Genomic DNA, 122,963 nt, shown 5'->3' with positions numbered 1-122,963 from the left:
TGTGCAGGAATATCTTGCCAGAGTTCCAAGCCAAACTGATGAAATCAAAAGAACTAGAAGCCACTGTGTTTTGGCAATTATATTCGGTTAAGTTTCTTGATAACCCTATAGGAACCTGCTGCTTCACCATGAATTCATTGTGGATAAACATTCATGAAAGATGAAGATGGCTAATAAATATTAGTCAACATGACTATTACTTCTCATACCAAAGAGCAGTATTCTGAGAAACATGAGTAAGAGGAATGCATTCCCTCTTCCTGCATTCTTCCTGCTCCTGTGGTTGGCCGTTATGGAAGAAGGCTGGATTTACTGAGGCTTTAGTCTGATCCAATGTAGCTGATCTTCTTCTCTTGAAGCATGGCTTATTTTATTAAATTAAGAGGGAATGTTTCTGAGTGGACAAACTGAAGAGAGACACAGGAATGTTGTAGCGCTGTACTATCCTAGTTACCATACCCTTCCTTCTCCATCATAATACAATCTACAAATACTACTGGCCTCCCAGAACTATTCCCATGAGTGTCTGTCCTCTACCCATAGACATTTTCAGGCACGCAAAATGATTTGTTGATATTATATACCTTTTAGTGAATTACCTGACTCAAGTAACTTTTTCGCACATTTCAACTGTTGATTCTCACAAGCGACGTACAGTGGAGTTCCAAGATGTTTTATGTTATGGTCAATACTGACTCCATTGGATAGAAGAGTTTCCACACATTTAGTATGACCTTCAAAGGAACACAGAGAATTAAAAATTAAATTAAAACCCCAAAACCAGACTCCAGCTGCTTACATGTGAAAGGTGAACAAAAACTCACTGTTTTTTACAAATAACTGAAATTTCAAAACTTTTCCAATTTTTCCAATTTCTTTCTCTGAACAACCTTCTTCCATTGTAGTTATAGGTTCATACTCAGGCTCTTCATAGCCCATGCCATCTGGCTATGCATAAGTGGCTGAACCAGTGCCCCTAAACTGTAGTCAATGTGTAGCTCCCCCACTGGCCAAAAATGGTGACCACCATCACCACAAAGCAAAACTCCAACAGCATCAAAGTAGCAATGCAGGCTTTGTTCAGCAGCAGTCTTCATCTTAGCAGTTTTGCCCTCCCAATTGAATCCTATCAGTGCCAAGACATGAGGGTTACCCAGCTGAGAACCAAGAAAGAGCAACGTCTATGGATTACAGGGCCTCAGCATGAGCTTCTTCCTTTAACATTTTCCTATTACAAGGCTTAAACTTTCAACCATTAGGGAGTAGGAAGATGGAATTACTATCCTGATTTCCAGATTGTGCAATAAGACACATCTTGCTAGGCTGCTTTGGACTGGGTGAAGAAAAGGCATCTCAGAAATCTTCTTGTGATGGTCAGATTCCCTTTATGCATTTCTCAGAACCTATTCCATTTCTGTCCCCTAATCTCTTTAATTTCCAAGGTGAACAAAACATTATAAATAAATGCAAAATACCTACATTATATAAAAGACAGTTTGAGCCCTGAACCTGCCCGACCTGTAATTTCAGGAAAGCAACTGGGGATTGCTTTTTCCAACAACAGGTGATACTGCTGGCCAGAAGATCCCCAATCATTATCTTGAAAGTATCACTGGAGGATAAGACCGCAACAGAGACCAGCTTTATTGGTGAAGAATTGTAAGGTAGACTGTGATGGCAGCTGTTATATCAAACATACTTTGCTCTGCACTCAGAGCATATTACTGTGGCTACAAGGACAAGTTCTACATTCAAGCCCAGTTAGACAGCTAGGCTTGGAGCCAGAAATCCTTGTCAACATTCTAAAAGCAATCCCATGGCTTGTTGGCAGTACAAGTAGTCCTTGACTTACAACAGTTTGCTTAGTGACCATTCAAAGTTACAACGGCACTGAAAAAAGTGACATATGACCATTTTTCACACTTATGACTGTTGAAGCATCCTCATGGTCACATAATTTGCATTTTGATGCTTGACAAGTGACTCACATTTATGACAGTTGCAGTGTCCTGGTTGCAGGTGATCATCTTTTGCGACCTTCTGACAAGCAGTCAATGGGAAAACCAGATTCACTTAACAACTGTGTTACTAATTCAACAACTGCAGTGATTCACTTAACAAATGTGGCAAGAAAAGTCGTAAAATGGGGCAAAACTCAACAAATTTCTCACTTAGCAACATAAACTTTGGGCTCAATAAGTTGAGGACTACCTGTATATCAATAATAACATTTAAATATTTTTTTCCAAAGATAAGAGAAATTATAACCAATATTAATGTTCATATTTGGGGGGAAGAGCAGCAGGGTCTTTCCACACAAAGATTCTGTGCCAGTTGAAAGAGATCCAGACGCTTCTGGAGTCAACAGTGCTAAGCCAACAGTGTTAGGAAGCAGGGAATATTTATTTCCAGCTCAGCAGAAAGTCTTAGAATTCAATAAAGAACAGAATCCTACAGAGCAATTTCAAATACTCTTCTGTAGCTCAGATAAACAAGCAGGGTGAAGAATTTTATTCTCCTTTTCCCCTTCTTCAACATTGGATGAGCCAGCCTGCAAAACACCAGACTACCATTGAATTTGTTTTTCCCTTTTGTCTTGTGCAGAATGAAAATATAGGAATTTTTGTTGCTAAGGAATTTGCAGCAGCTAAGGGCAGAGCATTGATTTTAGCTTGATGTTTTTCAGCATTTCAAACCTGTAATGGGTGAAGATATAAAAATGGAAGTGATGTCAAAATGATCTGACCAAAGAGGAAATTCTAATGCTATGACTGAAGGATGAGGAAATGATGAGCTTTCCAGATGAACTGCAATGTTCCATGTCCTTCAACATTGCTCTTGAGGTTGCTGGGAATGGCTACTCTGTATCACATGAGGGGCTGATATTATTATTTGTAACACACCTAGACATTTGTTTTATAGTCCAAACAACAGATAGCTAGCATTTGGTTATATAATATTCATACAACAAACAGACATCATTTAGGAGCCTTGGTGGAGCAGTGAGCTAATGCCTCCTTAAGTAACACCAGCTGTCTGCAATTAGTGCAGGTTCACATCCCACCAGGCTCAAGGTTGACTCAGCCTTCCATCCTTCCAAGGTAGGTAAAATGAGGACCCAGATTGTTGGGGGCAATAAGCTGACTTTGTAATAATGCCGCTTGGGGGTGTGTGTGAAAGCCCTAATAAGCAGGCATATACATAGAATGAAGGCTACTGCTAAGCTTGTAAGCCGCCCTGAGTCTTCGGAGAAGGGCGGGATATAAATGGAATTAAAATTAAAAAAAATTAAAAAAATTTTGGATTTGTGTAGAATTCATGTGGAATGAAACAATGAATATATTGTTTCACAAAGTTGTACCCCTCTTGTGTTACCATGGTATATAGGTACATATGCTGACAAATTTACCTCTTTTGGCAGCTTCATGGATGGGGGATGCCAGGTCACAAACTGGATGTGGGCTGGCTCCGTGTTGCAGTAGCAGGTTCAAGCAGTCAACGCTACCACTGACACAAGTGTTGAACAGGGGTGTGTTCCAGTCAATAGTAGTGGCATTTACCTAAAGAGAAAAAAACTGGTAGTTTAATGTTTTATTTGTAAAACATATTGAAAAGTTTTAAACATAAAATGATGTAGGAAAAGTGTTTTGCAATGACATTTTATTATCACACTAGCTCCATAAATATACTTTAGTACAAAATAAATCTAGGATCTGGGCTCTTTTAAACATTGTCCATCCTGAGTAGGTGAATGTGTTTGTGTGGGTATAAATGAGTTTCTGAGCATTGGCAGAAAGTACATTTTTTACCTTGTTCCAACATAGCTAAAATGAGAGGACATTTCTGTCAAGGATATTTTAATCCCCTTGTTGACCTTTCTTCGCAAAAGAAATTAATTCAACTGTGAATTAGTAGCAATAAACAGATAGCAAAAACACTTCCAGCACATTAATCCTGATTTGTGTTTATTAGGAATAATACTATTATTATAAATCAGATTATTTTCCCCAATATTAATTGGATTACCATTGTTGGAAAAGTGTAAGAGGATCTCATTGGCAAAGGTAGCAAATTATTATTATTATTTTCTTGCATGCACTATAACTAGAACTTTGAGTACTTACGTTGGCTCCATGTTTTAATAAGACACTGACACATGCAGCATGTCCTCCTAAGCAAGCTTCATGGAGAGGAGATACACAATCTGCTGTCCTAAAATTCACACTAGCTCCCTGGTACAATAACAAAAATCATAGTTAGAGAGAGATCTCAGATGTTGTTTGCAAATCTAAACTAATTGAACTAAAGATTGGATCTACTGTTTCCACCAGTAGATTAACCCGTTATTTGGGTTTTAAGTAGCATCAGGCCATTATAATAATAGTAGCAGGTCATCTTTGAACCACTTAAGTTTATTCTGGGCTTCCAGATTTTGGTGCAGCCACATGTGCGAGGGAATCGCTCCTTGCGTCGCCTGGATTTTTTCATTGGGGGGCCCCTGTAAAGGGGTTGAAACTCACCCTGGAGGGGCGATGAGAAGGAGAGAGGTCTCTTCAGTCGGCGGTAGAAGGGCGGCAGCCCTCCCGTCGGCTTGGAGCTACTCTCCGAACCAAAGAAGAAAGCATCGGCCACTCCCATGGCCCATTGTTTAGCCGTTTGCTGCTGAAGCCAAAAGCACAACAAAGCACTTGAAAACTGGGTGAGAATTGCCTTCTTCTTTTCCTAATTGTCTACTTTCCCTGCCAAAAGCTTTCCGAATTTGCTTCCCCTTGCGAGGAGAGAGGGAAGGGATTTTTTTCCCCACCCTCCTTAATAGCGGCCTTTGTCTACGTTGGGAGAGAAAAGAAAAGGCCTTGTACTAAATTATACTGATTAATTGGACTTACTGCCTTTCTACTTTTGGCCGAATGTTCCTATATTTACAGAAATGGACTATTCTACCTATTAGTCTAAAAAAAAGGGGACAAAAAAAGAAATAAATAAAAAGACACAGTCTGAAAAGGATTTGAAGTACTGTGGACATCTAATGCAAGGCTTTTCAACCACTGGTACGCATACCACTAGTGGTATGCGAGCACATGGCTGGTGGTACGCGTAGGACCGGTTGAACAGCACTGTAAAACAAAAAAGTAAAAAAAGGTAAAAAGCGTTTTTACTAACCTGCTTTCAGCTGCATTCCGTTTCTCCATTCGCTTCTTTTCACGTGTTTGTGGGACAAAAAAAGTTCCATGAGACTTTCTAACTTCTTGCAAGAAGTTGTCCCACAAACACGTGAAAAGAAGCGAATGGAGAAACGAAATGCAGCAGAAAGCAGGTTAGTAAAAAAAACACTTGGGAGTGGTGAGGGCATTTGGGTGGGGGTGGAGGCTGGCAGAACCTGGCTAGGCTTGTTTTGTCCAGATGTCTTTTGTGCTCACCGAATGGAGGGAGCCCCGCCTTTCCTCCTGAACGCTCGAGCGGGGTTTCTGCGGGGTCTCCATTGCAGGGAAGTCCATGCCTGCAGCCACGAGGATGCCACTGGGATTTCCCTCCCCACAGCGTGATGCCGGATTGGCAGAGCTCCCAGCGGTCTGCTGGCTCCCTGGCGGCGACCCCAGTCAGTGAGGAGAACGGGGGAAAGGGCTCCTGGCATTCCGCTGGCCTCCCGGAGCAGTCGGGGCTGGTTCCAGGCTCACCACCCCCCTCCTGCTCTCTTCGCTGGCTGGAGCCACCGCCAGGAGGCCAGCAGAATGCCGGGAGCCTTTCCCACATTCTCCTCACTGGTGACCCCCTGTAGAGCTCCATCAGTGACATGGCCGGGCCGGTGGGCCGCACAGCTGAAGGGGCACGAAGCGGTGGAGGTTAGTCCGTGGGCAGCCCCAGAGCCGGTTGGTGCAGGTAGAAGTGACAGGCAGCCCGCGGGCACCACTTGCCCTCTGCAAGCCAAGCCCAGGAAGCCAGAGTGCACCGCCCACAATGGGGCCTCACGGTGGCACAGCCAAGCTGCAGAGGGCCAGGCCAGATGCCCTCGGCTCTTCACCTGCGGAGTGCTCCCAGGCCCCCTTTCCTTGAACTCCCCGCTTTTGCTGCCAGCCGTCTTGGCTTCTGCAGAGGGTCCCGAGGCAGCGCGGCAGGCAGCCTTCCTCTCCTGTGAATAAGGCTGGGAGTAACGGGCTGGGGAAAGTGGGGCTCTCCGGAGTGGGGAGACGCATCCTGTGCCCGAGTCCCATCTTTTTTCCTCACACACACACACGCCCCTTTTCCCAGCCAGGATGAAAAAAAGGAGCAGCCCTGAGTCTCTATCTGTCAGGTAGTAAGGTGGCATCCTGACGTCCCTGGAGAAGCTCTGGCAAGACCAGGTGGTCCTCCAGTTCACCCGATTTCAAAAATTCTTGGCAAGAGAGGACACCAAGCCCCCCACCTGCTAGAGGGTGCCCGGTTGAGAAAGCTGCCTTGTCTCTCCTTTTTTCTTTTTTTTAAACTGCTCTGGAGGGATCTGTCAGACAATTTTACCGGCTGACCAAATGGGGAGGGAGGGAAAGGGAAAGTACGTGGATGGGGAAGGAAAAGAAATAAATGGATAAAAAAGGGAAGGGAAGAAAAGGAAAGGGAAGAGAGAAATATGAGAGAAAGCAAGGAATAAGAATGAGTAGGGAAAAGAGAGGGAGAAAGGTGGGGAAAGAAGGAAAGAGAAAGTAAAGGATAATAATAATAATAATAATAATAATAATAATAATAATAATAATAATAATAATAATAATAATAATAATAATAATAATAATAATAATAATAATAATAATAGTTTAATTTCTATACCGCCCTTCTCCCGAAGGACTCAGGGCAGTGTACAGGGCAATAAATACAATAAAAAATACAATGTACAAAAGTTAAGATAGAATTAAATATTAAGCCCAATTACAATAAAATTAATTAAAATTAATATTAAAATTCCCAAACCCATCAGACCAGGCCAGCTGATTCAAATAAATAAGTTTTTAGATCACGGTGGAAGGAGCAAAGGTCAGGAGCTGTCTGGAGCTCAACCGGTAAACGGTTCCAAAGGTCTGGCGCGCCCACAGAGAACGCCCTCCCCCTGGGGGTCGTCAGTCAACACTCTCTGACCGACAGCACCCTGAGGCCCTCTCTGTGGGAGCGCACTGGACGAAGGGAAGTTGATGCTGGCAGCAGGTGCTCCCGTAAGTAAACCGGACCCATGCCATTTAGGGCTTTATAGGTCATCACCAGCACCTTGAATCTCACCCGGAGGGCAACCGGAAGCCAATGCAGCTTGCAGAGTAGAGGTGTTACATGGGAGTATCGGGAGACCCGATAAAAGGTGAGAGGAAGGGAAGGAAGGAAGGAAGGAAGGAAGGAAGGAAGGAAGGAAGGAAGGAAGGAAGGAAGGAAGGAAGTGTTGTGATTCAGTGTCAGCCTGTGGTTTCAGAAGCTGAGTCGGACAATTCTGAAGAGGAGGAGGAGGAGGAGGGGTTTGGAGAGCCTTTGGTTGCAGAGGAAAGTTCTGATGCACCGCAGAGCTCTCAGCCAGGCCCCTCCTGTCTTGTTCCTCCTCAGACCCAGCTGTGTGAGCCTGAAAGATTGGAAGAAGACGATCCACAGCTGGCTCTGTTCAGGGACGCTCGAAGCAGGAGGCAGACTAGCAGAAGTGAACAAAGAAAAGCAGTGAGGCACCTCGGGAGAAGGCAAAGAGAAGCCATGCCTTGAGACTGCTGTTTAAAAGGGGAATGTGTGGGAGGTGCTGGTTGCTGAAGGCAACCATTTGAAGAGCTTCTGATATAGTCTCGGTCTGTATTTGTTTAACTCTGTTTTGAACTGTTTCGTTTAGTTTTTGCAAATAAATTTGGTTGGCTTAATTCCAGCCTATTGAATATAAGAAAGGGGTTGTCCCTGACATTCCAACAGGGCCGGTCGTAGGCTGGAACAGAACAGGAAGGAAAGAAAGGGACAATGGGAGAGAGGGAGGGAAGGAAGATACCCATCCCAGTCCCACCCCCCTCTACCAGAGACCCATGGATTTCCCCACCACAGGCACCCTGCAACCTGAGTTATGAGCCACCACCACCACCCCAGCCATTGACTTCACTTGTCAAAAAGTTGCAAAAGGTGACCACATGACCCTGGGACACTGAACGTCATAAGTATGAATCAGTTGCCAAGGATCCGAATGTAAATCACATGACCCTGGGGATGCTGCAACAGTCATAAGTGTGAAAAATGGTCATAAGTCACTTTTTTCAGTGCCATCGTAACTTTTAACAGTCACTAAGTGAATTGTTGTAAGTTGAGGACTACCTGTACTTTATCATTTTTTTCCTTTTGTTGGTCAAATTTTTGACACCTTCCTGGGCAACTGGTGGTACTTGGACATTGCCTTATCCTAAAAGTGGTACAATGGGTGAAAAGGTTGAAAAGCCCTGATCTAGTGAATACTATTGGCAAACAAGCTTGCTTACATTTTGGACTGACTTTGGCATTAAGATAAATACCTGAAACAGCTGGAGATGAATTTGGCTTAGACTTGAGGAGGTGGACACTTACTGATTTTTGTTTGAAAAACAACTTCCACCAAGGACTATTTATAATTATTACAAAAGGGAGAAGGATCAGCCACAAACCTCACTTGACTAAAACCTTATACTTGAAACAATCTACAGAGTCACTGAGATGTCTATCTCCAGATTCAATAATTTACATGCCAACCTTAAGTCACAAATTGAAACCCAGACTGCAACTAAAGAATTTACACTTCAGAATATAACAAAATTAGAAGATATTACTATTGAGACAGAGGAATATAAGCAACAACAACAAAGTACTGGAAAAACTACCGTAATATCCAAAACCTAACTTTACTCAAAGAACCTACAATTTTTAAAGTACAAGGAACCACTACTATGACAGACAATCTTAAAGACCAACAACAAACTAGGAAAAAACTTAATACTAAACTTCTGACCCTCTCCAAGGAGCCTACAATTTCAGAAGTACACTACATGCAAGATAGTGATGCCAATATAGAGGAAGCCGAAGACCAATGAAGACAACCTGTGGAAAGCTTGGACAGTCAATTACTAACTATAAAACTGGATAAGATTTTCTACTCAAAACAGATCAACCCAGATGGAAGAAGAATTCAGACTGAACCTCAGATAGAGATGTCAGACCAAATAAAGAGAGTGGAATTAACATGGCAACAATATAATGACTATAAATGGTTCAACCTTTGTATATTGCTGGATGGCCTCCTCTGATGCAAATAATATACATGCGAGCAAATGAAGACCTACTTGGCAATTTAAAGCCCTGGGTCTGGAAACCCGACTGGCAAAAGAAGAAACCTAGAATTAGATTTAAAATATGAATTCCTACAGAATTATCATAGGTCATTTTGCTAGTAATTAGTGACTTATTAGGATCTGAAATAGAAAATATTCATGAGATAGAATTAAAATGTGTTTAAGTATTTACTAAGCTTATTTCAAATATTATAAATTTATTTATTGATATAATGGAAATTTGGCTTATGGATCCTATGTTTGATGTTAAAATTTTAGTTATGTATAAGTAGAAGTAGATTGATAAATATAGACTCTCCGATTGGTAACTTGTGATGTATTAGGATATGAAATAAACAATGTTTATTAGGTAGAAGCTACCTATTTAAATATTGGGTATATGTTAGATGATACAATTTTTGGTGTAATAAGATAAGGGAACTTTGGGTTGTGAACACTATTTGGGATGTTAAAGGTTAAACTTGGATACTATAATTAATATCAAAATTAGATAAAATTTAATAACAGGATATAGATATACCTTATCTAAATTGGATTGACAAAATCTTCTTTAATTGACTATGCTATTCCTAGAAATTTGGTACTTTAAATACATTGTATTGAATGTTGAGGGAAATAGAGAAGGATGCTATGATAATGTAACCTGAACTATGTATTGAAAACTCTGTTACTTAATTGATGACTACCCAGGTATCATGATGCTTTTTAAATATATAAGTTGTAATTGATGCTGAGCTTGTCGATCAGAAGGTCGGCAGTTTGGCGGGTCGAATCCCGAGTGCCGTGTAACAGAGTGAACGCCTGTTACTTGTCCTAGCTTCTGCCAACCTAGCAGTTCGAAAGCATGTAAAAATGCAAGTAGAAAAATAGGGACCACTACAGTGGGAAGGTAACAGTGTTCTGTGCGCCTTTGGCGTCTAGTCATGCCGGCCACATGACCACGGAGACGTCCTCGGACAAGCGCTGGCTCTTCGGCTTTGAAACGGAGATGAGCACCGGCCCCTAGAATCAGAAACGACTAGCACGCATGTGCGGGGGAACCTTTACCTTTACCTAATTTGAAAAACTAATAAAACTTGTGTTTTTTTAAAAAAAAGTTTATTCCGCAACTTAAAATGTGATAATTTTCCTAAGCAATATTCTCTTTGTTGGATGCTGATTTTTTTCCCAATACTGTTACAGTATATCTTAAATATTGTGGCAGAAATATATGGGAAACTATTTGCTTTGCAAATGTCAAGCCTCAGTGAAAACCCTAATGGAAGGATGCTCTTGGACTCAGGTCTTGGCCCCAAATTTTCTACTACTGAAATGGTCATAATGAGAGTTGAATATTGGATCAAAAGGTCTTTGGCCTGATCCATCTCTTGATAGAATCTTAACATCAGCTTTTATCATGTCATTTTTTCACTAACTTCTTTTTTATATACAGTACACAGAAAAATGGCATAAAACAATAGCCCATTTTAAGACATAAAAGGAATAGAGAAAATACTCTTCTTAATCAGAATCCTCCCAGAGACATGACAGCATAAGAGTCCAGCTGGAATATTCCTTAATGTTTAATGCAGCAGATTGGTTAATATTAATGAGGCCTTGCTCAAAATGTTTATTGTTGGCATTTCAGAAAAATTACAAGGTCAAAATATACGTATATGGAGTGGCATTTTAGCAACAGAAATTTGGTTATTATGTGGACCAAACATTTAAGAAACAAATAAATACATCAACCAGGCACCTTTTATAGATTCAACTTCTAATAGCAAAAATGTCCTTGAGTTGATCTTGATTCCAGGGATTACACGGACACCTCTATGCAACAGTAAAGAACTGTTTGCTCCTGACCTCTTCTGGGATATTTTTTTTTGGCTTCTCAGTCTACATTTCAGCTCACCCTAACAGGCCTGACCAGGGTCCCAGCCCAAACAAATACTGTCACTAACCATGAATGATGAATTGTAAAAACATGAATCCAAATACTACATAATGGTAGGGGCAGAGTGGAAGGTTTGTTTCCATTTTTAATGTTAGAGATGAAATACTTACGTATATGTTATGTCTAAGTAAAACTAAAATCTTGTTTCTGTCAACAGTATACAGAGATTCCATCTTTTTCAAACTGTTCATTAGTATATTTTCAGACTACAACATGACATTTAAAATACTGCCCTCCTGCAGTTAGCTGGAAATGGAGTTGAACTTCATAAAAGTTCTCTGCTCACAAATACATTTAATTTAACAATAGTTCTAGCTAACATTAATTGAAAATTTTCAGTTTTGACATCAGCCCGTTTTACTCTTTCCTGTACATCTGAGCTGGGAGAGTAGTGATGAATAGCCCTGATATGCCCGTCCAGGGCTTTCTAAAATTGACACGTGTCAAGATCCACATCCAACCACAACTACCACCACCACATGGAGAAGAAAGACTTGACTTACTTCTCATCATTTTATTTTGGTTTTTCAAAAGCATAAAAGTACGGATTCAAAAAAGGCAAAAAGAGAAATTAAGTCACTCAAGCCTTCAAAATAAAATAACATTTACTTACAAAGATAGTTTTACTTAAATTGATTGATTTATTTGCAAAGTTTCAATAACTAGAGGGCCACAGGCTACAGCCTCAGAGCAGAAGGCTGTCTTGAAATCTCCTCAAAAATTATTTTTATGAGTCTTTTAATGTGAAGGAGAAAGAAATACATTCACAGAAATCAATTTTAATTAAATCCTGCTTGATCACGTGTAATTTGGTCCTGACTTCCACCATGTTTATGGGTGTATTTTTAGCAAATCATTGAAAACTTGAGTGCTCAACCGTTTCCCCCTGTCAAAAATATCTATTCTTCTGGATTAGATGAAGAAGAACCTACACAATTATATTGCATTTTAACTTATTTTTATTACATTTTACTTTTTATTTTTCTACAAATAACTCAGCAAATCAGGGCAGAAGTTTACAGAATCCTTTTTTCCCAGCTATCCTTTTTGTTTCCGACATATCCTGTTCAAGATGAAATGTCAAGCATGGATGTAAGTTATTTTTACACACTTGGTTGTTGCTGTTGTTAGTTGTGAAGTCGTGTCTGACCCATCACAACCCATGGACAACGTTCCTCCAGGCCTTCCTGCCCTTGTTGCCTTTTGGTACTGTCCATGGCGTTTTCATGGCAAAGATACTGGAGTGGGTTGCCATTTCCTTCTTCAATGGATCATATTTTGTCAGAACTCTCTGCTATGACCTGTCCATCTTGGGTGGCCCTGCACGGCATAGCTCATAGCCCCTTTGCCGCGACAAGGCAGTTACACACTTACCACAATGAAATCAAAATGCATGAATGCCACATAATCAGTAGCTATAACAAAATGAATCTGCAAGGAACTCCAAGGTTTTTTATGGACTGCTGCTTTCCCCCATATTTTTTAACTTCTGCATGAAAAAGCTGGAGAAGCTCATTCACCAATTGAAGTGTTATCCCTATGTGGATGGTAGTGCAGATAGTCCTCACAATCCCAGTTGGGTCCCGAATTTCTGTCAGTAAGCAATGTGTCAAGTGAATTGTGCCTGATTTTACAACCTTTTTTTGCTGCAATTGTTAAGCATCTCATGTTGTTAAATGAACCCACTGACTTTGCTTGTTGGAAGTCCTCTGTGAAGGTCACAAATGATGTTCACATGACCCTAGGGCACTACAATTATCATAAATATATGCCAGCTCCTGAATTCTGATCATGTGACCACAAGGACTAGTTGTAAGTCACTTTTTCAGCACTTCAGACAGTTATTAAATGAATTGTCATAAATTGAGGACCATATGTATCCACATACTGTATACAATAACATATAAGCTCACCCAGAGATACCATGGAATTCCTGAATGAGTGTCTGAAGACTGTAAGGATTTAGTTGGGGCCCAACAAGCTTAGATTAAGAATGAGGTGGTCATAAATGCAGAAATCATAAAGTGAATGCAGTGGTGATAAAGTGAAACCATTGTTAGCTATGGCACATTTTTGCTGAAAACCTGAAGTAAATGCTAGTTTGGACAAAAATATTGTAAAACATATGACTGCAGAACACCACAAACAGCCATAAATGTGAGTTGGTTGCAGAGCACCTGACATGCAGTCACATACTACAGGGGATGTGACTATCAGAATTTCAGAACTGAGTCATAAAAACCTTTGGAGTGGTTGTCTATTGTAATTTTGAAAGATCACTAAGCAAATGATCATAAATTAAGGAGTACCTGTACTCCTATTCCAAAGTCACATCATTGGTTACCAAAAGGCTACGAGGTTCAGTTCAAAGTGCTGGTTATAGATTTAGATTTAGATTTATTTGATTTTTATACCGCCCTTCTCCCGAAGGACTCAGGGCGGTGTACAGGGCAATAAATATCAAAAATACAAGATACAAAAGTTAAAAAACATTAAATAATTGTGCCCGATGCAGTACATTAGTTAAAATCAATGTTAAAACCCCAAACCCATCACACCAGGCTGGCTTGTTCAAATAAATAAGCTTTTAGATCACGTCGGAAGGAGCGAAGGTCGGGAGCCATCCGGAGCTCAACCGGTAAGCGGTTCCAAAGGTCTGGCGTGCCCACAGAGAACGCCCTCCCCCTGGGGGTCACCAGTCGACATTCTCTGACTGGTGGCACCCTGAGGAGGCTCTCTCTGTGGGAGCGCACTGGACGAAGGGAAGTTGACGCCGGCAGCAGGTGTTCCCATAGGTAATCCGGACCCATGCCATGTAGGGCTTTATAGGTCATCACCAGCACCTTAAATCTCACCCGGAGGGCAACTGGAAGCCAATGTAGCTCACGGAGCAGAGGTGTAACATGGGAGTATTGGGAGACCCCCAACACAACTCGCGCGGCTGCGTAATGCGTAATGCGTAAGTCTTTTACAGCACAACACAGCACTGGGAGATACCTGGAAATATCTTTCTAAATTTGAATGTTACACCTGCACAGTTATTTAGTGAACACTAGTTGCTGGTCCATCCCCTCCAACCTATAGTGTTCAAGAGGTATGGATCACATAGCTTAGCAAGCCCCGGTAGTGGCCCCCATTTTATGGAAAAGTCTCTTCCTCAAAGTTAAGGGGGGGGTCTTAACTCTGTAATTACTTTGAGAGGAGGCAAAAGCAGCATTGTTCAGCAGATTTCTTGCCCTCAGATTGTCAATGGCACCTTTGATATACTAGTGTTTTTAATGATGTGCACAGTTATGTGTAAATAAAAATGAGAAAGTTGGCTATAAATATTATAGAGAAAGAAAAAGAGAGAAAAAATACTGCAATATAGATTTCCTTGAAGTCACAGCACAGTCAACCTTATATTGTTACTGTGTGAAGTACAGCCTGTCTTCAGAAAAGTATTTAATGATGAAGATAAGCAAAAGATTGATCTCCTTTTTATCACCATACCTGATTGATGAGTTCCTTCAGAGCATGTAGTCTCCCATGAATGGATGCTTCATGTAAAGGAGACCAGTCAGAGACAAAATCTGTATGAAGATAGAGAAAAGGATATAATTTAATTAGTATATCTCTATACTTGAATTCGGATAATACCTAAATAAAGCTCCAACTACCCAAAGGGATTTTCTAAGATTATATGCATCTATGGGTTTCAGTATGATTAAATACTTCATACTACTTCAATAAGCAATTTTATTTTATTGCCTGGCAGGTCATTCTTATCTTAAGACTCATATAACCCGGGGGGAAAACCAAAATATCACACTTGGTGAAAGACTGCTGCCATCTCTGTACCTTTTGCTATGCTGCTCATTTTGTTTGGTTGCCTAATGTGGGAAAAACAATTTACAAAAAAGGCACAGCTTTTTACCTCCAACAAAACTGAAGGAATGTAAAACCCCTTAACTATAGCAGATTTCATGCATGGCATTAATCAGGGCTTTTTTTCTCACAAAACGCTCAGAACGGAGTTCCGGCACCTTTTTTGGATGGAACCTTGTAGGGTAGGCAAGGCAGGCTGTATGACGTGTGAGTTCCGGCACCTTTTTCTTTTACAAAAAAATCACTGGCATTAATGCACATGACATAAGGCAGGAATGAATTTCAAAGTCTGCTCCTGAATTTCATATCAAGAATTCTGAATGTGAACTGGATCTGGGGCATATCAATGAGTAGACCCCATTCACACACTCTATTCCATATGTAAACATGGGCAGGGAGGTGGAATGGGACTGGTCAAAATTTGCTCATCAAATGTATTTATATTAAACATGGCTCTGATTCCACATCAGGTCTAATATTCCAGATTTCTTTCCATTCCTAGATCCATGTATTAGATCCATGACCTGCGCTTTCTGTCTCCACTTATAACACAAAATACCTAATTGTGACTGTTGTGTAGCGGGTCTTTGGCGCAGGAATGAAGACGAGGCAAGTGAGTTCAGGAAAGCTCATGGTTTATTGCTTGCAAGATCTGAACTAAGAATTGGGCTGTAACTAGCCACAATATATAGTCTAGCCCCTAGGCGGAAGCCAATAGGTTTGAAGCAACCATTGCCGCCTAGGGACAGCCAATAGCAGCACTGGAGACTTGTAGTCTGGGTTGCTGGAGAGCCGTTAGCTGCTCCGGCAACCCAAGTGGTATTACCATTGAGTCCAATACATAACAGTGACCTTGCTCCTACAGCGATACCTGAAGAACTTAAACAACTTCATTGTTTCTCTCTTGCTGTCTTGTATGGCTAATCTGTTTACCAGAGAATTAAATAATCCTCCATTCATCTAAATGCTACTTCTAAGACTGCCTCTTCTACAAGGGGCCTGAGCTGCTACATTGTACATGAACTCAGCCTACAACTCAGCTTAAATATCTACTACATAAAACACAGTAGTTAATTTATAATCTCTACCTTCCTTTCCTTCATTTTCTCTTTTTCACTGATGTCAAAATTTAGAATCTAAGTTCCTTGGTGTATGGGTCAGTAAATTCTATATACTATTTGGTTCTAAAGTAACAAATTGAATGCCAGTATAGTAGTAATACAATATATTGAAAAGTTATTGTAAATGTTTCCAAGAAAATGTCCAGCAGTTGGTAATGACTAGGTTTCCACTCAGTTTGATGATAAAAATGAAAAATTGCATTTCCTGACACAATTATCCGACACAATGTGAAAAAGAAGTGTCACATAATTAATGTAATGCTAAAGAAACTAAATGATCAGTTGACCCCATTCAGCTCAATTTTCTTTCAGATTTGTGGCCTTTCTAATTTCAATATATTATTATTATTGTGATTGTGATTGCAGATGCAGTGCTGTTGAAAGAATATCGGGTACCACAATGATAGATGATTTGATACCCCACATACATGTTGGATTTCAATTCCCATCACTCCCAGCTGTTATCTAAACTATAAGTACAGGGCTTGATTTGGATGTGAGGGCAATCTATCTACAACCTGTCACTCCATTTATCACCAGAGTTAATTTAACTAATCTGGCTGACTAGGCAGGTGTCCCATTCCTCTCTCATTGCTCCATGTGCATCCCTCGCAAAGCTGTGAGTTTGATGGAAGAGGACGACCATCCCAGGCATGTACTGATCTTCAGTCAAGGGTCTATAATACCTCCAAACAAGCTATAAATACAGAACTTAACATCTGTGGTGGTGGTAGTAGTTTTTTGTTGTTAGCTGCGAAGTCGTGTCCGACCCATCGCGACCCTATGGACAACATTCCTCCAGGCCTTCCTGTCCACTACCATCTTCTGGAGTCCATTTAAGCTCACGCCTACTGCTTCAGTGACTCCATCCAGCCACCTCATTCTCTGTCGTCCCCTTCTTCTATTGCCCTCGATCTTTCCCAGCATTAGGCTCTTCTCCAGTGAGTCCTTCCTTCTCATTAGGTGGCCAAAGTACTTGAGTTTTAGCTTCAGGATCTGGCCTTCTAAAGAGCAGTCAGGATTGATCTCCTCTAGGACTGACCGGTTTAAGCTATCATCATTTACCTTTTCTACATAGTTAATTTCCAGAAAACAAAGTCCCTAATCATGAGGAGGATCACATACCATGTTAGTAAAAGTAGGGGAGTTATAAGATCAGTAGCACAACTGATTTCACAGAGAAAGGTTTTCAAATAAAAGTGTGTGCTGAGTTAAACTATTCAAAGGTTTCAATAATTAAAGACAGCAACAAAACTAGTCTTGCTCCTGGCTAAAGTAACAGGCATTGTGCCAACAGTGTCAGCTCAGTCAAAATAAATCAATCAAAATATCCTTTCAAAATGGGCACTGAATTTAGTGAAACAGCTCTATATTCTGCGGCTATTATTTGCTTAGGCAGAAAGGTTAAGTGTTAATAAACCAGGCATGCCCTCCCAACATGTCTCTTGTTAAAAATGCAAAGTCAGCATTTAATTTTTATATCCTTATTCTAGTCCATTAATACCCTGGGCTGATTATATCAGCGTATCCAAACTACAGAATTACCACTAAAATAACAGGAAAAATGTAAGAAAAAATACCGGTAATTGCTTTGAAGGATTTCTGCCACAAGGCAAAATTTACAAAAATAATTTCTTTGAGTAAGATCTGTACTGGAAGTATTAGAGATATGTTTTAGCATATAATTTACTTTTGCTAAAAAGAAAGCAAGAACCTGGGTCTGAAGAAATTTTAAAAGGCAGTTATTTTCTATGGGGATATAAACTTCTATAATTTATTGACTATTCTTATATATACTTAAATTCAGTTTAGAAGAGAGTCCTTGTTCAATTCCTGACAGTTCAGCAGGGTAGCATTGATGGAATTGATGGAAAAATACAATCTTTCCCCGAAAGTTGGCCAACCCAAAAAATAAGCCCTAGCTTGATTTTGGGGGGGTGGGCCTAATGTAAGCCCTACCCCAAAAATAAGCCCTACTTTTGGGGCAAGGCACACACCTAAAAATCAAGCTAGGGCAGGGGTAGGGTGGTGGAACTGCCTCATGTGCCCCACACACTCTTACCTTGCAGCCAAGCCTTTCCTCGCTGGCCCACTTCTTCTGCAGTGTCCCCAGGCCTGCATTTTGCAGTCAGAGGCCTTTTCAGAAGGCCGTTGAAGCTGAGAACCGAGCTATGGATTAAATCCATAGCTCAGTTCTGCAAGGCCTCTACAGCCATTGCTTGGTTATTGGCTTCAGAGGCCTTCCGGAAGGACCTGACTGAAATGGAGGCCCAAGCTCCATTCTGAGTTGCAGAATGAAGCTGACCCTTTGGGCGCAGAAGTGGGCCAGCTGGGCGAGGCTGTCAGTGCTGCTGCCACGAGGTGAGTGGAAAAGTCACCCCCTGAAAATAAGACCTGGTGCCTCTTTTGGAGGCAAAAAAAAGACCAGGTATTATTTTGGGGAAAACACAGTATCTGCCAGACACCTTGAAGAAAGTTGCTGTCAAGAGTAAACGTTACTGTTCAAGAACCATTGAACTGAATACTGTTAAGATAGTGTTGTCATATTTCAATTGTCAGTGAAGGTCCTGTAATATATACAGTATAGGAAATTTCCCTATATGAGAAACTCTGTATAAACAAAATAATCAAAAAATATACTAAATATAAAAGTTATAATTCTTCAATACACAATTGTTGGCAGATGTAGGAAGTTTTACATGCTATACAGAGGGAAGCTAAGTTTCATATTGATGTAAAATGTTTCCTGGATGAAAGAAATATATTCTTGTACTTATGTTTAAGAGTTGATTACATTGGTTGGTTTTCAATCTTTTCTTTTTATACATGCTATAAAATAGCTTTTAGTTCAATTGCATTCATACTAAAAACATAAAGTATCATCAGTGAGCATCATACATGTGAATCATCAGTGGTATGCACGGGATGCCCAAGTAAAATAATATATACCGGTAGCTTAAAATTGATATTTTTAATGGCTGAAATTTTATTAGATCACCAGATCACCACTTCTGACAATACTGTAAGGATTGAATTACATGTATATGGTACTTATAAACTATTCCCATGCAAACTGTTTGTGTTCAGACCACATATTCAGCCTGCCAGTGTGGTTTGTCCATTAGATATAAGAATTGTGTACATGGACAAATTTTATATAGAAACCTTCCTATAATTTTTAGAAATTATTTAGGGGATTAAAAGATGGCAGAAATATATGAATATTTTTCTCTGTTTAACAATGTAGGGACTCATCCTTAGAATGAGCATCAGAAAAAATCTGAACGTGAAGAATGGAACTGTTTTTCTCATTTTTAAAAAATCGTCCATCCCACACCTCTTCTGTAAACTCCTTATGTTTCTCTTCAAGAGTTGGGGTGGAATAAAATCTTTCTGACTACTGAATATAAAGAAACTATTTTCGATACAAGTTTCTAGATCTGTAAAAATGTCATGATTCAGATTGTCTTTTCTCTCAGTTTTAATTTTTTTTGTTTTATTTTTTGTAACCTGTTTAATATATAACTTTTTGAATTAAATTGCATTTAAGATTATATGACCCAACTTTAAATTTATATAAACTTCTATTATTGAAATGATAAATGGAATACTCTATAACCATAAGTAGGAATAACTACTAAGGTTAATCTATTTTTGGTTGCAGAAAATCAATATGTTTGCTGAGAGCACTGAAGACCTATAGATATGTTTGCAGATCTTTTATGTGCATACTGCCATTTTTAATAAATATTTTTAAAGAAGTTTGCAAGCAGAAAGTCAACAGTGAGACATTAAGGTGTGAATGCTAAGGTCATTGTTGCTGCAATTCCAAAATTATACTGAAAGAATTATCCCTAGTTGTTCACAGACTCCAATATTATTCAAAACATCATACATACAAGTAATAAGAGGACCATTATGCCAGCTAATCAACTTTCTCATATTTGATGCTGATGCTATGAAGCAATGCAAAAGTCAAACAGATAATCCAATTTACATTTGTAAATCCCCAGCCTTAAAAAAAATTTCTATTTTAGCAATTTTTTTGCACACTCTTCTGTGTTTTCTGTATTTAATCCTTTTTATTGATTATTCTGTTGAAAAAAAATATTGCATTCATGAATGCAGAAATAAATTCTGCTAACTGCCAACTCACAACTTCTCTGGCTTTTTCACTTCTGCTATGAAACTGCAGATAACAGAGTGTTTACTTACCACCCATCAGTAGATTAAGTAGATAACGTGGATGAGTGATCCTTCCTGAACTTCGAAATAGGCAAAGACCAGTATTTTCTTCTTCCATATCCATTGCAATACTGGGCTAGTTATTCCACTTCAAAGTTGAAATCATGAGAGTTCAAATTCCAACTGGCCTCTTTTAAAACAAACAAACCAGCCAAAACCAAAAACAACCTAGATTCAAGTTCCATGAGTTATTTATTAAGGGATTTCTGCAGCTACCGTTAGCAGTGACCAAAACACCTAGACATTTTCAGATTTCAGACACACAGAACAAAGTGAGGAATATGGCTGATGTCATATCCTTTCCAGTACTATATCCAATCAGCATGCCTCTCTTCTGTTTTTATAAGAAAGTAACTTCTCAGTTGCCAACAAAACAAGACAGAAAGAGCTAGTTTAACTTGTTCAGCTAACTGTGCCTTCAGGGGATTTATAATTAGAAAAAGGGGAAAGGGGAGGGAAGGGGAGAGGGGGAGGGAAGGAAAGAGAGACATTTTAGTATCATCTATTCTGCTTTTATCACAAAGCATACATTATGTTATTTTCAGACATAGATGCACTAACATTCAAAAATAGCATGAGGCAAAGTATCCTTCTTCACGTAGAAGTGGACACCATTAGGGAGTGGATATTAAAGCCATATGTTTGAAAAACTAAATTTTCAATGTTATGATTCCTCTGACAGTTTTCCTCATCCTCACATCCTCTAGTTGTATTGGGGCTAAACTCAGCATGCCTACCCACCTCTTTAGGGGAGGTGTCATTGGGAGCTAATGGGAGTTGTAGTGCAAATGCATATAGAGGATGGCAGGTTAGGGAAGTCTGGTTTTTGTTAAAAAAAAATAAAATCCAAACCCAGAGCATTCATAAAGACTTCTCAATTAATGGGCATATTTCATTTTCTGTGCTAATTAAGTGTGAAGATAATCCACAAAGGACAACAGAAATGCCACTAGAACCAACACATCCATTCACATGATAATCATAACATTGCTTAAAGAACAAAAGTCCATGTATGAAGGGATGAATGGAGAAAAGCAAAGATAATTTGCAAGAATGGAAAAAAATGTGAAGATATAGGGATGTAAGCTAGTTTTTAATGATGTTGGCTTTTTTTTCTTATTGCAGGTCTTTAATTTATACAGCTTAATATTTCCAACTCCTTTTCTGTACTCTGAATAATGTCTGTTCGTAAAGAATATAGTATGATCGGTTTATATAGATCAGACGTGTCAAACTCAAGGCCCATGGCTCAGATCCGGCCTGCAATGGGACTAGATCTGGCCCATGGGGCCACCCTGGAGTTGGCAAGGGGCCGGCCCCCACCGCCTCAGCCCTGGTCCACCCCAGTCGATCCAGATGCTTCTTCTGGGCATGTACACAGGAGGCGGCGAGCACACAGGAGCAGGCAGTGCACGGCATCAGCTGCAGCTTGTTGACCCTTCAGCCACTGATATGATATGAGCCAGGGCGTCCAATAAGCCACGCTTAGTCATGCCCCACATGCACTACACTTACGTACCTCGGGCCCCACAACTAGGCCTCTCCACCTCGTCCCACCCCACCACCTGCCTTGCCTTGCCTCGCCCCATGGTGGCGGCAGCAGCAGCAGCCCTGTGCAGCAGGAGGCCTACTGCTCCTACACTCTCCTCCAGCCTGGGAAGCCTAGCCAGCCCAAGGAGAGTAAGCACAACAGTAGCAGCCTTGAGGAGGAAGTAGGTGCAACTGGGCACTCCATCAGGGAAGTGGGGCTGGGCTGAACTGGACTGCAAGATCTCAGTGGCCTGGGAGCTTGAGGGCCAGACTGGGCACTTGCGCTTCACTGCCCAGGGCTCTGGGTAGCCCAGGGGACCACTAATCCTAACTGGGTGCCCAGTTCCTCCTCCAGGTGAGTTCACACCCAGCCTCCTCTCTGCTTGGGCTGTGGCATACCATTGGCCCTCCATCCCAGAATCCAGATATCCTTCTCCATGGGGTGGCTTGTGCATCATTGGGTGCCTGGCTGTTCTAGGCTGCAGCTCCACTTCTGGCATTCACCTGCATCTCCGAGGGTGCAATTTTTCTCTAATGTGACAGTGAGCAACCATCCTAGTGAGGTGCCTAAACACCGTCCCAGAGAGACCCCAGCCTTCCAGCTCCCTGGCATGACCATTGTAAGTGCTGCGTTCCCCTCTCTGCCCTGCCACATCGTGGTGGTGTGATCTGGAGCCGGCCCCTGCCGATGCTTGGCTCGTGCCACCCCATGCTTCCATCTCCCCATCTGCTGGTTTGCCTTTCATCCCACAGGCCAGCTCCTGTCCGCCACTTGGTAGATGGGCAGGGAGGGACCATTTCGGCCTCATGTGCAGGGGACAGCAAGCCTCCTCTGGTGGACAAGGTTTTGGCGCTCACCCTGGTCTTGCATTCCTCCGCTGCAGCCATCCAGATCCCCCCTCCCAGCCTTGCCTGCCCCCCCAAGCACCCCTCAATGTGAGCAACATCGAGCTGTCCATGACCACCCAGCCACGTCCACCTGGCCCTTTGAGGGCAACCATAATTCTGATGTGACCCTCAGTGAATTTGAATTTGACACCCCTGATATGGATCATGTAATGTTTTCCTTCAACCAAACATCTATCCATTTCATTCATTGTGTAGTCAGTATAGTGTATGGTAGCTAAAAGAAGCAAACAGTCTTTAGTAGGCTTACTAAGTTGGGAGAGCTTTTTTGAGATACCTCTGGCAATTTCTTAACCATGACAAGAAAACAGATTGCCTACTCATAACCTTAGACTACCTGATTAAGAGGTTGATTGAGTATGAGACAAGCACTCCAAAACATTCAGTCATTTCCTCCAAACTAGAAAATACAGACCATACATTATTTTCATTTCCAGTCCTCTTTTTCACTGCCATGCAGAGACAAATTGCCTAATAAAAAATGCAACTTTAAAATAATATAACAAAACAAGAAAATCAACATACACTAAAGCAGAGGTGTCAAGCTGCCAGCCCACAGGGCAGACGCATCACCAGGAAACCACACCCACCCCATTGCCAGCAATGGTGAAAAAGCTCCGATACATTGCCCAACATCACGTGATGTTGCGAGTTTGACATGTCTGCACTAAAGGGATAAGTAAGAAAGCATTCTATTATACAATTAATGATAGCAGATACAAGCTTGTGAAATGGCAGGAAAAAGATAGTGCCTAGTATCTTTGCTTGTATCTGATGATTGTCCAGATTTTTTTAGCTCACATCCGGTAGCCCTAATACAACTGTGTACAAGAAAATTCAGACAATCTGGAGAGGCGAGTAAGTATAATATTCTCATACAACCACAATTAGCATAAACAAAAAAGGAGGCCTTTTTTAAACACAGTATAGCAAAGCATAAAGAGAGGAAAGTTTATCTCTCCTGATGCAGTCCCAAAGAACCATCTATGTGACGAGTAACCTATGAGTAACTATGGATGAAAAGTTTTCACTGTTACTAAAATAAATATCCATACTAGAACAAATAGCTAATAAAGAGATGATTTTCATGAATTTCCTACTAGAAGATATTAGTCCCGTATTTATTTGGGTTTTTTGGGAACAGCCAGAATTTGGCCTCCCAAGAATTTGGCCTCTCAGCCTTCAGCTTTCCCAAACCCCCTTATTGGCCTCCACGTGAGTTGCAGTGATGAGCATACTCTCCTGGCTCACACAGAAAGGCAGGTAGGAGGTTTGGGAAACGCTATGATAAAGCTTTCACATATATCTTTTAGTATCTTGTTTTTGTAATGATCTCATAGGCACGTGAGAAGTTCTCACTATGTATCTAATTATCTCTATGGAGTTTTTTGTAATGTTGGTATTCAGAAGAGGGAGGTGAATAAAAGTTCAGGGGGCAGTTGCTCAGGAGGTTTTTTGGGGAGACGAGGCTGCCTGGCTGGTTCAGAGCATCTCTATCAATCCGGGTCTGAATTCTTTTCCCTTCAGGGTTTCAGTGAGGATAAGACATATTCATGGAAGAAACAAATGCATAAGTCTACCAAGGGCTATAAAATAGCCATACAGTTCCTGCTGAATCAGAGAGAGAGGATCTGAGGTATATGTTGTTTGCAAATATGAGCAGATTCTCTCTGTGGACTTCCCCATGGCATCTGATTGGCCGGAGAATAGATTGTTTTTAAGTTGTCATTAAAATTACAAAATTAATGGTATACATTAACTTATAAATTACAACTGTGTGTCACAATAATTTCTTTAAAATATGAAGAGAGAATTTTAAGTTGATTTTATTCTACTGATATCAAGAGCTCTATTTAAATTATATGTAAAATAGATAAAAATGAGAATAGCAGCTATGGCAATAAAATGGGGAAGGTGTTTGTAAAAAAATTCCTGTGGTTATATTTGTCATAACACACAGCCCACACTCAAAGTTTGCTAGTTAAATGTTAAAATGTATTTGATGACAGCAAATAGTTGATTTTATTAATCATCAGCATATAACATTAGAACAGCTGTCAATTATATTTTACCCAGAACTAATTAAGAGTTGCTACTAACAACTGTACTTTTGAAAAATATTTTGTTCTTTTAAATGGTGTTTAATTTTATGTAATCCTATTTGAACATAGGAAACATGACATACTAGCAGATAAATAAAATCAAGGTAACAATTAATTCATGTATTCTCAATCTATCAACAACCAAAGTGTGCTGCACTTTTTTTAAAAAAAAGTGGATGAGCTTAATCTACACAATGTGGCTTTAGAAATGAAAAAAGATGGTATTAACTGAATTTGTTGGAAGGGAGAAAGAGGAAAAGATGATGATAATGAATACAATGGCCTTGTTCAGGGTGGAAAAAACCAGAATGAATAACAAACAGTATCTTCTACTAAAGACTTGGCAGTTCTCCCAGACCTTCCTCCTATGGGAGAATGCTGAGCTTCTCTTCATTGTATTTTGTTATAATGTATGTTTTCAGTTCCCCTTCATGGATTACTGCCTTGTCATGGCGAAGGGGCTTGCATAATTCAATGAAGCTATGAGCTATGCTGTGCAGGGCCACCCAAGACGGACAGGTCATAGCAGAGAGTTCTGACAAAATGTGATCCACTGGAGAAGGAAATGGCAACCCAGTCCAGTATCTTTGCCATAAAAACCCCATGGACAGTATCAAAAGGCAAAAAGATATGATGCTGGAAGATGAGCCCCTCAGGTTGGAAGGTGTCCAAAGCAGAAGGTGTGATCTTAAATGGACTCCAGAAGATGGTAGAGGACAGGAAGGCCTGGAGGAATGTTGTCCATGGAGTTGTGATGGGTTGGACATGACTTCGCAAACAACTAACAAGAAAATGTTTTTATTTGGACTTGCACAGTTCTTTTTGCCTGTTTTACAGGATCCCCCCCCCCAATGTTCTAAATTGCTATATTCCCAGATGGCATCAAAAATGTTATAAAATAATCAAACAAAGAAATATTATCTTGAAAGTTTGACATTTTATTTACTTTTAACATTAATTGCATTCTTGGTCTACATTTCTCTCAGCTTTAAAATATGTTTGCCTTTGTCCTGAACAACCATAATAAAGCTCCTCAAAAGACTGTATTGTGAATTACAATTTCCATTCAGCAGATCTGATTTATAGGATATGTTCACAGGTATCATAAACCATGGATAAGTATAAAATATAGAAATACTGTAGGTCGTGTTCCAAGAGAATCAAGCACATAGAGTTTTTTTTCTCTTATGTAGTTGATTCTACTTGTTATCCCTGAATTTGGGATTTCTGTTCAAATTGTGGCTGATGAAACATAGAAGCCATGTACACCCAGTTTTCAAATTGGCTTGGCAAGTCAGGAACCGTAGGTTCTTTTAAAAGACAATGTATAGATAATATAAACTTAAAATGAACATGAACAGATTCTTTTCCCAAGGTATACAGTACATCCTTAGTTTCATGTACAGATCAGCCCACAATCATGTTAAGTCTTTCCATTTAAAAATTCAGCTCAGTTTACTATCCAATCCATTACTAACTAAACTTTTTTCCTAGATCAGTCAAGCTCATTAGGTACAGGCTTTAATGAAGAAATCCAACCAGTATGTGAACAGTCACAGTGTTTCCTGACCTTCACCATCTTTTTCTTCCTGCTGCTGATAAAGGCTGCTGACATTCTGCTGCTGATATCTCTCTGTTGATGAAGCCTGGGAAGGTCACACAGGAAGGTCTTGCATGGCCAGCAGCTGCCTCACAAAGGACCAGGCTGAACCTACCTTGTCAGAAGCAGGAGGAAGAAGATGGTGAAGGTCACCTGGCAGGGCAGCATGCAGGGTGGCAGTGTGCCGGGCAGCCACAAGTGCAGAAATAGGGGGAGATGATGGGGAGTTGAATAAGAGGCAAATATAACAGGGCAGGAGACATGTGAGATCCTTGCCTAATAACAGAGCGCTCTTGGCCTAGCAATCTGAACCAGGACTACTGAAACTGCCATCAGTAAGTGTGTCCTTCATATGATGTTTCACCTCATGCCTGCATCAGTTAGCAATGTAAATTTCAGTCTCAGTTAATGTCATTAAGCCAGAAATACCTGTATCAAATTGTGGGGTATAAGTTAGAAAAAGATGGGTGCCAGGAAAGGAACCCAGTATACTGATTAAATCATTTTTAAATTAGAGAAAGTGAATAGAGACACTTTATAATACAAGCATTTTGTAAACCAACTCATTTTTATAAGATTAAATGCTAAAATTAGTAGGTAGTGTAGGAAGATGGTACCCCCTCCCCCGAGAAGAAAATAGTTTTGGGGATATTTAAAAAAGCAGAATATATTTCCCCAAAGGAATAATAGAAAATCTTAGGCAGAAACCCCCTCCCCCAAGTCTCTCTACCCCAAGCAGAAACCAGTTCTGTAGAAATGCAGATTTGACAATCCTTTCAAAAAGACTGGAGCCAGGAAGCTTGGAGCTGATGGGATTAGAAAGACAAAGACCCCTAAAATCTACATTTTCCCCCACCCAAAATCTAAAGACATGACCTTTAAGACATAATAGGATTAACCCACCACCACTAGAATACCAAAAGAGCACACTGAACCTCAGGTCAAAGTTCATGGCACAGGAACAGGAACACAAACACAAAATCCCAAGAAGGTATAAAAACCCACCACTCCCAGCTCCATGTGGTCAGCTGCTCCAGAACCACATTTCTGCCTGGTTCTGCAACTCAATAAACTGGAACCTTCCTTCTAAGCAGCCTCCATCCTTATTTCCAGGGTCTTAGCCTCCATTTTTGTTTACTCCTAGCTTGGACTGGACCCTGATGAAGATTTTTCTTTCAACAATTTGGTGACCCAAATGGCACTTCAAGGTAACCTCACCAATGGACTGGAACTGGGTGAGCCCCCATCTTGCCAGTAGCAGACCCCTTGTGTCTGTGGATTCATTTCCCATACACTGCCCATTTGGAGCAAGGGTAGTAAAGGGAATTTTGAGTTTGAGCTCAAAGGCTGCTTGGAAAGAAGATGAGTACCTCTAAATTTTAATAAAAGCCCAGGAGGCAAAAGAACATGTGTGTGTAGGTGGAATCTCTCTCTGCCACAGCTGGATCCTGCTCCCTCTGTACTTTTTCCTAAACACAGAAAGATCTGTTCAACCAACAGACCCTGGAAAGCATTGGGGTTTGGCCAGAGGGCAGGACCTTTTGAGAAAGAGAAGAGAAAGTACATGGGAAGTGAGTGCAAAGGAAAGAAAGGGTTTCACTCCTGAGCAAACTAGCTAAGAATCACTGTGCAGAGCCCTATTCTGGAAAGGAGGTATCCATACTCTGAATTAATCTCGGCAGACAGAGATGGGGGGGGTGGCCTGCCTGGTGTTTAAAGCTGCCTTGGCTGGTTACTTGGCCTCAGCAGGCCCCAACGAGGCAGCATTCACTCATCGAGGCAGCATTCACTCACTGAGGCAGCATTCACTCACCGACAGCATTCACTCACCGACTGCCCAGCCTCATGGCAGCAGTGAGGGGTGGGCATGCATCACATTGTGAAAAATGGTCTTAAGTCACTTTTTTAAGTGCCGTTGCCACTTCAGTCACTAAGTGAATTGTTGTAAGGTGAGGACTACTGTACTTTATCACTTTTTTCCTTTGGGGGGGTCATCAAGTTTTTGACACCTTGCTAGGTGACTGGAAAAGCCCTATTAGAGTACCCGGATTGCAGCTGCTTTCTTGCAGGTATGTGGAGTGGCGTGGGACCCACAGGTTTTGCAAACTTAAGTGAGGAAGTTGGTTACAGCTTATTAGGAAAGATAAGATAGATAACCAACAATGCTTTATTGACCATCTTCATCCATATTTTATATCAGTTGCATCAGTTGCATCTGCTAATACAGGCATTCTGCTTCAGATTTCCCTGTTATTTTCAGTATCTGGTAAAATGAACAACCTGTAAAATCCAAGACACTGTGCTTTCATTGTTTAATTCCCCCCCCCCCAGATTGTTGATTCAGAGAATATCCATTTCTTTAGTGTTAACTAATAGTGTTAGTTATTTAGGGATAGATTTGTATTAGTTGCTTCATTTTTTAAAAATTTTGTGTTTTTGTAGACTCCAAGTCTTGTACACTCACCCAAAAATGACTACAGCAAAAAAAAATCAAAAACAGATAGTGGAAGATTATTCCAAGAGGCCTGGACACAGTCATTTGGAGTGATTGAACGCAGTGGGAAAGCGTTATGTGTTCTATGCAACAAAAGTGTTGTGTGTCACACATCAAGAGTCAGACAGCACTTTGAAACCAACCACAAAAATGTTGGTCAATTTGGTGATACTGAAAGAAAAGAGTTTCTTGAAGGGAAATTGAGGAACTATCATTCCCAGCATCTTAGTTTTTCCAACTATCTTTCCTGAACGAATCATCTGATAGCTGCTGCTTTCCAAATTTCACAGTGCATAGCAGAACATGGTAAGCCCCTCTCTGATGGGGATATTATCAAAATGGCCATGTTGTCTGGGAGTGATTCTCTTTTTTATGATTTCCCAAACAAGGATAAAATTATTCAATACATCTCTGAGATACCACTTAGCAGAAATACTGTGAAAGACAGAGTGCAGTGCATGGCAAGTGATGTTAGTCAGCAGTTCACCACTGACTTACAAAAGGCAGCCTGTTACTCCATGTGCTTGGCCGAAAGCACAGATATAAATAATCATGCAAGACTAGCAGTAATTTTGCATTATGCTGTTGGTGACATCATGAGAGAAGAGCTGGTGAAACTGGTGTCTTTGCCTGAAAGAACACAAGGTGTAGATATCTACAATGCTGTGAAGGAAGCTTTTTAGTCACAAGACATAAGACCAGAAAAGGTGGTTTCAGTTACAAGTGATAGAGCACCTTCTATGGTGGGGGCAACATCTGGTTTCATACAGTTGTTTGTTAAAGAAACAAAACATCAAGTTCCATTGTATCATACATCAGGAAGCTCTTTGTGCCAGGGAAAGCAACCAAAATTTTTTGATGATGTCCTCAAAATTCACAAAAATAGTGAATTACATCACGGCTTGTGCTCTGAATTGTTGACAGTTTCAAGTACTTCTTGAAGAGGTTCAGGCACAGTATAATTATTTATTTATGTATAATAATGTCCAGTGGTTGAGCAGAGGACGAGTCCTGAAAAGGTTTGTAGCCTGCTTGGATGAAATTAGGCTGTTTATGAACGAAAAAGGGCAAGAATACCCACAGCTCACTGATATGGTCTGGCTTACCAACCTCATGTTTTTTACAGACTTTACACAACACTTCAATGTACTGAACAAACAATTACAAGGTGTAGGGAAAACAGCAGAAAGGGTGTTTTGTGAGAAAACTGCAGGTTTTTGAAAGAGACCTTGAAAGTGGGCAGCTGAAATATTTTCAAAATCTAAAACTTTATTTAGAAAATTCTACATTTGCAGACAATCCTACAACCATCAGGAAATCTACAATGAATTTTCTAGTACTGTTGCAGCTGCAAAGGTAATTTTTAGTAACAGATTTTTACAGTTCCATAAGATGGAGACAACCCTGTGTTTTATTACTTCTCCAGATAAAGCCAAATTTGAAGAACTTGATCTTTCCTGCTTACAGTGGTTAGATTTAGGAAATCTGTTAAAAGGATCCACTATTAAACATGGCCCACAAATTTTAGAATTTCTGGGAACGGTGTGGCAGCCAAAACAAGTAGCAGTCATACATGTGAAGGGACATGCTAAGGAAGACACCCTTTATGCGAAAGGTAACCAGGCTGCAGATAGGGCTGCTAAGGAAGCTACCCTATGACACACAGAATTAACAGCCTCCCTAATCCCTTTCCCTCCCCAAGTACCTTTCCTGTTAAAAGCATTTTGAAAATCTATCCCCTTCTGAGGAGAGAGGGAAGGAAACTCCATTATCCCACCCTCTAAAATGGCGGCTCCTGCTTATTCAGGGCAAACAAAGCTTTGAAAAGATTAACTTATCACAATTGGATATCTGTCTTCTGTTTGGAATTTGGGGACCCAAAAAGTTCCTATTCTCACTGGAATCTGCTATTTTGCTTTATTTGCAAAAAGAACTTAAACTAGATAAGAATCTAGCCCAGGATCTGAAATAGACTCTAAATACTATCAGGAACATCTTGTGGTGAAGCTCAGTACAGCAGTTTTATTAACTCTGACAAAGAGACTTGTTCACTGCCCAGATCTGACCTTAGTATTATCTATGAGAGACTTAATTTTGAGAGAGCAGCTGGGTAATGCAATTGGTAGGAACGGTAGAGGTGAACACTAACTGACTCTTGTTTAATAAATAGCCTTCACTAGAAAGACCGTCTCTAACTATGTCAGAAATGGAGGAGGATCAACAAAAGATCTCGGATATGCTAAGACTTATATTTGAAATCATCTTGGCAAAACTCAAAACTAATTTGAAAGACAAAGATGTCAGCTTACCTCCAGAAAGCAAAATCCTGATTGCAGCTAGAAAACGATTAACTCAAAAAAAAAAAAAAACTAGTGGAACAAGTGGATACCAAGACAGAGGGCTTTACATAACACCAAGCACAGTCTACTGAAAATCCAGACAAAAAAACAATAATTCCAAAACTGGAAATGACCTTCTATGCAAACCAGAAGAAATTTGAGGGAAAAAAGGACCAGATTGAATTGAAGACAACTATATCAGAACAAACACGGGGATCTAGGATATCAGGGCAACAGCCTAATGATTATAAATGGGCCAGATTTTTCAGAAAATTGGCAATGAGATGGTCTCCCTTAATTCAAATAATATATAGAAGAATGAAGGGAGATCTATCTGATGATTTAAAAATATTGGTATGGAAGCCTGGTTGGCAAAAGAAGAAAGCTAGAATTAGGTTGAAAAACTGGGGCCTTTTGATTCATTAGAGAGGACCCTAAATTGTCAGCTAGTGGGCTAAAGGGAGATTTTGAGACAAAGGGAAATTTGATTACTAGATTTAAAATAGTTGGAAGATAGCAAAAAAATAAGGGATTAATCTGATTAATATTGAAGATTTAGGTGTACAAGGGAAATGTAAACTATTAGAAAATAGGTTTGAATTATTGACTAGCCCAGAGAATATAGATGATGGATTTGAGCTAATAAAGGACACTTTGTTATCAAGTTGGTGATGTATTAGGGTGGGAAGTAGAAAATGTTTATGGAACAGAATAAGAATACAGTTAAATAAATAATATGTGTATTTTAGATATAATTTGCATGAAAAGAGATGAAGGAAATTTGGGTTACCTGAAAGTTAAATACTACAGATATTAAAGATCATACTGGAAATATGTAATTAAAAATTAAAATTAGATAAAATTTAATAACAGGACATTGATTGTTCATCAAGATTTATTAAGATATATATAAGCAAAAATGGTAGAGGACAGGAAGGCCTGGAGGAACATTGTCCATAGGGTCGCGATAGGTCGGACACGACTTCGCAACTAACAACAACAACAAAGCAAAAATGTATTTATAAATGTGATACTGAAGTTTATACTCAGTTTTGATACAATTAGAAATTTGTTAACTTAAATATGAAATAGCAAATGTTAAGGGAAACAGAGAAGAAATATTTGATGTTATAACCTGAGATACCTACCAAAGATTGTATTACTGAACTATTGTTCAACCCAATTACCACATTGCCTTCTAAATACTTATATGTAAAACTGGAAAATCAATAAAATATCTTTTTTTTTAAAAGGAGGTACAGAAAATAATTAGGGTTTAAAAGAGGTGGATCTCACTCAGTCTCTTCCGCACTGCTTTAAGAGTTGCCTGGTGGAAAATGTGACTTCGGCTGTTCACAGCCTAGGGACGAGCCATAATGGCTGGTCTTTTTTTGGAGGGATCGCCAGGTCTAACGAGAGAGTTGCTGCTCTCTCGTGATCCAGCGAACGCCCCTCCTTGCTGGTCGCCTTTTGGGGCTACTTTTGGCCCTTTTCAGGGCCCCCCCAGTGATGTGAAACTGGACGAGGGGAGAGAGAGCAAGTCTCCCAGATGTCCATGGCGGCTGCGCGGCAAACTGGAAGACGCGCCCATGATTTCTGAAGGCAAGCTATTCCACTGGTTAATTGTCCTCACTGTTAGGAAGTTTCTCCTTAATTCCAGGTTGCTTCTATCTTTGATTAGTTTTCAACCATTGTTTCTCGTGCTTCCCTCTGGTGCTTTGGTAAACAACCTGGCCCCCTCTTCCTTGTGGCAGCCCTGGTGGTGATGTTGTCTATTCCACCTTTTCCTTATTGAACAACATATTGGAAAACATCCTGCATATACTAAAATAATACAAAAATGCCAAGTTCTAATCTTACTAATTTCTCTGTTTTTGTGCAGCTACCAGAGGAACGGCCTACCTTTCATCATCTGCTTTCACTCCTGGAGCACACAGTAAAATGTCAAACCTGGAAATTGAATTCATCTTAAATGGTGCTTCCATTCTTCTCTTTTTGTTCTCAAGAAGTCTTATTCTAGGGCCATCTCTTGAAAAATTGTTATTAAATGGGGGATTTAAGCAGTAAATTAATTAAAATATTGCTCAAAACCAATGCAGCAATGCATGAACATTGAAATGTTTTGGGTTTTTTTTGCTTTCTGAAACTAATATATTTAAAGTTGGTATGTTTTTGTCTTGCTTTCAGATTAAGCGTGAATACTGGCACTGAAGGAGATAGGAGAGTCTCCATTGGACAGCAGAAAACAGTGAAGAAAGTTGGTGTCAAACTACTATGAATATCACACCTATATTACAGTTTTGAAGTCATCTTTGAAATTGTTGGGTTATGAATTTTCTGTAATCCTCATTAGTGCAACATCCATTTTAGATCAACTGAACTCACAATAATGTGCAAATTTTTGTATTCTCAAACACTAAGGAAAAATTGCAACATGGATTTTTACCTGAGTTTGTTTAACACATTTGCTCACATGCAAATTATGAAATTTCTTTTAGTTATCACTTTATTTTTTTTGAAAGTTTGTTCTTCTTTTTTGTTGCAGTGCAATCTGGAAGTTTTTAGAAATGGGGTGGGGCAGATATGTTATACCACCTATGTTAATAAAGTATTTTGTTGTACTCCTTTTAGTTATGTCCTCAGCAAAGAATATATAACAAAACAGAAATCGTTTACTGTAATTGAGAAAAAAAATAACTACCCAAACAGGATTCCAATGTTTGGTGTTGATGTCAGATTTTTTTTTAAACATCACTTAAAATTTACATACACATGTTGGTATCTGAATAGGAAAAAGAACCATCTTTTTATCATCAGCTTTTTGTATGGATGCAACATTGAAGAAAATTGAAAGTAAGAACTTATAGTAGACACGTGCAAGCCTGGTAGAGATTGAACAATTGTTATTTAGAGAAAATCTCCAAAAAGTTCTAGACAGCACTGGGATGAAGCTGTGGGTATGAGCAATGGGAAGAACAAAGTGGAATTTAACAGGGAGACACGTGACATTTGGCAAATGGTTAGGAAAAATGCAAGGCACAAACATAGGTTGGGAAAGATATGCCCTTGACAAAAAAATGTGTGAAAATGCTCTGGCCCAATTGAGCATTAGCCAGCAATGTGAAGCAGGTGTTAAAAAGGCAAATTCTTTTTTGAGATATATTAGTTGGAGCATAGGAAAAGTTGTTTCACAATACTTGGCCTTGGTCAGACCCAACTTGGAATATGTGTCCATCTCTGGGCAGTAGAATTCAAAAAAGTTAAGTGATAAATTGAAATGAGTTCAGAGAACAGATGTGTAAGGACCCACCTCAGCTAACCACCCAAGAAAGCAGAACTCTTGCAACTGGCATTGTCTCAAAAGGAACTTTTATTAGGGGTTAGTGACAGTAGGGAAGTCAAGGCAAGATCTGGGGAAAATCCCTCTCAAACGGTATAGTTAAACTAGCAACCTTCCTCCTCCCACTAAAGTCAGTGTCCATTTGAAATCCAGCCAATCCACAAGTGGTATGATGTTTGGGTAACTGGCACAGTTGGCGTGCATCTCAAGGTCTTCTCTAGTTTTGTTTCTCCGTAACCATCTCCCTGATAAAGGAGACACATTCTTTTCTCAAGTGGATAGAGGCAGGAGAGGAAAAGTAGAAAGTGAAAGTTATCCCAAGCAAAAGCAAATCACCCCCTCCCAGCAGAATGGCAGGCCCCAAACAAAAGCCCATATGCAGGGAAACCAATAAGGATTTGGGGACCTGACATACTATCCACCTAGAAAACAGAAAAGGGGGAATAGAAACAATACAGACATATCAATTAGGTTTATCAGGATATTTAGCATGGAACCATTTGAGAAGTCTAGGTGCTCTAACAAGTCTCTTGTATACCCACTCATTTTGGGTAGAAGGGAGATTCTTCCAAGCTACTAGGTACTGTGTTACCCCATGATGTGTTCAAAATATCTTTAATTTCAAAGTGTTGTTCACCCTCAACCATGATAGGTAGGCACCTGAGCTGTAGGAAGCCTAAGGTCAGAAGTAACCTCTGGTTTGAGTAAGCTGCAGTGGAAAAAGGTGGAATTTCCATAGGTTCTTTGGCAAGTCCAATTCAACCATCACAGGGTTGATGATGCATTTGACAGGAAAGGTCCTACAAATTTAGGGCCTAACTTCTTTGAAGGTTGTAAAGATTGCAAATATTTAATGGAGAGGTTGTCACCAACTTTATATGGTTTTTGTTCCACCCTCCATTTATCAGCTTGAGTCTTATAGGCTGATCTGGCTTCATCCAGAGCTTTCCTGACTACTGGCCAGGTATTCTGTAACTGTTTAATCCATTCCTGCAAGGAAGGGATTTCAGGTTCTATGGTAGGGAATTCAGGCATGGCCACGAATGTTTGGCCATTAGCCACTTGAAATGAAGTGAAACCTGTACTGGAGTGTACATCATTATTATAAGCAACTTCAGCAAATGGTAATAGGTTGGACGAATTATCTCAGATATTGTTCTAGAACTGAGTTCAGTTTCTCTATGCCCCCATTCGAGGATGATGGGAAGATGAACACTTGACTAGAACCCATCAAGTCCAGAAAAGCTTTCCAGAACTTAGTAGTGAATTGAAACCCTCTGAGATTATTCATTGTGGGCCCCCATGGAATTGATAAATGTTTTGCACAAAGAGTTTAGCTAAAGTCTTTGCAGTTGGGATCTTGGGGCATGGAATGAAATGAAGTTGTCTAGAGAACAAATCTGTTATGACCCAAATTAGTGTTTCCAGCACTTTCAGGCAGTTCCACAATAAAATCCGTAGAGTTCTAGGGGCGCTGTTATGGGGTCAATTGGCCCATTCATCAATGGGTCATTTTCATAGTCGCATTCTGTCCCTTCTGGGTCATTGTAGCATGGAATCGGAGATCGACCCTCTCATTTGTGGCCACAGGGGAGCTCTACGACTTCTTCGAATCTCATAGCAGTCTTCCTGGAATGTGGTGAGGCTCTTGGAGGTCTTCCAGCCAGTAGATGATCCCCTATCTTTGCAGGTGTCTTGCTGCGGCAATCCACATTTCGATGTCTTTCTTTACCACATTAGAAGCAGGCAGTGGTGAGAGGCAAGGCAGGCAAAACTAAAGCGGTCTCCCCTCGTTTCTCTGACTGTGGTTTGAAGATTGGTCTCACCAGGTGGTGTAGGTGCTTGCATTGATCGATCTCTACTTCCTCAACTAGCAGGCACCAATTATACAGCCATCCCTGGGCTCCATGATCTACACAAGCATTATACAACTCTTTGTTGAGCCCATCTTGGAAACAGCTTACCAGGATGTCTTCTGGCCAGTAAAGACAGTGGCCAACTCTCTGAACTCTTCAGTATACTCAGCCACTGGTCTTCTTCCTTACTTCACTGTCTTTATGCGCTCCCGGGCTTTCTTGTCTGCCAGCCAGTCTTCAAAGTTTCTGCAGAGAGCGGCCATAAAGTGGTTGACATTTCTCAATTCGGGTGTGTTGCAGTTGTACAGGGTCACCATCCAGACAGCTGCTCCACCTTCCAAAGCTAGGGTAACTATCTGGACCTTTTTTACATCGGTAGGCAGTGTTCTCCCATAAATTTGCATGTAGGTGAACACTTGTGCCAGGAAATAACCCAATTGTTTCGGTTCTCCATCAAACTTCACTCCAATTGGATTTCATCTCAGCTGGGTTAGGTGATCTGCCTCTGGTTCCTTGAGATAGACGGCCTCACTGTGGTGTTGCTTCCTGGGCTCTAGATGCTGTCTCTTGGACCTCCGATTCCTCTTCCTCTGATTCACCCTTGAACTCTTCCTCCGATTCGGGGCATTCTTTCAGCTTCACTTTTAATTCGTCAAGGTTTTTTTTCACGTACTCCATCACAACTTTCATCGTTTCTGATTTCAATTCTTCTTTTTCTCTATCTTTATCAGGAGGGGCAGGTTCTGGATTTTTCTTCTTTGCCTTTTTCTTCCCTCCACCTCAAGTAAGGGTGACTTTCGGGGCTTTTTCTTCCCATCCTTTTTTTTTCTGATCCCAAGTGACCATCTGGCTTGATCTTCAACAGAAGGCCCGCTTCTTCCAGATCCCTGGAAAGGCTTTCATCAGGTTTTCAACAGAGATCTTCGGCCCATTTCTCTTCCTGGAACTCTTCCATGTGGAAATCAGTTGCGACTCCCCCAGCAGGGTAGCAGCTGCTCTGGGTTGAGTACTACACAGATCTCACCTTAGGTAAGGACTCACCTCAGCTAAGAGCAGAACTCTTGAAACAGGCATTGTCTCAAAAGGAATTTTTATTAGGGGTTAGTGACAGTAGGAAAGTCAAGGTGAGATATGGGGAAAATCCCGCTTAAATGATATAGTTAAACTAGCAATCTTCCTCCTCCCACCAAAATCATAGTGTCCATTTGAAATCCAGCCAATCCACAGGTGCTATGATGTTTGGGTAACTGGCACAATTGGCATACATCTCAAGGTCTTCTCCAGTTTCATTTCTCCATAACTGTCTCCCTGATAAGGGAGACACATTCTTTTCTCAAGTGGATAGAAGCAAGAGAGGAAAAGTAGAAAGTGAGTTATCCCAAGCCAAAGCAAATTCCCCTATCCCAGCAGAATGGCAGGCCTCAAACAAAAGCACATATGCAGGGAAAACAATAAGAATGTGGGGACCTGACATGATGCCAAGATGCTGAAGGGTCTGGAGAACAAGTTCTATGAGCAATGGTTGAAGGATCTGGGTATGTTTAGCTAAAGAAGAGATGACTGAGGGGATATATGACAGCAGTTTTCAAATATTGAAAAATTGTCACATAAAAGATCATGTCCCAGAGAGCACCAGTGGATTAAACTACATGGAATTAAGTTCAGACTATATGTGAGGATGAATTTCCTGATAGCATCTACATTCAGCCAATGAAACAGACTGCAACATGAAGTGGTGAGTCCTCCTTCGCAGAAGACCTCCAGCTGAGACATCCCTTTCTGAGATCCCTTCCATTAATGAGAAGCTAGAAGGATTCACCACCACCACCATCACATGTAGTTTTGTAAATGGCATCCATATATTATGACCAATGAGGCAAAGAGCAACTTTGTATGGAGGCATGTGATTATAATTGAATGGAATTTAATTGGAAATTGAATTGGCATGTTAAATGTAATTGGCAGGGATTCAGCAAGCCTGAAAGGTTTTCAATCAGTGTGTGCTACCTGCTGTAACATATGTCAGTGAAATATGGACACTAACCTCACAATCAATACAATAAGAGTGGCACAGAGCCATGGAAAGATACATGGTCAGCATTACAAGATAAGATAGAAAGACCTGCACATGGATTAGACAACAAACAAAAGTATATGATATCATCAAGAGAGTAAAAGAATTGAAATGGAAATGGGCTGGTCACATAGCAAGGAGAAATGATGGCAGGTGGACCAAGGCAGTCATAGAATGGATCCCACTTGATAAAAAGTGTCCACGAAAGAGACCTAAAACAAGATGGACTGATGACATCAGCAAGTATTGCAGGCCCAGTTGGCAAAAGAAAGGTCAGGACCATATAAGTTGGAAACATTTGGAAGAGGCCTTCAACCTGCAGTGGAAAGACAATGGCTAAAATGATGATTAGAATCAGACAAAAGTCATAGGAAGTATATTCTTGGAAAAAAAAACCTTATTAAGTACTTTCAGCCAGAAATGGCAACCCATAACTGCTTGCTTAATTAAAAAAAAAGTGGTGGGAGAGAAGATTAGCTGAGTTACATGAATTCATCCGTGCTCCACAAATCCATTTCTGGTTTACTGAGCCTTTAATATAGCATTATCTATATTAAAATGTCCCTTTGTATGTTAGTGTGTTGGCCACAAACATGCAAAGATACCTCGGGCAAGTCCATTTACTTGGTTGGCTTTTAGAAAGTTGTTGTGGCAGCTTCATCAGGTTGAAATGTTGAATTGCTTTGTCCACATTCTTCATGAATGGCAGCAGTTTCAATGGCATCAGTTTTTGCTGCCTGTTTTTTCCTGCACATAAAAATAATACATTGACTAGTATTTAATTATTTAAAAAAAACTATCAGCATGTGTACAGAAAACAAAGTGTTTTTCTAGTAAAATTCTGCTTAATATCAGTCTTGAGAAACAATTGCGACATGGTAGGTATTGGTTAAAGGTACCAGCGAGATACATGAACTGAAAAAGGAGGTAGCTGCGGAATTTTGGGAGTTGAAGTCCACCTATCTTAAAATTCACAAAATTGTACAAAATGAACCTTGATTTAAGACGACAGCATCCATAAATAGCACTTACTTTCTTCGATCTTTCTGTCCAATAATGATCAAGGTAATGATTCCAATCACTACAAGACCAATCACAACTCCAAATACTACAAGCCACACAGTTATGGGTGATTCATAAGGTGGTGCCAATGTTGGTAAGAGGCCAACAAATTCCAAAGTTTGATCAGTCAGTTTGAAAGCTTCATTGATACGTTCCCGAGATAGACTGTAAATGGAGTGAGAAATTTTCTTTAAAACATTTCCAGGCATTCTACTAAAGTGTTTATTGCAATTGTAAAGTGACCCTGCTGTGATAAACGTTACAAGTATTAGGTGCTTGCCTTTCCTTCCTTCCTTCCTTCCTTCCTTCCTTCCTTCCTTCCTTCCTTCCTTCCTTCCTTCCTTCCTTCCTTCCTTCCTTCCTTCCTTCCTTCTCAGAATTTCCGCTATTTAGTTTGGACTTTTTCATTTTATCAATAAATAATGGAGGCCCCATTGACAATTCTCATCTTTCCTGACCTTGTAGTATATTTAAATGTAATATATTTTAGACTTGTAAACTACTCTAAAGTAGTAAAAGACATATTCTTATTTTATTTGCCTTATAATTCAGTTTTTATTTTTCAGTCTTATTCATTATAATTTATTTACCTAACTGTATACGTGATTGCAGTCTGACAGTTCAATACATTGTGAACATACTTTGATCTATTTACTTGAATTTGGAGGTGGGTGTTGATATATAGTAGGTATATTGTTACCAAATTTCAATATTTAATGAATTACAAGAAGAAAATTGTTAGATCTGATCTTAGTATTAAAATTTAATGTCATTAGATTGAATTGTTCTAAGATCACAATAAAGATTTAAGATGATAATTATTATATACATGATTCAACACTAGAAGTGGGCTATTTATGTTGACTTTCTCATTCTTATTTCATTCTGAAAAAAATCATGTTTTGTATGTTGTATATGAACTGATTATCCATACTCCAATGATGTCGCTCAACATTAACATCAATATTACATGCTTTTCTCATGTCTGAACTTGATTATACACACGAAGCAAGGTAATATAATGTTGCTTGTATGCCATTTTTTTCAAATTACTCATACAATCTTTACTGAATTTTCCTGTATTAAAAAAGTTGTTTTTGATGACTTCATGAAAACATCCATGAGTTTCTTCAAAAACAACACAGAAATGGTTAACTACCATGATTCTTCTGGAATGTTTTTTGACTTATCAATCTTAAATTCATAGCCCTGATATTCCCCAAGGATCTCCTGTCCAAGTACAAATCACTCTGACCCTATTGATTTGTTTACAGTCCAAAGTTTCACCTGATTGCTTCTTCCACTTCAGATTTAGGAACCAATTCTGAAATATTTTTTGGCATGCTGACTACAAAATAAAAGGAGATCCTCTGTGTCACATCACTCACATAGACATTATCTGTTCTGGTGGAGAGAAAATTGTATTGATTAGAAATATTCAGGCTTAGAACCATCTGTGTTAATTTGCATTTGCATTTATTGCATTTATATACCGCCCTTTCCCTGAGGACTCAGGGCGGTTTACAGGGAGTTAAAAATCAACCATACAAAAGTTAAAAAAACCAATTTAAAAAAGATTAAACCAACCCTGTACAAATTAAAAACCCCAATTAAAATAAATTTCTCCTCAGCCTGGGCCCGAGAGCTCAAAGAGCCAGGTCTTCAGGCCCCGGCGGAATGATCGGAGGTCGGGGGCAGTCCTCAGCTCCACTGGCAGCTGGTTCCAGAGGGCAGGCGCCCCCACTGAGAAGGCCCTATCCCTGGGTGTCACCCGCCGGCAATCTCTTACCGGTGGGACCCTGAGCAGACCCTCCCTGTGGGAGCGCACTGGGCGAAGGGCATTTGATGCCGGCAGCAGGTGTTCCCTCAAATACCCCAGACCCAGGCCATGTAGGGCTTTATAGGTGATAACCAGCACCTTGAATTTCACCCGGAGGGCAACCGGAAGCCAATGCAGCTCGCGGAGTAGAGGTGTTACATGGGAGTATCGGGAGACCCCCATTACAACTCGCGCGGCCGCATTCTGCACCAGTTGAAGCCTCCGAGTGGTCTTCAAGGGCAGCCCCATGTAGAGAGCGTTACAGTAGTCCAAACGGGAGGTCACAAGCGCATGAGTAACTGTGCGTAGGGCGTCTCGGTCCAGATAGGGACGCAACTGGTGCACCAGGCGAACCTGTGCAAAAGCCCCCCTGGTCACAGCTCCTATGTGATCTTCAAAATTGAGTCGTGAATCCAGGAGGACGCCCAAGTTGCGAGCCCTATCAACGGGGGGTAACACCTCACCCCCCATCGTTAGAGGTGGAATAACCTGGTTAGCCCGAGATGCCGATATGCACAGCCACTCAGTCTTGGCGGGATTGAGACGAAGCCTGTTTCTCCCCATCCAGACCTGAACCGCCTCCAGGCACCGGGACATCACGGCGAGGGCATCACTGGGTTGGTTCGGGGTGGAAAGAAAAAGTTGGGTATCATCAGCGTACTGATGATACCCCACCCCGAAGCCACGAATGATCTCGTCCAGCGGCTTCATATAGATGTTGAACAGGAGAGGCGAGAGAACCGACCCCTGAGGGACTCCACAAATGAGAGGCCTCGGGGCGGATCTCTGCCCTCCCGTCAACACCGACTGCGAGCGGCCCTGGAGGTAGGAGGAGAACCACCGTAAAACGGTGCCTCCCACTCCCAACCCCCTGAGACGCCGCAGCAGGATACCATGGTCGATGGTATCGAAAGCCGCTGAGAGATCTAATAGGACCAGGACAGAGGAACAACCCCTGTCCCTTGCCCTCCAGAGATCATTCACCAGCGCGACCAATGCCGTCTCCGTGCTGTGTCCGGGCCTGAAACCCGATTGGTACGGGTTAATATTTGATCCAAATTATAGGCCAACAAAGGGATCCTTCCTATTGTCATTGGAATATACGCATTGTAAACATTGACTATATAATAGATGTTTATATATGCAAAAAGATGGAAAATGAGCTCAAATCATCCAAAAAATACACATTTAATATTTTATGAAATATCCAGTTTGAATTAAAATAAATGGACACCAATAACTAAAATTAGCTTAATATGCTTTACATAGAAAATAAGATTTTTTTCTTCAGGATCAAATTATTTGAGTCTATACTTCTGGCAGCCTTACACAAATGATTAGAAAGCAACAACATCATGTCCCACTCACACATATTTTTATATTAGATATTTCACTCTATTATGTTCTGGCCATCTCTATACTTCAGTTTTCTTCACAATATTTTCCATTTTTCTCCTTTTTCTTTTCTCTTTTCCGTTTTTTCCATTGCTCAATTGAACCATATGAAATATTCTAGGAGTATGGAAAATAGAGCTGAACTGGTATTGTGGGCAAAGAAAAATCACTATTTTCTTTCCTGTTTTCAAAAGGAAATAGAATTTTTATAATTGATAATGTATTTAATTAATTAAGCCTTTATCATTAAAGCTAATCCTATCTATTACACTATTCCAGAAATTGCTTAAGATAGGACTCTTCTGGAAAGACAGGGCTCTTCCTATGGTTAATGTCTTCATCATCTTTATTATTACTAGTTGTTATTATTAGTATTATTGGTAATGGATAATAACTGCTATATCTGTTCTTACAGATATGTTAATTTTTACCATGGACATTTTTATTAATAAATATAGGTTATGGATGTTTTAATTACTGACTTTTATCATAAACTATTATGTTTCTGCCCTGGATTAATGTAGTCTGGAATGTGTGAGGGTATATACATATAACCTCACATTAAAAAAACCATACACACACATACATACACCCCATATATATATACATTTTAAAATCTAGATGTAATTAAAAATCAATCGTGACTTCAGGGGAAGAAAGGCAAAATGAAAGTCATGGCAGTGCAAGTGAACAGCGCCCAATCATAAATGGAGTGTTATTTTGCCTTGCTTGATCCCCACTTGCAGACACCAGTGTCGTGAATATAGTATAAAAGTAAACCCCTTTGAAAATAAAAGGAGGAATATACTTACTGAAACAGTACAGTTTTATTCTTGACTTCTAAAAAGTATTTCTGCATGGCATAGGCAATGGTTGATTTGAATAAATACATTTCACTCTCATCCCAGTTGTACTGTAAATTCAAGGTGACAATTACTCAACAGTTGCATCTTTAGATATGACCCCTTGAAAGTATTTTTCAAATTACCTTCACCTTACTGGGAACATCTTTGTATACATGATTTCATCTATGTAAATGAACACACAACTAAATTCAAATGCAATGTTAGGATCTCTACAAATATAGAGTCAGCCTTCAAACTATTCTCTGGTTACAGGGATTCCCGGTTTCCCTCCTGCCCCCCCACCCCATGCAAGTGAATGAAGTTTTCACCATTAAAGAAAAACTTTTGTCAAAAAATTAACAGAAGGAAGACAAAATACATGTCTTAAATGACTGAAAGACTTTGTTGTAAAAAGCACAGAATTGTTCAGAATTATTCTTTATTGTTTCTGAGAGTAGGACCAAAAAATATATCACTGGATGGTGATTTTTAAGATGGAAACCAAAGTTGAATTAAGGAGGAATTTCCTGACTGTAAGAACTATTAAACAATGAAACAGCCTGCCTCTTGGAATTTGAATTAAAAACATTTTTTTAAAAAAGTGATATTGTCTAGAGCATCAATTTAGATGTCTTTGCTACATTAGCCAGAAAAGGAAAGAATGTCTAAAACATCAGTAAAAATAGTGTGTTGTATGAAAGCTCAAAATTTGACAAAGGGATTTCCAAATGCATTGATCTTTTACACCAAGCCTTTTCATCCAGTGGTACACATACCACCTGTGGTACTTTGGCATGTAGCAGGTGGTACGTGACTGTTGTAGAGAAGTGTAGCAGGGGAGGTGAATGAACTGAAGTGACCCAAGCCTGACAGAGAGGCAACTGCAGCTGCAGGACTGTCAGGGCTGGCAGAAGCCCCAGGACCCAGCAGGGCTCCAGCTGATGGGCACTTCCAGAAGCAGCGTGGAGCTGGAGGTGAACTGAAGAAAAAGGGGGGGGGAGAGAAGAGGAGAGGATATAAAAGGAGGTGGTTTTGGCAGGGAAAAAAGATGTCAGGGAAAGAGAAGGGGAGAAGAAGCTGTGGAAGGAGAGCTCAGCAGGCAGGGAGGAAACAGGGACAGGGAAGAAGCAGCAGCTGTTGCTGGAAGAAAAGGTCCCCTGGTTCATTTTCTCCATCCAGGAGAATGCAATCAGTGCTGGTTAAATGAAAAGCCAGGAGACGAGCATGTCGGAAAGGAGGTGGGTTTATTTATTTCTGGATCAGCTGGCAGCTTGATTAGGTTACCATAAGGATTTTTGTACAGTTTTTACAGCTTTTTGTAATTCAGAGGCTCCTTTGTGTGCTTTGGAATATTGGAATATTTTAGTTTGTTTCACAAAGGCTAGCAATGAGGCCAAAGTGTTGACTTCCATAGGTGTAATCCCTTTAAACAAATGTAATTAGTTTTACCCCCTTATCTTGAGTCTGTCTATGGCTTTTAGAAAGTTTTCTTTGAAGGCAAACAGGCTTAATTTAAAGCTAAAGCTTTTCACAACTGCCAGAGCCTTTCAGTCACAGAATGCAACATTGTGACATGTGACACGCCTGAGGCAGTTTAAAGAAAAAAAACCTAGGAGTTTATGTGTTTCTTTATTCTGGGAACCTTTCATGAGCCTTTCTTGCTTTGCACTTGATTCTTTAAGAGTACAGAGAAGGGATTGGGTGTGTGTGCATTCTTACTACACTGTGGAAGGAGAGCTCAGAAGGCAGGGAGGAAGAAGAGGAGAGGGAGAGAGGAAGAAGGGCTGACCAGCTAGCTCAGGGGTCTGCAAACTTAGCAACTTTAAGACCTATGGACGTCAACTCCCAGAATTCCTTAACCAGCCATGATGGCTGAGGAATTCTGGGAGTTGAAGTCCACAAGTTTTAAAAGAGCCAGGTTTGAAGACCTCTGAGCTAGCTGGTAGTGGTGCATATTAATAAACATGGATAAATTCATCATACATTTGTCAGTGCAAAGGGGAAGTGATTCAGCAAAGGAACAGCCAGTACTTTTTCCCTTTTTTCTAGAGTTTGTAATATTTTATTAGATTATAGAATAAAATACAAAAATATAAAAGCAAATAGTAGGACACAGTGAGGAGGAAAAAGGGGAAAAAGTGAGGGGGGAAAGGGAAAAAGAACAGACTTCCTCTGTTGAGAAGGAAGCATTAACATTGAACTTCAACCTTTTACTTTTCCATAATATTATAAACTAGCCATTTCTATAACAACAAATGAGTCTAATCAGTAAAACCCAAAATTCCCCCCCCCTTTTTTTAGTTATCAAGTTTTTGACACCTTGCTAAGCACTGGCAGTACTCAAATATTGTCATGTTCTGAAAGTGGTACAGTCTGTGAAAAGGTTGAAAAGCCCTTTTACACAATGTTCACCGATATTCAAGATACTCAACACTTTTTCTATTTTCCATGACTCCTCCATTTTTCCCCATCATACCTTTATCGCTTGCCTAAAGGTAAGAATTACTTTCTATTTTCCTAGGATTGCACTGTGGTCTATTTTCATTTTACTTAAAAAAATCCCAAATAATGAAATCCTGACACCATCTACTCACTGCATCATCACCCAGTGCTGTTTTCAAACTGATCCTCACTTTGATGGCATCCTTAGAATCTAGATTTAAAAAGAGATAAAAATAAATAACTTAAAATTAATAATGTATACTTCAAAATATTATTATTTACAATTCAAATTGTTCCTGAAATTTTTGGGTTTTTTTCAGTTCTTTCTCTGTGTTGAGGAAAAGTCATCATGGTTCAGTCCAAGCCAGAGATAAACAACATGGCGACTACTTTAGAAAGAAGGTTGCAGTTTATTGAAGAGGAGAGCCAGATAGAAAGATGGCTCTGGAAGAAAGGAGGAAAAGGGGCTGAGCACATGTAGGGAGTGTTTTTTTATATCCTCTTGAGCCTTTTGTTTGGAGTGGTTTCCTGTTCCTATTTGAGGCTATTTCCTGTATCATGTATTCTGACCTGAGTCTGGGTGTGCCCTTTGGCATCTGTGGGTTAATCCTATTATGTCCTGTTTTAGAGTTTGGATGGGGTATGTAGATTTTAGGTGTCTTCTTAATCTTCTAGCTCGGGCCTCCATCTGCATTTCTCCAGAGCTGGTTTCTGCTTGGGGGAAGGGAGACCTGAGGCTATTAAGAAAAACTGGGTATGCTTTCCTGCCTCTTTAAGATCCTTTGAGGAAATATATTTTTCTGCCCTTTTTAATATTTCCTTCTCTGGGGGACTGACTTCCCACATCTGGAATCATCAAAGAATAGCATCCATAGACCAGGATGCTCCCCCCGCCCAAAAAAGAGACACACATATTACATTATACAAAAAAACCCTACATGGAGTCCAGTTTACACTCCAATCCACATTTTCATTGCTGTTGTTTTTCTCCAGCCACTTGAGTAAGGGATCAAAGTAGTGAAGAAAGGGTGTTGCATCCATCTTTTGGCTTCCCGTAATACTTTCTAAAGCTTTTGTCCAAGGCTGAGAACTACCCAAAGCAAGCATCTCCCTGTATTAAAAAAGATATAGAAAATTTAGATCACTTATCAAACACACTGTGTTAATGGAAAATAAGGTGTACTAAATTCAAGAAGAGTTACTCTATGTGAGTAGTAATCAGCACCAGCAAAGATTGTGGCAAATGTCTCAAATGACTAGAATAACAGAATTCAGCTGTTATTGTTAAATAGAGCCCAGATTTTCAGTTGTGCTTGCTAGAGTGAAGAGCAATCTCCTTGACACCCAGAAAACTCTTAAAAGTATACAACAAAATATGGAACAGAACTTCCTCTGTGCAATTGCTGTTATAATATCAGTTTCCAGGTAATATGACATTTCTAAAATCCATAGGAACTACTGTATATAAGGTCACTTGGATTATTGATTCTTTTAGATTTCAGGTTCATGTGGATGTTAGCATTTGCTTTTCCTCCATCCACAATCTAAACCTGCAATAGCATGTTTGGAACTTGAACAACTTACAGGGGAAATTGAGAGGGGGAAAAAGAGAGGCTTAATTTTCATCTTATCATCTGTTTCTTCTTTTAAAGCAAGTGTACACTTGCAGTGATATCTAGAGTCCACAATAAGAATTTATTTCACTACAGATATTCAAATAATACACTATGAAGCAAGTTTTTGCTTACCTCAAAATGCGTCCAGCAGCTGTAGAGTTAGAAATGTCACATTTATAAAGTTCCCCTGTGTGACCAGCAACTTTGCAAAGTGCCTCTTGAAATTGGAACTGGTAAATGGTCCTTGTATAATATCTAGAAAAGGGAAGGGGAGAAGATAAAACCAATTTACTGATTACAATAAGAATATCAACATTTTGTATGAAATTGGGCAGGTATAGAAATTAAATAAATAAAACATTTTATAAAGTTAGTTTTATAGAAGTAATTTTCTTATAGTAAAATGCTGATCATATTTGGTTATTTCAATCATCTTGCCACATGTCACCATTATTTTTACCACTGTTTTGTCGAAAGAGATTAGAGGTGTGTAAAGTTTTAAATTCAATTTGAGGAATTCAAAAAGAAATTGAAATTGGTTTTAACAAAAATAGGAAAAATAAAAAAGCAAATAGGAGTTAGAAATTACACCTTATGAAAGAGTAGTCATTGGCAACATGAAATAGAGTAGCAGGGTCACAATATTCCTCGTTGTGGGGCAATGGCTCCACAACCCCAACTGTCTCTCGCCTGCACAAAAGAGAAATGGTTCCATTAGAATTTGAGAAGGAAACGAGATTTAAAGTCAGACACTTTGTTGCATTAAAAATTCAACTGCTAAAAAAAAGTACCGTATTTTCCGGCGTATAACACGACCCCCTACATTTCCTGTTAAATTACAGAGTTTGGGCTATACTCGCCATATAAGACTATCCCTCTTCCAACGCACACCAAATAAAAATTAAAAAACATCAGATTTGATTTTAATATGGTAATTTTAATTCAAATGCTTATGACATGCAGGTGCTTAGTAGGAAAACTGTCACTTATAAACATAAGGCTGTTTGTCATCAAACATGTAAACATAAAACAGTGCAAGTGGATTAAACTAACATAAGGCTGTTTGTCATCAAACATGTAAACATAAAACAGTGCAAGTGGATTAAACTATAATAATAATAATAATAATAATAATAATAATAATAATAATAATAATAATAATAATAATAATAAGAAGAAGAAGAAGAAGAAGAAGAAGAAGAAGAAGAAGAAGAAGAAGAAGAAGAAGAAGAAGAAGAAGAAGAAGAAGAAGAAGAAGTTGGAGGGGACCTTGGAGGTCATCTAGTCCAACCCCCTGCTAAGGCAGGAAACCCTATACCATTTCAGACAAATGGCTGTCCAGTCTCTTCTTAAAAGCCTCCAGTGTTGGAGCATTCACCACCTCTGGAGGCAGGTTGTTCCACTGGTTAATTGTTCTAACTGTCAGGAAGTTTCTCCTTAGTTCTAGGTTGCTTCTCTCCTTGACTAGTTTCCATCCATTGCTTCTTGTCCTGCTTTCAGGTGCTTTGGAGAATAGCTTGGCTCCCTCTGCTTTGTGGCAGCCCCTGAGATATTGGATCACTGCTATCATGTCACCCCTCACCCTTCACTTCGTTAAACTACACATACCCAATTCCAGCAACCGTTCCCTATTTTCCTAATTCACTTTTTCACTTTTCCTAATTCACTCTAAAGCTTTCCCTGCACAGAGCCTTAAGTAACACCAGCTGCCTGCAATTAGTGCAGGTTCGCATCCCACCAGGCTCAAGGTTGACTCAGCTTTCCATCCTTCCAAGGTAGGTAAAATGAGGACCCAGATTGTTGGGGGCAATAAGCTGACTTTGTAATAATGCTGCTTGGGGGGGGGTGAAAGCCCTAATAAACAGGCATATACACAGAATGAAGGCTATTGCTAAGCACATTGATTTGTGCTTTAAATTGTAAGCCACCCTGAGTCTTCGGAGAAGGGCAGGATATAAATGGGATTTAAAAAAAAAGACCAAATGGGAGATCCGCTCCAGGTTTTCCAGCCAGCCTGCCCAGTTCCTGAGTCAAATGTGTCCTTAGAGCTAAGCCGCTGCTCTGGCTGCTGCCTTCCCCACCTGCCTTTCAAGTTGGGATATACTACAGCTGCTCTTCAACTTTAGAAGGAAAGACGCCCAGACCCCAGCCTGTAAAAAATCACAGACTGCAGCTTCTTCTCCAATTGGTCCCGCTTTCCCTGCGCAGACTAAATGGGAGATCCGCTCCAGGTTTTCCAGCCAGCCCTGTCCCTAAATTTTCAGCACCCGGCGTATAAGACGACCCCTGACTTTTGAGAAGATTTTCATGGGTTAAAAAGTAGTCTTATACGCCAGAAAATACGGTATCAATGTATTTTTAGAGCATTTGTCCCAGTTTTACACATATATAACTCTGCTTTCCATTATTTACTTTCACCCTTCTATAAGTTAAAAGTTATTGTGTCTTGGAAGTAGAGTGGAGTAGATAAAGTGATGGCTACCTGTGATGGGAAAATAACTGAGGATAGCATATCCTTGAGTTTTCAAACTGTTGCAGTAATCCTTCTTTCAGAAAGGATACAGTCTCCCAACTTTTAGGGTGGGCTTAGCCACCTATTTGTTGCTAGATGATCCTTCTTTTTAACTCTCCAAGCACAGGAGAAGATATGTCAACATGCCATCAACAAAAACCACAGAATGGTCCTTTTTATATAATACTTTCATTACTTATTTATTTATTTAATAAATACATTTCTATGATTGCACATTTCACTAAATGTGAAATGGATGGTGTACCACCAACAGTTAAAAAAATCACAACAATTAAAACTCTTTAAAAAATAAAAATGAAACCAGTACAGTAAATAAAAAGATTGTGGGAGAATAACCATCTAAACATAATGCAACTATTGCACAGGCTCCCTGTGAGATCCCCAATGTGCTAGAAGCACCAGATTTTCAGGCCTTCCAAAACGCTAACCGAGATGGAGTTAACCTCACATGGGGAGGGGGGAGGGAATATGTTCCAGAGGGTGGGAGCCACAACAGAAAAGGCACAATATTTGGGCCTTGCCATATGGAACTGTTTAGTAGCTGGAACCTGCAGCATATACCTCCTGCTGGTCTCAACGAGATGAGTAGATATGATCAGAAGAGGCAGTCCATCAAATAACTATGTCATGTAGAACTTTAAAGGTCAAAACTAGCCTACAGGCTGGCAGCTAGTACAATTTATGAAACAGAAGTATAACATGTGTCAACCAATAGGCACACATAACTGTCCATACTGTCATATTCTGCACCAGTTGAAACTTTCAGATAATCCTCAACAGCAGCTCCATGAAGGGTGTATTGCATTTGTGAGGTTAGCCCCCACACAGAGAAAGAAATTTTTGGGAATATTAAAAGGAAGAATATTATATTTCCCTAAAGGATCTTAAAGGCAGAACAAACACACACACACACACCAAGTCTCTCTGTCCCAAACAGAAACCAGGTCTGCAGAAATGCAGATGTGATAATCTTGTCAGAAAGATTGGAGTCAGGAAGCTGGGATTAGAAAGATAAAGATCCCTAGAATCAACAATCCCTCACACCAAAAAAATCCAAAAGTCATCAGCCACAGCCCCAGGAAAGCAGGATATGACCTTTGGGACATAATAGGATTAGCCCACCACCATCAGAATACCAGAAAGGCACAGTCAGACTCAGGTCAAAGTTCATGCCACAGGAACAACTCCAAACAAAAGCCCAAGAATGTTGTCAGTTTTTCCCCCCACAGCCATCTTTCTGTCTGGCTCTCCTCTTCAATAAACTGCAACCTTCTTTCTAAAGCAGTCTCCATCTTGTTTATTCTCGGCTTGGACTGGACCCTGATGAAGATTTTTTTTTCAACACAATAATTCATTCTGGAAGTGATCAGGGCATGAATGACTTTGAGTAGAGCCTCATGGTCCAGAAAAGGGCACAACTGGTTCACAACACGAAGTTGTAGAAAGGCCTTCCTATGAGCAACTAGAAAGCTGAGCAGGAATCATGAGTCTAGAAGGACCCCCTGATTGTGCACAAGCTCTGTCTGATGTCTTGTCCCCACCTGAAGTAAGACCACCATATCCAGAGTGAAAGATGCTAAAATCCCAGTTCCAGAAACACCCCCCCCCCCAAATCCAAACCACTTGTCAGTCTTGCCAGGGTTCAGTGAAAGTCTGTTGTTCTCCATTCAGACCCCTACAGTTTCCAAACTTTGGGGCAAAAAATCAATGGCATGGGGTTTTTTGGTGGTGGTGGTGGGAGATATATATTTTAATGTTATTAATATAATGATGATAATGACGACCCCACCCAATGGTGACAGCTAATGTTAAATGAGAGTAGAAAGAATACCAAGCCTTGTGACATAGCAGGGTTTCTGACTCTTAATTAACATTAACATTGACTGGCACCATCCTCATAGAAAGGAAAACAACCACATGTTATATGGTGTCAAAGGAAGCCAAGAAGTTGAGAGCAAGGACAGATGAATTACCCAAGTCCCACTCCTGCCAGAAATCATCCAAAAGCTTGACCACTGCTGTTTTCACTCCATTTCTAGGTCTGAATCCTGATTGAAATGGATTCAAATAATCCAATTCATCCAGGGTCTGCTGTGCAACCACCTTCTCCACAACCTTCCTTAAGAAAGGGAAGTTAAATACTGGATGAAAATTGTTCACTGTTGTGGGATCAGCAATAGCTTCTTGAGGTGGCGGCAGACCAAAGCCTCAAGGAGTGCCAGAACAACCAGAATTTATTTCTGATTGCCAGAATTAACAGAGTCAAACAAAGACTCAATATATCTACTTTACACCTAAAACATTGCTAAATATCTGATTGGTTTTCTATCTCCTTTTTTATTGTTCCCTATAATAAGAGCATTCTATCAGGAAAGCATGTTTTGGCAAATGTACCGTAAACCTGATAATGAAATAGAGAATAAATGAACTTTCAATAAACTCTCTTTTCATAACTCTTTACTAATAATAAATATTTACTGAGCTAAAACATTTCAGCATTCCAAAGATTTTTCATACTTTCCTCTAGTTGTGTCTTTTACTTACTTCATTTCCCACCATTTCTTCATCCATTGTTCTTTGGGGATTTGCCCAGCAAATACCATCCATCGCCATTTCTCTAGCATGTAAGTGAAAGGCATTGTTCCAACAATAGTGAGGGCCTGTCTGAACAGAAAATTGATATCCGTTTCTAGAAAAGAACAAAATTGATTGAAAGGTTTAAGTAGAATTTCTGTGTTGTTGAAATTGCAATCCTAAAAATAAAAATTGGCATCATACAAATTATTGTTAACAAAGTTCATACTGTCCCTTATAATTACAAGTAGGAGTTTTACATGTACAGTAGACCAATCTTTCATATATTCTTAAAATCCTATATTAAAAAGACCAAAAAATTAATAATAATTTGGTAGAAAGTAGCTATTTTTTTTCCCAAATAACTTCCAAAAGACACATTGCTAACCTACTGTTTCATCTTTACTAATTTCTATCAGTGCTCTGTACAATAATAACATTTTTACAATGATAGTTCTTAAACTGGTAATACCTGGCAGAATGCTCTGCCATCTCACCTGTATCTGCTTGAAAGGTAGGTTCTAGTAGGCCAAGGGATTTGAGATACTTTGGAGTAGCTGCAGAAAGTGACATGATCTCCCCAACAGCTTCATGGAATCCTTCATTGGCCCCATTTCTTAGCAGGAAAGGTTGATCAGAATAGGCCATGTCATATTCAATATGGCCCATCTCATGGTGTGCTGTCAGGAAATCTTCCATATTTATTTTTGTGCACATCTTAATCCTGCCAATGAATACAATTCAGGTAGAGATTATAACATGATAGATTGAATGGCACTTTGACAAGGTTGTTGAAAATAGTGTGGTCTTTCATGCACTTAGCTTATGTTTCTAAATTGACCCTATACGCAACTATTGAGGAAGGTGGATTTCTGGTTTAACGGAGGTGGTATCCTATCATGTTAATTCCTGAGATAAAGGTGAAATATCATTCCTTCAATCTTATTATAATAGCAACCCAGAAAAGATAACGGAGAGCCAATCATCAATTATAGGAATTCACCCACTTATTTGCAACTGTATTGAGTTCAGATCCTCATTCAAATGTAATTAGATATATAAATTTACAAACTGGAGCAAATAACAGTTTACATATCAGGTAGCTTAACATTTAGTGAATAGATTGTAGATTGTAAAATATTTACCTCATCTATACTCCCAGTAGTGTTCTCGTATATACGGCTCTGATATGTTGATTTTATCATGCAATAGTTTTTAATTGCTAAATATATCCTGATTATGAAATTGAACAACTTTGCTGCTTGCTGTTATATCTGGAATTACCACTTTGTTCTTTTACTTACAGAATGGATGTAAACTCTGTGACTAAGCAGAAATAACCTTTTGGTACCTGTAGTCTTTTTTCCCCATATCCCAAGCTGTGGGGTGGCAAACAACTTTCCTTCCATCTTTAGGTTCCTCGAGCATTGAATTTTTCCAGAAATTCTCAGTCATATTGAAGAGACCGATTGAGATGAAAAAATGTTCAGCAGCTTTAAATATTGTGTTTACAGTCCATTTCTGAAAAGATTGATTTTTACATCAACTAACAGTTGTTGCCCATTAAACCCCACACCCAAGTTACTGAGGGTCCCTTATGTTTAGCTATAGCAGTAGTCATGAAGGAAGTAAGACATTGAGATGTCTTCTGCCATTGTTGAGTGATCCAGGAGGTCAATCAAGTTCCAAAGAAACATGGATTAGACATAGGCAAGCCTCAACTCAGCAGCCTCTCCTGTAGTGTGTTCTTAAAAATATATAAAATGGTCTCCCTATTGTTCATTCAATAGATAGCTCTATTCATCTGTTCTTTATCGTTCATTTAGATTTCTTAGTTCACATTAAGATAGAACAAAGTCCAACAATTTCCCTTTTTCCCTCCCAGAAAATGACAGGGAAGGGTTAATCAATTAAATAAATAAAATATAGCAATCTGGAAATACTGATACTTATTTGGGAAATCCATGTCTTTTCTAGAAATCAGTCAAAGTGGTAAGCCCATGATTGCAGAGCATAAAGAAACCAAAATATAAGGAAACAGATTCAGAGGCCCTCAAAAATATCTTACTCTACCAGTTCTCACCATGTAAAGGTCTACTACTCTCAAATAAATCTTTAAGTCCTCCAAGCCTGCTGATACTGTTATCTTAAGAGTAATTAATTAAACAGTTTGGAGAGGACAGGGTTAAAAAACTTGGTATAAAATAATGTGTGCAAATTATACCAAAAGGGTTATTGCTCATTTAGTCAACTGCCTATATTTGTGTGCTTTACCTTCTCCTCCATAGCAGAAGACACTTCAATGCTTGGTTTATTTGGATAGGGCACCATTAAAGGATATAAATTTGTCCAAAATCTACCCCACATGTCACCTTTAACAGAAAAAAAATTAGAATTACATATAAAAGCAAAATGCAGCAGTTTCTGAAAGCAAAACATGCTAGATTTTGTTACTTTAATGAGCCAAATGCAGATTCTTTTACTGTACTGTATTTTCACACTAAAACAAATTGTAGACAATGCAGATCAGGATTAAAGAGCTAAAGCCTTTCTATTCCTAATACTAAAATACTAATCTGGATCAGATCCTCATTTAAGAGAAGAACTCTATATGGCATTTATTAACATTTGGTTTGATGATCAGGAACATCAAGCAAGTAGACCAAAAGCTGAAGATGTACATTAGTTAAGGAACTAAGCTAAACAAAACAAAACATTTTAAATAAAACCAACCACCAGGAAACTTCTGGCTAGGAATATGCCATCATATGGTTATATTGTCTTCCTAAAACTGAAAAGTACAGGTAGTCCTCGACTTACATCATTTGCTTAGTGACCATTGCAACAGCAGTAAAAATTGATTCATGACCATTTTTCATACTTATGACCACTGCAGCATCCCTGTGGTCATGTGATTAAAATTCATATGCTTGGCAACTGATGCATATTTATGACACTTGCAGTGTCCTGGGATCATGTGATTATCTTTTGTGACCTTTGCACAAGTGAAGTCAATGAGAAAGCCAGATTCACTTAACAAGTGTGTTCCTAACTTAACATTTGCAATAATTCAATTGACAACTGTTGCAAGAAAGGTTGTAAAGTGGGGCAAAGCTCACTTAACAACTTAGCAACTGAAATTTTGGGCTCAATTGTCATTGTAAGTTGAGGACTACTTGTATATAAAGTGTCTTGGTCCATTCAACAAATGTAGCTATTAAAGTGGTATTTTCATACCAAGTAAATGAGCAGGAATAGCTCCTTTGGGATTAATGAGCTCTGGCCCATAGCGTTTGTACAGATGGCGCCGTACATAAGCATGTAGATGCTTATACAAAGGCTTTATCTGGAAAAGAAAAAAAGAAAAGTCATTTAATTAAGGGAAAACCATGATTTTTTTTATTAATTCTTCCATTCTGATAATCTTGAAAAGAATATTTTGCTCCTGAACAAATAAAGAAGTTTCTTGTTGGGAAATATGGTGACTGGTTCACAATCTTTCAGTACACGAACCTGTCCCTCTTTGAACTAAATTATGCTAGTATTCCTACTGGTATTATCAGTTACAAGCTCTATTATACTGTACTGTTAATAAAGCCATGGGAAATATGTACTGTAAAAAAACCCCTCTGGTATATCTACAATTACAAAGATAGTGATAATGGATTTTTTTCCCCAATGGGTGACACCAATGTTAAAATGTCATTTCAGAATAGTCTGCATCTGTCAGGTTGCCTCATTTTCGTATCTCAGCCCATGCTAAAGAAAGTGATAATTACTGTGTTTCCATGAAAATAAGACAAGGTCTTTTTTTTGCCTCCAAAAGAGGCACCAGGTCTTATTTTGGGGGGAATGTCTCTTATACTCACCTCTGGCACTGACATCCCCACCAAGCCAGTCCACTTCTTCTGTGGCTGAAGGAGGAGCTTCATTCTGCAGCTGCATTCTGGCCTGCATTTTACAGTCAGTCAGTTCATAGTTCAGTTCTCAGCATGATGAGGTCTTGCAGAACTGAGCTATGGATTCAATCCATAGCTCAGTTCTCAGCTGCAATGGTCTTCTGGAAAGGCCTGTGACTGAGAAATGCAGGCCTGTCTGCAGAAGATGCGGCAGAAGAAGTGGGCCAGCAAGGCCTGGCTGCAAGGTAAGTGGGTATGGGGCATGTGGGGCAGCTCCACCCTCCCACTCCCACCCTAGCATGATTTTTAGGTGTGTGCCTCACCCCAAAACTAGGACTTATTTTGGGGGTAGGGTTTATATTAGGCTGACCCCCAAAAATCAAGCTAGGGCTTATTTTCAGGATAGGCTTTACTTTCGCAGAAACACGGTAGATGTTCTGTTGCTGGCTGGTAAGATGTTATGCAAAGTGATTCAAACAAAAGCTGGGAAATCTACAATCTATGCTCTTAATGTATTATGGACATTTTAAATAAGGACTGCACCAATAGCCAATTGTTACCATTATGACAATCTCAGCAAATTTTATGCTGGTAGGCTATTTTCCCAGCTCAAGGACTGGTGAATTTATTTATCAATTATTTATTTATTCATCAACTACCACACCCATATGAGCAGTTTTGTGTATTGCCATAAAAATAGTTTTGCCTCAGTACAGTAAAGCAAAACATTTGAAGTCAAATCTTACTTGGTTAAATGTGTTTTCCACATCAGTGATAAGCTTTGCACGTTGATATTGATACTCCCGTGGTTGGTCTACTTCATAATTTGCTCTCCAATAATCTCCATAGTCAGCATAGCCTGAAAAACAAATGTGTGTCACTCATCATGACATTAAAGTACATCTCACAGATTCTAGAAGAATGCAGTTTCAAATTAACATTAGCCATGCTAAAATCCTCTGATGAATAATGGTAACTGGCTTTTGTAGAACTTCTAGTCCAACACATCTGAAAGGGGAAGACTGATGTCATAAAGAATAATCTACTTCAATATGGACCCCGACAAGACATCCTTAAAATTCTCCAGCTAATATGTCCAATGCTGACAATTCTAGGAGTTTAAATCCACACAACTGCATCCCAGGTTGGGCAGATTGAATAGTGATTTTACCATTTCATTTTTTAATATTATGGGCAGGGGGAACAAATACAGAGAATGAAGCTTTGTTGCTACTAATAATTCATACTTAATGTTATACATCTGTGAAGAATTAAAGAGTAATGGTGGATTATCTTAGAAGTATTTTACCATGTACAAATTCAACAAGCTACAAAAACAAGGAAAAATTTCCATCTTCTTTATCAACCTCAGAAAAGGAATATTTTGAATCCTTTGGACTTCTAGAGACAGTTTCAGAAAACTCAATGGCAGACTATGAATTTGTCAGAATAATGAAATTTGTAAAACTGTATTCTTTATGTACTTGCATGTAACTTCACACATATATAGTCATAGTTCTGAAAGATAATGAATAGAATAGAATAGAATAGAATAGAATAGAATAGAATAGAATAGAATAGAATAGAATAGAATAGAATAGAATAGAATAGAATAGAATAGAATAGAATAGAATAGAATAGAATAGAATAGAATAGAAGCTGGAAGAGACCTTGGAGGTCTTCAAGTCCAGCCCCCTGATCAAGCAGGAGAACCTATACCATTTCAGTCAAGTGACTATCAAATCTCTTCTTAAAAACGTCCAGTGATGGAGCGCCCATGTTTTCTGAAGGCAAGCTGTTCCACTGGTTAATTGTCTTCACTGTCCAGGTTGTTTCTCTCTTTGGTCAGTTTCCAACTATTGTTTCTTGTCCTGCCCTCTGGTGCTTTGGAGAATGATTAACCCTCTCTTCTTTATGGCAGTCCCTCAAATACTGGAATACTGCTATCATGTCATCCCTTTTCTTCTTTTCTTTAGACTAACCAAGCCCAAGTCCTGCAGTGATTCTTCATATGCTTTAGTCTCCAGTCCATTGATCATTTTAGTTGCTCTTCTCTGAACTTTTTCCAAAGTCTCAACATCTTTTTCATAGTATGGTGACCAAAATTGGTTGCAGTATTCCAGGTATGGTCTTACTAGAGTTTTATAAAGGGGTACTAATACTTTGCATAATCTTGATTCTATGCCTCTGTTTATACAACCCAGGATCGTATTAGTTTTTTTGGCTGCTGCTGCACATTGCTGGCTCATAGCCAAATGATTGTCCACTAGGACTCCAAGGTCCCTCTCAAAATTCATTTTGTTCAATAGGCCCATTGTTCAGGTTTGTCAAGATCTTTTTGGATCCTGAGCTTATCTTCTGAGGTGTTGGCTATTCCTACCAGTTTAGTGTCATCTGCAAATTTGATGAGTTTCCCTTCTATTCCCTCATCTAAGTCATTTATGAAGATATTAAAGTGTACTGGGCCTAAGATGGAGCCTTGTGGTACCCCACTGATTACTTCTTTCCATGTTGATGTAGTACCATTGAGGACTACTTCTCACCCTCACCCTCCTCTTTGCTGACATTGAGCGATCTCTCCATCTCACACTTCCAAGCAGGTTGGTGACTCCCATGCTTGAGGGTCACTTTTCTGGCTTTCGTGTCCTAGTTGTCCTTCTTCCCCACTCAGATCGACCATCTTGGTTTCTCACAAGTGTCCACCTTATCGGATGAGCTGGTGGAGTCTGAGCTGCTGCTGCTTGGGCAAGCCTTCAGGAGGCCCCTCTCCAAGTGCTTTCTTTCTCTCTTTTCACCTCCATGGTTAGACATTATTTTGTACGGTCCCCACAGTAGGAATAGTCCTCCGGGTTGCTGATCCTGCCTAATGTAAGGACCTGCCTCTCTTTCTCTACCATGAAAGCAGAACTCTTAAAACTGGCATCATTTCAAAAGGAACTTTTATTGGCAGGTACAGAAAGCAGGAAAGCTAGGCAGGATCTGAGGGCTTCTTACCCAAATCAATAGGTTAAACCCACGAAGTAATAATCTCACTCCAACAGTCCATCCAGTCAATTCAAACAGGCTAATCCACAGGTGACATCGGGCTGTGGGAAACAACCTGATAAGGCACCTCTCTCAAAGTTGTTAAGTCTTCTCCGGTTCCTCCCTCCCTGCTGAGATAAGGCAGATGGCCCTGAGGCATCCCATTCACACCTCATAGAGAATACATCAAGGCAAATAGATGTGCACTACAAGCCCCTTGACTCCCCACATAGGAGAATGGCAGAATCCAAATAACCTAAACCCAGAGGATATGTATGATTAATAATTGAGGGTTCTGACAAGCTATTTTAAATGGAGTAAATCCAGTGCTACTGTGTACTGTATGTTGTATGCCACTTTAGCGAAAGGTAGGAGGTCCGTCCAGTTAGTCTGTTGAGGTATTGTTGTATCATTGCATTCATACATTTTGCCAGTCCATTCGTACTTGGATGAAAAGTAGATGAAAGTCCCTGGGTAGACCCAATCAGTTTTTCAAATTCTCTCTGGAATTTTGTGGTAAATTGAACCTCCCTGTCCGATATAATTCTTTTCGGGGCTCCGTGGAGTCAATAGATGTGCTTCAAAAATAGCCTGGCTAGTTTTGGGGCAGACCTAAGCCATGAACAAGCAATGAAATGGGCTTGCTTTGAAAAAAGATCAATGACGGTCCAGATTACTGTGTTTCCCCTGCTCTCAGGCAATTCCACAATAAAATTCCTGGCTATCTCCTTCCAGGGTTGGGAAGGATCTGCTTACTGCAACGGACCAGGTTTACCAGGACATTTTTTCATGGCTGCATAGGTAGCACAGCTTTTTACTTTTAACTTTCAATGTCTTTTTTTATTCCTGGCCACCAAAACTGCCGCCGCACCAAATGCAAAGTTTTTAGAAAATGAAAATGATCAGCTTGCTTGGCATCATGACTATGTTGAAAGGCTTGAATTCTGAGGGAAATTGGAAGGTACAGCTTAGCTCCCTTCCAGGCTAGCCCATCTTGATAGGTTAATAATGATCTATTGTCACCGAACCAGGGGTCTGTTTTTAGTTCCTCCTTGAGCTTCTGCTTTAAATGACTATCAGACTTATCGGATTTCCTCTGTGTTTGACCTCTTGTGGTTACCTGAGAGGTTGACTGTGGTAGAGAAATGATGGAATTAATAACTTCCTCCCGGCGACTCTAATATTGGTGCATTCTAGATAAGGCATCTGGCAGAAAGTTTTTTCCCCCCACCAGGGAGGTATTTTAGAGTAAAATTAAAATGATTGAAATATTGTGCCCACAGAACTTGGTTAGGGGTAGCTTTTGAGGGGTGTTTAGTGCCTCTAAGTTCTTATGATCAGTCCATACTTCGAAAGACATCTTGCTCCCCTCCAGGAAATGGCACCAAGTTAGTAATGCTTATCTTACCCCAAAAGCCTCCTTCTCCCAAACAGCCCACCTCCTTTTCATGTCTGTGAGCTTTCTTGAAGTATAGGCACAAGGTTGTAGGTCCCCCCTATTGTCTCTTTGTAGGAGGAGAGCGTCCACTGTGACATCACTTGCATCAGCTTGGAAGATGAATTGTTCCTCAGGATCAGGGTGTTTTAGAATTGGTTCTGTGGCAAATAGTCTTTTTAATTGCTCAAATGCCGCCTGGCTTTCCATGGTCCATTGTAAACGTGGGCAAGGTCATGGCTTCCTCCCCCCCCTTTTCCAGTTTTCAGTAGCTCAGTAATTGGCATAGCTATTTTCATGAAGTAGGTGATGAACTGCCTGTAAAAGTTTGCGAACCCCCCCAAAATTTTGAAGCTGCTTATGGGTCCATAGAGGCTGCCATTCTAGCACTGCCCTGACTTTGACAGGGTCCATTTCCACCCCCTCACTAGAGATTTGGTATCGAATCACGTCAGATGGAATTCACATTTAGAAAGCTTAGCATAGAGTTTAGCATGTTGCAGTTTTTTGAGCACTTCATGAACTAACTTAATGTGCTCATCCATGGTCCCAGTGTAGATGAGGATATCATCAAGGTAAACCAAAACTCCCTTATATAGGTGATCATGTAGCAGTAATAAGCCTCCCTTTTCTAGTTTCATGAAGGTCTTTCCTTTAGCTAGGTGGGCTAGCATGTCTTTCATCAGAGGAAGGGGGTACATGTTTTCTGCACTGACAGCATTTAACCCTTTAATGTCCATGCACAATCTCAAAGACCCATCTTTCTTTTCTCTGAATAACACTGGGGTGGCCACGCGCAACTTAGCGGGATGGATAAACCCTCTGGCCAGGTTCTTGTCAATGTATTATCTCAGTTCATTCATCTCCCTGGATGTTATAGAGTACATTTTGGGCTTTGGGAGTTTGGCATCTGGTAAGATCGCAAATGCACATTCAGTGGCTCAGTGAGGTGGAAGCGTGTCACATTCTTTTTCACTAAAGGCTCCTGCCAAATCATGATATTGCAGCTTTTAACATCTCGAGAGGTTCCCCCTGGGTCCCAACTGCAGCAGTTCCCTTTATCTCACTGGTCTCAGTAAGTGGAAGGGGTCCCATCACTATCCTCAAAGTTTTCACATTGTTCTCCCACCAAATGGTGGGATGCCACTTATCTAGCCAACCAAGGCTAAAATCACTATCTCTGTCATTTTTGGGATCACCACAAAATGGATGATTTCCCAGTGCTGTCCCATTTCTAAGTGTACTGGCTCTGTCAAGTGTGTTGCAGGGGAACCTGCAATAAGAGACCCAACTGTCTGTTCAAATTTCATGTCTAGGGGCAACAGTTTGGAGCAAATCCCCAGCTTAAGTACTGTGGGGAGGTTGATTATGCACCTGGTGAAACCTGAATCTATTAGAACAGGGGTCCCCAACCCCCAACTGCATGCCAGCAACTGGTCCACACAAACAAGCAAAGCCCCATCCATGGGATGCAGGCAGCACACAAAAACACTCACCTCCGGTCCATGGAAAAACCTCACTTTACGGAACCAGTCCCTGGTGCCCAAAAGGTTGGGGACCCCTGTATTAGAATATTGAAGTCTGCTTGGGACCCTGTTTTTGGCACTATAATCTTCACGGGAGTAGCGAAGGGTGTGATGGCTCGACTTACTATTGGATCATCTTTGCCTTCCTCATCACTGTCGTAAGGTGCTGGCATTGGCAGGTGTTCAGGCAGAGCTGTTGCTTCTGCCTGGGAAGGAGAGGAGATCTGGACAGTCTGTTCCTGATGAGCCCAATTTGACTTCTTTCATCCTGCCCATGGGGTTTTCCTGGGCTTAGTGTTTGAAGTAGGTGCACTCTTAACTTGGGGAGCAGGAGCCATGCACTTGGCAGCGCAGTGACCTTGCTGTCCACATTTGAAACACTTGATGGGAACCCCAGCGGGTGCTCAGGAAGTGCTGGCTGCCAAGGTAGTCAGGGGACATTGACCAAATAGGTACTTTCCCAGACCTCTCTTCAGCTTTGGTTTAGCAGCAGCTGGCTTCTTTGGTCGATCTAACTCGATGTCTAAGGTCACTGCCATACTGTACCAATATTGTAGTTGCTTTGGAATTCCTCAGTAGATGCACGCTTGGAGTAGATCATGGTACAGCCATTCCTTGAAGTAGTCAATCAACGATCACTCTGTCCTAACTGACCAGAACTCCCAAATATATTATTTTCCCAGATGGCCCTTCTGCTTCAAACGGTGGATCTCTTTTTCTCCCTGCAGGGTTTGGGATTCATCTTCAAATCATGCTCCCAATTGCTCCATGAATAAGTTCGCATCCAGCAATTCAGGGGCCCCCTCGTCATAAAGGTTGGTCACCCATTCAGCTACTTCTCCCTCTAAGTTGGCCTCTACTGCGTTCACCATCATGGCATCATTGAGGTACACATAAGCATATCGGTCGAAGTGGGCCCAAACTTGATTCAAGAAGAAAGGTAGCTTCTCGAGATCCCCATTGAATGTGAGCTTGATAGGAGGTGGCTCCATATAGATTTATAGATTTATAGATTTATTAGATTTATTAGATTTATATACCGCCCTTTCCCGAAGGACTCAGGGCGGTTTACAGGACATTTTAAAATCATATCAATACAAAATACAAAGTTAAAAGACAAATAAAAGATTAAATTATCCCTGAAAATAAAACCCAGTTAAAATTCTCAGCCTGGGTCAGAGAGCTCAAAGAGCCAAGTCTTCAGGTCTCGGCGGAATGAACGTAGGTCAGGGGTAGTCCTGAGCTCCACGGGCAGCTGGTTCCAGAGGGCAGGCGCACCCACAGAAAAGCCCCTCCCCCTGGGTGTTATCCGCCGGCAATCTCTTACCGGCGGCACCCACTCTGCGAGCGCACTGGACGAAGGGAGCTTGATGCTGGCAGCAGGTGTTCCCTCAAATATCCCGGACCCAAGCCATTTAGGGCTTTATATGTCATTACCAGCACCTTGAATCTCACCCGGAGGGCAACCGGAAGCCAATGCAGCTCACGGAGTAGAGGTGTTACATGGGAGTATCGGGAAACCCCCATCACAACTCGTGCGGCCGCATTCTGCACCAGTTGAAGCCTCCGAGTGGTCTTCAAGGGCAGCCCCATGTAGAGAGCGTTGCAGTAGTCTAAACGGGAGGTCACGAGCGCATGAGTGACTGTGCGTAGGGCATCTTGGTCCAGATAGGGACGCAACACCTCACCCCCCATTATTAAAGGTGGAATAGTTTGGTTAGCCCGAGATGCCGATATGTAAAGCCACTCAGTCTTGGCAGGATTGAGACGAAGCCTGTTTCTCCCCATCCAGACCTGGACCGCCTCCAGGCAACGGGACATCACGGCGAGGGCATCGCTGGGTTGGTTCAGGGTGGAGAGAAAAAGTTGGGTATCATCAGCATAATGATGATACCCCACCCCGAAACCACGAATGACCTCACCCAGCGGCTTCATATAGATGTTGAACAGGAGGGGCGAGAGAACCGACCCCTGAGGGACTCCACAAGTGAGAGGCCTCGGGGTGGATCTCTGCCCTCCTGTCAACACCGACTGCGAGCGGCCTAAGAGGTAGGAGGAGAACCACCGTAAAACGGTGCCTCCCAATCCCAGCCCCCTGAGCCGTCACAGTAGGATACCATGGTCGATGGTATCGAAAGCCGCTGAGAGATCTAATAGGACTAGGACAGAAGAGCAACCCCTGTCCCGAGCCCACCAGAGATCATTCACCAGCGCGACCAGTGCCGTCTCCGTGCTGTGACCGGGCCTGAAACCCGATTGGTATGGGTCCAGATAATCAGTTTCCTCGAGGAACAGAGGAAGCTGATGTGCCACCACGTTCTCGACAACCTTCGACAGAAAGCGAAGGTTGGAGACTGGATGATAGTTATTTAAAACAGCCGGGTCCAGGGCAGGCTTTTTGAGGAGGGGTCTCACCACCGCCTCCTTCAAGGCGGCAGGGAAGACGCCCTCTTTCAAAGAAGCAGTTATTACTGCCTGGAACCAGCCTCGTGTCCCCTCCCGAGCCGCATAAACCAGCCAGGAGGGGCACGGATCCAACAAACAAGTGGTGGAGCTCAGCCTCCTCATGATCCTGTCCACATCATCAGGGGAAACAGGATCGAACTCAGTCCAGATAACATGCTCAGGACCGTCCGATTCCTCCACGTCAGACTCCACCCAGTCAGAGTCCAAACCGGCCCGGATCTGAGCAATTTTGTCCGTCAGATGATGACTAAATTCCTCGGCCCATCCTTGCAAGGGATCCTCCCTCACCTCCTGGTTAAGAAGGGAGCGAGTCACTCTAAACAAGGCGGCCGGGCGATTATCTGCGGACGCGATGAGGGCGGTGAAGTAGTTAGCCCTCGCTGTCCTTATCGCAGCAAGATAAGACCTTATAAAGGTTCTTAACTGCAATCGGTCAGATTCGGAACGGCTGGACCTCCAATCGCTCTCTAGACCCCGTCTCCGACGTTTCATCTCTCGGAGCTCCACAGAAAACCATGGAGCCCAACGGGATCTGCGACGGGTCAGAGGTCGCAAGGGTACAACACAGTTGAGTGCCTCAGTGGCCACCCTTTCCCAGGCATCCACCAAGACATCAGCTGGGCTGTGAGTGAGGGTGGTAGGTATAGACCCAAGCGCCATCTGGAACCATTCAGGGTTCATTAGGCGCCTGGGGCGGAACCATCTGGTTGGTTCCGCAGCGGGGGGTGGCATAACGGAAGACCAGCCGCAGGAGATGATGGTCGGACCATGACAGGGGAGTAACAACCGGTAAACACCCTCCCAAATCATCCAATCACTGTCCAGACAGGAACACCAGGTCGAGAGTGTGACCCCTCACATGAGTCGGGCCTTTAATTACTTGATTCAGGTCCATGGCCGTCATGGAGGCCATGAACTCCCGGGCTAGCTCCGATGACCCTCCCAGGGAAGGCAGGTTGAAGTCACCCAGCACTATGAGCCTGGGGAACTCCACTGTCAACCCTGAGAGGGTGTTGAGCAGCTCGGGCAGAGTAGTTGCTTGTTGTAAGCAACAAGCCCATCTGAACCCGAGAACCACATCTCAGGAGGAGGGACTCACTCCCACCAATCTGGACAATGGTGGTCTCCCGCGGACATAAAGTCTCCCTGATAACCACCACCACCCCACTGCCCCTGCCCTGAGCCCGTGGCTGGTGTAGCACACGGAAACCTGGGGGGCATAATTCAATCAGAGGGATTCCTCCCTCTGAGCCCAACCAGGTTTCCGTAATGCATGCCAGATCCGCGCGTTCCTCCTCGATCAAGTCTCGAACGAGGGGAGCCTTATTAACAACGGACCTGGCGTTAAGGTAAACCAGCCTGAGCTCAGGGGCCTGGTCACCCTCACCCCTGGGTAAAAGGGTGCTAATCAGAGGGTCAGAGCGCGTCACCGCTTGCAAGCAGCGGGGGCGCGATCCCGAATGTCAATACAGCCTTCCGTGCATACATCTGCTGCCGTTCCCTATCGTCGTGGGGATTTGAAGCCCCACCCCAGTACACACAGAACCACCAGCCATAGGCTGTGGGGCCAAGTATACTGGTTGCTGGGCAGCTTGTCGATCCCAGAGCTGTGGTCATACCACTGTCCAGAATCCTCTCTGCTGGACCCCTGAACATGTGGGCCAATGCTGCCACTGTGGGCTTGGTTGGCACCCAGGGCGTGACATCTCTGCCAACTGGGGAGTAGGAGATGCAGCGTGAGCTTCAGCAGCAGGACTGAGGCTCCAGCAAGAGGGGGGAAGCGACAGGTAAGGTTTTGCCTTCCCCCCATCAAACAGGTAAGGTTTTGCCTTCCCCCCCCATAGAACGCATGCACTGTGTGGTAGGAGCCACTTCTTTGACTTCCAGTTGGTCAAATTTCTCCTTCAGCTGTTGAACTGAGGGCCTATGGACTGCCGTCAGGTACTTCGCAAAGTCGTTCTATCCAGTCAACCCCTTCTTAGGTGCTGCAGATGAAGGACAGAATCAGTAAGAGCTCCTCTTCAGCAGTCTTAGGGTGCTTCTGCACTGAGGAGCTGCCTCTGCCTGTGAAAATCTGCCAGGAGCATAGTCTCCTCCTGTGGCACCAACTTTCTAGATTGGATTACCTGGGGCTTAGGCTGTGACCCTGCCAGTAGCACTTCTTTGGTAGCCAGAGCAACCACCTGCACCTCTACAGCCAAAACTCCGCTGCAATCAGTGATGGATTCATCTTTCTTCTCCATCTCAAAATCTTCACTGAATCTTTGCTGTCCTCCCAAAGGCAGTGGGTAAGTAGCTGAGCCTCAGTACCCCAAGGAAAACAAAGGTTTTTGGGGGATTTGGTTTAATGTCATGGTTCTGATCGATAGAGCCAAATAAATCAGAAGTTCGAGGCTACAGGCTTCCTCAAAGAACATGTTTATTGGATACAAAATATCGGCACGGTCAAAAGTGAAATCAAGTCTAAAGGTCCATCCAAAGAGTTACACTATTACAAAGTTAAGTTCCTACCCCAGTGCTGTGCAGTCAGCTATGTTCCCCAATAGAATAGTTTGGCGGGCTCTCTAACACACAGCCCAACCCCCTAGCATTACTAATTGGTTCCCACAGGACAGAGAATTGTTTATACTTGCAAAGATCCTCCACACCCCCTCCCATTCATGTGGCAATCTAGAACGAGCAAGATGGCTGCAGCCAGGTTCATGTAACTTAACATATATGTGTAATATTTACACATATTAATTGGACTTTGAGATTTAATATTTCTGGATTTCCATATTATTTTTGAATGGTATTACATAGAACTGATGAGTGGACAACAGAAATGGATTCTCGATGACCTTGTTGAAAGGAAAGAGAACAACTGTTCTTAGATATTAAGAAGATGTATGTTTTTACCATATTTTTTTAACTCTGTATTTGCTATCTAATGTTACTTGTAATTTATGAACAGGTTGTTCAGAGATGTAGAATATGTATGAGCTAATATAATGAAATATGGTATTCATTTACTGAAACTATTTTATATATATTTGTATATACGTATACATGCATGAAAAGCCTTATTTATTTATTTATTTTATTATTAGACTTATATACTGCCCTTCTCCCGTAGGACTCAGGGCGGTTCACAAGGTTTTTTAAAAGAAAACAATACCACAATTACAAAAATTAAAACAATTAAAATGATTATATTAAACCATGAATATAAAAATCCTAATTAAAAACCAATTAAAACCCCAATTAATACCCTCAGTCCAGGCCAGAAAGCTCGAAGAGCCAGGTCTTCAGGTCCCGGCGGAATAAGCGGAGGTCAGGGGCAGTCCTAAGCTCTACAGGCAGCTGGTTCCAAAGGGCTGGCGCACCCACAGAGAAGCCCCTCCCCCTGGGTATTGTCCGCCGGCAATCTTTTACCGGCGGTACCCTGAGAAGACCCTCCCTGTGGGAGCGCACAGGACGAAGAGAACTTGATGCCGGCAGCATGTATATACCGTATATACTTGAGTATAAGCCGAATTTTTCAGCCCACTTTTTGGGCTGAAAAATTCCACTTCGGCTTATACTCGTCAACAAAAAAACTTACCGAGGACTTGTGCGCGGCCGAGGCTTTGGTGCTTCCGGGATCGCGCGCACCTCTCCCAAGCCACCGCCATCCGGAGACCTGCCGAAGTTTGGGGAGGTTTGGGGAGGTGCGCGCGCACCTCCCCAAACCTCCCCAAACGTCGGCAGGTCTCCGGACCTCCGCGCCCTGCCTGCCTGCTTCTTTCCGCTGCGCGCACCTCCCCAAACCTCCCCAAACTTCGGCAGGTCTCCGGACGGCGGCGGCTTGGGAGAGGTGCGCGCGATCCTGGAAGCACCGAAGCCTCGGCCGCGCGCAAGTCCTCGGTAAGCTCCGGGCGGTCACTTGCTTCGCGTCTCCTGAGGGAAGGGGGGGAGACTGGAGCGGGCGTGTTTCCTCGCCTGCTGGGCGCCGCGATTTGCCCGGGGAACGCGCGGGCCCCGAATGGCAGCGTGGAGCGAGGAAGCGGACAGCCAGGGCTTCCCCGAGAGCCGCGGCCACACAGGGTATTCCTGTGTATTCAGGCTTGCAAAATGGCGGATCGAGCCTCTGCTGGCGGCAGAGGCTTGCAGAGCGCGGATCCAGCCTCCGCCGGTGGCGGAGGCTTGCAGAACGGCGGATCGGCTTATACTCGAGTCAATAACTTTTTCCAGTTTTTGGGGGTGAAATTGGGGGTCTCGGCTTATACTCGAGTTGGCTTATACTCAAGTATATACGGTATTCTGTTTTTTTCTTCCTTTTTCTACTGTTTTCCCCCTCTTTTTTCTGATCTGCTTAATTGACACCCATTGCGTTAGCATTTTATTTATTTAAATGTATACTTCCTTTTCTACAGGAGCTCCAGTGGTGTAGGAAGTGCTTTCTCCTTTTATTTTCTTCCTCAAAAATAGCTCTATGAGGTGGCTGACAGAGTGTAATTGGGATAAAGTCAATCAGTGAACTATAGCTTTATAGGCTAGAAGCTGAGTTTCCCTGCTTCTAGGGCACTCCACACTAGTTTTCAATTTTTTAAAGATTTTTATTAAAGTATAAGCCTGATATAAAAATTAGCTATGAATTATTAATGCAAACAATAAATCCCTTTCCTCGCTTTGTCTATTATTATCATAAGGTGGATTGTAAGATATTCAATGACTGTTTTTTCGCAAACTGGGTATGCTTATGTTAATTATTAGTGCAGAAATTATTCTATTTCAGTGAATTAATATTCCTGAATCCTGCTCCACTATAACATTGACTCTGGACGATGAGGGTTGAGATGCAAAATAAATTGAGGGTGCTGGTTTGGGGAAGAAAGTTTCATAATATTCCACTTTAGCAGCATTTTGCCCAAGCAGCCATGTATATTAAAAAAGAAATGCTCATGAAAAAACATTTAATATAGGTCTGAAAAATATCATCTTTAAAAGGTGAAAAAATATTCATGATGGTAATCTTTGATACTTTAACTTACCCCTCAATCTTGCATATTTATTTTTCAGTTCAACATAACTTTCGTATAAAGGCCTCATCTTCTTGCCAACATCAGCTCTCCAGCCTTCCCAGGCCCACAACCTCTCTGAGTAATTCCAGTTATTTTCCATTATGTGATCCAAACCTGTCACCATAAAATCAGGTTAGTTCCCATTGTTTCCTCATTACTAGCACCAGTCTTATGGTTTGGAGTGACATACAACAAACCAGAAATAATACAAAAAAAAGTTAGAAATACAAAATAGATGTATACAAATAGAGGCACATCTGTGTGTCAATCATTGGAACTGAAAGCTCATTAAAAAGGGAAGGTTTTCACAATCTTTCTGAATACAAGAAGGGAAGATGCCATTTGACCCATCAGGTTAACATATTTCATAAAACAGGCTACCACAAAAAATGCTGACTCATATGATGTTTGGATGGAGAAGGGATTCTTAACAAGCCTGCCTGAGAGGTCTGAATCAGATAGTCAGGAATTGGCCAAGGAGGTGCCTGATATAACTTCTTTAGTCTATGCAAGCTCAAAAGAATATCAGATCATTTTATAGATCATCTTACCTTGCACCTGCTGTGGATTCTATTCAATTGACATGTAAGTCATCACTAATACAGACAATTTTACACACACACACTTACCCAACTTATCTCCAGATGCTGTGTTTTGCCTATTTTTCCCCATTAGTGTCCAGATAACCCTAAACTAGTCACTTCCATAACATAACTCATCTGCTCTGAAGTCAAGGCCAGATCCAGTGTATGCTTAGCCATGTATCTTAGGGCTGCAATTACTTCATGGTCATGAATTTACAAGCTGCACTAAACTCTCCCCTGGGATATGGATATTGAAGTCACTTAAGATTTTGGGAACTCCTATCCCAGCCTGAGATGCACCCAAGATCTCATGATGAGCCATATTGGATAGCTAAGAAGACTGTACAGGAACAACAACCTGAATTTATACAGTACAGTTCCCTGCGCCGCCGCCCCCCCCCCACCAAAAAAAAAACAACCATTGGAATTAGTCAGTCTTAGGGCAGTGCTGCTCACAATTGCTAGAAACTCAAGAATTACCAGTTACCTACTTCCTAAACTTTGGTGTTAACACCTGATCCTGGCCCTGAAAACCGAGAGGACAGACCTGTAATTAGCCTAACCTGATCCCATTGAAACTTGCTTGGTCTGCACATTTGTTCACCAGCATATTATAAATGGATGCTGTCTTATTTCATACAGATCTGACATTTACTAGTAGCAACTGTAAAGCAAGGATCTCTGGCAGTTTGGCTACATGTCACCAGGTTGGAGCCACTGATTTAGAAGAAGGGCTTTGCACTAGATCCTCTTTGTCCTGTAGAAAGTCATCACCCTTCCCCCAGAGAATGAAATATTTTAGGGAATATTACAAGAGGCAAGATAGAATATTTCCCCCAAATGAGAAATGGAGAAAAAAAATCTTAACAAAGGCAGAAAGCTGAGGAGACCAATCCTTAGAAATGGAGATTTTATAATCCAGTCAGAAAAACTGGGGCCACACTATTTATAAGCAAAACGCCTTCAGCCACAGCTCCCACAGAAGGCTGGAGCTGATGGGATTAGAAAAACAAAGACTCCTAAAATCTACATTCCCAACCCAGGTCCAAGGACAGGATATGACCTCCAAGCCACAATGAGAGTCAGGCAACAATAATTCAAATACCAAAATGGTACACTCAAGCACAGGTCAAAGTACATTTCACAACAGATATCTCAAACACAAAACCCCAAAGAATGTATAAAAACCCACCTACTCTCAAATCCATTTTGTCAGCTGTCCCAGAACTTCATGCTATTGTTGGTTCTGCCCATCAATAAACAAGAACCTTTCCTAAGCATTCAGCCTCCATTTTTTTCTCCCAGCTTGGAACTGGACCTGATTTTCCTATCAACAGTCCTATAATCATACCTCATCCACTTTTTCTAATTCTAGTATGAGCATTTTTCAGCCTTCCCAACAATCACCCAGAGTGTGATTTAAAATGGGGATTTGCATATAGTATTAGTGGTGGAATCTCAATTGTACAAATACTTCAGAAAACGAAGCCTCAAATGATGTTTTCATGCTTGTAAAATGTGCAATGCTGGTTTAGATAGATCATTGATGAAATGCACAGTTCCTTTCCCTGCATTTGACCCAAAATTGAATATATAAGATACAGTTGATAATCTCTTACTGTATGCATGAGTTCTGATCAAATAAATAAATTAGAGGAAAAGACTTCTTAGATTTCCTTTCTTTTTCTTTTCTCTTAAAATTTCTACATTTAATTTGTTCTGCTTACTACTTATTTTTTCTGCAACAATTTGAAAAATATTGCTTATCTAAGGAATTAATATGTGTAATGTGTAAGTCTAGATGTATACATATATACATATACTCCTTAATTAAACTATACATACATATATATGTATATGCATATATATGAAAAATGCAATTGAATTCTTCTAGTTTAGCATGAAACATAATGCCAATAGTGCCATTAAGAAACAGAGCTATAATAAACAAAAATACCCAAACAAACCCATTTTGGAATGTTAAGAGAGATGCCGTTAATTTCACTTCCAGGAGGAGATGCCACATGGCAGACACCACAGCAGAGTAGGCCAATGGTGGGATTCAGCCAGTTCAGCAGAACCTACACCTAACGTAGATTCAGTTCAGAGAACTGGTTGTTAAAATGGCACTTGAAAAAAGTGGAGTCCGTGTGCATAGCTGCCTCATGCTTGCCCTGCATCTGCCATGCTCTTCATGGCACACTGCAGCTGATCCGAGATGGCTGGCCAGGCACAGAAGTGCAGCTGAAAATAGCAGAGTCTTGTGTGTGTGCCTGCTACATGCTCACCTAAAATACTGTGAGGATTGTTGTGCTGATTGCACCAGTTCCACCACTTGCAGCAGGAGGCCGCAAGGCTCATCATGCTGATGGTGCACTGAGCCTCACAGCCTCCTGCAGCAAGTGATGGCATCACTGCGATGAACCTCACAGCATCCTGCTGCGAGCATTGGCAGTGGCGTTATTGGTGCAATGAGCCTTGAGGCCTGTAGCCATGAGCAGTGGCATCGGCGTGATCGTTGCAATGACCCTCGTGGTGTCCTGCCATGAGCAGCGGTGGCAGCATGATTGTTGTAATGAGCCTTGAGGCCTGCACCCATGAGCGGAGGCACCAGCGCAATTGCTACAATGAACCTCAAAGTGTCCTGCCACAAGCAACGGTAGCAGCACTATCATTGCAATGAGCCTCGAGGCCTGCAGCCATGAGTGGCAGCACTGGCACAATCGCCACAATTGGCATGATGAGCCTCATGGCATTGGTGCGATCGGTGGAATGAGCCTCAAGACCTGCAGCCATTAGTGGTGGCACCAGCACGATTGGTGCACTGAGCTTTGCGGCCTCCTGCAGCAAATGGCAGCACCAGTGCAATCCATCATTAGCCTCGTGGTGTCTTGCCATGAGCAGTGAGCGATGGTACTGGAGCAATCAGCACACTACAGCTTATCCAAGGCATGGAGAGCACAGCTGAGCGCATATCAGAAAGGCGAGCAGAAGCCCCTGCAGCAGCCCGCCAGAATTAAGAAGGGTGGCTGAAAACAGCAGTCTGTGTGTGCCTGCTATGCATTCACCCATCATCTGTGCTCTCCATGCCTCAGATCAGCTGCAGTGTGCCGTGGAGAGCATGGTTGAGTCAGGCAAGGTAGGTGCACACACAGACTCTGCTGTTTTCAGCAGCCCTTCTTACCTCCTCTGCCAACTCTCTCCACGCCTTGGACAGACTCGCAGGCAACGGGCACTGGGTTGCGGCGGCGCCTTCAGCCCGGGCACCGCCGGAGCCACCCGAGCACCCTCCCCCTCTCCCGGGACCTCCAAACCTCTGCGTTTGATGAATGCAGCAGCTCTTCAAATGTGGAGGCGGAGGTTTGGGGAGCTGCGCAGCTCTCTAAACCGCCACTGCCCCGTTTGCAGAGCTGCTGCATTCCTCCGCGTTTGAAAGAAACACGAACGAACGCAGCAGCTGTGCAAAGAGGACGGTAGCAGTTTGGAGAGTGCATGCGCACCTCTCCAAACCACCGCCGTCCCATTTGGAGACCTGCCGCACTCGTCAAACATGGACGAACGCGGCAGCTGTGCAAACGGGACGGCGGCAGTTTGGAGAGTGCGCGCGCACCTTTCCAAACAGCCGCTGTCCCGTTTGGAGACCTGCCGCGTTCGTTCATGTTTGACGAGCACGGCAGACCTCCGAACGGGACGGCGGCGGTTTGGAGAGGTGCGCGCGCACTCTCCAAACCGCTGCCACTCGTTGGGAGACCTGCCGCGCTCACCAAACATGGACGAACGTGGCAGCTGTGCAAACGGGCCGCAGCAGCTTTCCCAACGAACAGCGCCACTGCCCGTTCGGGCGGAGGTGCGCGTGCACCTCTCCAAAGGTTTGGAGAGGTACGTGCGCACCACTGCCTGTTCGAAGAGGTGCGCACGCACTGGGCGACTGGGAGCCACAGGAGACGGCTGAAAGAGTCGCATGCGGCTCCGGAGCTGCGGGTTGCCGACCCGTGTCCTAGGACATGCCAGATATAATCCCCTGATATATGGGACCTCCAGCATGCTTTCTCTGCCAGACCTGATGAGGTAGGCTGATGTAATCAGAAACAGGCGGTCCCTCAGATAACCTGACCCAAGATACTTGTTTATAGATCTTACCTGGTTCTAAGGGCAAACAGTTATAATGATCATCTTGCTTGCACACAGTCCCAGTGCTGTACATGGTACTCATTTTACGTAAAACAGTATCCAGCTGTAAATTAAATGAGGAAAAGCTTCGTTTGAAAGTAGCATAAAACAGTACCTTTATTCAAAAATCACCAAGGGAAGATAATTTATAGCTTAGTAGAGTGATAGGGTCCATAACCTTCAAAAAGAGCCTTCATACCTGCATGGATTAATTTGGGGTGATGCTGCTGATGATATTATTACTACTACTATATGTATGCCTTACTGGAATGAAGGAAGAACAGCAATCATTTGGTACATAACACCTGGGTTGAATGTAGCATAGAGGTGGTATATGATATTTGGTAACATACTTGGTCTTTTGTAAATGAATCTGTTGGCCCATTCTGGAGCAAACGAATCTGGAGCCTGATGGTTTCATTAGTAATCTGATTCACATCGAACATGCTAGCATTCCTTGAGGCTTCTTCATAAAATTTGGAGAATATCTTGTCTTTTTCATGCTAAAAAAAAAGATTAGAATTTTGAGTTAGGCTCATTCAGAACTGAACTGAGGATTCAGATCCCCCCCCCACTTTTCCCGTCTCTTTTTAATTACATGCAGTGCATTAAGGATTTGAAAGTTGATGCAAGTCTGTTTCATGGCCAGGTTTGGAGAGTAGATATCTGCCCTGCCAGTTATATGTCTAGATTTGCAATTTAAAAACATTCCCATATATGTGCTGGTACTAAGGGAAGGAATTTGCTTGTTTTTGAAAATGTACAGGGTGCAGGGCACTCTTTTTTTCCAATGAAAATTATAATCAGTCTATGCTTCTTCTGTAACACTTCCTAAATAACCAACTAAATTCTAGAGAGCATTTAGGAAAACATTACAGAAATGGAAAAGAAAGGGAAAGATGTTCAATCATTTTTCAAAAATAAGTCTGATTTCTTTTTAAAGGAAAACACTAAGATTAATGAAACTTCTCTCTCCTGGCCACCATGTGGCTAGTTCTGTTTGGAGTACATAAATGCATACATATTCTACCCATCCAATTCAGTAGCTGCTCTGGGTCCTGTCAGTCAAGGAATGTCAGCTGGCAGGGATCAAGAGATGTGTCTTCTCTGCTATAGCCCTGGCCCTCCCTTCAGAGATCAGGATGACCCTGATTCTGCTGGCCTTTTGTAAGGCCAGGAAGACTTGGTTGTGTTCCCGGGACTAAGGCCCTAAGTGCATCAAAGGCCCGATTTCTTCACTGTATCAATGGCAATAGTTCTATTTATTTTATATTATTTTAATTGTTTTTAATTTATTTTTATGTTTCATATATCCTGCCCATAGTCACTTGTTGTGATGGGCAGCTAGACAAAGCATATAAATAAATAAGCAAATAAGCAAGAATGTATAGGTCGAAAATCAGCAGTGGTTTCATGTTTGGAAGCCCTTGTGAGCTTGGCCATGATGTCAATGGGTTAGAGAATAATATATACAGCGCACTCAGAAAGTATTCAGACCCCTTTCACTTTTGTTAATTTTGTTATGCTGCAGTCTGATTCCACAGTTGTTGAAATTCATTTTTTCTCATTAATCTACACTTAGTATCTCATAATAACAAAGTGAAAACAGAATTTTAGAAATGTCTGTAAATTTATTAAAAAGAAAAAGCTGAAATATCACATTTGCATACCGGTAAGTATTCAAACCCTTCAAGGTACAAGACAGGGGTGCCCCCTGTCACCATTATTGTTTGTTTTAACATTGGAGATCTTATTGATTAAAATTCGGGAATCAACTAAAATAAAGGGAATAAAAATAAAGCAGAATGATTATAGGTTAAGGGCATTTGCGGATGACTTGGTTGTTACATTATCTCAACCGATTCAATCGGTTATAGATTTGATGGAAATCATAATACAATATGGCAAAGTTTCGGGTTTTAAGGTAAATAATAATAAGACTAAAATATTATCTAAAAATATGACTATGAATGAAAAGGATATGTTAGTAAAACTGACAGGTTATGAAATTGTGAAAAAGGTTAAATATTTGGGGGTATATATTACAGCTTCTAATGTGAAATTATATAAGAATAATTATGAGATGTTATGGTTAAAAGTCCAAAAGGATTTAAATAATTGGAAAAAATTACAATTATCCTTGTTGGGAAAAATTGCAGCTGTCAAAATGAATGTTTTAGCAAAGTTTCTCTTTTTGTTTCAAATGATACCTATTTTGAAAAAAGATGCTAATTTGGATGAATGGCAGAAGGGTATTAACAAATTTATTTGGGCAGGGGGAAAAACCGAGAGTTAAACTTAAGATTTTACAAGACACTCGGGAAAGAGGAGGACTTAAGGGTACCTAATTTGAAATTATATTATGATGCAGTGGTTTTAACATTGGTTAGTGATTGGCTTAATTTGACCAATAAAAGTATACTTTATCTTGAGGGATGGGATTTATTATATGGGTGGCCTGCATATCTGATTTATGATAAAAAAGTTGATAAGGCTTTTACATCTCATATTTTAAGAAGTGCTTTATTGCGTGTTTGGAGAAAGTATTATTATAAGTTGAATTATAAAATACCAATATGGGGATTCCTGGACATGCAATAGAGGGGGTATCTATGGGTGTGAATTTGGAGATGATTTCTTATAAGCAACTACTTAGATTGGTAGGGAATGATTGGCAACTAAGGTCGGTAGCCGAGTTAAAGCAAGAAAATATCGTACAGTTTTGGTTTCAGTATACTCAATTGCAAGCTAGGTGGAAGTTAGATCAGAAGGTTGGTTTGACATTGATGGATGAAAATTTGGTAAAACAGATCAAAGATCAAACTCAAGCGCATATAAAGAGAATTTATAATGCTTTAATAGAATTGGATTCGGAAACGGAATTGGTAAAGAATTGTATGGTAAAGTGGGCTCAAAATATTCAAGAACCAATTCCATTGGATGTGTGGGAGGTAATTTGGGTTAGTAATGTAAAATTTACTCAAGCCCAAAATTTAAGAGAAAATTTTTATAAAATGTTTTATAGATGGCATTTGGATCCTAAAAAGTTGTCTTGTATGTATTCTAATTTACAGCCCAAATGTTGGAGATGTGGTAGTTTGGATGCTACTTATTTTCATATTTGGTGGACCTGTAGAAATTTAAAAGCTTTTTGGATTAAAATTTGGTGGAACATTCAAAAGATTTTTAGGAGAAAAATCTCCACAATTATTTTTATTGGGTGTTATTACAGATTGTGATACTAAAGAAATTAATTTGATGTTGAATTTGATAACAGCTGCGAGGTTATTGGTAGGGCAATATTGGAAGAAGGACTGTCTGCCTACTATAGAGGAGTGGACGCTTAAAGTGTCAAATTTAGCAGAAATGGCTAAGATTTCTGCTTACTTGAAGGATTATTCACAAGAAAGATACATTTCGGTCTGGAGAAGATGGATAGATTATATTCAGAAAAAATATGGGACTAAAAAGTTCCATTTAGCTTATGAGTAAATTTTAGATTGTTATAATTTTATAATATATATATATATATATATGTATATGTATATGTATATATGTATATGTATATATGTATATGTATATATGTACATATATGTACATATGTACATATATATATATATATATATATATATATATATATATATATATATATATATATATATATAATATTTTTATATTTTAGAGAGTTTGTAATTATGTTATAGGTGGGTTAAAGTGTATTATGTATTTGGTTATTTATATAATTGATTAATGTTACTTAGATTATGATTATTATATATCTGTAACCCTGTAACCAGCTTTGGGAAGTGGGGGAGGGGGAGGGGTTTTTTGAGGGGGTTGGGGATGGGATAATATTGTAACTTTTATAAATCTTTTCAATAAAAAACCCCCTTCAACTCAGTACTTTGTTGAAGCATCTTTGACAGCAATTACAGCCTTGAGTCTTTTTGGGTATGATGCAACAAGCTTGGCACACCTGGATTGGGAGATTTTCTGCCATTCTTCTTTGCCAATCCTCTCAAGCTCAATCAGGTTGGATGGCAACCATCAGTGGACAGCCATTTTCAGGTCCCTCCAGAGATGTTCAATAGAGTTCAAGTCAGGGCTCTGGCTGGGCCACTCTAGGACATGTCCCTAAGCCACTCTGTGTTGTCTTGGTTGTGTGCTTAGAATCATTGTCATTTTGGACAATTCCTTGGGCCCAGTCTGAGGTCCTGAGCACTGTGAAACAGGTTTTCATTAGGATATCACTGTAGTTTGCTCCATTCAGGTTTCCCTCAACCCCGACCAGTCTCCCAGTCCCTGCTGCTGAAAAACACCCCACACAGCATCATGCTGCCACCACCATGCTTCACTGTTGCAATCATATTGGGCAGGGGATGAACGGTGCCTGGTTTCCTCCAGACATAACATTTAGAATTGAGGCCAAACAGTTCAATCTTGGTTTCATCAGACCAGAGAATCTTGTTCCACATAGTCTAAGAGCCTTTCAGGTGCTTTTTTGCAAACTCCAAGCAGGCTTTCATGTGTTTTGCACTGAGGAGAGGCTTCCGTCTAGCCACTCTGTCATAAAGCCCAGATCAGTGGAGGGCTGCAGTGATGGTTGTCCTACTGGAACTCTGTCCCATCTCCACACATGATCTCTAGAGCTCAGTCAGAGTGACCATCAGGTTCTTGGTCATCTCTCTTACTAAGGCCCTTCTCCCCCGATTGTTCAGTGTGACCTGTTGACCAGCTCTTGGAAGAGTCCTGGTTGTGCCAAACCTCTTCCATTTGAGAATTATGGAGGCCACTGTGCTCTTAGGAACCTTCAGTGCAGCAGAAATATTATTGTAGCCTTCCCCAGATCTGTGCCTTGCAATAATCCTGCTCTGAGCTCTGCAGGCAGCTTTTGCTCTGCTATTGTATGCATTGTCAGCTGTGAGGTGTTCTATAGAGAAGTGTATGCCTTTCCAAATCATGTCCGATCAATTTAATTTACCACAGGTCAACTCCAATCAAGATGTAGAAAAATGTCAGCAATGATCAAGAGAAATGGGAGGCATCTAAGCTAAATTTGAAGTGTTGTTGCAAAGGATCTGAATATTTATGCGTGTGATATTTAAGTTTTTTCTTTTTAATAAATTTACAGACAGTACTGAAAAAAATGAATTTCCACAACTGTAGAATTAGGCTGCAGCATAACAAAATTGACAAAAGTGAAGAGGGTCTGAATACGTTCTGAATGCCCTGTATATTTGCTGACTTCGGCCACCTGCTTAGTGTATCACCTTAATTAGAATCAATGGAGATGGGATTTTTAATCCCTGCACGAAAAAAAAAGAGAAGATTGATTTTAAACCAGGAGTTAGGCTCAAAGTTAAGCATCCCTCTATATATACATTTGTTCCAATCTGTATCTGGGCTACTATTTGCTCTTTTATCGGAATAATCAAACCCAAGAAGTGGGACAACATACGAGATGTTGCACATGTCACCTAGTTGGGCCTCATAGTTCCAATAAAAATAAAATAAAATAGATTAAATGGGCTGGAAATCTGCTTACTCAAATTTAAATTTTGTGATGGATATTATAAAATTCTCAAAGTACAAAATTTAAGGCACAAGTTAGCAAAACCCATCTTTCCTCATTGGATGACTTTCTGAGGTATGAACACCTGTTTTTCTTCCAGCTAGTCATTAGAAAAAAATTGCAACATTAAGAAGCATTGTCCACCTTCGTTCCTTCATTTGATAAGCCTGAACTGGACTGTAACCCTGAAAGGTGTTTCCACTCCCCTCCACCATTTGATCTGTATGCTATCCTCAAAAAGTACTGGCAAGAGGACAGCAATAAAATTATATGCTACCAGTAGGAGGAAATCAGAACAGGGCAAAGTTGAATGTCTTGAAGCTCATTACACCCACAGAAAGCTATTGGGATTGCTAATATCAATAAAACTGAAATAATATAAAGAGAATCAATTATGGGTTTAAATAGAACAGCTGTAATTCCAGTGGATCCCTCCCTTCTTCCATGATGTGACCCTCTTTCTACCTGGCATAATTAACTCATGTGAATACTCAAATATCTTAACTTGTCTTTATATATTTTAGCTGAAGCAAAACCAGTGACTCATTTGAAGAAAAACTGAGAAGAAAAACAGATGCTTCACTCACTCTGACTGCCATATATCCCAACAGCACAAAGGGAAATCTCCCTTCCATATGATTTCTGTGTAAATTTTACTGAACAGAGTAGAATAAAGCAAAATATTCTTAAATATTTTAGGGGAAATATCAAGACTAACATTTCTAGATTGCCTCTGATTACAGCCATGAGGGGGCAGTCAAAGGCATAACAGTGCTTTATAATTTAAATCCTTCCATCTGTTTTACAAAATCTGGTCTAGAAAATCATGCAGTTTCTACCTGAAGTAATTAACGCCTTAATCGTTCATTTTTAGCAAACCCACTGTTTTTTCACATTTGTTGTTAGACTGGAATTAGCCTTCAATTGTATTTCAGGTAAACCTCAGGTAGGTTTTATGATGCTGTTAAGTTCAGCATATGCCATTTTACTCTATTGCTTAATGATACTTAGCTTTTTATTTCATTCACCATTCCAGATCATTTTTAATATCCTCTTTTACATTCCCATTTATTTCTTAAATAAACAGCAAATAGTCGTCATAGGTACGCACCATTATTTTGGCATTTTCTTCTGTGATGTTGGTATTATAATTCCATGAAGCGATGGATGCATTATAATACAGATCATCTGCACGGGCATCAAATTGCTTTAAAAACTCTGCAGCCTGCTGGGTCACATCCTGGGCCACAGCCAGAACAACAAGGCTATAAGTAAGGCAGAGCCAGGATAACATATTTCCTTTTAAGTCAAAAAAAGCTGGATGGGTGAAGCTCCTTGAAGAAGGCTTCCTGATCAGTGCTTGTTTCATTAGTGTTTATCCAGTGCTTGGCTATAGAAAAAGAGGAAGAAACCTGTTCACAGGGCATTTTATAGTTTTAATCCAGCAAAGGGACAGAATCTAGAAGGGGGGTGGTTAAAGCCAAGTAAGCAAAAGTCAATAATTAACTTCTGGAGAAAGATAATTATCTGTAAGCATTTTATGGTTTTCTTTTGAAAGGCTTTTACATAAAGTTAATATTTCCCCAGCATCCTGTCAATGATAGAGCTAGTTATCATCTTTTCTGTCACATTTTCTGAGATGAGAACTTGGAGGTTTTAAAAACCTCCTTAGTCAATATGATACAACTAGAAGGTCTGATGCCAAAATGCTGGTTAGCTGCATCAAATAAATATGTGAATTTCAGCATTCCTCGCCTTAGAAGAGTCAGCCAAGTGACTTCCCTCCAACTTTTTTTCCTCAGCTTTTTCTGTCTTTTCCTTTAATAGTTCCACTTCTGGACACAGTCCCTTGGACCTCCTCAGACCCATACCTCCTCTTCCTTTATGAGGTCACTTTTCTGCTTTCCTTTATGAGGAAAATGAGCTGAGCTAACATTTGGCCCTGCCTGTAAGTGGTGTAGCTAATCACTGTCTATGCATCATTACTATGATTGCAAAAAACCCTTGGCTTAGTACCTTATAGATATATAATTGCTGTTTTTGCCTAGAAAAAATTGCTGGCTGAACTCAACTCACCTTTGCCCTCAGCCTTCATGGCCTTCTGCAAGCTGATAATAATCTTCCTTTCCTGGAAGGCATTTCATCTATGCATTGTTGCCTTTCTAAATGTGATTATTTTTTACTATCTATTTTACAGAATAAATGTCTGTTTTGTATATGTTTGTGTGTGTGTGTGTGTGTATAATTTGTAAAGACTATTTTACATTAGCAGTTGATTGTTGGCCATTGTAAATTCTTCAGAAAAGAAGGAATGCTGTTTTAAATGAAATGATTTTTGATCAGAACAGACAGCAGTCTTCATTGTATAGTCATCTCTCCACTGCATTAATTCCAGTTTCCATTAGTGCCCAGTTTATGTCACAAGTAACTTCTAAGTTGGCCTATTTCAGGACAGAAAGCCAAAGGCTCTGCCTTCTTAGTAGTGGAATAATTTGTAATGTGGAAAAACCAGAAGTCTTATTAGTAAGCTAGAGCAGGGCTTTTCAACCTTTTCACCCATTGTACCACTTTTAGGATATGGCAACATCCGAGTACCACCAGTCGCCTAGCAAGGTGTCAAAAACTTGATGACCAAAAAAAAGGAGGTTTTCATTGTTGCGAGCATTTCTGTTGAGGATTGGCAGCAGGGGTGGGGGGTGGGGGTGTTTGGTTTTTATTCCTCCCTCTGCTGGGTGGTTGCAGCAGATTTGGGTCACTTCACATGACCCTGGACACTGTGACGGTCATAAATATGAATCAGTTGCCAAGCATCTGAATGTAAATCACAAGACCCTGGAGATGCTGCAACATTCCAGCTGATTGGTGCTTCTTCTGGGCTCAGCAGAAGTGCCAGGCTCAGCGCCGAGCTCCAGCTGGAGCCTGGCACTGATCCTGGCGCTTCCGCTGAGCCCTGACAGCCCTGCAGCTCCAGCCATCTCTTGCTCAGGCTTGTGCGGTGCTACCACTGGTTCAGCTCATTCCCCTCCCCCACTACCACTTTTCTAGGATGGTCGCGTACCACCTGCCAGGTGCCAATGTACCACAGGTGGTACCTGTACCACTGGTTGAAAAGCCCTGAGCTAGAGATTAAATTTTGGCACAAATACACCATTTACAATTATATCCAGTTGTTTTGCCCAGTGGTAATACAGCATACTAACAAGAATAAACAAATAAAAAATAAAATTAGAACATGCAAATTTAAAGAAGAAAAATGAAATAATTAAAAATGGTGTTGGTACCAGAGGCAGCTTCCCCCAGCTTGGTACCCTTGAAATTGGAGTACAATTCCCAGAATTCCATAAAAGCATCATTCTGACTCTTGATGATATTGAGACCTGTTAGGATTTGGCTCATTGGTGTTGACTATGACGTTATCTGACTTCAGAATAACAAAAGTTAGTGGCTGGGAATTCTGGGAATTATGTCAAAATATAGAATGTGAAATGCAACAATTTTGGGAAGCTGTTAAATATAAGCAACATGTATAAAAATAAATTGTTTTTATTGCCTAGAAATCTATTTAAATACTCATCTTGCACAGTTGATGGAAAGAAACTAAACGTTTGACACAAGGTTTACAGGTTAAATAAATAGCAACTATTTGAATCTGATCTAGGAGTTTATCAAATGGTATTTAATAGTTGTTCTAAGGACATGCCTACCAGGTGTTTGGACTATAATTCCCATTCCCCATAGATATCACAGAAATTGTCTAGGATGTGGGCAATTTTAGTCCAATACATCCTGATGGCATTGCTATATTGGGAACTGCTTAAGTAAACAGACAAGTCATTCAAAATGATTTCCTATTCTACTCTCAGATATTTTGATACTTATTTTGCTTTTCTCTGTTTATGTAATCTGTTTAATTTCTATTTTAATTCCATGAGAAGAACAAAATCAATTGCTAAAGATTAAAAGTAAGAAAGAAAATTACAACCTTTCTAATCTGCCAGTATATTTTTAACCAATATGCTTATCTAGTACATCTTTAGAGCACCAGTCCAAGACATATGGTACTGGAAAAGAGGAACTCTAGCTCATAGGAGGAATTAGATCAATTTATTTTCTAGGTAAAAAATAAAGACTAAATAATTAATTATGTCTGTTCGTATAATACACAAAGCCTGTGAATTAATTGCAACTGTTTAGATTTACCCAAGCTAGAAGCCATGGTTTACAAACTACAGTGCTGGGTTTCTATAACGCACTAAGCCACAAAAAACACACCACATAGCTTAGGACAGTATTGAATTCAGTTTGGTTTATTGCACAGTAGAGAATTAAGGCAGCTCCTTGACACTAACTCCCACTGAAATTAAAGCTATTGATTTCTGAGTAGATTATATTGCTTTTTAGTTGTAGCATTAGAAATTAGTCCCATCACAATAAATAAGATTATCATATATGTTTATCCTAGAGCCAAGCAATTTAGCATTGACCTTAAAGATAAAAGCAATAGGCAGAATGCTAATAGTCTTTTGGTATGTATTGCCTGATTCATCCATTTGCCTTCACAAATTCCAAGCACTGCTTGATGGCAAGATTTTCTACAGAGTGATCTTATACAAGAATGGATGGCATGAGTTTTCAAAGTTTGCAACATATGTAATGGTTAGAGTTGAATCTCACCTCAACTCACTTCAAATGACATCTTTAAACTTGATCAGACCAAAATTCTCCTTTGGCAAATATCACTGGAAAATGAGGAAAGGCTTCCAATGTTACTACCTAGGAACAAATATAGAAAGGATTAGGATAAATTCAGATTCCATTCAGGGTATGAGAAATTTTTTGTTTTTTTTTTCCTGATTTCATTATAAACACAAGATATTCCTATTTATAAATAATTAGATCCAAGGAAAAAAATCACTCAGTGATTTTGTTAATATAACTTTGACAGTATATTGCAGATTTTAAATTCAGAAATGTTAATGATCTAGGTAAACTGAGAAGATTAGAGTATAATCTCTGCTGCCATAACTCCCTGAAAATATTTAATTTAATCAACAGACTAGCAAACAACAGAATACTATAGTGTTGTTAGTTTTGGAAAGGTTTTTTTTTGCACTATTCTTAGCATTAAAAGAGTTGTTACTAATTCATAACAATTCCCTACCTATTTCATAGTTTTTGAACTTTAAGAGGCTTAGATTCTTAATTCTGTTGTAATCCATTGTTCAAAAATCCAAAATATATTATATTCTCCACTCAATATTGAACTTTGATGCATGTTCTATTATTCTATCTATATTCTATCTATTCTGTATTCTACTTATCCAACTGGTTGGTGGCCCTGATAAAATATGCCAAAATAAACACACTTATTACATCACTGGAGGAGAAAAACCTTAATTATTGAAGCATTATAAAACTTTGCACAGTAGGTTTGTACAAAGACCCTAGTGGGAGAATATATTTTGTAATAACATCTGTAATAGTCTAGCCATACAGATGTCCAAGAAGACATTGTAAATACAGCCTTAAGTGTACCATTTGTTATTATATTTTGTTGTTGCTTTGGTGCCCATTGAAGTGAATAGACTCCTATGGTAGCAGGAGTTGGCTTGTATGTTAGAAGAAAGCAGCTCACATTTTTCACGCCATAAAATAATAGAAAAGGTGAAGATATGAATAAATCATAATAAGAAAGCTTCTAGGGCCTTGCATCACTGATTCATCCAAAGAACGTTTAACAGTGGAAGTTTAATAAACATTTATATGTTTTCATAAAGAACACTGCCTTGAATGAGAAATTCAAGTGTATCCCATATGATCATGCTTATCAAAAGAAATGCCTCCAAGGGCAAAAAAGAAGCAAAGTACATAATTTTCTTGTTAATAATCAGCAGTAAGAACCAGATAAAAGGAGGGCAGAGTTTCAGAAAGAGACTGATCCATTTATGTTCATAAGGGCATAAACCGATCGTCATCTGCTGCTGCATAGAATCCATTAATTTGTCCAGCTTTTAAATCTAACGTATGACAGGGAATTCTGTTTTCCATTGTTATAGCTACTTCATATTTATCATCTAAATCTTCTGTTTCTTCAGCATTCTTATGTCTGGAAAAGAGAGAATAAAATTGCTGCTGTCAGTAAAATATGAAAAGCATACATCATTTCAGCCTTAACTTTGCAGATAAATTACTCTTCTAGAAATATTACAATACAGTACAGTTTTGGTGTAGTGGTTAAAGGACTCAGGCTAGAAACTGGGAAAGTGTGAGTTCAAGTAATTCCTTAGGCACAAAGTCAGCTCTTAGGCCAGTCATCCTCTTTCAGCTCTAGGGAGGACGCAATGGCAAATCATTCTGAAAAAATGTTGCCCAGAAAACCGCACAGCTGTGTCCACCAACTGCCTGGAATCAATACCAATCTGAAAGCACCAGAAATACCTCCACCAAATATTCATAATTTAAACAAATTTCAATTACAAAGTTCTATCTCTGAAATATTAAACATTTTGTGCCCCTCCCCCCCAAGCCCTAACTCTTTTAAGATGCTATGTCTCTTTCAAGATGTCTCCACTTATTTGAGGAACATTTGAGACTGAGGAAAAAATACACTTTCCTTGTTCCAATACTATTGCTATTCTGCCCTGGGATGCTGCCCTTAGGAAAAGATTTAGAGCTCCATAATACTCAGACAATGGGCAGGTTGGCTGGCTAAATTCTCACTATCTATGTAAACATGCCCCAAATCCGTCATCCTCCTGCTAACTGTATAACAGACCCCAAACAACTGCCTGACAAGCATAAACTGCCTAATAAACCTGGCTAACTTTGGGAAAACTGCATTGGACACAAATGGTAACACATTTTTACGCTACATAGCTATACAAAGAGATCAGATTAGCTTAACTAAATGGTGCCTCCATTTAGTATCTCTTTGAGTATCAGAAAATTAGTGGGGAAGCATCAGAAAATAGCTGTTACTTTCATAATCTGTCTGGAAATGTTTCACGTAATCAGATTTTCACTAAAATCAAAACCCTGGATAAGTCCAACAGGGCACCTTCTGCGTTTAGGTGGCTGAGAATGTACCATTTTTATTTTTTCCAATACAATTCAATATAATTCCAGTGTTTACAACTATTTGATACTTCTTCCTAAAATGCAGTTATGTTGGTGAATCTATATCTGAAGGAGCAAATTAACAAGTTCTGGTCTATTTCAGTTTTTGACCTTGAGTACTACTGATTCATTGACAGACCATCCCATATGATTTATGATGCAGCATCAGCAATTTAGAGGAGATAATGAACTCAAAGGTCAAGTACAGCACATTTTCAACCCATAATACATAATGTAACAATCTCAAGATTTACATATCAATAATATTAGCAGCCATAAAAGTATATTGTAAATATCCTGCAACTCTTGAATGAAGACATTTGCTAAAAGTAAATTACCTTGATTGCAAGATAGCCTTTATAGAGTCTCCCTGCTGGAAGTCTTTCTTGCATGTCTCTCAAATGGATGGAAAGCCACACACTCATATATTATTTCCTGACCCACTATAATTAACAGTCTGAATAAATTCCCATGTTTGTTTCTTTGTTAACTTATTTACGTAATTTCTATAACCACCCATCTCAGTCAATGATTCTGGGTGGTTTACAGCTAAAAAAATACATTACAGTTAAAAATACTAAAAACATCTTAAAACACTAAAACACCCAAATTAAACATAGAAGCAAAGTATTGGCCAGTTAGCAACACAACCAGGAACCTTGACACATTTAGCACCCCAGGCAAAGGAACAGAGCCAGGTTTTTTTAGGGCCTTACAAAAGGCTAACTAACAGGCTTGGGGGCATTCTAACTTCTGAAGGGAAGATGTTCCATAGAGCAGGGGACACGGTTGTAAAAGCCCATCTTCTGATCACTGGCAGCCAACATTCTTTGATGGCATCTGCAGTATACCCATTTTGCTCAATCTGGCTGGACTGGTAGACACTCTTGGGAAAAGTCAATCCCTTGGGTCACCAATTTCAGTAGTCAGTTATCTTACACAGTAAATAATGTATTTCTGAGGTGCCCCAATGTGAGAAAAGGTGCCTCTTGAGGGAGAGGTTGCAACAAATAGCTCCATTACATGAATGACAACAATTATGTATCCCAACTCTTAGCCTTCCAGAAGGTTGTGGAGACCTGACCGTTGTCTTAGGTTTGGGTTTGATGGGAGTGTTGATCTAGGAGGCTATTTGGTCTGGCACCTAATGGAAAGGGTAATTTGTAATGATTATTGCAAGCTGCCTAAGTCATTATATGAGATGTTCAGTAAATAAATAAATACGTAAATAAATGTATTGTGAATGCCCATTCTCTAATGTAGCATCTACTCAAATGTATCATTTACCCTCAGAACATCTGAGTAACGAGGCTTCACTAGAGTTTCCTGAACCATGAGACAGATGGCAAATAAATCTGATGAATAAATAAATAAGAATTATTTATATGCATTGCTTCTCCTAACCCTTCAGTTCTACATACATACCAGCCAGTGTCCCTGCATGCGTTTCCCTTTCTCCCATTCCCCATGGCTTCTGATTAGACCTTTGTGTTTCCCCATAATAATACTACAAGCACCACCTTTCTCTCTTACTTATTAGCTTGCCTTCCCTTAATGCCTACTTGGAGCAAAAGATGATAATATACCATGGATCAGTTATCATTTACATAAAGAACAAGCATCTGTTGGCTTAGCCCTTCATTTATTAAACAATGGAAAAAATAAATCAGGAAGCAATAAGCAAAAACATTGTTCAATTCTATTTGTGATTGTGGACTGACCCAAAGCAAGACAATTCAAAATACTCACCTCTTGAGGTGATAAATCCCAGAAGATACAACTAAAATAATTCCAATCACAATGATGCCAAGAATAACCCCAAATACAATCAGCCAAGTGGGCAGAGGTTATTCAGCTGGTAGATCTAAAGTTGACGAGATTTCCAAGAAATGCAGAGTCTCGTCAGTTAATAAAAAGGCATTGTTGATCCATTTCTATTTATTCTTTAAAAAGAATTAGTTTGGCCTGTTTATAATCAATCAAATCAAATGTAGTCAGTAAAAATAACAACTTGTTATGTTCAGCATGTAAAAAGGCTGAGGAAGAAAATGATTTCACACCAGTTATCATTAATTTCATTTCCAAATTTCATTATTATTATAAACTTTGTGTAATATTGCCTTAATGTTTGTCCCAAAACATAAACTGATGTAATAGATAACTGTAAGTATTCTGGCAGAAATTATTAATTTCCATATTAAAATTAATATTCTATTTTTTTCTGGCTATCAATTATTTTTTCTGGGGTCAGTTCAAATTGCTGGTTCTGAGTTTAAATCTTGAAAGCTCAGAATATTTTTCCAGCCATAAAGAAACTACTCTATGTTCATTCCACTTTTTTCAATCTCACAAACATTTAAAATCAGAAAGGCAGGAGTTCAAAAAGAGTTTTTCATTTATGCCATCAGGATTTGAACTACTTTAATAAGATAAATATTCATGAAATCCTGCTTTAAAATAAAAGTGATTTTGTAGGATTGTGCTTAATTGTGCTTAAGAGCCGTGGGAGCGCAGTGGTTAGAATGCAGTATTGCAGACTAATTCTGCTGACTGCCATGAGTTTGATTCTGACTGGCTCAAAGTTGACTTAGCCTTCCATTCTTCCGAGGTTGGTAAAATAAGGACCAAGATTGTTAGCGGCAATATGATGATTCTGTAAACCGCTTAGAAAGGACTGTAAAGCACTATGAAGCAGTATATAACTAAGTGCTAGTGCTAGTGCTATTTTGTGCTATTAATTGCACAAAAATGGAGAAAAATACGTAATTTTGGAAGGGAAGTCAATTTTTAGAGTTTGTAAAAAAGGAAATGATGCCTTCTGCCTTCATTATTTTTTTATTTATTATTAATTTAATTTCTATACCGCCCTTCCCCCGAAGGACTCAGGGCGGTGTACAGGGCAATAAAAATACAATTAATTTAATTTAATTTTAATTTATTAATATTTCTATACCGCCCTTCTCCCGAAGGACTCAGGGCGGTGTACAGGGCAAGAATAAAAAACATAAAGTTACAAAAATTAAAAAGTAATTAAATACATGCCCGTAAAAAACAATAAATACATTAATAAATACATTAATAAAACCCCCAATAAAATGATAATAAAAAACCCCACCAATCCCACCCTCAGGCCAGGCCGGCTTGTTCGAACAGGTATGTTTTCAGATCGCGGCGAAAGGAGCGAAGATTGGGCACCGTCCGGAGCTCAACCGGTAGCTGGTTCCATAACTCCGGGGCGCCCACAGAGAAAGATCTCCCCCTGGGGGCCACCAATCTACATTCTCTGACCGGTGACACCCTGAGGAGTCCCTCTCTGTGGGAACGCACAGGGCGGAGGGAAGTTGACGCCGGCAGCAGGTGTTCCCTAAGGTACTCCGGCCCCCTGCCATGTAGGGCTTTAAATACCATAACTAGTACCTTGAATCTCACCCGGAAGACAACTGGCAGCCAATGCAGCTCACGGAGCAGAGGTGTGACATGGGAGTATCGGGAAACTCCCAACACAACTCTCGCGGCTGCATTCTGTGCCAGTTGGAGCTTCCGGGTGGTCCTCAAGGGCAGCCCCATGTAGAGAGCGTTGCAGTAGTCTAGTCGAGAGGTCACGAGCGCATGAGTGACCGTGCATAGATCATCCCGGCTTAGATAGGGCCGCAACTGGCGCACCAGGCGAACCTGGGCGAAAGCCCCCCTAGTCACAGCTCCTATATGGTCTTCCAGGGTGAGCCGTGAATCTAGGAGGACTCCCAAGTTGCGAGCCCTATCTACGGGGGGTAATAATTCGCCCCCCATAGCGAGAGGTGGAATGTCCGAATAAACCCGGGATGAAGGTATGCAAAGCCACTCGGTCTTGTCGGGGTTGAGTTGAAGTCTGTTCCTCCCCATCCAGACCCGAACCGCCTCCAGGCAGCGGGACATCACGGTGAGGGCATCACTGGGGTGGTTTGGGGTCGAAAAGAAAAGCTGGGTATCATCAGCATACTGATGATACCCAACTCCAAAACCACGAATGATCTCACCCAGCGGTTTCATATAGATGTTGAACAGGAGAGGCGAGAGGACCGAACCCTGAGGAACTCCACAAATGAGAGGCCTCGAGGCTGACCTCTGCCCTCCTGCCAACACCGACTGCGAGCGTCCCTGGAGATAGGAGGAGAACCACTGCAGAACCGTGCCTCCCACTCCCAATCCCCCGAGACGCCGCAGCAAGATACCATGGTCGATGGTATCGAAAGCCGCTGAGAGGTCTAATAGGACCAGGACAGAGGAATGCCCCCTGTCCCGAGCCCTCCAGAGATCATTCACCAGCGCGACCAATGCCGTCTCCGTGCTGTACCTGGGCCTGAAACCCGATTGGTACGGGTCTAGATAATCCGCTTCATCCAGGACCAGAGGGAGCTGATGTGCCACCACACTCTCAACAACCTTCGCAAGAAAGTGAAGGTTGGAGACAGGACGAAAGTTGTTCAATATAGCTGGGTCCAAGGCAGGCTTCTTGAGGAGAGGCCTCACCACCGCCTCTTTCAAGACGGCGGGGAAGCTACCCTCACTCAAAGAGGCCGATATAACTGCCTGGAACCAGCTAAGTGTCCTCTCCCGGGCTGCATAAACCAGCCAGGAAGGGCACGGGTCCAATAAACATGTGGTGGTGCTCAACCTCCCCATGATCCTGTCCACTTCCTCCGGAGTCACAGAATCAAACTCCTCCCAGGTGATATCGACAAGACCACCCGTGTCCTGCTCGACAGACTCTGCCCAGTCAGAGTCCAGACCGGTCCGAATCCGAGCGATTTTGTCCGACAGATGCTGGTTAAACTCCTCGGCACGACCCTGCAAGGGATCCTCCCTCACCTCCTGATTCAGGAGGGAGCGAGTCACCCTAAACAGGGCGGCCGGGCGATTATCTGCGGACGCGATAAGGGTGGCGAAGTGGTTAGACCTCGCCTCCCTTATCGCAGCGAGATAAGACCTAGTATAGGTTCTTAGTCGCAATCGATCGGATTCGGATCGGCTGGATCTCCAACCACTCTCTAGGCCCCGTCTCCGACGCTTCATCTCCCGGAGCTCCACGGAGAACCATGGGGCTCGACGGGATCTGCACCGGGTCAGGGGCCGCAGGGGTACAACTCGGTCAAGAGCCTCAGTGGCTGCCCTTTCCCAGGCTTCCACTAAGGCGTCTGCCGAGCTGTGAGCAAGGGAGGCAGGTGGGGACCCCAGCGCCGCCTGGAACCTCTGGGGATCCATTAAGCATCTGGGGCGGTACCATTTGATAGGTTCCACACACCCACGGCGGGGGGTGGCAAAATGGAAGACCAGCCGCAGGAGATGATGATCGGTCCATGACAGGGGCATAACAATTGGGGAGCCCCCACCAAGATCATCTAACCACCGTCCAGATAAGAAAACTAGGTCAAGGGTGTGGCCTCCCTCATGAGTCGGTCCCGAAATTACTTGCGTCAGGTCCATGGCCGTCATGGAAGCCATGAACTCCCGAGCCAACTCAGATGATCCTCCCAGAGATGGTAGATTGAAGTCCCCCAAAACTATAAGTTTCGGGAACTCAATCACCAACCTAGAGAGGATATCAAGAAGCTCAGGCAGGGCTGCTGCTGCGTGACTAGGCGAAAGGTACACCAGCAGCAAGCCCAACTGCGCACCAGGGCCGCATCTCAAAAAGAGAGACTCACACCCGACTATCTGGGGAACGGTGGCCTCCCGTGGGCACAAGGTCTCCCTCATAACAACAGCCACTCCCCCACCCCTACCCTGAGCCCGAGGCCGGTGCAGCACCCGGAAACCTGGTGGGCAAAGATCAACCAGAGGAATGCCGCCCTCTGGGCCCAACCAAGTAAAAATACAATATACAAAAGTTTAAAATAAGATTAAATAGAACTAGCCCATTACAATAAATAATTAAAAATTACTAATTAAAATACCCCAAACCCATTAGACCAGGCCGGCTTGTTCAAATAGGTAAGTTTTCAGATCACGGCAGAAAGAGCGAAGGTCAGGAGCCATCCGGAGCTCAACCGGTAATTGATTCCAAAGGGCTGGCGCGCCCACAGAGAATGCTCTCCCCCTGGGGGCCGCCAGCCGACACTCTCTGACCGGCAGCACCCTGAGGAGGCCCTCTCTGTGGGAGCGCACAGGACGAAGGGAGCTTGATGCCGGCAGCAGGTGCTCCCGTAAGTAATCCGGACCCATGCCATTTAGGGCTTTATAGGTAATCACCAGCACCTTGAATCTCACCCGGAGGGCAACTGGAAGCCAATGCAGCTCGCGGAGTAGAGGTGTTACATGGGAGTATCGGGAAACCCCCATCACAACTCGCGTGGCCGCATTCTGCACCAGTTGAAGCCTCCGAGTGGTCCTCAAGGGCAGCCCCATGTACAGAGCATTGCAGTAGTCTATACGAGGGGTCACGAGTGCATGAGTGACTGTACACAGGGCATCCCGGTCCAGATAGGGCCGCAACTGGCGCACCAGGTGAACCTGGGCAAAAGCCCCCCTGGTCACAGCTCCTATATGATGAAACGCACAACCACTCAGTCTTGTCGGGATTGAGCCAAAGCCTGTTCCTCCCCATCCAGACCCAAACTGCCTCCAGGCAATGGGACATCACATCGAGGGCATCACTGGGGTGGTTTGGGGTGGAGATGAAGAGCTGGGTATCATCAGCATACTGATGATACCCAACCCCAAAACCATGAATGATCTCACCCAGTGGCTTCATATAGATGTTGAACAGGAGAGGTGAGAGGACCGAACCCTGAGGAACTCCACAAATGAGAGGCCTCGAGGCTGACCTCTGCCCTCCTGCCAGCACCGACTGTGAATGTCCCAGGAGGTAGGAGGAGAACCACTGTAAAACAGTGCCCCCCACTCCCAACCCACTGAGACGCCGCAGTAAGATACCATGGTCGATGGTATCGAAAGCCGCTGAGAGGTCTAATAGGACTAGGACAGAGGAACAACCCCTGTCCCGAGCCCACCAGAGATAATTCACCAGCGTGACCAATGCCGTCTCCGTGCTGTACCCGGGCCTAAAGCCCGATTGGTACGGGTCCAGATAATCAGCTTCCTCCAGGAACAGAGGGAGCTGATGCGCCACCATGGTCTCAACAACCTTCACAAGAAAGTGAGGGTTGGAGACCGGACGATAGTTGTTCAAAATAGCCAGGTCCAGGGCAGGCTTCTTGAGGAGGGGCCTCACCACCGCCTCCTTCAAGGCGGCAGGAAAGCTACCCTCACTCAAAGAAGCAGTTATCACTGCCTGGAGCCAGCCTCGTGTCCCCTCTCGAGCCGCATAAACCAGCCAGGAGGGGCACGGGTCCACACATGGTGGAGCTCAGCCTCCCCATGATCCTGTCCACATCTTCCGGAGTCACAGGATCGAACTCTTCCCAGATAACATCACCAAGACCGCTCGTGTCACCTCCGTCAGACTCTGCATATATTCCTGTAATTTAGTAAAAAAAAAATGAACTTGGAAAAAAGTTAGAAATTTCGGCATGGCACTAATCTCACACAAATTAGTTTCACACAATGGATTTTTCCTAGAATGAATTGCATAGTGAATTACCAATACTTAGAAATGTGGCAGAAATAACAAATACACCTGCTTTAGATACAGCAGTCATAAGCTCCGACACCAAGCACTGCAACTGTTCCTGTATTCAGCTGAGTTGTGGCAGAAGGAAGTTTCTACACTAGCTTAACAGAGCAATATGCTAATTATGTAAGATCTTATTGTTTAATTTTTTTATGATGGAGATGGGATAATAAGCTTTGATTTCAGAATTTTTTCTGGATCAAGATGAGCCAAATTGGAGGAAGTTATATTTAGGAATTTTATTAATTTCACTTTCCTTTCTCTCCCTAACTGAAACACTGCTTTTAATAAGTTAATATTGACTTCATAGGTACAGGTAGTCCTCGACTTACAACAGTTCATTTAGTGACCATTCAAAGTTACAACAGCACTGAAAAAAGTGACTTATGACTGCTTTTAACACTTAAAGACAGTTGTAGCATCTCTATGGTCATGTGATCAAAATTCAGATGCTTGGCAACTGGCTCATATTTATGATGGTTGCAGTGTCCTGGAGTGATGTGATTCCCTTTTGTGACCTTCCGATAAGCAAAGTCAATGGGGAAGCCAGATTCACTTGACAACTGTGTTACCAACTTAACACTGCAATGATTCATTTAACAACTATGCCAAGAAAAGTCCTAAAATGGTGCAAAATTCACTTAACAACTATCTTACTTAACAACAGAAATTTTGGACTCAGTTATGGTCATAAGTCGAGGACTATCTGTATACAGTTTTAAGTGCAGTAATAGGTATTTCAATAGAACAGCTAATATCTACAAGTGATGGACAAAAGCTAAATCCAGGCTGTTAGAACAGTGTGCCACTGATGCTGAAAGAGATTTGTGTTAAATCTGCTTACATAGAATGAATGCTTCAAAGCACAGCCAAAAAAGTAAAAGTGCATTCCATTATTCTTACCATGGACCAACAGGTCACTAATCTCTTCCCCCATCCCAGTGTACTGCAATTGCTTCTGAATTTTTCTGTTGAAAACAGTTTAATCTTCTCATAAGCTTAAAAGTTAATCTTTCCCAAACAATGCATTCTTTTTCATTCCCGCATTCTTACTTATTCAAAAAATAGCACTGTATTTCTAAAAGATAAACTTTCTGTAAAAACCTAAATTCAACATGTTAAAACATGTAAATTATAGTGATTCTCTTTTGAAGCTGGTAAAGAAAATCACCAGTACATTGTTGCATCGTCTTTATCTGGACTCAGAAGCTAACTAGTGCCAGGCTGGGTTAAAATGGGGGTTGGTGGGAGGCTTCCAAGAAATATTGGAGCTTTGAAATAGATAGGAGCCTCCAAATATCCCAGAGGAAGGCAATGACAAGCTTCTTTTGTATTGTGGCCAAGAAGATAGAAGGGGCACATCTGCAAAATCATATCCAGCTCATCCTGAAGGAGATTTTATTTTTTTAAGGAGTGTGACCATTAATAGACTGCCTATATAAAGTTCATGATATATACTGTAATAATAGGCTATTTTCCTTCCTACTACAGAAAAACATCCAAAACATGATTCTTTAAAAATGAGGTGTGACCAAAGGATATGTATATAATCAGGGAGCGGTTTGGCAGTACAGGTAATTCTTGATTTATGACCACAACTGGGACTGGAACTTCTGTTGCTAAGTTATGCAGTTGTTAAATAAGTTGACTACTTATACTGTCACAATACATACCAAGCACCCGAATTTTGATCACATGATCCCAGTGATGCTGCAAAGGTCATTACATGAGGACTGATTATAAATCACTAACACTATTATAACATTCTGTAGTTATTAAATAATGGTTTTATGTTAAGGACTATCCATAATAGGTTTATTTTTTTATTTACCTTAAAGTGATTAAAATATGGATGCCTTAAAATAAAAACCTATGAAATAAATACTTCCAGATGGAGTAATACCGCCTAACTGCTGCTAATCAAAAATGGTTCTCTACTCTGCCTTTCAGTAAAATGATACAAGGAACAGTGGGAAAAGTGGGAAGTTTACAGTAAGATGATCCAATTATCTGCACATTTCATAAACTGTTGTATTTAATGCCTTATCTGAAAATTGGACATGGACATGGGTCTGGATTCAGCCATAATGTGTACTGATTGGAATCTGGGTAGATTTGGCAACATGGCTTATTATAATCCAGGACCAGTATAATGCAGCTCTGAGCGTTTTCAGACTGAAGAAAATATGCCAATGCTCCTAACAAAAATGAATATATTTGTTTGGATAAAGTTGTGCAAATATATAACATATATGTGGCTTCCTGGGAATAGTTGTTATATTTGTGAATGAATTTGTGACTACAAACCAAAATGATATCCGACTGGTAACATTGCACAGCAATATATTAGAAATTCTGAGAAATTTAAAAAAATCATTAATATAGTAAGTCTTCCCACAGATGGGACTATTGAGGCAACCACCAGGCCGTGAATTTTAGACATAACATTATGATCTCACTTTCAAAGCACAAGCTTTAGAGAGAGTGTTTTATTTTTTTATTACCTGCACCAGCTTTTACACCCTCCTTAGCATTGGCCATTCTGGGTAGGGAATTTTGGGAACTGAAGTCCATATACTGTAAGTACAAAGCGCTCCCAGACTGAAAAAGACTGAGCTATTCTAAGGAGAAGTGATCAGTCACCCAGCCAGTAGACTCAGTTCTTCCCCAGGTGAGTTATCTGAAGTTTCCTTTCCCTTCTGTTGCTAAAATGCTTCTGTTTCCTCCATGAGGTATATGGTCAAGGCTAGAACATGTGAATAAGATGTTAAGATTTACATTAGTTACAGCTGATGCAGATGAATGGAATCATGTGTCCATCCCACCTTATTCCATTCATAATGTGGTTCTTGTTAAAAGAGTGCAGGTAGTCCTTGACTTACAAGAATTCATTTAGTGACTGTTCAAAGTTACAACAACACCAAAATATGTGATTTAGGATCGTTTTTCACACTTATGACCATTGAAGCATCCCCATGGTACATGATCAAAATTCAGCTGCTTGGCAAACGGCTCATTTATGACGATTGCAGTATTTCGGGGTTATGTGATCCCCTATTGTGGCCTTCTGACAAGCAATGTCAATGGGGAAGCCAGATTCACTTAACAACCGTGTGACTAACTTAACAACTGCAGTGATTCACATAATATCTGTTGCAAGAAAGGTCGTAAAATGGGGCAAAACTCAATTAACAACAGTCTTGCTTAGTAACAGAAATTTTGGTCTCATTGTGGTCATAAGTTGAGGACTATCTGTAATTACCTCCAGTATACAAGAGTATATGCTGCTCCTTAGTGACATTTTCTGGCTGATTATCAGCAAAACAAATGGTTCAATCACAGTTTTCCAGTTTTTAAAAAATGTGTGCCCATGTATATAAATATATACACAGACTACACACACACATACATATATAGATGAACACACACATGATCTTCATAAAGGTCATAGTGCTAGGCTAAAGTCAGATACATTCATATTTAATAATAAAGTTTTCAATAATGATGGTAATTGTCTGAGGTCTAAATATATACTATAAATTCGTGAGATTACATCTCTAAGCCATGTACTCAACTGTCAATTGTCACTCTGATAGTTTAAGTTTGTTAATTGAAATTTAATTAGCCCAAGCTATAATAAGTAATATACTAATGTTCTAGATTAATAATTTATCATGTAGATGAAAAAGATTGTTTTGCATTTGCAATATAATCCAGACTGAGCTTTAACTTCAAATCTATAGCAATAATTTGTTGTGCTACATTGGAGTTTCATTTTAAGATCACATATTATGAAATCACTGCTAATTTGAGAAATTTGTGGCATTTCTTTGGAAAAAGTTGATTACGATCAACAGTAACAGAGTTATTCTGCATATTAACTCTGAGACATAATTGCTTTTAGGCATTCAGTATGACATGGCCATGATAAATGAAAATTCACACACGCATAGATACATATAATGTACACACACACACACACACACACACTTATGAAAAAACTATTGCACAAGAACAGTATCAAACCAAATAATGTTGCATAGGTGCAGGATGGAAACAGTTGCAAAAAATAAATAAAATGGAAAAATATATTGTCTCTAAGCTACTCCAATCCTCCAGAAATTTACAGCCATAATCCTGGCACATGATTGCCTATTCTGCCCTCTGTTCAAATAATAGAACATTTGTGAGATATCATGGGATCCCTGTTCTATCACCATGCTCAAATGACTAAAACAGTGGCCTCCAGACACAAAAGGTTTGTTCCTCCCTCCCTCCCCATTCCAGACCATTTATGGTAGCCTTTCCCATGCTGGTATTTTCAAACATGCTGGACTTTTAACTCTTATATTTCCCAGAGAAGAAGATCAAAGGCTATACAATCAGGACATTATGAAGTCTAAGCTATCTAAAATAAACCAAATCAGGTTTAAATGTTCATTGGTCAAACTAGCAACTTTTAATGCAAACTCTATTTAGGCAGCCAATGATTAGCATACTGCAACAGTTTAGTCTGCAAATGTAACTATTATTAGATAATTTCACTGACACTGAGCAGTTTGCAGGAATTGAATAACTTGATAAAATTTATAAAAGGCGTAACACTTAGAAAGAATAGAATAGAATAGAATAGAATAGAATAGAATAGAATAGAATAGAATAGAATAGAATAGAATAGAATAGAATAGAATAGAATAGAAAGGGACCTTAGAGGTCTTCTAGTCCAGCCACCTGCTCAAGCAAGAGAACCTATACTGTCTCAGACAGGTGAATGTCCAGTCTCTTCTTAAAAATCTCCAGTGATGGAGCGCCCACAATTTCTGGGGATAAGCTGTTCCACTGGTTGATTTTCCTCACTGTCAGGAAGTTTGGACAATCAACCAGTGGAACAGCTTACCCCCAGAATATATGTCTCTATTGTAATACTATTTCTGTAATTGTCAAAATCATTTATTATTTTCCTTAGAGGCTATGGGAGGAAAATGTATTTTTCTAGCTCTCCATGTATGCCAATCGGTTTGTTTGTTTTTTAAGTATAACTGGGATGCTACTGAGGAATATCTATTTAAAGCAATGTTAAATTATGCAATTAGAAACAAGTAAGTATACACAATATCTTATAAATATTCTTACTGTAACTGGTAAGAGTATCGATCTTCTCCCTTCTATTTTTTGACTGAATCCTTGGGAAATACCCCCAAAACAAGAAAACCTCCAAAAGTGAAGGGAGGGGACTACACCTCCACTCCCTCATAAACGGAAGCAGCAAATTAATACTAAGGGGGAAAGAAATATATGGAAATTAAATTTAAAATACTACAGTTTGGATAAATCTAGAAACTAAAAAAAACTGTTTATACCCCAAAGGATTTTGATGAAATTATAAAAAATATATAACAATAATAACTTCCTGTCTGAAAAAACTCAAAAATAAACAACTACTGACACGTAGTGGAGAATCAGAGCACAGAACATTAACAATAAATGACTCAGAAATTGGCAAGATGCCTAGAAACAAAGAATAATCTGTTCCCTTGAACTTTGATAACTTTCAAGAAGACAGCTGGGAACAAAGAAAGACTGGGACAGCCTTAAGATTATTAAGTATCTGAAAGAAAAATACTTTGACTGTTGTCTAAATTTAAGAATTGTTTACAGAAAAAGAAAAACTTTGGCTCTTGGCTAATCTTTTAGAGCAGGGGTGTCAAACTCAATTTCATTGAGGGCCGCATCAGCATTGCGGTTGCCCTCAGGGGGCCAGGTGGATATGACCAGGGTGGGCGTGGCCTACTGGGTGGGCATGGCTAGAGTGTGTATGGCCTACTAGGTGGGTGTGGCCAGCTCTACATCGTTTGCATCAAGGGTGCCTATGGGGGCCTGGACAGGAGTGGGACAGATCTGAGGGTCTCTGGCAGAAGGAGGGTCTCTGGGCCAGGGCCAAGGCAGTGGGGGCCGTTCCCTCACTGTTTCCAGGATGGCTTCGCGGGCCACATAAAACCACTTCGCGGGCCGGATCTGGCCCCCAGGCCTTGTGTTTGACATGTCTGTTTTAGAGGATAATTTAATGGAAGGACTTAAGGTGGCTAAATATACTGAATTGCAACTTTGACTGATTGATAATTGACCCCTGAATTTAAAAAAAATGTTACAAAATACTCCCTTCACTGAGGCCTTGATAATTGGAAATATGTTGAACTACAAAAACCATATATAAAGATAAGAGCTATATGAGATTGGGTTGTGTGACTCTGAGACTGATAGGTGGGATAACTAATTATAGAGACTAAAATATTGATGAAAGACTATTTGACGGGGGGGGAAGACAACATGGATATCGTACACTTATCAAAAAATGACAGGGCACCACACTCAATATTTACCCCTGAAAGATTTAGCCTGGAACATCAAAGACCCCCAGAAGCAATATTTCAAGGCAAGACAAATACTTTCCAGGAGGAAATGTACGTAATATTATGACAGATACAAATGACAATAGATTTAAACCATGAGGAAATCAGAAACAACTTTGATAACATAAATAAGCACATCTCTAATCTAAATCTACAATCAAAAAACACCTGTTCTGTACCAGCCTGCTACCGGCCCTGCAACAAAAGCAGGGACGACCCCTTTACAAACGGCAAGAGGCTGGAATAAAGCCTGCCAAATTTATGCACATAAAACAAGAGCAAGACAAGACACCAACCATAAAACACGAGCTAAGAAGCAGGAACAATCCAAGTGGTTGCCTTCAGCAAACCAGCCCTCCCACACATTCCCCTTATATAGAGTTCAGGGCGTGGCTTCTCTGTGCTTCCTTCCGAGGAGCCCCATTGCCTTCCTCTGTTTACTCCTACTTGACTGCCTCCTGCGTCGGGCGTCCTTGAACAGGGCCAGCTGTGGGTCATCTTCATCCACGCTGTCAGGCTCACACAGCTGGGTCTCCACCAGGTGGGAGGGGCCTGGCTGGGGGCTCTGCGGAGCCTCAAAGCCATCATCAGCAAGTTCTTCAACACCCCCCTCCTCCTCCTCCTCTGAGTCATCCGACCCAACTGCCGAACCCACAGGCTGACCCTGAATCACAACAACACCCAGAAAATGACGGAGAATGAACAAACAAATCAGATAATAGAACACAAACCAGAAGAACATGATCAAATCAACAAAGCTGCAAACAATTTAATACAAATAGAAAAAAATCTACAAGACTTTGACGTAACAACAAAAATGGAATGGACTATAGAATTCCCAGGTGAATCATCAGAGTTTGGGAGACAGTATATATTTTACCTATTCTATCTTCTTTACTCCCAACAAAATTTATAAAAACATAGGAACTGCAGGGTAAGCAGAATATATCAACTTGGAAAGCTACTCGGCAAAAGAAGAAGGCTAGAGACAGATTCAGGAGATTTGACTTGCCCTAGCAGATGGAGTATTACATGAACAAACACTTGTTTGAATATGGTTAAAAGAATAGAGAAGTTTGAACATAAAGGGCCTCTACAACAAGAGGGATAAAAGATTTAAGTTGTATAGTATAGTATATAGTATTTTTATAACGTATGAAATATGAAAATATTGGCATGGTGTAATTAAATGGAGAAATTTGGATACTTAGATGACTAACATTGAGAAAATCATGTTTGATAAGAATGGATTAAATATAAAGGGGAAATTAAGCTTAAACAAAAACTATGAAAATAGGAAGCATGGTGAACTAATGAGATGATTTCTATAAGAATAATATAAGCTGATGAAAAGTTATCATTATCTGTACAAATATGAAAAAATGTTTATATTTAATCATTTATACATTGGTATAAATTGGTAGGTAAAATGAGGACCCAGACTGTTGGGGGTAATAAGCTGTCTTTGTAAAAATGCCGCTTGGGGGGGGGGCGAAAGCCCTAATAAGCAGGTATATACATAGAATGAAGGCTATTGCTAAACACATTTTGCTTTAGATTGTAAGCCGCCCTGAGTCTTCAGAGAAGGGCGGGATATAAATGGGATTAAAAATATATATATATTAAGTATTATATCTTTCTAAGGTTGAAGAAGGAGAATACAATTTGGAGAAGGGAAGATTAAAGAAATATATTAATTAATATACTAATTATCAAAATCAATTATTATCAACTGTTAATTATTATTGTCTTTTCCCCCCAAATATATAAACCAAGACAACACGCTGTACACTAGGCACTGGAGATTGTTATCGTAAAAAAACCAATATTTTTTTTTTAAAAAAGAAGAGGTCCTCCTCTACAAGTAATGAGAATCATGAATGTTGCTTATATTTTCTTGGTTACAAGGCTCAATCAAGGGTCAAAGAAGATGCTATGCTAATTAGGTAATTAGTAATTATCTAATATAACACCAAATGGACATTTCAGTGTATATATTTATTTGATCTTCCATTGCATGAAAGTTCTTACCGTTAGGCAAAGTGAAATGGTAGCTTCAGGCATTAATTTAATAAATTGTTAATAAATCCAGAGTTATCATTGTTATAAATCAACATTTATTCTCAGGATTTGTGGGCTTTTCAGTCTCATATATTAAATCAACTTAGTTAGTTTGCCCATTGTGTGCTGAGTACATTAATATATCTTTAATGTTCTGAATTACCTAACAAAACCCTTTATACCTCCCCTGTTTACTAGCTATATTTTCCCAGAGATGGGCTGGTAGGAAGGCGTTCAGATATCCGTGGCCATCATCTGATGTCAAACCTGCTCCATATGCTCCAGATAAGACAAGACAACCTTTATTGTCATTTTTTACTGTGAGCACACTGGCCCACATTAAAAATGAAATTCTGTTGCCTGCTCTCAAAAGAAAGTACCGTATATACTTGAGTATAAGCCGACTCGAGTATAATCCGAGACCCCTAATTTTACCCCCCAAAACTGGGAAAAGTTCTTGACTCAAATATAAGCCGAGGCTGGGATCCGCCGAGTGGCTTTCAGCACTGGAGAAAATGCAAAATCGCTCGAGACCAAACTCGAAGGAATCAGCTGCCGGTGGGAGCGAGGCGATCCGTGCGGTCCCGTGACAGCCAGTCGGGCAAGCAACGCGAAGAGCGGCAGGGCTTTATTTTTGCACCGTGGAGCTCCCCCTCCCCCTCCTCCCAAACTCCCCCTCTCTCCCCCTTCCCCCCACTTCCCAGAGCTGAATACAGGGTATTAACCGGCGTCGGAGGCTTGCAGAACAGCGGATCGAGCCTCTGTCGCCGGCGGCTGGATCCGCGCTCCGCAAGCCTCTGCCGCCGGCGGAGGCTGGATCCGTGCTCCACAAGCCTCTGCCGCAAGCCTCTGCTGCCGGCGGTTCCAGCCTCCGCCGGCGGCAGAGGCTTGCGGAGCGCGGATCCAGTGGGGGGGAAAAGCCCTTTAGCAGGATTTGCCTGCATGCCGGCGGAGGCTGGATCCGCGCTCCACAAGCCTCTGCCGCCGGCTGGATCCGCGCCCTGCCGCCGGCAGAGGCTTGCGGAGCGCGGATCCAGTGGGGGGGAAAAGCCCTTTAGCAGGATTTGCCTGCATGCCGGCGGAGGGTGGATCCGCGCTCCGCAAGCCTCTGCCGCCGGCTGGATCCACGCCCTGCCGCCGGCAGAGGCTTGCGGAGCGCGGATCCAGTGGGGGGGAAAAGCCCTTTAGCAGGATTTGCCTGCATGCCGGCGGAGGGTGGATCCGCGCTCCGCAAGCCTCTGCCGCCGGCTGGATCCGCGCCCTGCCGCCGGCAGAGGCTTGCGGAGCGCGGATCCAGTGGGGGGGAAAAGCCCTTTAGCAGGATTTGCCTGCATGCCGGCGGAGGGTGGATCCGCGCTCCGCAAGCCTCTGCCGCCGGCTGGATCCGCGCCCTGCCGCCGGCAGAGGCTTGCGGAGCGCGGATCCAGTGGGGGGGAAAAGCCCTTTAGCAGGATTTGCCTGCATGCCGGCGGAGGGTGGATCCGCGCTCCGAAAGCCTCTGCCACCGGCTGGATCTGCGCCCTGCCGCCGGCAGAGGCTTGCGGAGCGTGGATCCAGTGGGGGGGAAAAGCCCTTTAGCAGGATTTGCCTGCATGCCGGCGGAGGGTGGATCCGCGCTCCGCAAGCCTCTGCCGCCGGCGGAGGGTGGATCCGCGCTCCGCAAGCCTCTGCCGGCGGCAGGGCGCGGATCCAGCCGGCGGCAGAGGCTTGCGGAGCGTGGATCCACCCTCCGCCGGCATGCAGGCAAATCCTGCTAAAGGGCTTTTCCCGCCCACTGGATCCGCGCTCCGCAAGCCTCTGCCGCCGGCGGAGGGTGGATCCGCGCTCCACAAGCCTCTGCCGGCGGCACGGATCCACCCGCTTTGTGTTACCTGCCATGAAACCAGTCCTTGCAGGCGTCGCACTCTATCATGAAGCGGGTTACATCGTAGGGCAGCCAGGCAGCGGAAAGAAGCAGGCAGGCAGGGCGCGGAGGTCCGGAGACCTGCCGACGTTTGGGGAGGTTTGGGGAGGTGCGCGCGCACCTCCCCAAACCTCCCCAAACTTCGGCAGGTCTCCGGACGGCGGCGGCTTGGGAGAGGTGCGCGCGATCCCGGAAGCACCGAAGCCTCGGCCGCGCGCAAGTCCTCGGTAAGTTCTTTTTTTTTGTTCACTGGAGTATAAGCCGAAGTGGATTTTTCAGCCCAAAAAGTGGGCTGAAAAATTCGGCTTATACTCAAGTATATACGGTATATATCTATCCATACACATACATAACATGGTTAACACCGACGCCTGGTTGACTGAGGAGCTGAATATCTTCTTCGCTCACTACGAGGTAAAAAGACCAGACCCCGTAGCCTCTGCTGGCCGGCCTTCTGATTCTCAGCCACTCACCCTGTGTGAACACCAAGTGAGAGCTGTATTGAAGGCTGTGGATCCCAGCAAAGCCTCAGGCCCTGATGGGGTGCTGGGGATAGTGGTTAGGAATTGTGCCGACCAATTAGCAGGGGTCCTGACAAGGATTTTTAACATCTCCTTGCAAATGGCATGTGTACCATTGTGCTTGAAAGCAGCTACCATTGTCCCGGTCCCCAAGAAAACCGCAGTTGAGTGCCTGAACGACTACAGACCTATTGCATTAATGTCTGTAGTCATGAAATGCTTCGAAAGATTGGTTCTCCAACATCTTAGGACATGCCTCCCACTGGATTTTGATAAACATCAATTTGCCTATAGGGGAAATAGGTCGACAGACGATGCCATACCTACATAACAGTTCAGGGCGTGGCTTCTCTCTGCCTCCTTCCGAGGTGCCCCATTGCCTTCCTCTGTTTACTCCTGATTGACTGCCTCCTGCGTCGGGCGTCCTTGAACAGGGCCAGCTGTGGTTCATCTTCATCCACACTGTCAGGCTCACACAGCTGGGTCTGCATCGTGACCAGATGGGAGGGGCCTGGCTGAGGGCTCTGTGGAGCCTCAATATTATTCTCAGCAAGCTCTCCAACACCCCCCTCCTCCTCCTCTGAATCGTCCGACCCAACTGCCGAACCCACAGGCTGACCCTGAATCACAACAGTATGCTGGTCTGACAGCCGCAGATAGGAAAGCATTACAGAGGGTGGTGAGTACAGCACAAGACATTGTGGGCTGTCCCCTGACACCACTGGATGACATCGCCAGGGCTCGTTGCCTTGGAAGAGTGAGGAAAATTCTCAGGGATGACTCACATCCTGGACGGTATCTCTTTACTCTCCTATATCGGGTAGGAGATATAGGAGTATAGCCAGCCGCACCAACAGGCTGAAAAACAGCTTCTATATGTGGGTTGTTAGGCTTTTGAATGAGAAATAAATTTTAGAGATCCGGCTGCGGGATCGGATCGTCTGTGGGTTGAGGGACAGGAAGCTGCGCCAGAAAATTTTCGCAAAGCAGAAGTTGACCCTGAGGAATGTCCAAGAGGAATTCCTAGCCTGGGACGCGGCCGAGGAGTCCGACGCGAGAGAGGGCAGATCCATCCACCAGTTGAGTGTTTGCAGCGACGTGAACGGGGCAGAGTCGAAAGTGGACGCCATCCACCGACAACAGCGACCCGTCACCTCCAACCAAGACAACGTGAGGGAGCCAAGACCAGCCGCGGCGGACCCAACGTGCCAGGAGTGCAGGTGCGGAGCGAACGGTCCCCAGTCTACCCAACTCCACGGCTACAGCGCGAATCACCCCCGGTCTACCCAGCATTGCAGTTGCGGGCCCCGGTCTACCCAGCACAGCAGCTGCGGACAACTTCGTACCCAGTGCTACGGCTGCGGTACGAAGAGCCCCCGGTCTACCCATTGCACCAGCTGCGGAGGACAGCATCCCCGGTCTACCTGCCGTTTCAAGTCAGCCAACTATCCAGATATCAACTGGGAGACAAGCTATGCAGTGAGCAGGAGATCAAACAGATTCCTAACCATCCTAGCCGAAAACTTTGTCATCCAAAAGGTGGAAGAGGGAACTAGATGTAAAGCCATACTGGACTTAATTCTAACTAATAGAGAAAAAGTGATAGAGGGAGTTGAAGGTGCCGGAATCTTGGGCAAAAGTGACTACGTCAAACTGGAATTTAATATAATAATAATAAAATATAATAACAATAACAATAATAATAATAATGCAAACACTAGCGACAAAAATGATGTAAGACAAGAAGGATTGTCAGACCGTTAACACCTTGTCCAAAGTTTTAAATAATAAAATTTGCTATTAAAAAAAAGAAGAAGAAGAAGAAGAAGAAAGGGACAACAGAAAATGAGGTGGCTGGATGGAGTCACTGAAGCAGTAGGCGTGAGCCTAAATGGACTCCAGAAGATGGTAGAGGACAGGAAGGCCTGGAGGAACGTTGTCCATGGGGTCGCGATGGGTCGGACATGACTTCGCAACTAACAACAACAACAAATCTAATTTTTCATCCACAATTTGATATTCCATTTCCAATATTTTCCTGTGTAGTTTCTGATAAAAATTTTCTTGTTTATTGTTTGGAGCATATATTGCTATTATCAATACCGTCTTTGATTTATCATTATTTCCACCATTAGAATTCTTCCTTCTTCATCTGTATAGACCTGTTTGGAGTCTACTGTCTCTCTAATATATAAAGCTACTCCCCTTTTCTTTTATTGTGCTGCAGTGAAATAAAGTTTCCCAATTTTCGGGCATTACAGGAATTTATAATGTTTTTCTATATATGTGATTCTTAAAGGCAAATTATGTCCCTTTTTAATTTTTGTAATCATGTAAATATTTTTTTTCCTTTTTGAGGGGGAGTTCAGTCAATTAGTATTCACTGAAAGGATCCCACTTTCCTTTTCCATCTTATTTAGGTTTTGGTTTCCTGGTAGTTCTTTTCTGTCTTTGTTCTCTTACTAGTCCCTCTCCTCCTAGCCTGCATTTTCTTTTATTTCCTTCTTCTTCGCTTTGTGTATCTGCCTCTTCCTGTTTTTCAAATTCCCTGTCTACTTGTGTGCCTTGTGTTTTTTCTTCAAAAAAACTTTCATGTCTCATAAAATTCTGCTGCTTTAAAGGTGGAATCCAATCTGTATCGTTTAGAATTCCAGTTGATTAGGATCCCCTCCAGGACCAACCATCTAAAGTTTTCCCCTTTTTCATTTAATTTTGTGGTCAAAAATTGGTATTGTTTCTGAGAGTATTATCCTCCAGTGGATCTGTTTCAGAACCACAATCTCCTTTTTTCTATATTGCAGCGGTTCTTCCCTCACTCTTTTCAGTATTTCATCCCTTATTGTTCTCTTCACAAATCTAACATGTACCTCCGTGGGCACTCTATGTCTTCTTGCATAGCTTGAGTTGACTATATATATATATTTGATCGAGCTCTCCTTCCACTTCTTCTTTCTCAATTTCCAGTGCTTCCTCTAACATGTTTCTGACCAGTTCTGTTAGATCTTCCTCCTTATCTTTCAGTATGTTCTGGAATTTTAGTAGGTATGACGCTTTCTCCATCTCCAATGCTACCACTGTGTCTTCAAATTTTTTATTTGCCTGTGTCAGTCTTTGGTTTTCTTGTTTTATTTCTTCAATCTTTTTCTCAGTTTCCTCTGATTTTTCTTCCATTTTCTGAATTCTTTGTTCATTCTTTGTAATCATTTGTTGAAAGTTTTCTAGTTGTGAGTTTATGTTAAAAACCTGCTCATTTATCTTATCCATTTTTTCTTCCAATTTTTGCTGGTTGTTTTTTGTGTCATCATGATTTTTTTCTTGCATCTTCTTTATGTGAAGCAATTGCTTCTTGGATTAGCTGCAGTGTTGTCTGTATTTCCTTTTGAAAATTGTTAGATTTTTCTTGTTGAAGCATTGATTCTATGGATCTTTGGTGTATAGGGCTGGGAGCCACAGAGGAGGGTGCAGAAGATTATTATTTTTTTGGTAATTTTAGCAAGATTTGGAACACTCATTTTTATTCCCACCATCCAGTTATTCTGTTATCAAACTAATATGCTAAAAGAAGGCTAGCCTTATCCAATATAGCTAGTCTTATACTCAATACATCAATAAACAGTTTGAATTTAACATAAAATTATATAGTTCTTATAGTCTTTTGTTTTATCTATAACCTTTATAATCCAGTATGTTCCAATGTGCAGATCCACCAAGGATAGGAGACATTTATAATCCAACTCTGTCAGTCAACACCAAATCCAGAGGAAAAGTTATGAAACCTGCCACAGTCCTTACATCTAAAATCCAAAATTGCAGATGATTATAATCCAAAGTAGCCAACAGGCCTTTATCCTATCAGTAGATCCTACCAGACAGGAAGCAGCAGAAAGCCATATTTTCCTCTAGCTCCAGATGGTTCTTACAAGATCCTTGGTGGAGCAGTGGGCTAATGCCTCCTTAAGTAACACCAGCTGCCTGCAATTAGTGCAGGTTCACATCCCACCAGGCTCAAGGTTGACTCAGCCTTCCATCCTTCCGAGGTAGGTAAAATGAGGACCCAGATTAATAATAATATTATTATATTATTATATTATTATATAATAATATAATAATAATATAATAATTTTATTTATATACCGCCCTTCTCCCGAAGGACTCAGGGTGGTGAACAGGGCAAGAATAATGCCGCTTGGGGTGTGTGTGAAAGCCCTAATAAGCAGGCATATACATAGAATGAAGGCTATTGCTAAGCACATTGGTTTGTGCTTAAATTGTAAGCCGCCCTGAGTCTTCGGAGAAGGGCGGGCTATAAATGGGATTAAAATAAAAAAAAATAAAAGTCCAAAATTGTAAATCAATCGATGTTTGTAATCCAAAGTAGCCAGGAGGCTTTAATCCAGTTGATAAATCCCACCAAACAGGAAACAACAAAAAGCCATATTTTGCTCTATCTCTAGTTGTTCCTTGCAGGTCTAAAAGTTTCCAATCTTCAAGGACATCAGAGACGCTAGCCAGATATTCATGTCTGGGCTCCAAGCCAATTCCTTGGCTTAGACACAACAAATAAAGCTATACCTTTCTCCTAATGGTTTGGAGGGTTTTCCCGTGATCAAATGAGCTGTCCATCATCCACCTGTGATCAGCAGAGTTCCCACCTTTAACACCACCTGTCCAGGATGACTTTCAGCCCCTGGGGGCTCCCTAGCAGAACGAAACAACCCATGGAAAGTGGAGCTCCACTTTCTGTCAACCGTAATCACAAGCTACTTACATGTATTTCAGTTCTAAAATGTTCACAGAACATAGAACAATAGGGTTGGAAGGGACCTTGGAAATCTTCTAGTCTAATCCCTTACTCAAGCAGGTGACCAAAACCATTCTGGACAAGTGGCTTTCCAGTCTTCTTGAAAATCTCCAGTGATGGAGCACCCACAACGTCTAGAAGTAAACCATTCTACTAATTAATTGTCAGGAAATTTCTCCTTATTTCTAGGTTGGATCCCACTTTAATGATCTTCTACCTGTTACCTCAGGTGCTTTGGAGAATAGGTCAACCCCTTCTTCTCTGTAACAGCCCCTTAAAAACATATCAGCCTTAGTGCTTCTCTTCATTATACTAAACATACCTAGTTTCCTCAGTCATTCATCATATGGTTTAACCTCCAGACTCCTTACCTTTTTATTGCTTTTCTCTGCACTCTTTCTAGGATATATACACTCTAGGCCACAGGTCTGCAACCCACGGCTCTGGAGCCGCTTGCGGCTCTTTCAGCCGTGTCCTGCGGCTCCCAGTCCTCTGCCATGTGCAGTCTCCCCCCCAAAAAAAAGGTGGGACTAAAAAAGTTCAACCTATCAATTCAAATATGCAGGATAGGTGCATATCTCACCTTGGCTCCACTCTTCAGTCAAACCCTGTTCTGCGCATGTGCGCATGTACGCACATGTGCACACATTTTTTGCGGCTCCCAGTTTTTCCTTTTGTGAGGGAACCGGTTCCGAGTGGCTCTTTCACTGTTTCAGGTTGCTGACCCCTGCTCTAGGCTAAATATAATATACACTAAACCCTTTTAGCCTTTATTGAACAATTAACAACAAAGAAGCCAACAAGATTCTAATAGGCTTTTTATCATAAAAAATTAATACTTGTCCTAAAGAAATACAACAACAACAGCAACAACAATAGTAACAATAATAAAGTTGGAAAGTACCTTGGAGGTCATCTAGTCCAACCCACTGCTCAGGCAGGAAACCCTATACCATTTCAGGCAAATGGCTGTCCAGTCTCTTCTTAAAAACTTCCAGTGTTGGAGCATTCACAAGTTCTGGAGGCAGGTTACAACTTCTGGTGGTAGGTAATAAAGTTATTTTTATAGCCAAAACCTGTTTATTACTCAGATGTAACATGCACACATCTGCAGTCTGAATTTTCTAAATGCTAAGTTTGTTACGCAAATTGTACATGAAGGATGAAGCATAGAAGGAAATCTTACCTAGTTGGCAAAGCTCAGGACAAACAATGGTGGTTGCCCAGGGAGATGCAAGTAGCAACCTCCATTGTAACAGTGTTCCTAACCATCTTTGTGCTAGTATTCTTCAGTTGGGAAAACTTCAGGCAAAAAGAGAAAAAATAGTCCTTATAATACTGTCTTAAGGTTTCTGTGACTCAGGATTAAGCAAATGCAGCAAAAATAGGAAGCAACCAAGTTTAAGGCTTAATAATTAACCACCACCACTTATTTTAGACCAAAAAAAAACAATTATGGAAAACAGTGTCCTCTTCCACATACATTTTTGTCTGTTAAGAGATATATTTAATTTTTATTTATCACTCTGTTGTTTATATGTATATTGAGAGCTTATACACTGGAGACAAATTCCTTGTGTGTCCAATCACACTTGGCAAATAAAAAATATTCTATTCTATTTCTTAGAACACTTTGTATAATTTTTATCAACTGAACATTTTTTCTTTTCAGTGGTAAAATAGTATTCTTCTTTTTTTCTCATAAACACACCTATGTGCATAATCTTTTTCCATGTTAATTAAAAAACAGCTTTTCTATTTTAATGAAATGGTGATCTATAATATGCAGGAACCTATGTTGTAAATTATAATGACTTATGTATAAAATAAAAGATAGCTTTTCAAACTACATTAAACAGCAAAAAAGCAAAACACTGTTCTAGAAAATCAGATTCCTCCATCTTCAATTATGTTATCTCTTTACCTTCCAATGTTCACCCTAGTTTTAAAAGTATTGTTTACTTAGAAAAAAAATTCAGTTGTTGGCACTGTTCAGTACTGGGATATTATGTCTGTTGAAAAACCACGTTGTATTAAAACCCATTTATGTCACAAAGTCAGTGGTATACAACAGGGTTGCACAATTTTTGTTGCAACTGAGTAACATTACATTTGAAAAGTATATCAAATACCAAACAGAAATGAATGGAATTAGTACAAAAAACTACTCTTGATTTAATATGAATAAAATCAGATTACATTATATATAGCTAATAAAATTATTGCTTACATATTTAATAACTTCCCCTTCCTGTCAAAGTAAAAAGTTGTAATTTGGTTTATAAGTTAAAACAAGTCTCTAATAGCAAGTGATGAATCACATGTATAAAATAGTTTTCTAGATTAAGAACAAGACCCTCAATTATTCACAGTGTTCTATAATACATGTTGAAAGCTGCACCATATTCTGCAGTAGTAGTTGCAAAATATAAACTGTGTCCTGACTTTTGGCAGTGTCAAGGCACTGATTTTTTTCTAATTTTCTAGCCATCAGACAAAGTAAACATCTTGAAGCTCGTACTAATCTTAGGATTAGATGATCCCTAATTCTGAGTTTTTTTCTTACAATTGAATGAAAACACTATTCTGAAAATCCGCTAAATTGAAAAGTTTTTTAAAAAAATATCAATTAATGTACACTTTAATTTTCATGCAAAATAGATTATATAATCAATCTTCATTCCACTGGTTGTCTCTGATCCAGTTAGCAATGGTTGCTAAATGATTTATAACTGTTTTATAATAATATCTAAGTCCATTACAAAGTGAAATATATTACTAAACATGAATATTTTAAAATACACAATGATGGGTTTTCTTACTATATGAAATGTTTTTAGGGTAAGATATTGTGTAAATCCATTACTATACAATCCTGGGTTGTATAAACAGAGGCATAGAATCAATATCACTAATCAATAATCAATAATCCAAAGTATTATTATCACTTTATAAAACCCTAGTAAGACCACACCTGGAATACTGCAGCCAATTTTGGTCACCGTATCACAGAAAAGATGTTGAGAGTTTGGAAAAAATTCAGAGAAGAGCAACTAAAATGATCAAAGGCCTGGAGACTAAAACATACAAAGAACGGCTGCAGGACTTCGGTTTGGATAGTCTAAAGAAAAGAAGAAATAGGGGAGAGATGATAGCAGTGTTCCAATATCTGAGGGGCTGCCACATGGCAGAGAGGGCCAGGTTGTTCACCAAAGCACCAGAGGGAAGGACGAGAAACAATGGTTGGAGACTGATCAAAGGGAGAAGCAATCTGGAATTAAGGAGAAACTTCCTGACAGTGAGGACAATCAAGAAGTGGAACAGCTTACCCCCAGAAATCGTGGGCGCTCCATCACTGGAGATTTTTAAGAAGAGACCGGACATTCACCTGTCTGAGACGGTATAGGTTCTACTGCTTGAGCAGCGGGCTGGACTAGAAGACCTGCAAGGTCCCTTCCAGCTCTATTATTCTATTCTATTCTATTCTATTCTATTCTATTCTATTCTATTCTATTCTATTCTATTCTATTCTATTCTATTCTATTCTATTCTATTCTATTCTATTCTATTAATTTAAAACTATGATTTGTTAGTGTGTCATGTGAAACTAAGCAATTACAGTTTTTATTCAATAAATCATACTAATGCCATGACTGAATATAATGTATGAATCTACTCTTGGTACAAACATGGATAATTAATCAAACATTTTTCTACATCCCTTCATAAGGCTTTAGAGTTTGAAAACCCACAACTGTAAAAAATTTTTTACTGCCATACAAGTTAATCAACACCTACAATAAGACTTAAACTAGCTGTTCTCTATTACAAATTATCTGTTTCAAATTGTGAGGGAGTTAATCACCAGTTTTGCACTAAAAATTAACTTTCTTTGGAGAAAAAGTATAAATGAATTACCATCAATATTCACTCACAGAAAGGAAACTAGAGATTTTTTGGAAACCTTGCCTGTCATTAAAGTGACTAGAAAGTTGCAGATAGCGTCAAATGTAAAATAAAGAAATTTATAATTCAGTGAACACTAGTCTCTTAAATGGAATCTAAATTTTGTATCCAATAAGTAACATTGTAGCAAGTATAGCTTGTTACCTACTAATTCTGTAATTAATGCACCAGTATAGAACTTCAAGCTTATTTATACATATATACTTTCACATTTCTTGTTGCTACCTCTGTTATAAAATATCTGTGATTTCTGATGAGGACAGTGGATGAAATAATGCAAAAAAAAGGACTTCCAATGAAGATTCATGGTGAACTAGATGTCCCTGAAGGAGTGAGACAACATTGTGGCGGAGATCACTGGACACACAGTGAATTCTAGCCAGTAAAGTCTCCCCAGAAAAAGGAGAAATTATGAGCTCACCCATTTGTACTTGAAGGTACAACCGCACATGAGAGGGAACCAGAAGGAATTAAAGATTACAATTAAAGGAGAAGAGCACTTAAATTTGACTTACTAATACAGAGTGGAGCAAAATGCTTTAATCATGATATGTACTGAAGCATATCTATGAACAATGGACATAGAAATTAATTTTTCAGATGTCTACCATTACAGATAGACTATATTTATACAATTTTGTGGAAAAGGATCAAGTTTAATGGACAAGACTGATACTGATTCAAATGGATTTAAAAATGACAAGGTACAAGAATGATATAGAAAAAGATGTTATGCTGGATATACATATGAAATTGGCTGATGTCTTAATAATGAAAAGTGATATGCAAATAACCAAAACAGTGACCTAGACAATTTTCTTATACTGGATTTATAAAAGAAACTTGTTTTGAAGGATTTTGTGAGAAGGAACAAAGAAAGAAATGAAAAGAAATCTAATTCTAAGACAGAATTTGAAGAGATGAAATATCAAGATTGTTAAAAGTAAAAGGAAGGAATATAAAGTTGGTGTCATGGTTCCGATAGATGAGACCAACTAAAACAGAACTCTGAGCTTTGAGGTTTCCTTTGAGAACATGTTTATTGGCACTGTCAAGAGTGAAACCAAGACTAGTCCCTCCAAAGAGTTACAGTATACAAAGTTAAACTTCCCACCACATTACTATGCAATCAACGTTTCCCAATGGAATAGCTTGGCAGGCTTTCTAAAAGAAAGCTCAGCCTCCCAGTCCAGCAAACAAAAATGACCTTGGTTGCACAAGACAGAGAATTGTTTTAGCTAGCAGAAAAATTCCACACACACCCCTCCTAGTCTGGTGGCAACCGAAAATGAACCTCATTCATGCCCGTTGCAGAGTTGACAGTCGGAGCCTCCCAAAGAGAAGACAGATCCTGTAAACGGAGAAGTTAGGAATCTCCCTGAGGTTTCTGAGGATGCTTATCGTAAAAATTTTTTTTATCAACCTAGCTGCCTTAATGTCTGTACTTTTCACCCAAGTGGTCTCTGACAATGGATATCCCTTCCACCGTACTAAGTACTGTAATCTCCCCTTGTATATTCTAGAGTCAAGGATTCATTTAATTTCATAATGAGTTTCCCCCTCAATCAAAAGGGCACCAGGTGCTTTCCTAGGAATTGGTCTTAAGGTCGACTCTCTGAAAGGTTTTAGCAAACTACAATGGAAAACAGGGTGGATTTTCCCCAACAAGTGAGGAAGTTGTAACTCCACTTTCAGAGGATTTATAATTTTAATTATAGGAAAAGGGCCAAGAAACTTTGATCCCAATTTCTTGCTAGGTAATTTAGGTCTCAAATATTTAGTTGAAAGATAGACTTTCTCCCCCATCTGGAATGGTCTCTGAGGGGATTGCTTCTTATCAGCTTGTTTGTTGTATGTTTTTGCAGCTTGTGTTAGCTTTTTTTACATTAATCCAAACAGTCTGCCATGATGTCACCCATTGATCTGAAGTTTGTGAGGCAGGTGGTTCTTGGGGGTATTCAGGCATAGGAACGAACTCTCTGTCGGTGACTATTTTAAATGGAGTAAGTCCAGTACTGCTGTGCACGGCATAATTGTAAGCCACTTCAGCAAAATGCAGGTCAGCCCAGTTAGTTTCTTGTTAGTGAACATAGCATCTGACATATTGTTCTACCATCATGTTAGCTTGTTCAGCTGATCCATTCGTGCTCAGATGAAAAGTCCTTATGTGGACCCAATTAGCTTGAGAAAGTCTCTCCAAAATCTCACCGTAAATTGAACTCCCCTGTCTGATATAATCCTCTTGGGAGCACCATGGAGGTGGTATATATGTTTCAGAAATATCTTGGCTAGTTTTTTTTGCAGAGGGAAGCCCTGAGCAGGCTATAAAATGAAACTGCTTTGAAAAGAGATCAATGACAGTTCATATTACTGTATTTCCCCTACTTTCCAGTAATTCAACAATAAAGTCCATAGCTATCTCTTCCCAGAGTTCAGAGGGGTCCGCTACTTGCTGCAACAATCCAGGGGGTTTTCCAGGTTGCTTTTTCATGGTGGCACAAGTGGCACAACTTTTTGCATAGCTTTCAATGTCCCTGGCCACCAAAATTGCCTCCAGACCAAATGTAACTTCCTTAGGAATCCAAAGTGGCCGGCTTGCTTGGTGTCATGACTGCATTGAAGTGCCTGGAGTCTGAGGGTGTCGGGCAGGTAGAATTTAGAGCCCTTCCAGGCTAAACTGTCCCATTGGGTCAGTAGGGTCTTATTTGCCTGGAACTAAGTGTCAGTTTTTAACTCTTGCTTAAGGTTTTTTTTTAAAGGGCTATCTGGCTCCATAGATTGCGTGTGCACTTGGTCCCTAGTGATCACTTGTGACATTGATTGTGGCAGCGGAATAATAGAATTTACAATCTCCTCTTGGCAGCTTCTGTACTGGGGCATCTTAGACAAGGCATCAACTAGGAATTTTTTCCCCCCAGGAAAGTATTTCAGAGTGAAATTGGAATTCCATTCCTTTTGTTGCTATTTGTATAAATTCTTTCTCCTTCAGTAAAGATTTATTCATTGAACATCTTAATTTTTTTCTCAATTCCTCCCAATTCCTTTCCAAGTCATCTTTATTGGATTGTGGTCTGCCCATATGTTAGATTCTATCTCGATCTCTTGTATAATCGTAGTTAGTTCAGGAGCTATCCATATCATATCAATTCTGGACCATGATTTGTGTCTATTTGAATAGAAAATATATTGTAGTTTTTTTGGATTTTTTCCCCCTCCATATATCCTGAATACAAATTTCTTCTGCCATTTTGAAGAAAATTTTAGGGAGTATATTTTTCCCTTTTTTCCCTATTTTACTACTTTTATAGTCCAGTGTTTCATCTGCTATTTCTCCCATTAAACAAATATTTTGATATTCCAATTCCATTATTTTTTATGCAATTTTCGGTAGAACTCTTCTTGTTTGTTATTAGGTGCATATACTGCTACTATCACTATCTGTTTTTGGTTTATCATTATTTCCACCATCAATAATCTTCCCTCTTTGTCTGCATAGATTTGTTTGGGATTCATTATTTCTTTAATATATAGAGCTATTCCTCTTTTCTTTTGTGGAGCTAATGCGCCATGAAGTTTCCCAATATTCAGTTGCTCCAACAGTTTGTAGTGTTGTTTCTTAATATGTGTTTCTTGGAGGCAAATTATATCCATTTTTAATCTTTATAGTCATGTAAAAAAAATTCCTTTTTATAGGGGAGTTCAGTCCATTTACATTCATTGTAAGAATCCCATTTTCCTTCTCCATCTCCTTCAATTATATATAGGTCTTAATCTTCTAGTTGTTCTTATCTGTCCCTGTTCTCTTGCTCTTACCACTTCTTCTGTCTCTTTGTACTTTCAGTTTCTTCTTCTTCCCTTAGCTCAGGGCTTTTCAACCTTTTCAACCATTGTACCACTTTTAGGATAAGGCAATATCTGGGTACCACCAGTCGCCCAGCAAGGTGTCAAAAACTTGACCAAAAAGAAAAAGGGGGAAAATGATAAAGTACAGGTAGTCCTCAACTTACAACAATTCACTTAGTGACTGTTTGAAGTTACAACAGCACTGAAAAAATTGACTTATGACCACTTTTCACACTTATGACTGTTGCAGCAGCATCCCCAGGGTCATGTGATTTACATTCAGATGTTTGGCAACTGATTCATACTTATGACAGTCACAGTGTCCCAGGGTCTTGTGATCACCTTTTGCAGCTTTTTGACAAGGGGGGCAGCTCATCACTTTTTGACAAGGGGGCAGCTCATCACTCAGGTTGCAGGGTGCCTGTGTGGGGGGAATCCATGGGTCTGTGGTGGTGGGGGGTGGGACTGGGGTGGGTGCCCTCATTCCCTCCCATTGTCCCTTCCTTCCTCCTTTCCTTCCTTTCTTCCCTCCTTCTTTGTCCCTTCCTTTTGCAAGCAGGAAATCTTGCACAGGAATTGCAGCCGGGGATTTCTCCCCACCACCACCACACACACACACTCTTTCCCTGGCTTCCCCGCATCTGGGGTTTCCTCATTTCTTCTTCCTTTCTTCCTTCCTTCCCTCCTTCTTTGTCCCTTCCTTCCTTCCTCCCTCCCTCCTTTTCCTTCCTTCCTTCCCTCTTTGTCCCTTCCTTCCTTCCCTCCCATTGTCCCTACCTTTCTTTCCTTCCTTTCTTCCTTCCTTCCCTCCCTCTTTGTCCCTTTGTTTTGCGAGCAAGAAACCTTGCACAGGAATTGCAGCCGGAGATTTCTCCCCCCCCCCCCACACACACACACTCTTTCCCTTGCTTGCCTAGCATCTGGGCTTTCCTCATTTCTTCTTTCCTTCCTTCCTTCTTTCCTTCCCTCCCTCTTTGTCCCTTCCTTCCTCCCGCTGGGAGCTCTCTGTGGACTGGAGCCCGTCGGCGGAAGTCGGAGCCAGCTGTACGGAGTCGCCAGCTGATTGGCGGCCCTGGATGCGGCCTCCCGGGTGCTAGGCGTCAGGCCGACCCACCGGGAGCTCTCTGTGGTCCTTTTCCTTGGAGCCAAGAAGAGGAAGGGAAACCTTTATAAAGAACCAATTTGGTCCACTGATTAAGGCCACAGGCTAGGGAGCTGTAGAACTATAAGTTCAAACCCTGTTTTTGCCATGAGGACCAGCTGAATGATTTTGGCCTGGTCTTTCTTTCTCCTCAGCCCTAGGAGGGAGGCTTTGGCAAGCCACTTCTGTATATATTGCCAAAGAAAGCTGCTGGCACCACCTAGACAGTTGCTAGCAATATGGTTCCCCAGCATAAGTTACATCAAGGGATAAACCTCAGTTCAGGAAAGTGTTATGGGAATTTTTCTTCTGTTTTACTCTTTGAGGGCTGTTTCAGTTCTCTGAAAGCAAAAGTTTTGTAAAAATTATTTTTACTCTCCCAGGCTTGGAGGAGCGGGGAAGGCGGAGGCAATTGTTTATATTCTCAGCTAATCTGTTGCTTCTTTGATTTGTATAACATCTTCCTAATATAAAAGCATCCCAGAATTGTTGGCTCAATGCTGATCAATGAGCTTATGTGTTTTACCTTTTAAAATCCTAAATGTGTTATTTACAACAAGTTTACTGTGTTACATTTTTGTCCCTTAACATGGCATCTGATAAGGGTGAAAAAGTGGGGAGGAGTAAGTAAAATTTGTTAGAATTTCCATGGTCAGGTATAATCTACCTGCCACAGGAAAAATGATTTTCCCCCCTCAACCGTTGGCTGTGGAAGCAATCCAGACAATAATAAATACAGGCAGCCCTCAACATATGACAATTGAGCACAAAATTTATATTGCTAAGTGAGAAATTTGTTAAGTGAATTTTGCCCCATTTTATAACTTTTTTCATCACATTTGTTAAATGAATCACTGCAGTTCTTAAATTAGTAATACAGTTGTTAAAGTAAATCTGGTTTCCCCGCTGACTTTGCTTGTCAGGGGTTCACAGAGAGGGATCACATGACTCCGGGACACTTCAATCGTCATAAATATAAGTCAGTTGTCAACCATCTGAATGTACATCACATAACCATGGGGATGCTGCAACAGTCATAAGTGTGAAAAATAACCATGTCATTTTTTTCAGTGCCATTGCAACTTTGAACCGCCATTAAATGAACTGTTGTAAATTGAGGACTTACATTCTGTACATTCTCATGTAGCTTCCCAGCTTTGCAGGATCTTATTCTGGGAATTATTAAGAAATTGGAAATTATTAAATACTTTTGGAGCTCAAGCAATGGCTAGTCCCAGTCTTGCCTTAGGCTATAGGTAGATGCACATAGTCCTATCACAGTATGAGAACCTACTTTGCAGTTGTGCTGAGATGCCAATCTCTCCTGATTTATCTTCTTAAGGGGAGAGAAATATCTGCCTAGCAGCTTTATCTTACATTGCATGATTATATACTTAATCCTAATAAGACTCAAGGGCCAACTATGCTAGATAAGACCAACTAAGTTTGTAAAAAATTTTATGCCTAGCATTGTAAATTCATTTTTAAAAAATAAAAAATAAAAATCCATCACTCTTTGATAAAGTGACTAAACTAGTAGACCAGCGAAATGCTGTGGACGTATTATAGTTAGACTTCAGTAAGGCATTTGATAAAGTAGACCACAACCTACTTGGTAAGCGAGAAAAAGGTGAAATAGACAACATCACCACCAGATGGATCTGTAGCTGGCTGGCAAACCGTACTCAATGAGTAGTCCTCAATGACACTACATCCACATGGAGAGAAGTAAGCACAAGGTTTCATCTTAGGCCCAGTACTCTTTTATTTATTTTTTATTTTTTTATTTTAATTCCATTTATATCCCGCCCTTCTCCGAAGACTCAGGGCGGCTTACAAGCTTAGCAGTAGCCTTCATTCTATGTATATGCCTGCTTATTAGGGCTTTCACACACACCCCAAGCAGCATTATTACAAAGTCAGCTTAATTGCCCCCAACAATATCTTCATAAATGACTTAGATGAGGGAATTGAAGGGGAACTCATCAAATTTGCAGATGACACTAAACTGGCATGAGTATCCAATACCCCAGAAGACAAACTCAGGATCCAAAAAGATCTTGGCAGACTTGAACAATGGGCCCTATCCAACAAAATGAGTTTCAATGTGGAGAAAAGTGGAACAGCTGGGCTCCAGAAATCGTGAGATTTTTAAGAAGAGGCTAGACAGTCACTTGTCTGAGATGGTATATAGGTTCTCCTGCTTGAGCAGGGAACTCTTCAAGGTCTCTTCCAGCTCTATTCTATTCAAAATCTGTTTGAACTTTGAAATTGAACCATTTACAGGTATTTTACCAACAAGGTAACAGAAATATGTGGAATTGTGGCAAAAGGAAGGTGGATACTTCAGGTTCTGGTGAGCTGTGGCATGCACTCTCTATAACAATACAATAGCACTTAGTCTTATAGACTTATATGCTGCTTCACAATGTTTTGCAGCTCTCTCTGGGTGGTTTGCAGGCTCGGCTTGTTGCCCCCGACAATCTGGATCCTCATTTTGCCAACCTCAAAATGATGAGCTAATGAAAATCAAACTGCTGGAGGTCAGCAGAGTCAGCCTGCTGTGTTGCATTCTGGCCATTGTGCCACCATGGCTCACTGTACCTGTGATTTCTTTGGCACCTGTGGCAACAGGCTGATATTCAGATGTCCTATGAGATTCAGAGGCTGGGAACAGCCCAAGTCAGTTATAGTAGCCATTACTTTCTGTAAGTTTTTTTTAACAGCTGATTTGTCTCCTGTCTGACCATGGGTCATTCAAGCAAGGGAAGCAGTGCATCTCACCTAGTCTATGCAAGCAAAACACCAGGGGAGAAGGTTTGCATATCTCATGTGTGGAAGGAAGAACCTGTTTTCCTGCTGGTGGACACAACTTAGAGCTACAG

General features: G+C 41.0%; 3 protein-coding genes across 3 annotated transcripts in view; all 3 read right to left on the bottom strand.

The window, feature by feature from the left end:
* LOC308667662 (ankyrin repeat and SOCS box protein 9-like) overlaps positions 1–20,777 on the bottom strand; it is a 22,246-nt gene extending 1,469 nt beyond the window's left edge. The window contains exons 1-5 of the mRNA XM_081327043.1: positions 20,433–20,777; positions 14,722–14,801; positions 4,125–4,232; positions 3,410–3,560; positions 600–734 (exon numbers count right to left, since the gene is read on the bottom strand). Coding sequence (XP_081183169.1) covers positions 600–734; positions 3,410–3,560; positions 4,125–4,232; positions 14,722–14,801; positions 20,433–20,526 — 568 coding nt within the window. The 5' untranslated portion in view covers positions 20,527–20,777. The remainder of the gene's footprint in view (positions 1–599; positions 735–3,409; positions 3,561–4,124; positions 4,233–14,721; positions 14,802–20,432) is intronic.
* Positions 20,778–39,338: 18,561 nt separating this feature from the next.
* On the bottom strand, positions 39,339–82,001 carry ACE2 (angiotensin converting enzyme 2; the record flags this gene model as incomplete). The annotated part of the gene is made up of 18 exons (XM_081326375.1): positions 39,339–39,450; positions 39,736–39,930; positions 41,053–41,169; positions 43,792–43,892; positions 46,419–46,477; positions 47,205–47,377; positions 48,015–48,137; positions 48,474–48,572; positions 52,960–53,104; positions 53,487–53,713; positions 54,341–54,510; positions 55,264–55,361; positions 56,227–56,335; positions 57,635–57,747; positions 70,352–70,495; positions 75,106–75,199; positions 75,489–75,638; positions 81,819–82,001. 18 exons carry the CDS (start codon positions 81,999–82,001, stop codon positions 39,339–39,341), a joined length of 2,412 nt encoding a protein of 803 aa, XP_081182501.1.
* Positions 82,002–86,656: 4,655 nt separating this feature from the next.
* CLTRN (collectrin, amino acid transport regulator) lies at positions 86,657–112,862 on the bottom strand (the record flags this gene model as incomplete). The annotated part of the gene is given in 8 exon segments (XM_081326374.1): positions 86,657–86,813; positions 89,573–89,670; positions 89,674–89,757; positions 97,681–97,698; positions 97,700–97,787; positions 109,305–109,545; positions 112,315–112,415; positions 112,840–112,862. Coding segments are annotated over 8 exon segments (810 nt in total).
* Between the last annotated feature and the right edge of the window lie 10,101 nt (positions 112,863–122,963).

Source organism: Vipera berus (genome assembly GCF_964194415.1).
Source record: "Vipera berus genome assembly, chromosome: 4".
NCBI lineage: Eukaryota > Metazoa > Chordata > Lepidosauria > Squamata > Viperidae > Vipera > Vipera berus.
Note: the sequence above shows the minus strand (reverse complement) of the source record. Positions and strands in the feature narration are given on the sequence as shown.